Genomic DNA, 143,191 nt, shown 5'->3' with positions numbered 1-143,191 from the left:
GCTAATCAGGTGCCAGTGAGATCACCCTTGCTCGGCTGGTACAGCTAGCCGCCTTAACAAGGCCCCAACCAGTGATTTAAGACACCAGGGGTGTCAGATAAGAATGTTAAGTTTCGTTTCTTCATTAGAGATCATATAGCCACCTAAGTAAACGCCTCAAGACCATGCTAGTAGGATATGCTAATGGTTGTATATACACGAATCTAATGTGTATTGGCTCTGATGTTATATGTAACTCTGACTACTGCCCTCCATCCTAAAGTCTATAAAGCACAATGTCTTTCTTTGTTCTGGGTGGAAATGCTCTGATGCTTTTAAGGGCATCTCCACACACGCTTCTCTTTTATTGGTCCAATAAAAGAATTGTTTAATCCTGAATTACTTTACAATTGGGCAATTGAAGGTAATTGAGGCATATCACTAGAAGTATTTACTTAACCAAACCTTAAGTACTAGGTGGTTGCAATTTTCGGTTTTGTTTGTGAAATTAGCATGAGTGGAAAGGCTAAACTGCCTCTCTCCTTTCTGCACAACCCTGGTCTGAATTGGGCCCTGCACTGCTGTCATTTCTCTTTTAAGGACTTACAGAGATCCATCATGGTGTCCATGATATTTGTCACATCTAGTCTGATCTCTGCACCCTGCCTTCTGCACACAGATGTGCATGAGGCCTACAATCCTAAAGCACAGTATGCGTCTTTTTACCAGTTGGGGGGCTTTGCATTAAAGCTCTCCTTTGCCACAACTGCATTCCCATTCCTGCCGTTTGAATGCCAAATTACACTTCAAAGGATCCCCATACTGAGACCCCCACACTATAGTCAGAGATCCCCACACTGTAGTTTGGTCTTAGTAGGAATCGAGTCCTACTCAAAGCAATGTCATTTTTGCTGGATTGCGTCCAACAGCTGTAAAGTATTGAATATAAAGGTCATTTCAAAAAGTACTTCATCTGGGAATCTGTGGGAACACATTTGAATAAGCAGGACTTCTGAAACTTGGTAAAATTTCAATGATGCAGTGAAATTGCTAGAAATAGTACTCGACTAAGCTGGAAATTGAAGAAAAGGACTCATGGTATAGCCCAATCTTGTAAGATCTAGGAAGATAAGCAGGGTAAGTACTTGGAAGGGAGACCTTCAAGGAAGACTCTGCAGAGGAAGGCAATAGCAAACCTAGAAATTATAATTGATTTTCTGCTTATTGCTCAGCTCTATTTTCCTTAAAATATTTGTTGAATTTTACCAAGGCCTAGAATGAACGACTGAATTTTCCCAGGCTGAAGCTTGAAGGCTGAAACTAGAAGTGACGCATGTTCTTTGTGTGTGTGTGTGGGGGGGGGCAAACCTCAGCAAGAAGGGAAGAGTTGAGCCCTTCTCTGATTTGTACTTTTCTTCCAAAATTGCTTCTAATTTAGAAAATTTCCTACCCAGAATTTCTTCCAGTGGAAGAAATTGGAAGAAATTGTTTCTTCCAGTGGAAGAAATTGTTTTAAAAGAATTATTGGAGAGGTTTGAGAAGGGGACTATCTCCCCCCACCCCCCAAAGCAGCCATGCTAGTTGGTTGCAGCAAAAATAGACAGGAATCTTGTAGAATTTTAAAGACAAGAGTCAAAACTTTTTAAGGTGTCACAATATTCCTATTTATTCAGGCAGGGGAAGAATTTAGCTTCACTAAATTATCACACCAGTCTTTCCACTCTGCTTTACAAGGTTTCAGTGCTGGTGGCCTAATCCTGGCACATAGACTTGTCACTGGGCCCTGAATCTCGTCTCTATGTCCAGTGCAAAATGAGTGCCTGTATGCAAATTAGCATTTAGGCATAAGTTGATTATAGCTTTGGACACATCTTAAAGGCAGCCATTTAATAACAAGCTACAGACAGGGTAACAGCCTTATCTTTACTAGACAGCAAATATATTAAATGATAATTGTGTGAACATACTGGAAAGTGTGAGATCAATGGAATAATAAAAGATCTTACAGAAGAATATAAATCACAACTGGGTAAATGTTTCTGTCTTTGCCTTCTCGTCGATATTTCTTTATGCTAATTCATAGAATCATAGAGTTGGAAGGGACCACCAGGGTCATCTAGTCCAACCCCCTGCACAATGCAGGAAATTCACAACTACTCCCCCCCCACCCCCAGTGATCCATACTCCATGCCCAGAAGATGGCCAAGATTCCCTCCCTCTCATGATCTGAAATTCTGACTATGGTAGGATTGCCAGGACCCTCTTTGCCACTGGTGGAAAGTTTTTGGGTTTTTAGGGTGGAGCCTGAGGAGGGTGGGGTTTGCAAAGGGGAGGAACTTCAATGCCATAGAGTCCAATTGCCAAAGTGGCCATTTTCTCCAGGTGAACTGATATCTATTGGCAGCAGATCAGTTGTAATAGCAGGAGATCTCCAGCTAGTTCTTGGAGGTTTGCAACCCTAGACTATGGTTATGAAGAGTCCCCCCCCCAAAAAAAAACCTTGTTATTTTCTCCTGTTTTCTATGACTATACATAAAACACTTGTCTCCTTAGTCTCCTGTATTCATACTATTGGATTCTTGTAACTTGCATGGCCTCTTATTTTCAGAGCTTATTACGAGATCTCCAGCTATTACATGGAGGTTGTATAACAAAGTCAATTCTTATAAGCAGTGTTCCAACGAAAATGAAATAGAGCAATGTCAAAGTTCAAAATAAATCAAAAGTCGCAAAGCGACCACATTTCCACAGCACTATGTGGGGTATCACAAACTGGCTGTGCGTCGAGAGAAAAGCAGGAAAGAAGAACGCCCCGGGGAGCCTTCCGGGTTCTCAAGGATCTGCTGTCTTCTGCAGCAAAAGACGCGCCTCCCGGGAGACTGGAGCTCCCGGATAACTCCCAGTGGGGGACACCACAGCATGCAGAAAGAGTAATAATAGGCGAGACGCCACCCTAGGTTGGTGCGCGTTTCTATACTTCATCAGTACGTTGGTCTTCCTTCTTTTTGAATTTAATGTTTAACTTCTACGTGGGAAATTGCCCACAACGGATACTGGGTGTTCAACCTCTTAAGATGATGTCTATCGACCTCTCATGGTTCTGGCTATGGCCAGGAGGCGCGTCTTTCGCTGCGGAAGACAGCAGATCCTTGAGAACCTGGAAGGCTCCCCGGGGCTTTCTTCTTTCCTGCTTTTCTCTCGATGCACAGCCGGTTTGTGATCCCCCACATTGTGCTGTGGAAAGGTGGTCGTTTTGCGACTTTTGATTAACTTTGACATTGCTCTATTTCATTTTAGTTGGAACTCTGCTTATAAGAAGAATTGAACACGGTATTGCATATATTGTGTGACTTAACACAATGAAATGGTTTCTTTTGTATATGTTAATAAAATGAACATTAATGAATTGTGAATTATATCTTGCATCATTACTAATTAATTGGAGCCCACGTGCTGACTTTGTTTTACAACTGTGTTAATACAGCATAGCTTTTGTTTTTGTTTAAGTAATATTACCTGGAGGTTGGCAACCTTATATGTAGCCCCTCCAGTCCATGTTTTCCACACTGAATCCAATTTAGTTTAGCTATTTGTGCCCTGCCAACATGGCTCAAAAGAACCCTCACGATGGTTTACAATATATAAAATAACATCAGATCAGGGAAATACCACACATTACAATCAGAAGAACAGCACAAAGCAATAAAAATCTACAATAATAAACATTTACAACAGCAGTGACAAATTCTAATTAAAAACCAATTAAAAATGTTAAAAAATATAGGAATTTTCATATTCTCTTTGGAACCCAGTGGTTCTCCTAAAAACATGAGTGTGCAGGAGCCTCTCTGAAAAGCCTCTCTGCATAAAATCCACAGAAAGGGCTCTATTCCTTGTACCACCCTGGCATCCCATAATTTCATACTGTAGTGAGAGCAGGGCCCCACCAGTTGGAGAGACTCATACAGGCTTAAACACTCACGGAGATAAATACGTCCACAAACTACAATAGAACCATTTTGAATGTTTTTCTCTCCTCTCTATATTTTGTTTTAAGATAGCCACTTAAATGGGCTTAAAAAAAACTCAGTCTGGATGTAAATGTCTAAACTTTGCGCAGTCTCTCTCTCTCTCTCTCTCTCTCTCTCTCTCTTTGCTAAGAGAAGCAGCATCCATGAAACCTTTCTTGAAGAAGACATAGGTTTCCTGGTGAACAGCAACACTGGTGCAGAACTCCAGGTGCAACTCTTATATAAAAAAGGTAAAAGTCCCCTGTGCAAGCACCGGGTCATTCCTGACCCATGGGGTGACGTCACATCCTGACGTTTCCAAGGCAGACTTTGTTTGCGGGGTGGTTTGCCAGTGCCTTCCCCACTCAACTCTTATATCACGCCTACTTATTTGAATGTGCTCCTATGTGTGTGTGTAAAGTGCCTTCAAGTCGCAGCCGACTTATGGCGACCCCTTTTGGGGGGGGGTTTCAAGGCAAGAGACTAACAGAGGTGGTTTGCCATTGCCTTCCTCTGCACAGCAACCCTGGAATTCCTTGGTGGTCTCCCATCCAAATACTAACCAGGGCTGACCCTGCTTAGCTTCTGAGATCTGACGAGATTGTTGGCTAGCCTGGGCTCCTATACACAAGGAATATGCAACATGAAAATGCCAAATTAGAATACATCAAGAAATTAAACACTACGTATTATTGTGGCTTACACAGAGCGGTCACACTTTAAAGTTTTATGGTGGGATTAATACTTCTCTCTCCCCTTTTTCACGCATAGTGAATCTACACACGAAAGACTCATGGCATAATTAACCCTTGGCCTTAACTCCTGCTCTTCCCCCAACCTGCCCATAAGAAGGATTCGGAGTTTGATTTCCCTCCACATATCTGAAGTGTGCAGTGTCTCAAAATAAATCTTAGTCTTTAAGGTGCCACTGGACTTTTGTTTTATTGTCCTATACAATTTACACTCAGTAGGATCAACTAGCCCAACAAAGCTGTTGGTCTAACATCCAAGCTCTCCTTAAAACCACCTAATAAGCAACTGTCTTTTCTTGCTTGCTTGCTTTCCTGTCAAGTCAAAGTTGACTTATGGTAACTCTGGAGGGTTTTCAAGGCAAGAGAAAGTCAGAGGTAGTTTGCCATTGCCTGCCTCTGTATAGCAACCTTGGACTTCCTTGGAGATCTCCTATCCAAATACTGGCCAAGGTTCACCCTGCTTAGCTTCTGAGATCTGATGAGATTGGGCTAGCCTGGGCTATCCAGGTCAGGACAACCAACTGTCTAACCCCAGCTTATTTCAAGGACCATAAGATGAAACTAGTGGAATTTTGGGACTTGGGGTTTATCCAGACAGCCAAAGTATGGTTGAAGCACATTTCAACTTTTATAGAATCAAGCCCAGATTCAAAGGTGGCAGCCATGATGTTCAGTCCACACAAAACAGGGCAAGGTCTTGCAGCAGATCAGATTCGCAAATTTAAAGTTGGGAGAGATGAGCTCAATCTTGGAAAATTAAAAAAAAAAAAAAGAAAGCTCACCATATTGATACATAGAAGGAACAGCTTTGCTTGTGATTCTTTTTTAAGAAAATGTTTCTGAACTTGAGTGATACAGAATTTGTTTTTTTCAGAAATGTATACATTTAAAAACATGTTCAGAAAACAGTGCAGGCAGGCAGAGCTTGGCTCATTTATCAGGAACCAAGCCACAAACAAGATCTAATTCATGCCTTTGATATTCCACACAGTGCTCGGAGATAAGCTGGCTAGGGGCAATTCCTCCCCCTGGAGACAAAACACTGTGGTTGGAGCGCTGGGGAAAATGTGATATGCCTGCAACAAAAGAGCTGCCTTGATGAAAGTGGTCTGGATTCCCCTCAGCCCAGATGATTAGCAACTGTGAGCTGGTTTTTTTTTTTTGCTGTAATTTGTGGCCGTATGAGATGGCAGTGGGAATGAAGGCGTCAGCTGGATAAGCTGCAGCAAACGCAGAGTTAACTTGCTGACAGAAGCCCTGAGGTTTACATCTGAAAAACCAGCTACAAAAATAAGATGATGAGTAAGACTAAAATTCCCTTGGTTTGAGCTTCCAAGGGCCCAGCTCCCTCCCCCTTCACCGACAGGGACTTCTCCTTTTCTGTGGGGCCTTGGAGAAGAACTGCACCCTAGGGTGAGTCACAGCAGCCTGGCTAGGCCAGAAGCTTGCAGCACTCCAGTCCCACAGCATAAGCAATCTTGGTCCGAAGGACTCATGGCTATCTTTCAGGAAGGCCAAAGGACATGTTACATGGGAAAGCCAAGATTGGGTCTCCCATTGTTTTCTTTTGAGGCAGCAACTGCCTCAAGAGGAAGAAAAAAAAAACCCACCCTGTCCCTTTAATAGAGGCTTCATACAATGTTATTTACTTTCGTGCCATGAAAAGCTTCAGCCATCCATTTCCATGCATTAAGCTGCTATTAAAATGACAGGACATTTTTCCCCAGGATTGTTGGCAAAAGAATGCATATTAGGTGTTTGGTATTATGTATTTCAGAGACATATTATGTTTATCTGCTCAGAACATTCCCTCTTCTTATATGTATTTGTTGCACTTTATCTTGCTTTGTTCCTCTTTTTGTTGAATAATACAGTCAAAATACTCCATCCTTCATAGAAGACAGAGTTGCCAACTTTTTTCCTATGCCTCAAATTGCTGGGTGACTACAAAATAATAGGCTGGTGAAGTTTTTCCCAGCATGCAGCTGCAGTAGTGTTGAAAGCTTCGTCTGATGAATTTCCTCAAGTTGTGCAACTATTAAAGGCACAGGACCACAGCTAGCAAAAAAGGTTGGCAGCTTTAGAAGATTTAAAGGTTATTTTCTCATTTATTATTTAAATATAAGAAAGTGAGACTGCTGCAAAGTAAAAGATTTTAAGAAACTGGATCAACTTTATGGAAGATCTACTCTGTAAACTTAAAGCAGCTTTAAACTAGTCAAATTGTTGTGCTACTTGCCTCCATGCATGTATAGTTTACAGATCTTACAAAATATAACTTACAGATCTTTTATTTCTTGGAAAACAAGAATTCTAAAGGTAAGGTTGTCATAAAGTGTTTGTTTTTATTGTAAGCATCAAGTGTTTTGGAGGGGGGAACCCCAGCATGTAAAAAAATTTCTTAAAAAGAAAACAAATGATCAAATAATCAGGCAAACCAATTTAGGTCTGCAGCACTGAACTGTACTAAGATATCTAAAGAGTGAATAGTAATTCTCCGTTTTATTATCCGTACCAAAGAGCTGATTGTGGAGCAGGAGAGGGTTGACAATTGAAGAGAACAGGAGTGAAAGAAAATTGGGGATATAAAGCTAGGTAGATCAAGAGTGCCTCCATGTGGTTATTCTGTGATAGTTCGTAGAATCCCCAACTTCCTCTTTTACTTAAACAAGTTTTTAGGTCTTTCTGACCAAACAGCAGAAATTATTTCCTGGTTGCTGCTGGTTTCACCACATTCAGTTCATTTCTGATGCATCATGTATGCAGTCATGTACTCGTCCACATGCCTCAGACTTCTAACTAGGGTTGCCAACCTCCAGGTACTAGCTGGAAATCTGCTGTTACAACTGACCTCCAGCCAATAGAGATCAGTTCACCTGGACAAAATGGCCACTTTAGCAATTGGACTCTATGGCATTGAAGTTCCTCTCCTTCCCGAACCCTGCCCTCCTCAGGCTCCGCACCCAAATCTCCTGCCAGTAGTGAAGAGGGACCTGGCAACCCTGCTTCTAACGGGTCTAGAAACCTGATGCCATACATATTTGCTCAAAAGAATATCCCGGCAACTTCAGTGGGGCTTATCCTAAGTTTTTATCATATGTCACTTACAATGCTTTTCAACCCTTCTCCTGCTCTTAGTGTGATTGTGTGGAAACCAGAAAGGCAGCTGAATGGTTGAACACCAGGTTCCTAACATGTAAAAAACAGGCAGTTTTAAATAGGGTTGTCACCAGCCTCCTGGAATTACAACTGGTCTCCAGATGACAGATCAGTTCCCCTGGAGACAGTGGCGTAGCGTGGGTTGTCAGCACCCGGGGCAAGGCAAGTAATTTGCGCCCCCTAACCCGTGGATTTTAGCACTCGAGTCTCTTCCACTAGATTAGTTAAAGAAACCCTTACCCCCTAAGCACATGTATTGTTTGTTATGAAAATACTGATGTAATTAAAGTAAAATGCATCTAAATACAAGTTTATTTTCAAACACTTTATTGAGTGCGAACATGCATTACACATTCTCCACATTTTCAGCAGGTCTATGAATACAAATCTACAAATGTAGTAACCTAGCATGGGCCATGCTATTATATGTCGTCTCACAACCATCGTAAACGACAACAAATATCAAGAACAAAAACTAAACATCAAAATGGAACCATACCCTGGAGATGATCCAAGACTGGGCTAGATGGAGCCAACTTCCTCAATCCTGTACCTCTAATTGTAATTCTTTAATAGAAGTGCAAGATATCAATCTGTATATACAGATTAATTTAAATTCGCCTGCTTTTAATTAGCGCAAATTTTTCAACAACGGAATTGAAATCTACATTAAAGTCTCTCTCAATGGACAGTATTGCTAGATTACTCAGTCTTTCTTGGCTCATTGTAGATCTCTGATATGTTTTAATTAGTTTAAGTTTTGAGAAACTTCTTTCACAACTCGCTGTAGAAACAGTGATAGTAAGAAAGATTCTTAATGTGACAACAAAGTTAGTTAAACTTTCTTGCAGCTTCCACTTATACACCCAGCGAAGCAAATCTAAAGCTGACCAGTTTGCAACCTGCTCATCAGGATTGACCTCCTTATACAAGATAATGTGGTGCCGAAGTCGAGTTATTTCGGTGAGCATAGATGCAGCATTCAATTCTGTGTACTGAGCACACGTGTGCTGAATTTGTTTCTTAATAAAATCATCTTTTTCAGTATCCAACAATGTTTGGATTTGCAAAAAAGCAAATCTCTGGTGAAGCGTATTCATCTGCGTAGTACGTTTAATTTCTGCCTGGAGCTGATCAATTGCTTCCAGTTGTTCTCTGCTTGTTTCCTGTATTAAGGTCAAGCCAGCATCGCAACTGTTCTCACCATCCATCTTCTTGCGTCTTCCAACTCTTCTCTCTGTAGGTATGCGATAGGTTTTGCATACCTGCAGAGCTTTCTCAGTTGCCTTTGACACTAGACTATCGCGTTTTTCATGACAAAATAAAGCCAATGCTTTTAACTTTTGCACGCATTGATCAAGCGCAAGTCCTTCTTGCTGCAGGTAGATCTGAGTATCATTTACTTCAGTTAGTACTGGGTTCCAAAAATGCAAGAAAGAGAAAAAAACATATGTCATTATGCAAACTAAAAGACTTCCTGCATCACCCCTGGTTTCAGAGGTTTCTTCCGGCCCATCTCTCAACGCTTCCAAAGCATCTATTATTTTCTCAGTGTGTTCAGCAAGTACGCATACAGCTTCATGCTTTGAACTCCATCTTGTGTTACACGATCGCTTTACACGAATTGGTACATGTTTCTTAAGGATATCCCACCTGTGGGTGGAGCTTGAGAAAAATGCATACACCTTTTCCACAGTGCCAAAGAAAGTAACAGCCTTTGTCCCAACACCAACTGCATGCATCCCAGCAAGATTGAGCGAGTGATTGTTACATGGCACAAACATTGCTTTAGGATTCATATCCAAAATACGTTTTTGTACACCACTAATGTGTCCAGCCATAGTCGCAGCATTGTCCTTAACATAGTCTCACCATTCTCCAAATGTATGTAGAACCAATCCTTGGAAAATGACCTGCCATTACTGTCTCTTGGAAACCATGCATCCTTATTCTGCAGTTCCTCTGTCCTTCGCCTGACAAGTTCAGTTTTCAAGGTTTCATCCATGGTTTCAGGCCAATAGCCAATATCAGTATAAACTTTTTGGTCAATATTTTCTGGCAGATTTGGCTGAGTATAAACATCCTTAGATGAAACTGTCTCTGCTTCTAATGCAGGAACAGGAATGTCCACCGACACAGGATCAGGATTATGAGTCTCCTGTGGTGCTGCTGATGGTCCTGCTGTAATTTCAGCAGTACTCACCAAAAACCGGTGAAGGCTTCCAGCTAACTTAGCTTGTTGCTCTGTCTCTATTTTTCTCCTTTTCCTGCCTTGTGCACCAGATTCTTTTTTGTATGGCATGATATAGGTGTAGTATTCTGCTAAAATTCTAAAAAAAGAAAAAAAAGAAAATCACTTTCTTGCCTTGCTGCACTTTTAGCACCCCTTCATTGTATAACCATTTCTTTACTCTTAACGTAATGTTTTTTCACCTTCATGCCTATTGCCTTACTCTTTCAGCAAAAAAAATAAATAAATTAAAGGTTGCTAGACCCACTGGCTTACATCAACTTATGTTGAGCTGGAGCAGCTACATATGGATTGAAATCTGTCTCGTCACTGTTGAACCAACCAAACTTACCTGCAGCGGCGGCTTCTACTCAGTTCCCCGCGTCTCCTCGAGTCCTCCCACCTCCTGCTCGGCAGCTCAGCCAATTGCATGCTGGTTCTCTCCCGCGCTCAGCGCTGCGCTGGGCGGCTGCTGCACTGTCCCTCCCCCAGATAGTCCCTCGCTCTCTCTCCGCACCGCACGCCTGGCACGCACCCTCCCCTCCACAGTGGGCGGCGACCCGGCGGCTCTGATCGGATTCGCACAGCCAGCACTGCAGTGAGAGAGAGTGAGTGAGTGAGCCAGGCAGGGGCAGAGAGCTGCGAGTGCGAGCGCCCCCCCCCAGATGTTGCGCCCGGTGCGGCCGGCCCCCCCTGCACCCCCCACGCTACGCCACTGCCTGGAGAGAAAGGTTACTTTACAATCCCATGTTGCTGTGCTATAAATGTGGTCTAAATAAGACTGCCAACCTCCAGGCTGAGCCGAGAGTTCTTCCAGAATTACATCTGATCTCCAGATTACAGAGATAGTTCCCCTGGAACATAGGAACATAAGAAAGGCCCTGCTGGATCAGACCAAGGCCCATCAAGTCCAGCAGTCTGTTCACACAGTGGCCAACCAGGTGCCTCGAGGAAGCCACTAACAAGACGACTGCAGCAGCACCATCCTGCCTGTGTTCCACCGCACCCAAAATAATAGGCATGCTCCTCTGATACTAGAGAACAGGTATGCAGCACGACTAGTATCCATTCTAACTAACAGCCATGAATACCCCTCTCCTCCATGAATATGTCCACTCCCCTCTTAAACCCTCTCAAGCTACCACATCCTGGGGCAGGGAGTTCCACAATTTAACTATGCGTTGTGTGAAAAAATACTTCCTTTTATCTGTTTTGAATCTCTCACCCTCCAGCTTTAGAAAAATGACCCCATGTTCTAGTATTATGGGAGAGGGAGAAAAAAATGGGAGAGGGAGAGTATTATGGGAAAGGGAGGAAGAAATGGCCCCTTCAAAGGGTGGACTCACACCCCTGGAATCATATCCATGCTGAGCTCCCTCCCTTCCCAAACTCCATCCTCCCTCAGCTGTGCCCCCAATTCACCAGGACCATTGCCGGCCTAGGGATGTGGTGGATTTCCCAGCAGCTACAGAGCAGTTCACTGACAAAGTGCAGATGGGGAGTTTCCTTTCATTCAAATACAAGCCATAGTTTCCCATTCAGACACAAGTAACTGTTTGTTTGCGCCGACAGTGTCCTGCTGGGGAAATACCAGGGTTTTTTACAAGTTTAAAATAATATGGTTTTTTAAAGGAAGAAATGGGTTGTGTACACAATTTGTACGCAATTACCAAACAATGGAAACAGTGAAAAAAACTGCACAAGTCAAGTGACTGAAACGGGAAAAAAATCATCCATGCGAGAGCAGCCCAAGAAGTATTTAGGATACTTTCTCAGCAAAACTTGAATGAAGCAAAGGCAACCTCTTTCTCATCTGCAGCTCATCTCTCTTACAGTGTAGATAGTTAATAGACAGTATACAGAGCATCTATGGAATTTCACATGCTTTTTCAATGAGGGTGATAGCGTACAGATTTAGGGCAAGTTAGTTACCGTAGAGACACGGTTACATACACATTAGAAATGCCTGCAAAAGGACCTTGACCTGCAATCAAATCTAGTGCATACAAACCTCTTAAAACAATTCAACTGATTCAGCATGCTGATGTCCGCAAGCTTCACATAAACTGCCCCGATAACATGTTGTCAAAATAGCAATAGAAATTTTGCAGGAAAGGCACTGTATAAAGATGGCTGTGGAACAAAAACAAACAAACCCAAGCCTATTAATACCACTCCCTTAAGAAAGTAAGAACAGTCCTGCTGGATCAGAAGAGTGGTAGCGCAGCATCCCTTTACACACAGTTGTCCTAGAGAGCCAACAAACAAACCTCCTCCACCACCCGTTTTAAGACTATTGTGCTAAAACAGCCAGGGCAGAAACTGCTGCCAGCTTTATTCTGCTATTTATCTCCTGGTTTTGAAATAATGTGTTAACTGCCCTTCCGTCACACTTGTGGCTTATTTCTTAGTTGTGCATCTCAGATGAAATCAGGGTTGCCAGGCTGCCGTTTTTCCTGTCTTTAATAAGCGCACGATGGGGAGAGGAGGATGCAACAATTAATTCCCTTGCCGGGGTTTGCGAACTGGCCGTTTGAAACCAACTTGCTTGAAAATCTTGGAATCAAGGTGCTGAGGAACGCCGAGCAATTCTTGGTTTAAATCTGAATCCTCCGACACACGGCAACGAATATGCAAACGGCCCGCAATAGCAGGCTTATCTGGGGAGGGGATGATTCACAGTGGGTAGCCGCGTTAGTCTGTCTGCAGTAGTAGAAATGGGCCAGAGTCCAGTAGCACCTTAAAGACTAACACAAATATTTTCTGGTAGGGTAGGAGCTTTCATGAGCCACAGAAAATAATTTTCTGGTAGGGTATGAGCTTTTGTGAGCCACGAAAGCTCCTACCCTACCAGAAAATATTTGTGTTAGTCTTTAAGGTGCTCCTGGACTCTTGCCCTTTTCTACTACTGGGGAGGGCAGATCGAGAGAACCAACCCGGACGCATGGATGTGCCTATTGGATTTGTCGTGCGCCTCCCTGCCACATTCTCGAGCCAGCACTGCAAACAGAAATTCAGAAAGAATATGATTAATGTTTGTCATTATTGATGTGCAGCACCAGCAGGCGCGAGCAGAAGGCACGGAGTTCGCGTGGAAAGACCGCGCGCCAGAACAGATTGATCAAAACAGCACCCTGAGCTCCAACGCCCACGCGCCGTATAAGGCGTGCGAAGGAATGGGAGCGTTTTCCGGTCCCCCGTGACATCTTGGCCGGAAGCGTGTTCTGCTGTTTGCTGTTCTCCTGTGCGCTCTATTTTATCCATGGAAGGTTTGGCCTTGGAGTGGCCCCTCTCTAGATGCGCTTTCCCCCCATCCAGATTCTCCAAGCTCAACAACAAGCCGCCATGCAGAGTTGTGAGAATTCAGATGGGGAAAAGGTGCATCTACGGAGCGGCCAGTCCAAGGCGAAACCTTCCCTGAATAACGGCTCCTCCTTTAGGCAAGGCGTCGGAAGTGGTGCTCTCGTTAATGTGTCCGCCGGAGCATCCCCCGCGGCGCCCAGGAGGATGGAACCGACGTGGCGGAGTTGGGGAAGGTGGAGCTAAGGCTGAAGGGGCGGGAAGAGTCCCGAGCGGAGACGCCGCTGGATGGCAGGGGCAGCCCGGAGCTCCCCGGGGCCGCAGGGTAATGAACGAGCCTCTCCCCGGGGGGGGGGGGAGGAGGAGGGGGGCGTCTTCGCGATCGGCGCTGGGAAGAGGCAGCGGTCTCCCGCCAGCTTGGGGGCTGAGGGACGCCCCATCGTCTCGAGAAGCGCCGCTGGGGCGCCCGAGGGTAGGCGGTCTCTTCCCGCTGTAGCCGCTCCTGAGCGTTGCATTGAACGGCATTTTCTCGGCGTAGATTTCAGCCGGACCCGCTCCTTCCCCTCGGTCTCCCCCTTCCCAGTTTTTCTGTCGGGCTTCTGAGATCTTGTGACAGCAAGAGTTGCAAACTCTTTAGCGTGGTTTTTTTTTTTAATTTGGGGGTTTTGGCTGTCCGCAAGTAACTGGTAGGATGAATTGGGTGCTCTCCTCTTCCAAGAGAGGGTGGCTGCCAGTCCCCAGAAGGTGTTGCCCTTGTGCGTCCTTATAATTGAAGTTGCAAATGAAACAGAGTGTCAGGCCATAAGGTGGTAAGAATTGCCTTGTGCCACACACCTGTCATGTTGGTGTTCTCAGCGATCCGTCACGTGTGTCCGATCATTTTCCACTTGCCCAGCCTGAGTATTAACTTGCTCCTTCGCTTTGGGGTGCACAAAGCTGCTATTGGGTATCAGAGATTCATTAATTACTGTGCCGCCCAACTCATGCAAGTAAGTTCAGAGGGGTTTACTCCTATGTGAACCTACACAGGATTGCAGCCTTGTTGCTCTGTTTTGCAGCAGTGATGATTTTAACAGTTATCTGGTCCTAGCAAGCTCTAGCGGGCTGTCCAGGTAAATTCAGGGAAGAGAATAATATCGAAGGCACAGGAATGGCACCTGGGTGTAGTTCAGCTTCAAGATCAATTTTCAAGCATACTCCATGTGGAGGCTGTTTCATCTATATTGCCTGTCCAGAATTGCCTGTCTGAGTTAGGCAGAATTGGTCTGACTACAGTATCTAACGTGTTAACGTTGCAGGTGCGTTCTTTGTCCATGTCCTTGTAAAATATAGTCTCAGCCAATGTAAAGGTCAGTATGTGAACCATGTGGTATATTATTTATTTGGTATTGTGAGCAACGCTGTTAATGGTAGGATGTTGTGGAGGTAATTAATTCATAGAGTTACCATAAGCTGGAAGTGAACACACACCTGATTTCAAGGAAACTCTCCACAGGAAAATAGTTTGGTCGGCTTTTTAGAAATGAGGACTGGAAAATCTGCAAACTTGGGGCATCCTGCTAAAAGACCTGGGACCATCTATTCCTCCAGTATAACACTGCCATTGGTTATACAGTAAATTGATGGTAATATGGTAATTTGATATTCTCTCAACCAAAAAGAAGATTCTTCCACTTGCCCCATAATACTCTGAGAGGAGGCACATAATCATGGCAGGTGGTGTGTTGACTGAATACCTGCTTCTCATTTAGGGTGACTGCAGCCTTGTGTAAATGTTGCAACGTCTCTGCAGATCTGCCGTAGGGATTGGGCTTGAGTACAGAAACATTGGATAGTAGGATGGTTTACAAGATGATCTCTATGTTGGATCAGTACTAGATCTCATCTTGTCTGCAGACTGAGGTAGACTGGGTGGGATCAAGAAAAAGTTTTTCCTCTGTAGGGTAGAATAGCAGGTCACCGAGAGATTTTTCTCTCCTTGAAGAGATTGCTGGATGTATTCTTCACTAAAGTGAATTTGTGGTGGATTCCTCTACCTGCTGAAAGCTTCCATACTAACAGCTAGAACAATTGTAGGGCATTTCTTTTGTGGAGTAGCTGTATGAATGCCAAGGTTTTGTGGGATTGCAGAAATAAAGTAGTGGGTGCAGAACTGAGCTTTAGAAACTCAGCTTTTATTCCCCCCCCCCCCCAAAAGCAAGTTTCTGGCCTTTAAGAAGGCTAGTAAGTTGTTCAGAGAGCCAGCATGGTGTCATGGTTAAGGTGTTGGACGAGGATGTGGGAAACCCAGGTTCGAATCCCCACTCTGCCATGGAAACTTGTTGGATGACCTTGGGCCAGTCACACGCTCTCAGCCTTGACCCTGGCTAGTATTTGGATGGGAGACCTCCAAGGAATACCAGGTGCGTGACGTGGAGGCAGGCAAACCACCTCTGAATGTCTCTTGCCTTGAAAACCCTATGGGGTTGCCATAAGTTAGTTGTGACTTGATGGCAAAACACACACAGTAAGTGAAGCATGCGGGCAATGCCTGCTGAAGTCTCAGGAGTCAGATGACTGGGAACGAAACTGCTGTATTTTATGTAGCTGTTTGCTCCTTCCCAGGACAAACAAAACTGGAATCAGCTGTACATAACAGTAAAGATGGCAGAATAAACTCTGACAAGATAGAAAGTTTAGGTTTTTTTTGGGGGGGGACACTTTTTTTTTTTTTGCAGTGTACACCCCATCCAGCTGATGGTGGCCTGTGCTTCTGTTAGCTATAAGTATAAGGAGAAGTTGAGGATGTTGTGATGTCAGCCTCTGAGGTTGCTGTGAGGATGGAGTGCAGGTCTAACCCTTCTGCCCCATGAGTTTTCATCCTATTGTCACCTTTACAATCGGAACAGACACCTACTGCACAGTCCAATTCTATGCAAAGGCTGTAATACTTTGCACATCCAAGAGTGATTTAGAATCACAGCAATCATGTTTATATCAAAGGGAGACTTGTGTTGTTGTTTTTTGCAAGATAGCCTGTCTCTTTGGGGACAGAAATTGCGAGAGCAGCATTTTGGAGAGTGTTTGGGAGAATGGGGAAACCTGGGAGAGATACTGCCGGTCTCACAACGGTGCCACTCCTGTGACTGGGAATACGAAGCCTGTAGCTGTTGGCAGAAGGTCAGGATTTCCAGTAGGAATCCAGGCGCTGAACTGCTGGACTCGGAAAATGGCTCTGGAGGAGAGTTTAGTTGTTGCTATTTCCATTTCCGTTGTAGGGGGCGGGGGGATAAGATTACATTTTGTCTCTGCTCCGCTGCATAATTAGAGATGAGCCTTGGACTTCCCATGGAATATGTCTCTATTATTTTGTTTAAAGAGTGGCGTGACGCTAGGGTACGAGACTGGAAAAATATGTTCCAGCTGTGAGATCGAAAAGGGCACCGCTACCGGCTGTCAGGGGGAGGAGGCAAGAGCAGAAGAAAATCTGACAGCACCACATAGAGCTTGGATTGTATCAGCTGGTAGAGAGCTGAGCTGAATTTTCCAGGTGCGTTAAAAGTCACTTCTAAAGGGAGCTGGAAATTTCTTGTAGCGGAGACTCTGCGGTTTCAGAAATGTCCCATGCAAACAGTTTTATTCTGTTGCTCCTTTCCTTCTTGCTTCCTCTTTTGCATTTGCTGCAAGTTTACATTTCAAACAGTGTTTGCTGCAGAGACCAGAGCAGAGATGGATCTCTAGACTCGGGAGACATATCATGGCATTAATCAATCTCTCTCCCCCCCTCCCCCCCGCTACTGTTGCCCCAGCTGAATCTCTGTAGCTTTCCTATCGTACTCTTTTTTATTTTCTTTTGGCATCCTGTTCTTTCTCCGCTGGAAAAAACTGCCTGGTGCTCCTCCTGCCTCTTTTGCAGGAGCTCTTTGCAATGTGGATAAAATAATGCCTCCAGGGAACACAGCTGAACACAGCTGCTGAGCTTGGAGCCACTGCTGCTCCAGTGTGGAATGTGCTGTGAGTCAGACTTCTTCTGTAGGTTGCAACCTCTAAATTGGTCTCTGGGAATTATGAAAGGGTCATGACTGCAAATGGTTTTTTTTGAGCTCGAGATGTTTCACCGGGATTTTTGCAGATTCTTGCTAGTCCTGGTCTAAATGCAGGCGATTTCTTAGGGTAGGTTCACATGTGAGTGGCTAGAAGCTGAATATGTGTGAATGTACTCCGTTAAAAATTATTGTGTTGGGATTGTGCAGTGCTAAGAAAGTTCTGTCTTTTGTGCCTGATCTTTGTGCATGAGGAACATGCATGCAGGTGTAAACTGGTGTTAAGCTGTAAGCACTTAACTAAGGTCTGGCGAATCTGTGACAATTATAACAGGGGTGCCACTGAAATAGACAAATGTTTCCTGTTGAGGTCATGATAAAAAAGGACAATTTACTGTATTTTGTGACTGTTGGCAGGAGAATGGAGATTCACTGCAGAATAGTAGAGGTACATGCAGCAGATATTTCTATTAATGGTAGCTGAAGTAGGGGTTATTCAGACTTGTTTATGGTGGCATCTCCATGGGCAGTGTGTGCCCTGGCCTTCCGATCTTAATAATTATGTAGTGCAAACCTAAAGGTGCTTTTCACCCTCCCAGGTGAAGACCATAACTTGTTTGGCTGTCTTAATCTAGACTTTCATCCAGTCCAGCACTCTGTCTGCAACAGAGGCCAGCCAGATGCTTTGGGGAAGCTCACAAGCACAAAAGCCTTCTCTCCTGTTTGTCAGTAGCCTCTGGTACACACACACAAGAACATATGAATCAGACTTATACTGAATCAGACCCTTGGTCCATCAAAGTCAGTATTGTCTACTCAGACCAGCAGCGGCTCTCCAGGGTCTCAGGCAGAGGTCTTTCACATCACCTACTTGCCTAGTCCCTTTAACTGGAGATGCCAGGGATTGAACTTGGGACCTTTTGCATGCTAAGCAGATGCTCTACCACTGAGCCACAGCCCCTCCCCATTCTCCTGGTAAGTAGCTGTCTGCCAGTGAATGTAAAAATTCCATTTTCAACTGTTAGAACAAGTAACCGTTGATATAGACCTGTCCACCATTTATTTGTTACAGCCTTTTAAAAAGTCATATTTCTGCAGGATACATCTGTCGAAGGCCATAGGACATAGTGGTTAAAAAAAGTATTGGCTTCTTCCATTTTGCTGTTGAACTAGAAGAGGGGGGAAGGTCTCATGAGTTTGGGGGCAATGATGCATCAGCATCACATGTTGAGGGCTGTGGTGTGCACGTTGGCTTGACTGGCTTTCACACATACATGGTGCAGTGGGACCTCTGTACTGCTATGCGGCTTGGAGAAATCACATTCAGTGATGGAGCACATACAGTGAAAGTCCCGCATACAGGTTCTTACCAGGAAGGTCTGAGGCTATTTGAGTGTGATCTCATGGTGAATTTATCAGTCTTAAGCTCAGAAATCCTGGTTCAAATCTCCATTTAGCCACAAAACTCGCTGGCCACTCTCAGCCTAACCTATCCCACAAGGTTGTTGTGACAATAAAATGGAAGAGGAGAGAACAATTGCTGAGGTACTTGCATCCCAGTGCATAGCTGACAAATATGCCTTCTTCTGCTCTACAATCTATCTTGGTCCATTTTTCTTTAGGAATGTAAGTGTAGGCTTTTGATCCAAACACTTCAGATGACCCAAGCTGGGTTTTGCCTGTACCACAGTTCAAACGATGTACTGCTTGTACCCTTAGTAGGCAATCTGTCCTGTAGGTAGGTAGCAGAATTAATTGCTTCTCCTCAATACTTGTATGCTTCTTGAAGCAGCGCTACCTGACATCTGGACATTTCAGTGAGAGAGGTTCTTTCTGCTACACTATTGTTTTCTGGGGCATATGGGACTGTAAGTTGCTCTATTCCTTTTTTTTGTCCAGTAATTTGTCATCTCATATCCCATGTATCAGTCTGGATTACCAGTGGCTTTCTTTGGGATCTGTTACTGACCATTCCCACATATGCCTTAAATGTTTACAGTACTTGACTTCTTTTTCGTTAGGTAGGTCACAGTGGATTTTGAGTAGTCATCAAAAAAGGTTGGCGTGTGAGTTTTCATGGGTCCACTGTATATTACCTCTTGAGGGATGGTGTGTTTGGCTTGTGCCATGCTTGTTAAAGCTGGGTCTAGTCCCCTTTGCATTGATGCAGCACACACTTCTCTGTGAAGTGGTGTAGTGAAGAGCGGTGAACTCTAATCTGGAGAACCGGGTTTGATTCCCTGCTTTCCCACATGAAGCCTGCTGGGTGACCTTGGGCTAGTCACAGTTCTCTCTGAACTCTCTCAGCCCCATCTACTGCACAAGGTGTGTGTTGTGGGGAGGGAAGACAATTGTAAGCCCGTTTGAGACACTTAACAGTAGAGAAAAGCGGGCTATAAAAACCAATGCTGCTTCTTTTTCTTCTTCTGCATCAGCACATTTGGTCATTAGTATGCCTTTTGTTAAGTTCTTGTTTTCAAATTGGCATATCACATACTTTTCTCTGTGATCTAATCTCATAACCTGGAACAATTCTTGTGATTACACCACTTTGTAAAGTGTACTTTCTCTCTGTGACATTCAAGTCTGTACAAAGCCTCACTCACATCACCTATTGCAATTAAGTCAGTCTTGTCTCTGATAAAACATCTATCTCCAAAGGCTGCTTTTATTCGTTTCTTTGCCATTTCTCTCCCAGAGACAATATTATTCTCTAGCATAGAGACACCCAAACAATTTGTAATAAGGATTTATTGGATTTCACCATTTGAAACTTTGCAGTCCAATGCTCCAGAGCCAATCCCTTCGGACCAGAGGCTTTCCCCATCTGCTACATGCAGTTTCTTTTTCCTTTCTTCATCTAATGTTTCAAAGAAACTTCTATCATTGCATATGTGAAGTAGCACCAGAGTGAATGTACCAAGTGGTGTTTTTTTGTGCTCCCTTGTGATAATATCAAGCTTTTCTTTGTTGGCTGTTCATTAGTTTTAAGTGGAGCCTTTCTGCTTCCCTCTTGCTTTTTGGAACAGTTTTTCTTTGAATAATGCCTGAGGGACAATTTCACTTGATATGTTCTGGTTTGCCACAAAAATAGTAAATTAACTCTCCATTGTTATTTATATTCAGAGCCATTTGACTGAACTCTGACCTTTCATGCTGCCTTCCTGCCTCCTCCTCCTCTAACTGACCAAGAATTCCTTTCAGGGACAGATGATCTTCAGCATCTATTGCATGGATCACATTTTCATATGATCCTGACAGGCCGATTAAAATTAAAATAATTGTATCCTGATCTTGAACTTCCTTCCCTGCAGCTCTCAATTGTTGAGCTAAATTCAGCATCTCATCCAAGTGATTTCTCAAGTTCATTCTTAAACTGAACAAGCATTTCTGAAGATACATCTTAGAGAAGATTTGATCCTCCCACACCTCTTTGGCAGTTCCCATATCAATGACCCTTAATAGCTGATGATCTTTTAGACCTGATACAATTGCTGATCATGCCTTACAGTTTGAAAAGTCCCAAGCTGCTTGCCTTTCAGCTTCGTCTGCTGGCTGTCCAGTCTGTATTACTTCCCACAGGTCTCTCTCAGTTAAATGGGTCCTAATTCTTTCTCTCCAAATTTGATAATTGTTATCCATGAGCCTATCCAATGGCCATGCTGAGTACCGGAGGAAGTTGCCATCTTTGATCATTTGTCTCTCTTGCTGTTGCCTTGCGGGCACTTAAGAGCCTCTGGTGGTTTTCTGTCTTTACTCAGATGCACCTGTCCTGGGCCCATAACCCTGTTGGCTGAGCGATTACACAACAGAGCTGCACAAACTGAATAAAGTGTAGAGAAAGCTTTATTTAGGAGCTAACATACTTGATAGTAAAGAGTAGAGATAGGTTCCTAACTACATCACTGAGAGTGAGAGAAGGTTGTGAGTTGTGGAACTTCCAAGAAGGAGGAGAATATTGCCCTAAGAATAGCACTCTGGAGACAGACGAGGAATGACGCTTATCAGGAAGAAGGTGCTGACCCCACTGTCCTATCTAACTAGCTGTTCCTCATGCTGCTTCCTGCAGGGTGGTTCTTCTTTTGTACATTAGACATTGCTTACTCCAACAAAATTGGCATTGTATTGTATATCCAAATATATGTAAAGAGGGACAATTACTTTTTGAGCTTAATTTGATAGACTCAAATCTGTCGTGCTAGGGCACAATGGACATTTGGGGGTGATGAAGTCCCTGAAGGCTTTAAGGTTCCCAAAGGCTCTTTGTTGTTTTGTGTGATTGAAAAAGAATTCCATAATGGTATTTGTGTTAGAATTTCATTGTTCTCACTAAAGTATTTAATGATCTATAGAGATTTTTGTTTACTAATCATGTTGGTTTGCCAGTTCACACTCTGATGGAATCACTTGATCTTGTTGGTATCACACCTGTCTCTTGGATTACTGGGCCTTCTGCCTTCACTTTATAATACCCTTCCCCTTCCATTGGTATCCATATATATTTCTGCCAACTGAGGGTAAGGCTTCACACACACTGACTTGCTCCTCTTTTTCTCCTTCATTTTAGGGATCAACGAGCCAGAGTGAGGCTGCCCAAGATGATGGGGAAAAGGCTATTTCTTCATGGACCACTCTCCTTCTTGTTGCTCTCCTTTGCTTGTCAAGCTGTTGGTGGGGCCAGCCCCCTGTGCGAAAAAGAGGTTGAGTCCTGGGGGGCCATATTCTCTGGGGAACGCCTGGATGCCTGGATCTGTTCTCTGATTGGTTCAGTTATGGTTGGGCTGAGTGGTGTTCTTCCGTTGCTGATCATTCCTCTTGAATCTGGAGCAGCTCTGAGGTCAGAAGGTAAGCTGGCCTGACTCTTGAAGTTGCATTCCTAATAATCTCTGAACTTCTCAGTCAGTGTGTGTGTGTGGGGGGGGGCATATATTTTGAATTCAAAAGCAGAGACTCTGCTTGAGGCCAGGAAATGTTGCCTTCTGAAATGCCTGCATAATTCACTCAGTCATTCCATTAAGCAAGGTTAGCAGAGCCATAGCTAAATGTGCGGGCTGTGTTTGTAACTATGAATATTGCAAAAGACTAGCTTCCCCCCCCACAAAAAAAAGCAGGTACTTTCTGAGAATCCCAAATTTCACATACTGAGAGCTGGAGTGCTGTGGCCTGCAATAACTGACACAAATTCAGCAAGTTTTGCATAATTATATTTGTATTTGCAAATGTATTTGCATAAATATATTTGTGCATAGTGTTTTGCATAATTTATTTTTATTATTCATAGGAAAGGGCAAGGAGCTAAGCAGAACACAAAAGCCTTGCTTTCTATGTATTGTAAGCCCTCCGGTGGCCTTTGGGTGTATGTCAGCACTGCCCACGCACTCTCAAGCCTTCTTTGTAGCCATAACTTGGATGTTAATTATTTTATTATTTTTATTTTTTAAAGTGATTAAGACTCGGATTGTAAACCTTTGTTGGTAAGACCATTTTAGTCCATGTGTCTTGTTTTATCTGGCCAAGGGCCGCAAATAAACTATCTATCTTGTAGCCATAAGAACTAGAAATTTGCTCTTTTTAAACAAAAAGGAAAGAATAAAGAAAGTAGCCAGTGCCAAATGCTGTACGTGGAAGAGTATAATGTATACAGCCCTGGTCTTTTCCAGAGTCACCAGACATATACAGTATTGCTTTCGGTCCTAGCACTGATGGTATGGTTGTGGCAAACACCCAGCTTTCCCTGCTCCAGGGGTACAGTTGTCAGGTGCCCCTCACCAGCTTGCAGGGGCCACTGTGTAGTTAGTGCAACTGGCTTCCTGGTTTCTGCATGGGGAAAGCAGAGGCTGCTTTTTTTCTTCCCCCGGAAGGCTTCCTACAGCCTCATCATGTACTTCAGCAGCAGACTGTGTGCCTGGAAAGGTGGCATGCAAATGTTCCCCTTGGATTTCTTTGAGCAGCACAGTAGGTTGAGGTCAAGCTCTGCAGTGATAGTTGGCTGTTCTTTGTCTTTCAGAGGGATCCCATCGAATGAAGCAGCTGTTGAGTTTTGCTATTGGTGGGCTCCTGGGGAATGTGTTTCTACACCTGCTCCCTGAGGCCTGGGCCTACACCTGCACTGCTGCCGCAGGTAACATCTGTATAACTGCCTTGAGACTGCAGAGTGCTGGGCCCTGGTTGCCCCCAGCTTTTCTTATCCATCTGCTTCTGTGTGTTTGTGCAGGGGATAGGGTTCCGCTTGAGGTTTTTTGTTGCCTTCTCAGTAGGGAGTGGGGGGTTGTAAACATAAAGTGGAAGGAAGAACCATGCAAGCCATCCTGAGCTCCTTGAAGGAAGGGAAAGATTTAACAAGGTACCAAACTGTCCTTTGATTTGATATAGAATTAATATTTTTCTTCCTGACCAACATTTCTCCCCTGTAGAGCAAATGGTAGCTTTGGAGGAAATGGCAGTTATACACACACCCCCTTTCTCTTAGCCCCAACTCAAAAGCTGGGTGATTTTTGTTGTTCTGTTTTTTTTTGCACGATTTCAGCTTTTTAAAAAGATTTGTATATAATGTATTGGATTGGAGCCACTAATGTCGCTGTATTTCCGAATATGGTTTAGATCCTGCAAAACATTTCTGCCGATGGAAGAGATTTCTTGCATTGGACTTTCCTCACCTTCCCCTCCCACTGCAGCCCCAAATGTCCCCTGAAGTGTTGTTCCTGGGGGACAGGGAACCCCCAGGAACAGTGTAAGGGGGTAGTCAGAGGTCTGTAGCAGGGTAGGGAGAATTAGTGGAAGCTGCTTTTAAATTCTTCGGCTCATCTGGTGTGGTCATAAGCTGGAGGATGGTAAGGCATTGCTAATCTGTCCATTGCACTCCTGAAGGGAGGCAGCATCGAGAACAGCCAGGCTGGGCCTCTTTGGCCATGGGGCGGACTGACCTTCTGATAGGGATAAAACTGACACAGCCATTGTTGCCTCTCTGCATTTCAGCAGGCTTGTGTTGTTGCCTCAGAGAATTAGCTGCTGAATGAAGAAGGGGAGAGTTTCTGTCCGTGCAGAGGTGCAGAGGAAATTCTTACTCGGGATGACCCTTGGCTTGGTGTGGCTCTTTGCCCTGCCATAGAGAGAGCTGCAGGAAAAATGTTCTCTTTCCCAGAAATGTCTTCTAACTGACTCTTCTGGAAAGCATCTCCATTGGTCTTGGAAGTGTTTTATCTGGCCTTTTGGCTTCCTGGTTTGCATCACCTCACACGTGTCTGTCACTCTCGCTTGCCCGCAGTCAGTCTGAATTGTGGGTGTGGAGCTGTCAGCAACCCTCATGAGAGAGAACACTTTGTGTCCTTGGGCTAAGAAATTGCCAGGGTGTGAGTGAATGAGCTTTTCCACCATCCAGTTGTCATGCCTGTGCATGCAGTTCAGGCATGCTCAGCTGCTTAGTTTACAACCATACACACACAGGGCTGTTTGCTGAGCTGTATGGATTCTGGTCCCCAAGAAATCCCAATTTTGTGCTCCCTTTTAAGCATGCTAGTTTAATGGATTCTCACCTACACACACTTTTTTGTTGTAGTTCCAAGCAGTGCTAAAGGCCAGCAGGAAGGAAAGAGGTTTTTGAACTCTTTGCAGCAGTTTTTCTGTTCAAAATCACCCCACCCACCAGCTGCTTCTTTGCCTATTGGGGAAAAGACTCAAGAACTCAGCTGGCAGAGGCCAGGTTATTTACTATATTTATAGTCCAGTTTATAGACTTCTTGAGTGAGGAAGTCTAGGGACAGAAGGATGGGGAGTGGGGGCAGGAAGACTGAAGTAGCAGCTCTTGGGAGAAGGCGAGCTGTGCAAGGCACAGAAGTCTTTCCCTATGAGCAGAGGCCGCTCTCTGCTTTCTCAGTCTTTGTCGCAGATTTCTCTTGGATTCCCACGTCTTTAATTGCATCCACCAGAGCATAGTTTAAAAGCTGAGATTTTCAACAGATAAAATGTCATTCCAGATGCCAGGTCCCAGGCTTATGTGTTAGAATCTATTTACTTCTTATGATCTCCAGTTATCGGTCTCGGGGTAGGGGTTCACTTGTACAAAAGGTAGTTTGTCTTGCATTTGGTTTGGCCGTTCAACTCCTGAGCAGAACACTTGCCAGGTTCTTGGGCCACTTGATGAAATGCCTGTCGCCTCCGTAAACTAAGCTCATGTCACACTGGCAGCATAATCCTATGCTTAGGTACCCCAGTCTAAACCAAGAATAACTGTGTAGCAATGCACTCTGAATTGGTCAGCCTCTAATACAAAGGTGGGTTGACTTCAACTTTTTTCTTGGTCTCTCTCTTTTTTTTAAATTGCAAGGTATTCTGAGATCCCCTTGATTTATTTCACACTCACAAAGCAAGAATGCACACTCAGAATCTCTTGACAGTTAAGGCTCAACCTTATCTGTTAGAAGTCTCCCTTATACAGTCTTGCTTAAGAACATAAGAAGTGCCTTGCCGGGTCAGGCCACGTTCTGCTTAGTACAGAGTTCTTGGTAAGGATCTGTCTGGCCAGTGGCCAATGGCCATCTGTCTTCTGCCTGTCCTCGTCTGAAGGCTCCCCAGGCTTCTTTGTCCTTGAGCTAAGCTTGGATGCACTCTGAGAATCCTGCTAGGAAGTGTGGTGGAGGGAAGGTGGGGATACTTCTGGCTGCAGAGATCCCATCTTCACGACAGCAGTCGTCTTCCAGTTTCACTAGTCTATGTGAATTATCAGTGCTCAGCATGGAGGTCGTGCTGCCTTCCCCTGCCCAAGTGCACAGTGTGCAGCTGATAGGTATGCTGAGTTACCATGCTAGTCATCCATCAATGATAGCAGGGGCAGGGAAGAGCCTTAGGCTCTCTGGCTTTCATGTAGCTGTTTATCAGTGATGTCTGCTGGGGAAATAGACTTCAAACCAGCAAGAAGAAGAAGAAAAAGACTTGGTTTTTATATGCCGACTTTCTCTACCTCTTAAGGAAGAATCAAACTGGCTTACACCTTCCCTTCCCCACAACAGACACCTTGTGAGATAGGTGGGGCTGAAAGAGCTTTAAGAGAGCTGTGACTAGCCCAAGGTCACCCAGCTGGCTTTATGTGGAGGAGTGGGGAATCAAACCCGGTTTTCCAGATTAGGGTCCACCACTCCAAACCACCTCTCTTAACCACTATACCACGCTGGCTCTCTTGGTAGACTTGCCTGTTCTTGTTAACATTTTGGGTGTATGGCAGGCCAAGGATTTTATTACTTATCCGAATCCATTGTCCTTTTGCCCTAAGGAGATACGAGTTTATGTATGGAAGCTCTCCTTGTTTTTGGAATATGATCTCCAGCCTAGTGGCTTTCATAAGACAGACATTCCTCTCTCTCTCTCTGGTACCCCTTGCACTTTCAGGAGGAGGACAGAGTTTCCAGCAGCAGAAGCTTCTGGGGCTCTGGGTCATCATTGGTTTGCTGACCTTCCTGAGTTTGCAGAAGATGTTCCCAGACCACGAAAAGCAAGAATCCTCCAACTTGGTGAGTGAATTATGAAAAGAACATAGAAATCCACTTAGGATGTGGTTGCTGCTGTTCATCTTGCAAAATAGAGTCAGCCTTTTAATTTTGCAAAAACCATATGAGATCTTATTTCCTGTCCTTCCCAGTAGACGATTCTGTTTAGAGAATCTTGAGGCCTGAGATATGGTCAATGTTTAGCTTTAGAGACTCCAGCTGTTGTCCAGGAAAAGGAAGGGAAGGGCTTCCTTATCCTCTGTGTGGATTCCCTTCCACACATGTCATTTGGTGAGCTGTGCTTACAGGAGGGCATCAGGTGCTCATAACGAGGAATCCTACACTGTATCTCTCTTCCCTCCCTTCTGCATCTGGAATAAATAGTGTACATACTAAAAAATTGTGGGAAATGGAGGTTCGTGTAAAGCTTTCTGATAATCTGTTTCCACCCCAAAAATGATTAAAAATGGAGTATGTGCAGTTCCTTTTGGAGCAGGCCAGTATGAAGGGAATTCTGGAGGTGTCTGGGCCACTGTTTGGTGGAGACGGGGGAAAATCAGCTGCTTCTCTGCAACTTAGGTCAGTGATTCCACGGCACCTGCCAAAAGGATTCCAAATGGAAGTAGCTTCTCCATTCAGGATGGGGCCAATCCAGTCCACAGAACAAAGATGGGCATGGCTCAGTGTAATGGTTCCTCTCACCCATCTTCGCTGCCAACCAGGAATATCAAGGTAAATCTTGTGTTCTTTGGGGTGGGGTGTCCATAGTCCACTTGATGCATGTCTCCAGAACCAGAGCTGGAAATTGGGAAATCCAGGGCCTTCTTGAAAGTATAGAAGTGGGGTGGGGGGTGGGCAGGCAAACACTCTTGAACTCACATGAACATATGAATCTGCCTTATACTCAATTGGACTGTTGCTCTGTCTTATTCAGAACTGGCCACTCTGACTAGTAGCAGTTTTCTAAAGTCAGAAGCTGATGTCTTTCCAAGCACTGTGGTCTGATATCCTTTAACTGGAGATTGAATCTGAGACCTTGTGCATTCAAATGTTGTTCCTTTCCACTGGGTTGTGGCCCCAAACTCCATCTTCATGGCCTATCTGCTTCTCCCAGCCTTTGCCCTCTCGCTCACCTTGATCTTTTTATGTTAGACAGCCTGTGCTTTGGTTCTGGTCATCTTAAAGAAGAAGTTCCAATGATGTTTTACTAATTCGATGTCAGCACAAAAACATTATCTGCTTACCAAACAATGTTTTCACACTCTTAAAAATATACCTATCATTTTACAAATGAATCTGAAGCTGTCTTATACTCAGTCATACCACTAGTCTATCAAGGTCAGTACTTACTGTGGTAGCAGCTCTCCAGGGCTTCAAGTAGAGGTCGTTCACATCACCTACTAACTGATACTTTTAATTAGAGTTTTTGGGAATTGAACCTGCAACCTTCCGCTTGTCAAGCAGATGCTCTACTATAGTGAACCACGGCCCCTCTCCTGGAAAAACTGAGGCTGGGCCACTCCCGCCTGTGCTAAGGAGCAAGCCTATTTGCTATATGTCTCTCTTGGGGAAAAGATGTATGTCTGAAGCAGAGTGAACAGCCTCTACTGGATCCTTAGAATTTTGTATCCAGGTTCTTATGGACTGTCATTTGATTTAAAAGATGGATGTTTGTTGTGATAAATGTGTCATTGATAGTACTCAGCAGTCCAGAATAAATAATCTTGGAATTATATTAGCATTCTTAGCATCTGTAGTCTACTAAGAGGTCTCCTGCTAATTCCCAATTTCTTTTGCTTGTTAGACCTTCTGATTATCTTTATTCCCCCCCCCCCCCCGGTAGATCAGTGGATACCTCAATCTTTTGGCCAACACAATTGATAACTTCACACATGGGCTTGCAGTGGCGGCAGCCTTCCTCGTTAGCAGAAAGGTAAGTTGAGGGGTTTGGCTTGAGCATCACCTGACATTTGGATATGAAGAGCTTGGTCTGAAAGGAAAACAGGCACTTCTGCTCTGTTGCCAAGCACTGGGCTTTTAAATAAATATTTGAGGCATAGACAATCTACAAGAAGTGTGGGGAAGAACTCTGGCTGTTTCACCTCCTCCCTTATAGACTCCTGCCAAAAGCCCTCGATTGAAGCTCCTGCTGTTAATTCTCATCCAGTGCTTTGGGCACTGGAACTGTGCTGATCACCGTGCATGCAAGCGCAGTATCCCCTTGACCCAGATGCCGTCAGTATGAGGAAGGGTCTGGCAGCCCTGGGAGCTACTGTCTTACCCCATGTTTTTTTTTTTGTCATTGCCTATAGGTTGGGTTCCTGACCACCATGGCAATCCTTCTGCACGAAATACCCCATGAGGTGAGATAAAACTGTAATGTTCTTGCTGAAAAATGGAACCAAACTGCTTTGTCTGAAGGAGGGAATGGGTTTGTATAGCTCCTTCAATGTCCAGTACAGGAGCTTTGCACAAAGAGTTAAATTGTGAAAAACCCTGCCCCAGGATGTGGTGATGGCTGCCAACTTGGAAATCTTGGAGAATGAAGTGGACATGTTCATGGAGGAGAAGACTATTCATGGCTACTAGTAAAAATGAATACTAGTCATGATGCATACCTATTTTCTACAGGATCAGAGGAGCATGCCTATTATATTGGGTCCTGTGGAACACAGGCAGGACAATGTTGCTGCAGTTGTCTTGTTTGTGGGCTTCCTAGAGGCCACTGTGTGAACAGACTGCTGGACTTGATGGACCTTGGACTGATCCAGCATGGCCTTTCTTATGTTCTTAAATGCAAATGGAAGACGGATCCCTTCCAAGACTCTTCCAGTCTCAATGTTGATAATTGGGCGAGGGTAGGAAAATAAAAGCAAAATAACAGGAGATGAATGTGAGCAAATCCTTAGGTTTAAAGTAACCCGCAGTGTAGATGATGGTCAATATCTCTTCTCACCTGCCACTTCTTGGAAGAGTTGTTCCCTCCTATGAAGCTGGAGCATATGAATTTCCTTGTCCATTTTTCCTTGTCTGGACCTATCCACGTGTTTAACTATGGGGCTAGGAATGTTAACACTGGTTACCTTCTCAGGAAGGGGAAGTAAAAATGGCAATACTGGTAGAGGACAGGAGAGCAGCAGGGCTTGGTGACCAATGCTTCCCCCATTCCCTGATCCTAGTAACTGGTATTCACAGGTTCTGTTTAACCATTTTGTGGAGTTAGTCCCATAGTTTGGAACCATGTTCAGCTTCTGTGCAAACCTGCTGACCTCCCTTAACCTGTTCTGTTGTGTTTCTCTAGGTGGGAGATTTTGCTATCCTCCTTCGTGCTGGGTTTGATCGCTGGAGTGCAGCCAAGTTGCAGCTTTCCACGGCTCTAGGGGGAGTTATAGGAGCTTGCTTTGCAATTTGTGCTCAGTCACCTAAAGGAACAGGTAAGATCAAGGCGGCTGGTAAGAGGCCAAATCTGCATTTCCCCTCCTGTTTTGGTTTACCTGGCAGCTCTCTTCTGCCACCTCTTGGTCACAGATGCAATTTGTACTCTTCCTTCAGGGGAAACCATCGCTTGGATTCTTCCATTTACTTCTGGGGGCTTCTTGTACATCGCCTTGGTGAATGTTGTTCCTGATCTCCTGGAGGAGAAGAATCCCTGGTAAGTGTCTCTGCCATGGTTATTTGGAAGGAAAGCTTAAGCAGGTGAAATGACAAAGAGTCCTGAGTCTCCTTAAAGTCTGTATGTATTATGTGCCATCAAATTGCTTTTGACTTATGGCAATCCTGTGAATTAATGATTTCCAAAATGTCCTGTCATTAACATCCTTGCTCAGGTCTTGCAAACTGATGGCTGTGACTTTATTTTTTTTAGTCAATCTATCTCATGTTAGGTCTTCCTCTTTTCTTGCTGCCTTCTACTTTTCCTAGCATTATTGTCTTTTCCAGTGAGTCTTGTCTTCTCATAATGTGACCAAAATATGTTAGCCTCAGTTTAGTCATTTTAGCTTCTAGGGGCAGTTCAGGCTTCATTTGATCTAAAACCCGCTTATATGTCTTTTTGGCGGTCCACGGTATCCGTTAAACTTCCCTCCAACACCAATGTCAGATGGATTAATTTTCTTCCTGTCAGCTTTCTTCATTGTCCAACTTTCACACCCATACATAGTGTGACTACTGTAGCATGAATTAACTTGATCTTGGTCGCCAGCAACACACTAAAGGATCTGTTCCGGGTCCTTCATGGCCACTCTTCCCAGTCTCAATCTCCATCTAATTTCTTAGTTGCAATTTCCCTTTTGGTTGAAAATGGAGCCAAAGAACAGAAAATCTTTAACAATTTCAGTTTCTTCATCATCAATCTTAAAGTTGCGTAATTCTTTAGTAGTCATTACTTTTGTGGCCTCGATGTCTGGCTGTAATCCTGCTTTGGCACTTTCTGCTTTAACCTTCAGTAGTCGTTTCAAGTCTTCACTGTTTTCTGCCAGTAATGTGGTATCTGCATATCTCAAATGGTGAATATTCTTTCCTCCAATTTTCACTCCACCTTCATCTAAATTGAATACAGTTCTGCATATAGATTGAAGAGGTAGGGAAATAAAATATATCCTTGTCTGAACCTTTTGCCAATTGGAAACCATTCTGTTTTTCCATATTCTGTCCTAACGGTAGCTTCTTGTCCAGAGTACAGGTTGTGTATCAAAACAATTAGATGCTGTGGCACACCAATTTCCTTTAAAACCAACCATAGTTTTCCTTGAAAAAACGTTGCTGTAATCTATGAAATACAAGCTGATGTTCTTCTGAAATTCTCTCGTATTCTCCCTTAGCCAACATAAATTAGCAATATGATCTCTAGTGCCTCTTCCTGTTCTGAATCCAGCTTGAACATCTGGCATGTCTCATTCCATATATGGTAACAGTCTTCGTTGTAAGGTTTAGACCATCACTTTGCTTGCATGTGAAGTTAATTAAAGGGGATAAAGAACAGGAGGAGCTCAGTAAATTTGTGCTTTATATGTATCTACATACCAGCAGCACACACTTACTGATCTATACCTCCGTACCCGAGAGTGTATTAGAAACCACACATATAACAAATGCACAATCTCGTGCCTGTTAATTCTGGATTAAGTAAACTGGGGTAACTACAAAAAGGTAGAAGCCCTCCTGATTAAAACTCCTGTCTCATGTGAGCAAAACAGGTTTCTGCAGTTCAAACAGAAAGGATAACTCTCTCTAATTTCTTGCAAAGTTCAGCAGCTCTTCACTTGAAACTGACTGCCAGAAGCAGTGACAAGCTGGCATCAGGAATTTACAGGTCTCCTTAGTGGAATCATCCTTCAGCATCCTTGTCTGTGCAGTAACTCCTTGCCATATACAGCATCTGTTCCCAGTTATCGCTTCAGTCATTGTTTGCATAATAGGAGGAAACCATATGCCTGAAGGTAGCCACCTTCTTCCATGAGCATGGCTTCCATAGAAAGCTTTCTTCATGGACTCTTGCTGTTTTCATGGAGAAGGTCATCGGTACTCTGTGGGACTGTTCTTGGAAATGGTTTGGATAAAAGAACAGTGTCAGGTTTTTTTATTCATAAAAGAATAGGGTCAGTTTTTGTTCCCACTACTTGTGCTGTTGATTGTCTTATGTTTTTAGTGCTTTATAGTTTTGTTTTCAAATGCCTTTTTTATTTTTATGATGTTACAAAGGACCTGTTAAGTGGTGAGGTGGGGTCTGGATGGACATGGCGGAGACCATGCCTGGTATTCAGCCTGAATGCGCTCTCTCTTTCTCCCTTTTGCTCTAGGAACTCGGTGCAGCAAGTTCTCCTGCTGTGCACAGGCATCATCGTCATGGTGCTTCTCTCACTCACTGCAGATTGACTGCTGCTGCACAGGCTGCCTTCTGCTGCTTCCCCAAGATGCCTTCATTCTGAGCGGTTACAAAGCAATAAGAGACACCCCCCCCCCCAGTGGACTTTGTTTCTTTTCATTGTGTGCCTGTAGCTCCACCTGCTTCTCTACATGGCAAATGAGGAAAGGTGTCTCAAACGGACTTCCAAAGTTGTTTTTTTTTAGGAAATAAAGGGTTTTCTTTTTTCTTTTTTTTTAACACTAAATAATTTAAAGAATAGGCAGCAGTGACAAGCGGAGCTGCTGTCAGGGGAACAGATAGTGCCACAACTTGGGACGAGGCGTGAACTAGAGTTGTGTGAAGGTGGGAGTTGAAGGAAAAGCAAGATCCGTGACATCTGGATGGAGGAAGACTTACCTTCCAGCCCAGGCTTAAAGATGTAGGACAGAACGTTGCAAATACCGGCTGGTTCCATACTGCGGACCACATTGAAGCAAAGTTCCTTTGAAGAACTTCGGGGCAAAGGCCCCTCCACTGCCTGATCCCCCCAGCTGATAACTTGACTACCCTGTTGGACTGAGATCAGCCCTTCTTTGGTGTCTTTGATGTCAGCTTCTTGTTGTAAGCAGCAGATACTGACTGTGGGCCTGTTTAATATTACCACCAAAGATCTCGTGTACTCTGCAAAACAGACTCAGCTGAAATTGGGAAGAGTTTCTTCTCTTTTCGGATCAGAGGGTTGCTGGGATGCAGCTGCTGTGTCACATTTCTCCTTCCTTTAGCTCACTAGGAGCTACTTGAGCAATAAGCAGGTCCTGTGTTCTCCCATTGACATGTGGGCATGAGGAAACGTGCTCATACCTACGGAGGACATAGCTGCACATGCAAAACCATTGGAAGGAGAAAGGCAAGCTCAGGGACTTGCTGGGACAGTAACAGAATAAGAGCTGAAAAGGACTGTAGCAAAGGTAAATCTGTTTAATGGAGAAGAAGGAGGAGCTATGAATTCCTGATTTATCATCTGTGCTGTGCATATTCCATGCTTAAAAAAAATACTCTGGGCAGGATAGCCCAAATGCTGTGCCAAGCAAGAGGGGTTTCTGCAACCTGTTTAAGCAAATGTGCATATACTTGCTTATTTTTAATAAGTTATACTGATTCTGCAAGTAGCAAGGAGGGGCATAGTGCCATCCAAAGGCACTGAAGCCCCAGCATGACACACGGGAATTCTGCTGGGGAGGAGGGAATACTCAGCCCCACACTTGGGAGATAGTTCCAGGCACTTTCAGCCTTAAGAACTAGAGATTCTCTAACAGGGGTGGACTGGCCATTTAATCCCCGGGGAAACAGGGGGGACCGCTGGTAGCCAGGAGTGAGCAGAGCCAGGCCCCAGCAACTCTGCCGGAGGCACTTGGCCCAGACCCTCCTCGGCAATGGCAGCGGGGGTCCACTCACCAACGGTCTCCTCCTGCACTGCTTCCAGTTTTGGGGTTGAGGCAGTTGGTGACCTAATGCCCATTGGCAGCCCCACTGAGCTGAGTGGCCCTGAAGTGCTGGCTTGTAGCAGGAGAAGGGCGGCTTGGCTTGTGGGGAGGGGGGATTTTCACTTCCCAGTCCACTCCTGTTCTCTGGGTACGAGTTCTGCATCCTTATTCTGTATCTGCACTGGGCAGTCCCCTTCTCAGTATCCACAAATTACGATTTGGCCTCTGACATGGTCTCCTTGGAATACACTAAGTAGAAACGTTAGAAACAACTTCCAAAGTCCCTTGACTTTGGAAATGGCTAGCCCAGGTGTGTTGAACTCAATTGTTACGAGGGCCAGAGATGACATAAATGCCACTTGGTCAGGCTGGGCCATGCCTCACCAACCCAGATCAGGAACAGGGATGGCTGGCTGGCTCGCTGGCTAGATAAGAGCGTTCAAGGGGCTGGATCCGGCCCGCGGGCCTTATGTTTGACACCCCTGGGCTAGCCTCCTCGTGGTCTTTTCTCTGTTTCCCAACTGGTGGGCTCAGCTCTTAGTCTTTCTTGAGCTGCACCAGTTTGAAAGACCACCTCCATTTTTTGGGTCGAGTTTAGATGCCATACAACAAACAACTGTGCACTGCAGCGGTGACATCTTTCTCTGGCAAATGGGGATAGAGAGCTGCTGTTTTGCCCCACTTTCCCTTAACACTCCTAGAGAACATCAGTGCAAGATTTTGCTGCTGTCCCCTACTTCAGTGCTGCTGGATGTTGCTTATGGCCTTGTTTGTGGGGTGCTTGTGGTGTAGGCGTTCCATCCTGGAGACGCGGAGGTGCAGTGTGGCAGGCAGTGCTGACGGACTGGGCTTTGGCTCATGCTGGGGCTCAGCAGTGTTGCCCTTGGGGTACGTGCCCAAGTCCCTCTTACCCCAAGAGCTGCAGGGGCACTGAGCCCGTGTCTCCTGGCCTGGCAGACAGATTCTTGCATGAATCAAGCACCCCTTTGTGTGTGGGTGGAGGGTTTTTGTGTAAATGCTGAAATAAGAATAGAGCATCTGCACTGTATCGGTCTAGGACTTTCTAGCATGACTCAGCCTGTAGTTCTGAATGGGACAATTGTTTTTGAAAAATCAGGCCCTTTTACATTGTGGCTGGCACAAGAGAAGCTGGAATATGTTGTTTGCTTTAAGACCAGTAGCGCACACCAGTTACAAATATACTGACATGTTCCTAAGTTTGTGGATATTTCAGTGTTCATTGTCGCTCTGGGTTTCCTGAGTAATTAAACAAGGCTGCTGGGAAAAAGGGGCTCTCACCCCCCTCCTCTGGGAGTTGTAAGCTCCTTCATCCTCCCTACCCAATTGACTCCAATCTGGAGAACCAGGTTCGATTCCCTACTCCTCCCCATGGAGCCTGCTGGGTGACCTTGGGCTAGTAACAGTTCTCTCCCCACCTCAGTCCCACCTACCTCACAAGATGTCTGTTGTGGGGAGGGGAAGGGAAGGGGATTTTAAGCTGCTTTGAGACTCCTTTAAAGGTAGAGAAAAAGCAGGTATAAAAACCAACTCTTGTTATGGTTCTGTGGGGAGAGGGACCGGAGAGCATCTTCTCTTTTTGCAGGCTTTCCCCCCACTGCTGTTTCCCCTTACTCCTAGACCTTCAGAACACAGTCTCATTCTACCCCATTTACTGGATGAAAGTTACCTCTGCCAGCCAAGCTATGTTTGCCTAGCCATAACAAAATTGTATTAGTTTTATATTCGTTTAACTGCCATGGCTGCAACCCGATAATCACAGGAGTGTTAGTGTGGAAATTTCAGTTTTGGTGAGGTGCTGATAATTTTTGTTAAAGCTCATAGAACTACCATTCCCCAAGGGAGTTAAGTTCTTTAGCCACTTCTAGGTTTGTTGTGTGGCTGCGCCCTTGTTTAAATTTGGGAAGATTTAAGCCATTTGTGTGTTGTTTTGTTACGGCTCCCGATTGCAGAGTTTGACATCTCCAGTTTTTAGGACATTTCAGCCTCTGAATAAGATGAGCTTAGACTGCAGTGAGGTTCCAGGTGTTTTGCTCAGCCTATAACTTCTCAGAGGGGCACTTTGAACTCATTTTGTTTGGGGGAGTCTAAAGGGGTGTGCCATTTGGGCCTCTCACTGCAGTACTTGAGATGCTTGTCTCCCCATTGTGTAAGTGCATCTGCAGCACAAATGATTAATGGACTGTAAACTGGCCAGAGCCTTCATTGGTACAGTTGCCAATTTATTGGTACAGTTACACTGTGCTCTGTAAGATCAGTGTCGGGATTGCCTCACCCCATGTACCACCCACCACCTTTCTTTAAACAAGTCTAAAGAATGATTTTTGCCTCTCCTCTTTCTGTTTGTGTCATTACAATGGAAACGGCAGATGGTGCAGGAGCAGCCTTAAGTCTGCATGGCCAGGAGTGTGTCTCTGGGCTGTGTTTGTGACTTTTAGCTAAAGGATGCCTCTCGCACAGGGGAAAGCTTCCATCACATTTCCAGGAGGCAGCTGTGAAGGCGGCTAATCGGCCTCATGGGCTTTAACCACAAAAAAATGCCGTTCCAGTCTCTAGAGATGCCTTTCCTTGACGGCTGTTCTGAAAGATGTTCTGCTTCAGGAAAGCATCTTTCCAAAAAGACACCTCCTACTCACAGCTATCCTGAGTCATTGGTCATTTGGGGTCGTTTGGTGTCACAAAGCCTCTGATCGACTGTGATGAGGTGCTAGTAAAATCCTGCCTTGAAGCAAGTGGAAGTCCTACGCAGGATGCAGCATCCAATGCTTTCCAAGAATGTATCTGGTTGGCACTGGTAAGAGGCTTCTGTGCATACTCAGGATGGCTGCCCAGAAGTTTAAGTGTGTGTTTTTTGCATCAGGGTTGGGTTTGGCATCAGCTGCAAAAGCGCCAGCGAGAATTTTTTTGCTCACTCTTCAGGAATGCAAAGTGGGTGACATTGATTCATTAATCTCTCAGCAGTTGGCTGGCAAGCCAGGCTTGGACTGAGTGCCCAGATCTTGGGAAGGTTGACCTAAAGGGGCAGAGCGTGATCTGAGGGAAGAGGCCAGTTCGTCCCACTGCTGCATTGGGGCACCAGGGTGGGGTGTGTGTGTGTGTGGGGGGGGTACATTTAACATCTCCGCAGCATTTGTCACTTCAGGGAATGCAGAGAGAAGTCTGTTTTCTAGCTTTATTTTTTCATCAGCTCTTGTGCACCTTCCTTCATCTGTATGGATCTCTGTTGCATGGAGGCAATAGAGATGAAATAAAAAAAAAGAAATCTGAGTGTAGACTCTTATTTATTGTGGACAAGAATGTGACCACTACTGTAGGGCTAATCATGAAAGGAACCTGTTCTGCTTCTGGCTGGGAAGGACCAAATCTTCGTTCACCTGCTGCAAGGCAAGACCATCCATCCATTGGCATGTTTCTTTCTCTCCTACGAGGGATGACCAGTTCATACCAGAATGCCAAAGAGCAGATAGATTGTTTAAAAAGGGCTAAACAGCTCTTTGGCTGATGGGTCAGTATTAGGGCTAGCTAATAAGCTCAAAAGCAAGGCTTCTACTTGCTGGTAGCTTGCAACTGATAGCTGGGACAACAGGCAGGCTGTACAGGACAGGAGGCTCTGACATGGCCAATAGGTATTTCTACCTACAGCTGTCTTTCCTGAATTTATCAAATACTCTTTAAATCAAAAAGCTGTGGCTGACATGCAAATAAGCCAAGTTGCATGCTGTAGGGAAATGCAAGAGGGCTCTAGAGCCTCTCTGATCTTGTGTAAAATACTTTTCCCATTCCAAGTATGGTGATCAGATACACTCAAGTACTAAGTCTCCCCAGAAGAAATTGTAGCTCTCGCATTAGGAAAAGCCATATTGGCAAAATGCAAGCATTAACCTATATTACTTGGCATTGTGGGGATAAAGTTGGCAGTCAGTCAGGGCTCATGTCACCAGAGGCATGAAGTACTGATTCATTAGACTGGAACATTTAATAGGTGTACACTTCATAAATATGATGAACATAAGAAAGGCCCTGCTGGATCAGACCAAGGCCCCTCAAGTCCAGCAGTCTGCTCACAGTGGCCAACCAGGTGCCTCTAGGAAGCCACAAACAAGACGAGTGCAGCAGCGCCATCCTGCCTGTGTTCCACCGCACCCAAAATAATAGACATGCTCCTCTGATACTAGAGAGAACAGGTATGCAACATGACTAGTATCCATTCTAACTAACAGCCATGAATACCCCTCTCCTCCATGAATATGTCCACTCCCCTCTTAAAGCCCTCCAAGCTGGCAGCCATCACCACATCCTGGGGCAGGGAGTTCCACAATTTAACTATGCGTTGTGTGAAAAAGTACTTCCTTTTATCTGTTTTGAATCTGTCGCCCTCCGGCTTTAGCAGATGACCCCGTGTTCTAGTATTATGGGAGAGGGAGAAAAACCTCTCCCTGTCCACTTTCTCCAAACCATGCATAATTTTATAGACCTCTATGAAGTGAGCTCTGGATCATTAAAAGCTTATCTTGGAAAAAAAAAAGCATGGTTATTTACAGTGCCCCTGCGCTTCAGTATTATTTGTTTTATTTTTATGTATTAATTTATAACTCACGTGGTGTAGTGGTTAAGAGCGGTGGTTTGGAGCGGTGGAGTCTGATCTGGAGAACCGGGTTTGATTCCCCACTCCTCCACGTGAGTGGCGGAGTCTAATCTGGTGAACTGGATTTCTTTCCCCACTCCTCCACATGAAGCCAGCTGGGTGACCTTGGGCTAGTCACAGTTCTATTAAGAGCTTTCTCAGCCCCATCTACCTCACAGGGTGTCTGTTGTGGGGAGGCTAAGGGAAGGTGGCTGTAAGCCGATTTGAGTCTCCCTCAAGTGGTAGAGAAAGTCAGCATATAAAAACCAACTCTTCTTCTCCCCAGTGGAGACCCAAAGCAGCTTATATAATTCTCCTCTTCTCCATTTTATCCTCACAACAACCCTGTAAGGTAGGGTAGGGTGAGAGTGTGTGGCTGACCCATGGTCACCCCGTGAGCTTCCATGGCAGAGTGGGGATTGAAACTTGGGTCTTCCAGATTCTAGTCTGACGCTCTTAACCACTGCACCACACTGGCTCTCATAAAGCATGTAGTGACTGCAGTTTTTATTATGCACAGCTTGCTTTTTATCCCCATAAGCAGAGGGATGTAGATTATACTGTTTGTATTTTACCAATATGCTGGGGAACCAAAACTGGCCCTTACTGGGATTACAGGCTCTAGTGTACGATAGATATGCCAGTGAGCCATAGGGAATTAGGGCTTCTTCCACCTATGCCTCAAATAGCGTGGGCTTGTGTGTGTGCCCTTTTTGCATTTATTGGGGTGTGTGGCACATTAGCATGAAAAATGGAAGGGGGCCCTACTGTCACAATTCTGAGGTTTATTAATTATTATTAAATTCAAATCTAGATTGCTTCTACAGCTCGATATAATGCACGGCAGGAACCCCGCCCCCAATTTGGGAAGTTGCAGGTGAACTATGTGCTGCATAACAAGGCTGGGTCAAGACAGCCTAGAAATCAGGACTTGCCTTCTGTCCAGCAATGGATGAGGCAGTGCCATTCCAGCGTGAAGGGGACACACTTTGCACTTGCCCTGTGAGCAGCACCCTTTGTCTTCGTGACTATTTCAAACGTGCAGCAAGCCAGGCCAAACCCTGACACTAAATTCCGAAGCTCAACCCGAGCCTTGCCCGAGCCCCATTCATATTTTTCTAACACAGCGGTTCCTCAGTGGAACAGGCTTCCTCAGGAGGTGGTAAGTGCTCCTTCCCTGGAGGTTTTTAAGCAGAGGCTAGATGGCCATCTGTCAGCAATGCTGATTCTATGAACTTAGGCAGATCATGAGAGGGAGGGCATCTTGGCCATCTTCTGGCCATGAAGTAGGGGTCACTGAGGGTGTGGGGGTGGAGGTAGTTGTGAAATTCTTGCATTGTGCAGGGGGTTGGACTAGACCAGAGCTTCTTAAACTGTGGGTGGCGACCCCATATGGGGTTGCATAACTGAATGTGGGGGCCGTGAAAAATTTGGCAATAAATGGTAAAATTATACGTATACCAAATAATTGTTTTAAAATACCAAATAATTGTTTTAAAATAGAATTCTGTATGATTTATTGTCAGTAAATGTTTGATTTGTTTACCTATTTTGTATACCTATATACCTGGGGTCGTGTAAAAATTTCTCGGGCGAAAAGGGGTTGCGAGAGGAAAAAGTTTAAGAAGGCCTGGACTAGATGACCCTGGTGGTCCCTTCCAACTCCATGATTCTATATGTCTAACGAAGTGCTCAGGTTCTGCATTTAGCCTGAAGATGGCCATCTGTCATCAATGCGTATTCTGTGACCTTAGGCAGATCATGAGAGGGAGGGCACCTTGGCCATCTTCTGGGCATGGAGCAGGGGCCACTGGGTGTGTGTGTGTGGGGGGGGGAGGTAGTTGTGAATGTCCTGCATTGTGCAGGGGGTTGGACTAGATGACCCCGGTGGTCCCTTCCCACTCTACGCTGCTAGGTTCGCTCTCTTCCAAGTGGGCAGGCGCCCAGTGCAAGGCAGCTGGCGGAGCCTCCTGCGCCGCGCCGCGCCGCGCCGCGCCCCGGGCGTCCGGCGTCCGTCCCGCGAGGGCTGCCTGGGGCCGTCTGTCTGCCCGCCTGCCGGGGCTGCGATCGCCCACCCGCGTGCGGGCTGCAGGGGGAGCGGCGTCTCAGGCGCGCCTGGGCTGGGCGAAGATGGCGTCTGCGGCTCAGGCGCTGAGCTGCTCGGGCTTGCTGCTGGCCGCCGCCGCCCTGGCGCTGCTGGCCGTGGCCATCGGCACCGACTGCTGGTACGAGACGGACGCGCGGCGGCACCGCGAGCGCTGCCGGGGCTACGGCCACAAGCGCCAGGCCGGCCGCGACCCGCCGGGCTCCATGTCCGCGCCCAGCCCGCACCTGCCGCTGCGCGCCCGCCCGCCCAGGGCCCTCGGGGCGGTGCGCCCACCCCCGCCGCCACCCCCCGCCCTGGCCCTGGCCCTGGCCCCGGCCCCGGCCCCGGAGCCGCACTGCGCACGCCGCTTCAACTCCACCGTCTCCGGCCTCTGGCGCCGCTGCCACCGCGCCGGCTTCGAGCCCGACAGCGAGGAGCTCATCCGCAAAGGTGCGCAGGGGAGCCGCGCGGGCGGGCGGGCGGGCGGGCGGGCGGGGGCGGCTGGAGGCGACGCCTCTGTCCAAGGTGCTGAACCCGCCGAGCGGCGCCTCTCCAAGGAGGGCGAGGCCTGCCTGCGGGGCTGAGCCCGGGCAGCCAGGAGGCCGGCCGCCCTCTCCTGCTGGGTTCGCCTTCCTCGCAGGGCAGGCAGCGCAGGGCCTTGCGGCCTGCCTCCTCAGCCGACGCTTACAAGGCGGCTCAACGGGAGCTGGCGGCGGCGCCCGCTTGTCGGAACGCCTTCCTTTGCGAAAGGGCCCTTCTTCCCAACCGCCCGGGATCGCCCTCGGCTCTTTCCTCGAGTGTCCAGGGCCCGTTCTTATATTCCCTGTCCTGTGTGTGGGAATAATCCCAATTATCCTCTTCCTGCCTTCCCGTGATTAGCGCGGCGGGAACCAGCTGATAGAAAAGGAAGCCGGCTATGATTTCTGTGATGGCAGAAGAGGCTCGAGGTGTTTCTTCGCTGGGGTGCGTTCTTCTGTACCCACAAGGATAGATCCACTCCTAACCACACTGGATGATATTGTATCCACTCCCTTAAAGAAAATGGGTATCTGAAGTGTGGTCAAAAGATGCTTATGCTGGTCTTTTGCTCTGTTCTCATGGCCGGTGGGTACAATTTGTGTAATGAGCATTGGCTGCCCTGGGTGCTTAATGAGCTCTCTAGGTTTTGGTTTGATGTTGTCCTAAATGAAAACTGGTCAGCATTTTCCAGCACCTACACTTTTAGGATTACACTTTACAGTGCCAAATTGGAAATGTAGGTATTTGCCATGTTCTCAGTGACATAGTCTAATTATGGCAAGGCCGGTTGACCATGATGGGTTCCAGAATTGCCCTTTGGAGTATTGCCTGCCCCGCTATAGGTCCCTGTGAGGATATTTCTCCTGATACTTAGGCTAAACTTTATTTGTGGCTGATGTCTTGTGTGCCACCTTCTGGCATGAAATGCTAGTCTTCTTGGTGTGTGTTCAAGAGCTATTAACAGAAAGCATTTTTTATTTGTGCTACTCAGATTAGGCATCCATTATCTTCATTATGTCACAAACCAAATGCAGAGAGTGTAGAACGTGTTTTGTAGTACCTGAGTCTCAGACCATTCCTGGAGGACCTTCTTTACCAGTAACAGTGGTAGAAATTGCAACAGTGGTTCCAGTAACAATGAGTTGTATAATATTTTAATATAGGCAACAGGAGATGGTTAGCCATTCAAGAATGGCCAAGCAGTAGAAGAAAAATCACTAACTGCAACTGTAGATTTTTTTTAGTCCAAATGTTATTAAATATAGACTACAGACACATCTGCCTGGGTTGTTCTATGAATCATTAAAGATACTTGTTTACTTGGTTTATATCCCACCTTTTCTCCCCAGAGAATTTTCTCTCTCTAATTTTCCTCTCCTCCATTTGGTCTACAACAACCCTGTATGGAATCTTAGGCAGAGAGCATGTGACTGGCCCAAGGTCATTCAGTAAGCTCCCATGGAAGAGTGGCGAGTCAAACCTGGCTCTTCCAGATTCTAGTTGGACATTCTAATCACTGCACAGCTCTAGCTCTCATACATGGACATCCAGATGATAATTTAAGGCAGAGTTCTAGCTCAAAAAATATTTTATTGTATTTTGTATTTTCTCAGTAGATAGCTGATCTTGTGTTTCTAACTCTGTAATCATTTGTAAGAGATAGCTGTGGCTTCTCTTTACAGAATCCATCTCAAAATAATCAGCTGCTTTTTTGCATTTAATCCACTAGGATACATTTTCTGCCTTTTTATGTTCCCATGTTGATTTTATTCCATTAAAAGGCATGTCATTTATTCATTTTATTAATTGGTGCTGTTGTGCATAATGTTATTTTCCATTTCTGTGGTTCTCCCTCCTCCCATCAGGCCAAAAGCTTTCATGTCCCATTGATGTTACTAAAGGGATTTAAAGTATACAGTGTTTTCTATCTAAGCATTGCTTTCAGGATGCTCCCACCCCCCTACCCCCCGAAGCTTTGCTGAAAGTTAATTCCTGTGGAAAAGCAGAACCACAATCCAGTGCAGAGTTAAATGATCATCAAACTCATGGGCTTTATTGTGCCTTTGTGATTGGTCCCAGTAGTCATAAACCTCTGTCATAATTACAGATTTCTATGTAGGTGGATAAAAGACCGCAGGTTTCTTGTCTTGCTCACTCTTTCTGGCTTCATTAGTTCAGCCTTTCCATATTTTCACTACATCTGATTTCCCTATAATTTCCAAAATATATGAGGCCATGTTTGTGTGTGTGCACTCTACTCATCGGAACAATGTTTGCCAAATGTGTAATGGTCGAGGCACACTGTTTCAGAATTAAACATGGGGGGACATTTACACCTTTTAAAAGCTTTACTTTTAGACTATATAAAACTCAGAACTTCCCTTCAGAGGATCCTTGGCACCTCTCCTCTGAGAACATGTAATTTTGCTGCAACTTTACATTATGAGTGACTGTTTAAAACTGGATGGGAAAAGGCAAGGCTGGAGCATATACCATGCAGAGATGCGGTGGACAGCTCCACTGTGAGTAGGTTCTTTATTTTGTGACACATAAGCATTTTTTTTCTTGATGTGCAGAAATTGTCCCTGGGCCAGCCTTTGGGAATTCTGGCCCTCTGCCTATGATTCCAATATGTGCCACTGACATGTCTTTTTAGAAACTATATCCATGATCACTGTGGATTCAACCATCTTTGTATAGTCCTCCTATTATAAAGTAATGCATCAAGTTTCTGTGATGATTCCCATTTGTAAAAAAACAAACAAAAAACCCCCCACCAAGGATTATTTTTTTTACATGTTGGAACTATGAAATGTACAATTTTTAATCAGGGAAGGTGAAACATAACTCATATTTTTTCTCAATTGTTTTCATCAAGCCCACAAAACCGATTTGAGTCTTTTAATAATATTGCTTGTGTAACATTCAGAAAAGGAAGTGAGGTCTACAACAGGAAAATGAAGTGGTTTATAAAGGCCTAGTTGGGATTTGTACTGTTAGTATTAAAATAAGTTGATATAAGAAGCTGCTATTCCCTAGTCTTCTGAAAATGATGGTATATAGAAAACGATACAATTTGCCTTGGCCAGTGCCTGGAGGAACTGATGATAATATAATTGGAGCAATGTATGAAAATATATAAAAGTGCCTTATAGACCATTCTGTCAACTCTGACTGGCAGCAGCTCTCCAGGGTTTCAGGTAGAGGTCTTTCACATCGTGGTGTGGTGTAGTGGTTAAGAGCGGTGGACTCTAATCTGGAGAACTGAATTTGATCCCCCACTCCTCCACATGAAGCCTGCTGGATGAACTTGTGCCAGTCACAGTTCTCTCAGAACTTTATCAGTCCCACCTACCTCACAAGGTGCCTGTTGTGGGGAGAAGAGGTGATTGCAAGCTGCTTTGAGACTCCTTAAAAGTAGAGAAAAGTGGGGTATAAAAACCAACTCTTCTTCTATTACCTGATCCTTTCGCCTGCAGATACTGGGGATTGAATCTGAGAACATCTGCATGCCAAGCAGATACTCTGCCACTGAACCACAACCCCTCCACTTGCATAGGAGAGTTCTGGGAAGGGGGAGGAGGTGCTAAAGTCAGTGAGATCTAATATGAACTTGAAGAACAACTAGAAGGTGCAGTGCACTGAATTTATGAAATTCACATTAAAATCACACACTGCCTATACGGTTTGGTTCCCTGTCATTCTCTAGCTCAAAATATTTCAGACAAGGCCATAAGGGGGCAGATTTAATGGGTGGACTTCGTAAAATACACTGTAGACAAGCAGTCTTGAGATTAACAATTAACAGTGACAAGTCATGCCATGTTAATGGTTATGAATGGTGATTCAAGAGACCCCAGCAGTGAAATCACAATGTTAGTTCAAATTATTCTTATCCATTTTTATCCAGCTATTTTTTTGTGCCCTTCAAATCCCATTTAAATTTGCCCCTTTTTTCTTCAAAGCAGAATCATGATGTGTTGACCATCTTGTTCTCACCCATTTTAACCAGGACATTTGTTCTGGCACATTATATATCATTGTGATTCCTGTGTAGGTAATACAATGTTTTAAAAACAACAAAACTAAGGCTGCTCCTGTATGATAGATTTGTTCTACCCCAGCTCTCAAATGGGACCTGCTGTCCTGCCATCACCTTTTGTGGTTTCCCATGACCTTGTTGTTATCCTTATGAACAACTCTATAAGTTCAGTCAGTATTGCTTATTGCAGTTTGGGGGTGGGGCTGTGAGTGGCTTCTATAAAGACACTTAGTGAATTCATGGCAAAAATCAGATTTTAACCAGTGACCAAAAACAGAAGAGGTTGAACACGGTATAGCACACAATAAATGGAAAAGACCACCATTAAAGCTCAGCTTCAGATAATGTTTCCATTTGCATGTTGTGTTTTTGTCTCTTTCAGGAGTTATTCAGCGTTGCACAGCTGTGAAGTATCACTACACCTCCTCTTCCCTGCCACGCAACTTGCCTGTTAATATTACTAACACCATCCGTCAGGATGAGTGGCACGCCCTCCGTAAGTATCCAAAGTTCTTACTGAACATCCTTATATCAGTACTATCAGAGCCAAATCAGATGTTCGGGATAATCTCATGATATAGCCTCCCTGTTATTGTATTACTTAGAATGCTGGTATGGAAAAGTGTATGCTTAAATTCGTACTTCACGGAGAAAGGTTTTGTTGATTCTTCTCCCTGACATGTTGGTTTTCCATGCATAAGGCCTTTGTAATGTGGTGAAGCATGCAAACATGCTCAATATGCACTTAGGAGGACTATACCATATATCTTTTTAAAAAACGTTTGCATCTGTTTGGCCAGCAATACATCTTTATTTCTTTGTGATTTTGTTCCTGACATTCTTTCGGTTGTTCTCAAGATAGGAACCCCTTACCTTGCTCAGATTTTATCCTCTGACCTTCCCACAGAGCATCTTGTACTGATTACTTCATACTCTTACCCTTTGGTTGCCAAATCTTTTTCTCTTTGGATGCAACAATCCCAGCTAAGCTCCACCAGCTCTAGCCTTGTACCTTCAACCACTTTTCCCCCACCCCATCATCTTCACTGTTGGTGCTGCCTTTGTGGACCCCTTTCAAGATGCACTGGAGACAGGTGCCAGTCAGTAATCTGGTTTGCACCAATAACAACATAACCCCAAAATAGATCAACACTGTAAGTAGCCCACATTGTGTTTTGAGTCAAAGGGAAACCTGATGCCCTGGACATTGAGAGATGACCTATTCATATGCTTTCTGGCAGACAGCCATAGGTTGTTACAAACAAACATACCAGTGCAATGCTGGTCCGATACTACAGGTTTCCACAGTCTGGCTCTGTTTTCCTAAGTGGCTATTTTAAGAACACAAGAAAAGCCCATTGGATCAGACCAGTGGTCCATCTAATCCAGCATCCTGTGCCTCACAGCAGCCAGTCAGTCACTGTGGAAGACAATAGGGCATAGAGGCCAAAGCCCTCTCCTACTGCTGCCTCCTAGCACTGCTTTTAAGAGGTTTGCTGCCCCTGGATATGGAGGCTCCTTTCAGTCACCATGGCTACTAGCCATTGATGAACTTTCCCTCATGATTCTGTCTAACCCCCTTTTACAGTTATCTATGCTTGTGTCCATCACTACCTCACCTGGCAGTGATAGCAGTGTGTAATTACTCATTGAGTAAAGTATTTCCTTTTGTCTGTCCTGAACCCATTCCTCAACAATTTCATTGGGTGCCCCAAACTTTACGGGAGAGAGAGAGAAAAGGTTCTCTCTATCCACTTTTTTCACCCCATGCATAATTTTATAAACCTCTGTCATGGCTCCCAGTAGCGATCTTTTTTTAAGACTGAAAAGTCCCAGACTCTTCAGCCTTTCCTCATAAGAAAGGGGCTCCAACCCCCTCATCATCTTGGCAGCCTTCCTTTGTATTTTCTCCAGTTCTGCAATGTCCTATCATTCAGTTATTGAAAGAAATGATATTGTTAGGACGTGCTAGGGCTCTGCTTCTTAAAGGGTTTGTAAGATTTCACATGATGAGAGCAGTCAAGCTCGGAAATTGCTTGTGCAAAGGTAAGGTTCTGTTTCTAATTTCCTCTAGAGCCCCCAAGTTACTCTTCATGGTCTTTCTCCCTCTTTCTTTCTCTCCCCCGCTCCATGTCCACCTTTTCTTCTTGCACCAACATCTCCTCAGATCTACGGAGAATGACAGCTGGCTTCATTGGTATGGCCGTCTCCATCATCCTCTTTGGGTGGATCATTGGCATGCTGGGCTGCTGTAAACAGCATGAGCTCATGCAATATGTAGCTGGACTGCTCTTCCTTATGGGAGGTGAGAGTTCTTTTTTGTTCTCGTCACAGTGCCATTTTCTGAGCAAATGAAGAGCTCGTGGGCATTTGGTGTGGCACCTGAGATGGGTGAACAAAGTACACAGTACCTGGCTGTAGGGCATAAACTGATTACATAATCTTAATAGTTTATTTGAACAAGTTAACACCAAAGAGATATTTATTTATTTATTTATTTATATATTACTGGTTTCACAGATGTCAAAAATCCTCCTCAATTCTGCAGTCCTTCTTTAAGGTAAAATCCCTTTCACAGATAAACTTTTGGCAAGAAGTCAAGAGGCCTTGTTCTGTAATCCTTCTCGAAGATACATTCTTGGCAATGACATGACGACAGGCTGCTGGCTCTCTCCCCGTTTCGAAGTTGTCTTCCTCAGCATAATTCTATATATCAAAAATGAAGGATTACAGAATTGAGGAGGGCTTTTGGTTTCTGTGAAACCAGTAATATCTTTGGTGTTAACTTGTCCGAATAAACCATTAAAATTATACAATCAGTTTATGCCCTACAGCCACGTACTTTGTACTTTATCCTTTGTTAACACTTTTGGTGTGGCTTAGCTACTGTATTTTTGTCAATTCTGTGGCGCCTGAGAACGCAATGAATCAAAACCTTAGCAGCTGTATTGGTCTCACAGAACATGAAACTGCACTTCTTAGACCAATTGTAGTTTAAAATGCTTGGTGTTGCTCTCAGATGAAAAAAGGGGAAAGATAAAATGGGGCTGTGCCAGGAACTGGGCAAGCTACACTACTAACCCTACTCTACTTAGCCAGTGCAGTGCCTGCAGCTATTCCCATCAAGGCTGCTACAGGGATGCCTATGGTTAAAGCATGTGATGCCACTGTAGATGGTTAAAGCATGTCATGCCCCCCATGCTCTGTAGGAGCATCCCTGCTAAAGCACATCTCTATACTTTTAATTTATTGCATTTTTTACCCCACCTTTCAGTGCAAAAAAATTGGATTCCAAATTGGCTCACAGTATTTAATAACTACTATGATGACCAATTTAAACGCTTAGTTGGCACCGGAACCTTGGGAGGGTTGCCTGTTTGCTGATTCTACTGTTTTCAGCCACGGCAGTTAATAGCAGGGAGAAGGGAAATCCTCAGATGAAGGCGGATCCAGGCATGATGGAGCAGTGTAGTTTTCCTGCTTTTCAACAGGCATTATTACAACTTGTGCTTTTAACAGAGGCTAGGCTGAGACCATGCAAGGAACATTCATTGCTGTCTACATTGGAGGGATTGTACAACTAGAGAGGTGGGTTGGTAGTTGTTTAGGATTGATTCATCAGCCATAAAAGGCTGACATCTTCCTGTGGCACTGGTCACAGACGGGTAGGAGTTCAGGGTAGTAACTATAGTAATGTTTAAAAGAAGACATTTTTGCCAGTCTACATAGTCATACGTCACTTATGTATGGGAGTTTTACCTGAGGTTCGTTGCTTGTTGGATCCACACTTTCTTCTCGCGAAGCTATGCACCAGCAGTCTCCAAGCTCAAACCAAGAAGCTTGTGAGTCCCCGCCCCTTGAAATGTCGCTTTGTAATGGGCTGTAGTGCTTGGAAGTCCCTTCCCCCCAGAAACCCAACTGCCAGGTCAAAAAGCATTTTAAAAACCAAAAACAAAACGAAGGTCCCTAAAAGGAATGGGGGGGGGGAAGAGAACCCCAAGCCTCATTTCTAAATGCCTCTCTTCTGCTCAGAAAGAACTCCCAGGAAGCAGGAAGCATTTGAATCCCCACCTCTTGACATGCTTTGTAATTGGCTTTAGTTCTTCCTGTGAGAGAAATGTCCCTCCCCCAAGCTTCCTTGTCCCGCACTTTGCCTTATGCATGGCGATTTTAAGCGGGCTGAGCTCAGGGGAGATGGAAGAATCAGGTTAATAAAGGGATGGGAAATCCCAGGATTTGTGAGGGCTGGCAGCAAGGTCATGTCTAATGGACGGAAAACTCATGCATTACTCCAAGGAACAACCGAGACAGACTGGGGGCCAACGTGAGTGAAAGTACCCATGCATAAGTGATCTCAAATAGCAAAGATGATAGAGTAAGGGAACTTTTGCTGGCCTAGAATAACAAAAGATATTTTAGTACTATATTTCTATCATGTAAGGTGAAGTGTTTGAATATAATGCTAAAGAAACAGAAAGGGGGGGATTGGCTTTTGAGGGGGGCCTGGAAAATATGTTTGCAGATGCGATTCTGCCTTTTGCTGTACAATGAAAAATGACATCTTATCTATATCTGCTAGTGATGCTCAGTCCGTCTGTTTCCCTCTTCTGCAGGTACATGTTGCATCATCTCTCTTTGCACGTGTGTGGCTGGAATAAACTTTGAGCTGTCTCGCTACCCCCGCTACGTCTATGGGCTACCAGAGGACATCAGTCATGGCTATGGCTGGTCCATGTTCTGTGCCTGGGGAGGCCTGGGACTAACGCTTTTGGCAGGATTCTTATGCACGCTAGCCCCCTCCCTCAACACTCCTCGGACTGTTGTGCAGAAACCCAGACAGGAAAATGGCGCCGTGTGATAACCACAGAAAGGAGAGCACAAGAGACTCTAGCAAGCACAGTCCAGCTCCAGCAGTGGGGGGGCCACCAACACAGCACGCGGGCATCAAAGAATCATGGAGCAGGGTGGTCCCCTCTGTGGAACGGTCTAAGGGGTTTAGATTGCTTTGACAAAGACCTGTAGGAACATCACTCTTGGATTTTTCAGCCTGCCTGTCTTTAATACAGCCAAACTGGCCAGGGTTATTTCCTGTTCCTGGCTTGCCTAAAGGAAAGTTTTCTGTTAAACTGGGTGTGATGCTGTAAGGATCTATGTACCATTATGTCGAATCAGATTTCTGCTAGAAGCAGGAGCCACTGTGAATTCCCTTTGGTATCCCATGACTCTGGGGAGCTCAATTTCTGACAGAACTCTTGAGTCCCAGTCAGAGGTGACGGCCAAAGGGAAATCCACCCAATCTCAGTATTGATTCTCCTCTGCAGCACAGACACAAAGCTGCTATAGGTGTAGCACTGACTACTGAATCAGATCAACTTTCAACACCAGCTTCTTCTGAGAGGGGTTTTAGCCATCCAGAGAGGGAGGGTGGAAAGTCCTTCTTCTGGACTACTCTATCAGAATCTTGTCATTCTGGAAGCCAAGTACCTGTGACAGACATTGTTCATAAAATAACCTGTAGGACAATGCACGGACAAGCTAGAAAAATGTGCATACAAGCTTTAGGTGCTTGAAGAATTCTTCCCCAAGAGGGTAGGCAGCTGTGACTCAGCTCACAAACTTCTGTGGATATATGTAAAACTGAAGTGTCTTGTTGTGAAATTCCTGCTGCAGGTAACAGCAAAGTGGATAAAATTGAATCAGCCCAGCAAATGAACCAGGGCTACTATCGTACAAATAATAGTCATAGCAACTGCTGTAGTAGCAAATGAACTTTTGCCAACCCTTCAGACTGAATGTGGAAAGTACAGATTCGTTCATGATGATTATTATTATTTTGGAAGAGTATTCAAGATGAGCACAGAAACTGAAAAACTCAACAGCCCCTCAGCAAAGAAGCTCTCTCCATCGAAGGGACTCGGGCTTGTTGACAAGTAGAAGAACTGGGGCTAACTCAGGAACATCAACAATGGTGCTGGGGCAGGAGAAGAGCACTGGCCTGTCCTCATTGTGCTGCGCTCCTTTTCTGTCTCCCCAAAAGACTGCACAGGAGCCTTTTTTTCTAGAGAGCTGTTTACATTGTATTTTTAAGTGGCATGTAATTAATTACTCAGTGCTAAAGTCATTGTATTCATGGAAAGTGTGATTTTTTTAAATGGAAGCTGTAAGTCTCAACAGGCATTAAATTAAAAGGCTTGAGAACACGGAGCAGGTGAAGTTCTGTTCTACAGGGACACAGCAGGTTGTGATCTCCTTCTTGGCACCCTGCCTCTGGCAGATGGAGAAAGGCCACGTTCTCCTCCTTGCAGCCGCTTTGGTGCCTCCTTTCAGCCTCCAGTCTCCAATGTGGTTTAGTGGTTAAGAGCGGTGGTTTGGAGCGGTGGATTCTAATCTGGAGAACCAGGTTTGATTCCACACTCCTCCATATGAGCGGCGGAGGATAATCTGGTAAACCAGCTTGGTTTCCCCACTCCTACACATGAAGTCAGCTGGGTGACCTTGGGCCAGTCACAGCTCTTTTAGAGCTCTTTCAGTCCCACCTACCTCACAGGGTTTCTGTTGTGGGGAGGGGAAGGGAGGTGATTGTAAGACGGCTTGATTCTTCCTTAAGCGGTAGAGAAAGTTGGCATATAAAAACCAACTTTTCTTCTTTTCCCAGCTTTTAAGCTGAGTGTTACTATGAAGCCAGTCTTATCTCAAAGTGGAAAGCCATATTTGTTCCAGCAATCAAAGCAGGCACATGGTAGAACCTGATTTTGACAGGTGAATTCAGTACATTTAGCTCCAGGTGCAAACAGGTCTATAGGTATTTTGAACTATACAGTGGCAGGATGTAAAGCACAGTGTTAAAAAAAGGTGGAAGAGGGGGTGTTGGAGGGTACAGGTGGGGTATCATTTGCCTTATACAGAGCTTACGATGTGCTTGGGCTTCTTTTGCCCGCTGCAGGTTTTTACACCAATGACATGGGATATGCGCCATTAGGACATCATCCTAGGGAGTTGGTTCCCTTTTCCTCATTTGTAGCCACAAAACAATTGCCTTTGCCAAAGCAAAAGATTTATTTTTTTTCTCATGAAGTAGAATAAAACAGAGTTCAGTTCCAGCTGTTTTGACTTCAGCCTCTCTAACCAGGCCTTCATGACCAGCTTGAGGTACAAGACTCAGGCATAGTATTGAAGATTGGCTTTCTTCTTGGCTTGAACCTCCAGGATTCCTTCCATGTAGTCTTCATGGGTGAGCTCTGTAGCTCCATGTCGGAGTGCAATCATCCCCTGCCCCAAGGAGAAAACAAAAGTTCAGGAAGGGAGACTCAACTACACGCCACACAACCCGGCACTGCCACACTACATGCACCATGAATCTCCTCAGTTCAGCATTTGCTAATAAGATCAATTTCTTCCATTTCCTGATGGAAACACAACAGGGAAGCAACTTGGCCCAACCTACTTACCGCTTCCACACATACAGCCTTGCATTGTGCACCATTGAAGTCATCTGTGCAACGAGCCAGCTCTTCATAATTCACATCAGGGCTGCAGAGAAAAAGTATATTGACATCTTTCTGCTGAGAAGGAACACATATTGAGAGCATCTTAAAAACTATAAAGCCAGGGCTGAGAAGGCTGGGTGCTTCACACACATTCAGATATGTCTTCTCAGGCATAATAGCTAAAACCTGGCTAGTGGGGGGCGGGGGGCGGGGGAAGACCACGAAAGCCAAGGTTCTCAGAAAGCCTAGTTGTGTGAGTAATAAGTTGCCCATTCTGTCCTACACATTCAACAATATCTAAAGTCCACTATCAATACTAAACAAGTGGCCCACAATATGTGACCATTTGCACCACAAATAAATTGGCTTCCTTCCTTTTCAGTATCAGTACCTGACGTTCATCTTGCGTGAATGGATCTGCATTATCCTGGCTCTGGCTTCTTCGTTAGGCATTGGGAACTCGATTTTCCGATCTAGACGGCCTGAGCGAAGTAGGGCAGGGTCCAGGATATCCACACGATTCGTTGCAGCAATCACCTAGACAAAGGAGATCACTACAGAGCTGAACAAACAGAGGATTCTGTCTGTTGGACGCAACTGAATCTACCAAGACCTCCATCATGAGTGTAATTTATAAGTTATTATGCAGCATCCAACTGCAGCGTCCCTTCTTGTACTCCTTATCAAGGGCAATTTACCTTGACTTGAGTGTTGGGTTGAAATCCATCAAGTTGGTTCAGCAACTCCAACATGGTCCTCTGCACTTCCCGATCACCAGCTTTCTCACTGTCAAACCTGAAAGCAATCACAGGGGGGAGTCAACTCTGTTTACTCAACAGATTTCCTGAAAAAATAAAAATATGTTCATTTCACCTTTGAACGTAAATGTATAAATCAAATTAAAATATTAGCATGGTAAAAATATATATTAGCATGGTGGCATCGGTAGCCACAGAAAAAACCCTTGTGGTTCCATGTCACCATGGTAAGCTATAAAAGGCCAAGGTACAAGGAGGGGGTAGTGGTGTCACCACAATGACACCATTCCTTTCCAAGTCAGTAATAGTGAACTGACTGAGATAGGTAGCTGGCTGTATGGATCCAACACAGGAAACAATGTGGTTAGGATCACCTTACGTAAGCCAAACTGAGGAGGTAGGAGATGTTAGACTGTTGGCTAAATAAGAGCTGCCCTTGTGAGCCAAGTACACTTGGAGCTGCCTTATACTGAATTAGACCATTTGGATCAGTCAAAGTCAGCACTGTCTACTCAGACTGGCAGTGGCTCTCCGGGATCCCAGAGAGAGGTCTTTCCCAGCACCTACTGCCTGGTTCTTTTAACTAGAGATGCCAGGGATTGAACCTTTGATCTTCTGCTTGCCAAGCAGATGTTCTATCACTGAGCCATGCCTCCCACTCAATAACAGTTTGGTAAAAGAGAAAACAGCAAGGCTATATAGAGGCAGCCAAACTCTATTACCAAATACATACAAATAAAAAGTAGTAGAAAAGAGCAAGAGTCCAGCAGCACCTTAAAGATTAACAAAATTTCTGGCAGGGTAGGAGCTTTCGTGAGCCATAGCTCAATTCTTGAAATAAAAAGTAGTTCCTAATCTTGCATGACTAATATTAATATTTGCATAAATAAAAATATTATCAATTTTCAAACTAATCTAAAAACTTCTCTCAACACATGCAGAGCTACAGGAATATGGAATTCATAAGGCGATTATTATATAATTTCAGACTCATTCATTTCTGGTCTGAAATCATGCAGGATTCGCATGTACATTTTAAAGGCTTACGTAAGCTACTGATGCCAGGTGGTACAATTTCAAGTGAAATTGTATCAGATTGCAAGAAAGGTCCCTGTTATTACCACCCAGTTCTGGTGGGATAGATAGTGAAGATTCAGATAATCTTCTGAAGTGGCCCCATGGCATGCCCTTGTACTGAACTACAAAAACCTCTTTCCTCCCTTGCACATTATATCCCCTTGAAGAATTAGGAAGGATCCTATCAATGTTAAAGAACAAACATTCCTGGAAACTCCCTATGTGTCCCAGTCTTGTTTGACATGGAAAAAACAATCCCGGGTATTGAGCTCAGATTTTATAGAAAGGTCTCACCTCTTTGTGCCAATGGCATCTAGTTCATCAATAAAGATGATAGAAGGTGCTTTCTCCTTGGCTAATGCAAAGGCATCTCGCACCAACTTGGCACCATCACCAATGAACATCTGCACCAATTGTGGACCAGCCAGCTTCAGGAACGTAGCCTAAAGGGCAGATAGGAATGCATGTTCAAGGCTGTGAGTGTTTTGAATAACTTTGGTACTCTAAGCAAGCAAAGTAAGCAATAAACTCAGATTCTGAATCCTAGCAGTCGCCATTTTTATAAAGTAAAAGTAGAGCAAATGTATTACACTTTTATCCTACTTTTCAGCCACAAGTTGGTTCCTAAAGCAGGCCACAGAAATCAAGATCTAATACAGATGGATGCCAACATCACTGTAAAAAGCCCCCTGGAAAGAAAACTGTTAGACAATCTGTATTTGGGCACTGGGGATGGCTGCCTGGCTACTTCCTGGCCTCTGTTCATCAGTGGCAGGTGCAACCACAAGGGGTGGTGCTCTCTCTGTTCTGGAGCCAGCCACAAGGGAGAGATGTCTAGCTTCTGCCTTTGGTAGAAGCTGAAAAAAATAACTAATTTTGACATTAAAAATCTGCAGGTGGAGTATTAAAGAATTTAGATTTTTGCATGGAGTACTCAGCTGTGAAGCACTTACGCATACCTCTATCCAACATTGCCTTTCTTCTCTATAACTGAAATGGAGCAGAGCCTTTAGGAAACTGGTGGGAAACAAATTACCTTTGTCTGTGCAGCACATGCTCTTGCTAAGAGGGTCTTTCCTGTTCCCGGAGGTCCATACATGAGTACCCCTTTAGGAGGCTGGATACCAAGGTTTTCAAATTTCTCTTTATGATTCATTGGCAGGACAATGGCTTCCACCAGCTGTTAAAACCAGAGAGAGAATTACATGTGCCCTCAGTGCTGTCCCCTTAAGCACTGAATTCCCCTGTCAGCACCCCCCCACACAAAAAACCCACGCCTCAAAGCTCACATTCTACTTTGCATAAGGCGTAATATTATTTGCATGCAGTGGCCTCTTGGTTTTCACCTCTTGGATCTGCTTATCTAGTCCCCCGATGTCGCTGTATTGTTCTGTAGGCCTCTCATCCACCTCCATGGCTTTCACACGTGAGTCGTACTCTGTAGGCAAGGTCTCTAGAATCAGGTAAGAGTCCTTGTTGACACCCTGTGAGTAAAAAGCCAAGAATGATCTTTCTTTACTCCTGTTAGCCAGGTCTTTTGAGATTCACAATTGTTATACCTATAAACCCTGCATGAATTTGTGATCTGTAAGGCAGGACACGCTATGCAACAATGAAAGTACATGGGGTGGTGGAGACAGAATCAGAGTTCCCAGTGGTTTGGGAGAAGTGGGGCAGTGTAAATATGTAGACATATTGTTCTAGGACATTAGAAGGCTTTAGCAAACATTGCTGCCTTGGGTTCATTTTGGACCCTGTTTGGCATTTAAAAACAAGACATGACCCTTTCATTATTTAAAAGGCAAGCAGTTATAAAAATGGGGAAAATGGCACAACAGTCACTGAATACCTTGAAAGGAATAGAATATTCAACTAAACTGTAAGAACGATTAGTCTAAGGCATGAACTGAGAACAGAGTTCTCTCTACATTTCTTACTGAGTTACCATTTGAGGACTAAAAGAGTTCTATCACGGCATTCCTTAAATCAACATGAAGCAGCTATTTGGTGAAGTCAATTCAGGGTGTATGCAAGAATCTGGATTTCTTAAATATTTCATTCAAAACTGAAAAATTACTGCAAGGTACATCCCTGTACAGCCTTGACACATCCCTTGGCTGAATTTTAGGAGACTTACTAATGATTTAATAAAAGTTGATAGATGTTTGAGAAACATAAAGGTTACTGGGGTTCCAATGAGATTATTAAGGTGCCATGTGAATGCTCAGACAGTTACCGTGTGTCAAACCTTTTGTGGGGAATCTGTTCTCAAAGGCATCTGGTGAGATGTGTTATTTATTAGAAAACCAACCCAGTTGTGGTTGCTCATGCTGGTGTACAATAGAGAATGCTTACCACTAGATCTCCAGGCTTCAGTTTCTCAGCATCAACTAATCCAATCACAGGCAGAAAGTAGGTCTGTTGGAAAAACCCCAACAACAACAAAAAATGTTAAAATTGGACTTGGCCCATTAAGGCTCTTCAACTGCCTGTCATTTTGATTTAGGACAGGCTTGTCCAAACTGCGGCCCCTGGGCCGCATGCAGCCCAGGACAGCTATGAATGCAGCCCAACACAAAATCATAAACTTACTTAAAACATTATGAATCAGCTATCGTTAGTGTATTATATGGGCGGCCCAAGTTAGTGTTAGTGTATTATATGTGCGACCCAAGACAATTCTTCTTCTTCCATTGTGGCCCAGGGAAGCCAATAGATTGGACACCCCTGATCTAGGAGAATGATTCTCTCCTAGGAAAATGTCCTGGGGGGTTCCAATCCCTGGCAAAGCCTGTGGGGAGAGGCAGAATGTCTGCATCTTTAATAAGGTATCAGTGAATCAGGTGGAAAGAGGGTGGATAGAGCCTGTGCTTTGCAAAAACCAATCCATGACATCCTCAGTTATAATTAGCTCAAGGTAGCATGTACTTTGAAGAGCTGCTGCTAGTTGGGAGCAGATATTGCTGTGCCAGGTAACTGAAGATCTTAACTCAGTATAAGGCAGCATCACATGTTTTCATGTAAATGACAGAAGGTCAGAACCAAAGTTTACTTGCTGCCAGCAGAAGATTTCTTCTACTTACAGAGATGTGGGCTCAAATGCACAAAATTTTCACTGATTCTACCCTTCCACCGCACACACCCAAATCTGCCCAGCAGAGCTGCCAAGGGTTTTCTGACCTCTCCCCAGGGCAGCACTGTGGGAGGGATGGGGAGCTGCTGTGTAAGGGAGGAAGCAGGGAAATTTCTGTGAGCAGAGCTCCACTTGCCATACTTTGGTTCCAATATTGTCTCTACATGCTGGTCTCACCTGACGAGTAGAGGTTTTGATGACAGCACACTTGCCCTTCCTTTGAGAATCAAGGTCAATGTTTGCTCCATCTTCTTCCTGGTCATTGGGGTCAACATCCAACAGCTAGAAATACAAAGGGACTATTAGAGGGTACTTGAGCTGAGGCGTATAGCATTTGCAGAGATTGCAAAGAGTAGATAAATGAAGAGATCTATGGCACCTACACAGAATATCAGACAGCCAGTATTGACATCACAATTTTATGACTCCAAAAAGCTTAAATAAAAATATATGACCAGATATGTATCTACTTGTGTGTGTGTCAAGTCGCTTGTCAAAGAGCTGTCAAGTCGCAGCTGACTCATGACGACCCCATAAGGTTTTCAAGGCAAGAGACATTCAGAGGTGGTTTGCCATTCCTGCCTCCGCGTGGGCAGAGAGAATTTGGAGAGAACTGTTACTGGCCCAAGATCACCCAGCAGGCTTCATGTGGAGGATGGGAATCAAACCCGGTTTTCCAGATTAGAGTCCACCACTCTTAACCACTACACCACATTGGCTCTACATATCTACTTAGGTTTAGCAAAGTTACTGTATCACATGCCTTTCAGCTAGACAACATATTTTTAGGATGTTGATGATCTCATCTCTACATACACAGTTGCTGTCCTTTTGACACTATTAAACAACCACTAAACCTTTTCAAAAAGCCAGCTGTGGTAATAGCGTCAATTTTACTATCATAAAAAACTCACCTCTATGACATTAGAAACAAGGTAAGGCAAGGTTTTATTCACTTTGATCTTCTCACTATTTTCTTTGATCTTATCTTTCATGGCTTGTAGCTCATGGGTCACTCTCAGCACCTCACTCTTCATGATCTGTAAAGAAGCCCAATACCACAACTCAAGTAAGGACTTAATTTTTTTAAAGCATTATCAAGTTGGGAAAAAAAAGAAGCAGACCAACTGAGAAAACAAAGCACAGAAGCAAAACAATTTGTTTCTAAAACCGACATAAAGTAAATAGACTAACGTGGCCCCTAAAACATAAATAAAGGAATACACTAAGAAGATTTGCCTTCTATGGTTCACAAATTACAGATTAGCACACTAAAACAGGTCCACTTTCCCCATCCAGAGTGCCTTTTTGAGGGCAAGGATTTGTGCAATCTTAAACATATTTTGGGAGGGGCTGCAGCTCAGTAGCCAAGTATCTGATTTGCATACATTCATGTGTTCATATTAGATAGGAAACTCCACTTCAAATGTATTGTCGAAGGCTTTCACAGTCAGAGTTCATTGGTTCCTGTAGGTTATCCGGGCTGTGTGACCGTGGTCTTGGTATTTTCTTTCCTGACGTTTCGCCAGCAGCTGTGGCAGGCATCTTATGCCTGCCACAGCTGCTGGCGAAACGTCAGGAAAGAAAATACCAAGACCATGGTCACACAGCCCGGATAACCTGACATAAGATGCCTGCCACAGCTGCTGGCGCAACGTCAGGAAAGAAAATACCAAGACCACGGTCACACAGCCCGGATAACCTACAAGAACCACTTCAAATGAGCGGGGCATCTAAAAACCTAGACAAGACCAAGGCTGAGCCGTACATCTGAATGCTGAGCACAGTGCTACTTTTGGACTAGCCCAAGAAGCAGGCTAGAAGCAGGCTCAGAACATGAGATGCACGTCTGTAGTCCATGACAGTGACATGCACACCCAGAGTATGTTGGCGGAACCGAGAAGAACTGGGAAGGCCTGGCGGGGGGGGGGGGGGGGGAGAAGAACTTCACGACATAATAGGAAGGGAGAGGGGCAAGGTCACGGCCTCCGGGTTATGCCAGCCCCCTCCCCGGCTGCACCTTAATCTCACTGTCCAGCAGGCGGGTACGCTGCACGATCTCTTCCGTGGACATCTTCAACACCTCCTCGCCGATGCTATCCTAGGGAGAAATACACCGTCATGGCAAAAGAAGCCGAGTCCGCCCAGAGCCCCGCTCTCGAACCCCACCGGGACCTTTAAAAGAACATCAGAAAGGCCCTGCTGGATCAGACCAAGGTCCATCCAAGTCCAGCAGTCTGTTCACACAGTGGCCAACCAGGTGCCTCCAGGAAGCCACTAACAAGACGACTGCAGCAGCACCATCCTGTTTGTGTTCCAACGCACCTAAGATAATAGGCTGCTCATAAGAAGAAAGGCCCTGCTGGATCAGACCCAGGCCCATCAAGCCCAGCAGTCTGTTCACACAACGGCCAACCAGATGCCTCCAGGAAGCCCCCAAACAAGACGACTGCAGCAGCATTATCCTGCCTGTGTCCCAAAGCACTTAATATAATAGGCATGCTCATAAGAACATAAGAAAGGCCCTGCTGGATCTGACCAAGGCCCATCAAGTCCAGCAGTCTGTTCACACAGTGGCCAACCAGGGGCCTCCAGGAAGCCACTAATGCGCGGACCCATCAGGCTAAGAGGTGAGTGCGGACCCATCAGGGGGTGGGGAGCGGAGAATCTGCTGCAAGCCAGGGCAGCGGCACCCCGAAGGACCTTCCTCACGCACCCCGTCGCCCCTAAACGCTTACCTCCGCCTCATCCCAGACCGACGCCATTTTCCCCTCAGTCATGTCAGGAGGCTGCGTATCCGCAGCGGCCGATTCGACACCCGCGAGAGAAATGGCTCCGGCGCGTCTTCGCGACGTCGCTCCGGACGAGGCTCTCACTCGAACTCAGCCGCCACCTTTCTTTCGCGGCTTTCTCGTCAGCCTGGTGAACAACGCAGAATCGTCGAAACTACCGAGCGGGTAGAAGCGAACTCTTTTTGTGTGTGTGTGTGTGGGGGGGGGGGTGTTGTTGAGTCACATGACCCTGCTCAAACGCGCTGACTAATAGCCTCGCCGCGACGGTGAAGGTCCTGCCTCCATCTTGGGGTGGGGCAAGGGCGGGAAGCGCGGAAGGGGTCGCAGCCCGTAGAGATAGAGCAAGGAGACCCTCAGCTCCTCGTGTCTTCCGGGTTGAGTTGGATATCCGCCTTGACAGCGTTGAGAGTGGTGAATGCGACTCTTTGGTTTAATCCCTTTTTTATACTTTGTATGATGGTAATATTAAGGTACTGAAATAACAAATTTTAACAAGATAAGTATATTTTAGCTGAACAATATGGGGATTAATATTGTTAGCAAAAGTATATACAATTTATTTTTAGATGGAAAAGAGGGGGAAGTCCTTTTAAGTTTGTATTGCTATTTTTGTCGTTTTTTACTACTTTGTCAATTTTTTAGTCAATAGATGTTGACTTATATGCTGATGTATTAAATGAAGAAAATAATAAAAATTAAAAAAAGAGAGTGGTGAATACGCAACGTATTTACGTGCAGGCGAACGGAACCCAACGTGCTGTGTTGCGTTGTGACCTTATAGCTGGAATTGGCTTTGCAGGTGCGGAGTTTATTCTGTACTGGAGTGGTTGTGACACACGGACACTGATAGCGAATAACAAAAGTTGTGTATCGTTTAATTGTTCTCTTTAAAAAAAACGCTTTCCATTTTGCAGGTAATTTACATTTATTAAAATCTCAGATTCACATTTTCCGCTGAGTGTTGCAAGAACATATTTGTTCTTTTGGGGTCAGGAAGCACATCGCAGAGTCACGTCTCCTCTAAGGTTGCTGGCTCCGGGGTATTAAAAAACCTGTAGATTTTGGGGATGGAGCCTGAGGAGGGCGGGGTTTGGGGAGAGGAGGGATTTCGATGGGGTATAATATTATCATAGAGTCCGCCTTCCAAAGCAGCCGTTTTCTCCAGGTGAACTGATCTCTGTCACCTGGAGATCAGTTGTAATAGGAGCTCTCCAGCCACCACCTGGAGGTTAAGCAAAAATCAAGCACAGATACCTTTAGACAAGCTGGATAAAGATAATGGTATCAAGCTAAAAATGGTATGCAAAAGTGATATCTTATTTACAAGTGAGGATGTTATACAGAAATACAAAGAATATGTAGCTTTCTTTGAGTAACTTTATGCTACATATTCTTTGTATTTCTGTATAACATCTGCACCATTATCTTTATCCAACCACCGGGAGGTTGGCAACTGTACATCATCTGCAGATAGTCTCCTGTGAGCGCCTGTTATTTTTAGCACTCTTAAAAGGAAAAATAAAAGATCAATATACGGTAGCATTCCATAACGTCTACAGCTAGAGGAGTAGGAAATGAGCTTCTTTTGCTGTTAGATTTTATGACGTTTCAAGTGCATTGTACTTTATCAACCTCTGCAAATAAGATTCTTTCTCTTCTTTAACATGTGGAAAGCTCCTGAGACTCATATCTTTAGTAGCTGCTTGATCAATTAGCTCGGGTTGCCAGCCTCCAGATGGGGCCACGAGATCTCCCAGAATTACAACTGAGGTCCAGCCTACAGAGATCAGTTCCTCTGAAGAAAATGGCCACTTTGATAGGTGGACTCTGGCCTAACCCTTTACCACTCACTTCCCTGCTGTATTCCAAGGTGTTCAATAAGTTTCCGAGTGTCTCTTTGGAGCTTGCACCTTCCTCCCTGACTGGCAGGGCAGCTGTTAACCCCCATTATCTTCAGATGGGCCTTGTGTGGGCTCAGAGTGGTATCTACCTTGCTCCTGCAAAAATATCAATGGTGTTGCTTGGGAGCACACATCCTTATATATCAACACATCTTGCAGTCTGTTTGGGAGTTCTCTTAGGTCACTACAAGTATGCTGAAAGGTGTCTCCCTGGTCTGTCTGAACTAAAGAACTGAGGGGGTTACCATTTTTTCAACTGTACCCCTCTGATTCCACACACTGCAGTTGTAGTCTCTAATGCATGCTATGGTGGCATAGAAATCAAAATAAAGGAAAAGCTAAAACCAAAGATAGTGGAATGACAGAGGTCCAAAGCCAGAAATTGGGGTACTAAGTGTAAGGATGTGTCACTGGTGACCAAGATCAAGATAATTCATGCCATAGTATTCCCTATTACTATGTGTGGATGTGAAAGTTGGACAATGAAGAAAGCTGGCAGGAAGAAAGTTGATTCCTTTGAAATGTGGTGTTGGAGGAGGGTTTTACGGATACTGTGGACCGCCAAATAGACAAATCAGTGGGTTTTAGAGCAAATGAACCCTGAACATTCCCTAGAAGCTAAAATTACTCAACTGAGGCTATCATACTTTGGTCACATTATGAGAAGACAGGAGTCACTGGGAAAGACAATAATGCTAGGAAAAGTAAAAAGCAGCAGGATCAGAGGAAGACCCAACATGAGATGGATTGACGCTATAAAGCAGGGGTGGGGAACCTTTTTCCTGCCAAGGGCCATTCGCACATTTATAACATCTTTCGGGAGCCATACCAGGTGTAGTCTCCCGGTGTGTGGGGGGAGAGGCTAGGGTTGCTAGGTCTCCAGCCACCACCTGGAGGTTGGCAACCCCAGGAGAGGCCACACAGAGAAGGCCTGCAGGGCGCCCCCGCTCCCCCCTCCCAGGTGGGAGGGCAGCCAGTGGTGAGCCACAGAAAACGAGCCACCAGGGGGACGCAGCCCACAGTCGATTGGCAAGGGAGGAAGGAAAACAGAGAAAGAGGAAAAGGGAGGGAGGAAGAGAGAGAAAGGGAGAAAGAAATGGAGAGAGGGGGAGAAAGAAAGAAAAGGACAGAGGGAAAGAAAAAAAGGACGGAGGGAGACAAAGAAAGAGACAGAAAAAGAGGGAGAGAAAGGAGAAAGAGTGACAGAAAAAGAGGAAGAAAAGAGAGAAAAGCCTCCCCCCGCCCACACACACCCGCACATGCCGGCCTGCGCGACTGGGCCCCAGCCTCCCCACCTCCCCTGCCCACACACACACCCGGCGGCGCACGGAGCCCCAAGCAACCGGGCCCCAGTCTCCATGCCCTCCCCCCCAGAGTCCATAAAAAAAAAAAAGCCCAATCGGCTCCCGCATGCATGCTCTGCCACCGGGAGCCGCCGGCCTCTTCCCCCCCCGCTGCTCAACAGTCGACAGGCAGCGAGAGGGGCTTACAATGTGCCACAGCGTTCCTGCATGCCGCAGCTGTAGGGGGCAGCCTTGGGGGAAGCGTCCCTCCCCCTCCCCTCTCGCCGACCAACAACCGACAGTCGGTGAGAGGAGGTCCAAAGGGCGCTACAAGGGCGCTGTAAGCCGTGGCCCCAGGAACACCTTCGGGAAGGGCCGTCCTGTGCCCTGCCTCCGCAGCAGGGTTCCCGGAGCTCCCGAGGGCCACAAAAAATGTCCTCAGGGGCCGCATACAGCCCCCGGGCCTGAGGTTCCCCATCCCTGCTATAAAGGAAGCCATGGTCCTCAGCTTGCAAGACTGTTAACAATAGGGCATTTTGGAGGTCATTAATTCATAGGGTCGCCATGAGTCAGAAGCGACTTGACAACACTTAACACACTCGCAGCTGTAGTTAAATATTTTCTAACATTTGATGATATCTGAAAATAGGGGTTATTTACTTTGCAGATGTTTCCTGGATGGATCTCTAAAATCTAAATGAGTTACTTGCATATTTTACAGTTAAGTTTGCATGCATACCTGCTCTTTCCAAGCCGCAATTGAAACACTTAACGTGTTTGTGAAAGTATCTGTAATAGTCATTACAAATAGCTGGGCCTTAGCAATTCAGCAGAAATGAAATTGAAGTGCCTGTCTTGATCAGCAAGAAAGTTTCTCTGTAATGATACTCCATGAGGAAGTAGTATCATTGTCTAGTATAGCCTAACCAGTAATTTACCACAACTTACTCTTGCTTTTAGGTATGAGACAAACTGCTCAGAAAATGCAATAATCCTAGTTTAAATTGCTACTGCTTGCATTTTAGAGAAAACATAATTTGATATTTCATATAAATAAATTCAATTATTAAATGCAGAGAACAACACAAGAGATACTCAACTTCAAAGGGGTTATATACTAAACTGCTAGCAGCTAAGTGCCTATTGGCGAATTTACAGTCAGTGCAACTACTTGCATGTAGCTTTTGCATTTGTCTAATAAGATTTGTGTTAGCTAAGAAACCTGTTAAAATTCTGAAGATAATGGGAGGTTTCCCTGAAGAGGGTTACTTTTCTGTTGTGTGTGGTTAGCACAACCAGAAAATATGTTAAAGACCAGATATGAGTTATCAGTGTAGGTACCTTATCATGGTTATGCCTTTTAAACAGTTTCTTTAAATTTCTCATCACACAAGATGGAAAATGGATTCCCCCACATTTTACTATACACCCTTTTAAAAATTGGAGGTCACAGCAGGCGAGTAGTGGGATATTTGTTGCAGCTGCAAGAAAGCTTAGTTGAATGTTTAGAGCACACAGACACATTCGAATTCATTCAGACTCCTCCTGCTTGCTCAGCTGAACTGGCAGATGTTCAAGTATGCCTTGTAGTGAAACATCTGTTGAAGAGCTGCAAAGCACAGATAAGAAGTTAGCCTGGTGTGCTTCACTGGTCATGGTTCAAGTCCTTGCTGTGGTGTCATTGCTATGTTAGTTGTTGACCAACAGGCCTTTGCCTTTCAAATAGATTTAGGCAAGAATGTTTTCCAGTTACAATCTTTTGTAAGCCAGTGCAAAGGTACCCAAGCCTATAAGGATGAGTGGGATCCAGAAGTCTTTCCCCCACCCCTTCCTTCCTCAAACCTACAATCATAGCACAAGCTGAAGTGCTATTCATGATTTATGTGGTCCAGAGCAAGAACTAGTCTCAATTTGGTAGCAAGGTTCCCTTTCCTATTAATTGTTTCCCTGTGAGAGGGGTGGACCCTAATTCTCAAAAACAATTAAGGGTATGTAAACATTGTTGCATGGTGTGAATTTTTCAATGTTTTTCCTTCCCATTGTGCAGCTGCATCACAACAACTAAAACAGGGGTGTTGAACTCAATTGTTATGAGGGCTGGATATGACATAAATGTCACTTGGTCAGGCCGGACTATGCCTCGCCAGCCCAGATTGAGAGTGGGGGTGTGGTGGCTGCCTCGGCTGGCTCACAGGCCGGGTAAGAGCTCTCAGAGGGCTGGATCTGGCCCGCGGCTCTTATGTTTAACACTTCTGAATAGAGTATCAAAGCTTTGGCAGGGCCATTGTCAAGGGGAAGGGTTAGAGTTGTAGTCCCAGCATGGTGCAGTGGTTGGATTAGGATCGGGGAGATCCAGGTTTGAATCCTTGCTCTACTGTGTAAGCTTGCTGAGTGACCTTGAGGCAGTCACATACTCAGGCTAATCTACTCCACAGGGTTGTTGTAAGGATAAAATGAAGAAGAGGAGAGAAAGTAAGCTGCTTTGGCTGAAGAGTCAAATCCCATGGGGATGCTTCAAAACTATTTAAAACCACACTAGTGGAATCGCCCTGACCCGGATAGCCCAGGCTAGCCTGATCTCGTCAGATCTCAGAAGCTAAGCGGGGTCAACCTTGGCAAGTATTTGGATGGGAGGCCTTCCAAGGAATAGCAGGGTCACTACATAGAGGCAAACTACCTCTGAATGTCTCTTGCCTTGAAAACCTCACTTGGGGTCGCCATAAGTCAGATGTGACTTGATGGCAAAAGAAAGGGGGGGAATAATCACAGATACAATGCATTCTCCAAGTTACAAAAGTACTGCCAAGTCTAAAAGCATGCCTGCATGGTTAACAAGCCAAGCCAAGGAAGCCATAAAAACCAAAAAGGTTTTTTTTTAAAGTGGAAGGTCTGCCCCAATGAAGTGAACAGAAGGGAGCACAGCATCTGAAAAAAGAACCGTAAGTTAAGCATGTGAAAAAATAATTTGAGGAGTGGATTGCTAAAAGCATCAAGACAAACAAGAAAAATTTCTTTAAATATATTCAGAGCAGGAAACCAGCCAGAGAAAAAGTTGGGCCTTTGGATGATCAAATAAAGGGATTGCTAAAGGAAGATAGGGAGATAGCAGAGAAGCTAAATTAATTATTTGCATTTGTGTTTACTGTGAAAAGTGTAGGGTATTTTACCTAGGTCAGAGGAACTATATTAAGGAATGGAATCTGAAGAACTGAGTCCAACTGAGGAGGAAACTCAAAGTGACAGCGGGCATGGATCCATCCCGTGGCCACCAATGCCATTTTAAAAGCATTTGTAGTTCTTTAAAAATTGTTGCAAGCCCCCGATCTGAATCAGGTGTGTGGCACAGTGGCCCAAGGAGGTCTTATTTCCACCTCATGCCTTTTCAAGTGTAGAAATGCCATGGGGGGCTGTTTCTGTACCTGAAAAGGTACAAGGGTGGGGAAACAAGAGCTCTTGGGGCCACTGCACTGTATGCCCAATCTGGATCAGGGTCTCATGGCAATTTTTTAAAAACTGCAAGTGCCTTTAAAATGGCATTGGCAGTCAAAGGATGGATCCGTGCCTGCCATCACTTGAAGATTGGTGCTGAGGTGATGGGAGATGGAGTTCAGACTTACTGGGGAAATTAAAAGCCATAACATTTCTGAGGCCAGGTGGCATACACCCAAGAGTTCTTAGGGAACACAGATGTGGAATTGTTCACCTACTAACCAGTATGTGTAACTTGTCACTCAAACTGGCCACTGCACTCGAGGACTGGAGAGTAGCAAATGTTACACTGGTTTGTAAAAAGGGTCCCAGAGGGGAACCAGGAAATTACAGACCAGTTAGCCTAGCATCTGTCACAGGCAAATTAGTAGAAACTGTACTCAAAGAAAGAATTATTAGGCAATATAGAGGAAAAAAGCCGGCTAAGGGAAAATCATCATGACTTTTGCAAAGGGAAGTCCTGCCTCACCAATCTTTTGGAGTTCTTTGAGAAAATGAATGAACAGATAGTTAACAGTGACCCAGAATATATTATATACTTGGACTTCCAAAAAGCTTTTGACAAGGCACTCCCACCAAACATTCCTGAGTAAGCTTAGCTGTCCTGGGATAAAAGGATGGGTCCTTTTATGGATTACAAATTGACTAAATTAAAGGAAACCGAGAGCAGGAATAAATGGATAGTTCTTGCAATGGAGGGAAGTAAGCAGTGGAGTCCCATGAGATTTGGTATTGGGGACAGTGTTATTTAATTTGTTCATAAATGATCCAGTATGGTGGGGAAGTGGTCAATATTGCATGATCAGAACTCAAGCACTTTGTTATCAAAACCTGAATGAATATTTATAGTGGTTTTCCAATATTAATTGTGTTAGTGCTTGTGCTAGCAATATCAATGGCAGTAGCAATACTGCTAGCACAATGGTAAAGTGCAAACAGAATGGTGTCATCTCAAAAATTCACTTTGCAAACAATAGGTGGTTCATGAGAGGGAGGGCATCTTGGCCGCCATCTGGGCATGGAGTAGGGGTCACTGGGTGTGTGTGTGTGTGTGGGAGGTGGTTGTGAAATTTCTGCATTGTGCAGGGGGTTGGACTAGATGACCCTGGTGGTCCCTTCCAACTCTGTGATTCTTCTATGATAGCTTGGATCCGTGCAACTGCTATTTTATATCCGTGCAAGTTAACATGTTCAAATCAGAACATACTGTTCCTCCGCTTTTCTTTTATTTAGGCTCCCTCAAGCTCATTTGAAGACAATGTAGACTAATGGGATTTTATTAATTCCAGTAGAAATAGTTTACAGAAAGTATAAATATACTGCTGACAACACCACAAGCACATCACTGTGTCTGTCTATGTAACATCACAATACATGGCAAAGGAATAAACACGATAAGTCTCTTTCCCAAGGCCTGCCCTTCAGAGAGACTGTCCCTCTGCAGTCCCATCCAGCAAATGAATGTTCTAAGGGAGCAGAATTGATAGAGAGGCTCTCAGGCCAAGTGAACTCCTTACTCTGGGAAGGGTCCCCAAAAGACAACTATACATCAAAAGCATAGACATGCACACAGAGAAGCCCAGTGCCAAATGGCCGATGGGCACAATGCACACCTGAACATTCTGGGAGAAGGGGAACTGACAAATGATAAGCTCGGTCAGTCCATGAAAGAACCCAATTTTATATTACACGTATCTTGCCAGTTTTCCAGAACATGGACAGGGAGCTGCTGCTAAGACCTAATCTCAAGGCTGAGCAAGGATTTTACACTAGGAAAGGACTCTGCTGCCTATCTAGAACTCCAAGAAAGCAGTGCTGTGCCATCCTAGAAACAGCACCATGTTGTCACGATCATTGTATTTTCCCATGAGGAATGAATAAAAGCAACCATGGCATGAGGTGTGAGCAGGTACGAGAGTTGGCCCTGGCGGAAGCTACTAGAAGCAGCAGTTCACCAGAATGAGAGAACTGGGCTTGTGGAAGTCTGTGCTAAGCAACTCCTTGAGGGAACAGAAGTGACACATGGGTTGTGGTGACTGGCTTTGAGGAAGGAGGTGCCAGAGATCTCTGTGCTGACATCCACCACTCAGATGTGTGAAAACACCAGACGGCAGAGGTCTAGGTCCACCTGTTGCATCCACTCTGCAGGGAGAGACTCCCCCTCAATTGGTGGGTCCCCGTTTCCATGCTGTGTGCCAGAAATGCTCCAGTGGCCTGCTTTTTGACTCTTTGGTGACTATCAAAATGAGCTGTCTTCAATCATGGATTTCCACAGATCACACAAATCCTGGTTTTACTGATGCACGGTGGCAATTGGGGCAACCACGTGTCCCATTGGTTTGCAGACACCTGCAATGAACAAACAAGAGAGCATATTTTAAGGTGAAGTACAAGGAAGAACCAAATTTACACAGCTAATTCTTTTTGAGGGGGAATGGGGAATTCACTGCTAGAGGATGAAATGATGTCCACAGGCATAGACAGCTTTAAAAGGGGATTAGACAAATGCATGGAGGACAGGTCTTTTGGTAGGGTTGCCAGGTACCTCCTGGAGCTTTTGCAAGGTGGGTACAGAGGGCTGCAATCCACTTCCCTGCATGATATCATCACTTCTGGCGCAATGCGAAAGCACTGGCATTGCACCTGGGGGCGGGGGCGGGATGGTCTAGCAATTGCCTAAAAGCTCTATGGTTTCCATAGAATATGGGGAGAGTGATAGAGCCCCCCCTTGTGGCTGGCTTGCTTCTGCCTGTCGAACAGTTGAGTGTTGGCAGGCAGAGGCAGGAAGCACCAGGGTATTGTCCACCATTAGTGGCACCTGGGAATACTATCAGTGGCTACTAGCCATGGTGACTAAAGGGAAGCTCCACGTTCAGAGGCAGTCAACCTCTGAATTCCAGTGCCTGGAGGCCACATTTGGGAAGACCTCAGCCTCTATGCCCTGCTGTTGGCCCCTCAAAGTAACTGGTTGGCCACTGTTTGAGACAGGATGCTGGACTATCCAGCAGAGCTCTTATGTCTAATTCTGCCTATGGTCAAGAATTCAATTTTTAAGAGACATAAGCAATTGAATGCATAGAGAACAATTATTTAAAAGGTGAGCTTTTAAATATTCAGGATTATTGCAACCATGTACATAAATAATCGAAGCATGCATTAAAAACATTTTCAATGTCAATTCCAAAACTGAAGGAACTGAAACAGTGGTAAATGCAGTACATTTATACAAAGCAGAAGAAAAGGCAAATGGCAGGCTGAGGACAGAAATTAAAATAGATCCTGAAATGCCACAATTTATACTCCTGTCTCCTATTGCAATTCTATTATACCTGTAAGCACATAGTAGTTACCGGTATTTACTTCAAATGAATCTAAACAGGTCATTATGCATCATACAGTTTGAAGTGTTGAAAAGGATCCAAAGGGCAGAACCAGCTGTCTAATTTGGCAAGAGATCTTCCCGCTATGCAATCAAGGCTGCAGCATAGTACCAAAGGACGAGTTGCTCATATAGCAAATAACTCTAGATTACACAAGCCAACAATGCAACAGGGCACAACAAAACATCCCCAGAGTCAATCAGGCCTGGGGGGGGGGGGGCAATTTTAAAAAGCTAGACAGGTTTTGCTTATGCTCTGAATCGATTAGTTGAATCCTCCCAAGGAATTTAGGAATGCAGATCCATGCCATGTAATATCCTGTCTCTCCTGCTAGCAGTTCCTGAAGCCACAGAAGGAAAACAGACATGAAGAGGAATTTTTTTAAATTACCTCACTGAGCCACAACTGAAGTCTCAAAATAGACATCCCAATATATAAAATATCCGACATTTCAAACTAATGAACGTCTTTGCTTTCATAATTGTTTGTTTTTCTATATTGGGACTGTAATGTTTGGTTTTTTTATTGCAGTTTAACAGCAAACAAATTGGAGCTGCTTCAAGAGACTGCAGGTATAGTTATGCAACACACAGCTTTTAGAAATACATAATTGCCTGGGGCCTGCAAGGAATTGCAGGTGGGAGGGGCTGTGGCTCAGTGGTAGAACATCTGCTTGGCATGCAGAAGGTCCCAGGTTCAATCCCCGGCATCCCCAGTTAAAGGGACTAGGCAAGTAGGTGATGCGAAAGACCTCTCTGCCTGAGACCCTGGAGAGCCACTGCTGGTCTGAGTAGACAATACTGACTTTGATGGACCGAGGGTCTGATTCAGTATAAGGCAGCTTCAGTAATTTGGAAATGCCACATTATGCCCCCAACCCTTAGGATCTTAGGCGACTCTGCCAGTGGCCTGGTAACTGATACGGACTGGCTCTGAACACGCCATCTTTTTTCTGGATTATATTTAGTCCTCTTCAGGCCAGTTTTAGAAGCTTTTTCTTTGTTTGCTTAATCTACAGAGGTACAGATGGCTCATTCAGACTCCCTTCCTCACTGCAAACTAGTGCTTGCCTCAATCTGGCTGGATGTTTGGACCCAGTTCCCCTGCCCGGTGTCGCATGTCTGAACAACCAAACATCTACTCCGACCTGGATGAAAGATACTGAGACCATTTCCCTAAATGTCGGGGCTCTCACCTTTCAGCTGATTAACCTTGCTATTTAAATTCATATCTTGGTGGTGGTCGTGAACAATATCAGTTTGCACTGAGATAATTTCAGAGGGTAGCTGTGGTTGTGTGCGGTAAAAACAGCTAAAATTCAAGCACCTTAGAGACCAACACGATTTTTGGGGTATAAAATTTTGAGAGTCCAATCTCAAGTTATCTGGAAAAAAACCTTGTTGATCTCTAAGGTGCCGCTGAGCTTGAATCTAGCAGTTCACACTGAGTTTTGCTTGCGAGTTTATTCAGACATTTTAGCACCCCTCCTCCATGCTGAATGAAAAATTGCACTAGGTCCCAGCCTTGTTGCGTCTTGCTGTTCCCATTTTCTGAATCTGATACAAGGAATGCTTTTCATTGAAAAAAGAAACTGGCAACATTTGTTACACTATTATGTGTTTTTATGAGCTCACATTACTGAACCACCAGCCAAGCTACTAACCTGTCCACAGAACTGTTTTCATTTCATAAATATTTGCTCTGGCATTTAAAAAGGTAAAGGTTCCTGACCCATGGGGTGACATCACATCCCAACGTCTCCAAGGCAGACTTTGTTTGCGGGGTGGTTTGCCAGTGCCTTCCCCAGTCATCTTCCCTACATGCTAAAGTTAGTCATATCAGTTAAGGGTTGCCAAGATCACTTATCCGTGGGTTCATCTGCTATTTTCTTTCCAGTGCTGGCATCCAAATCCTCTTTGTTCATAATCACAAATCTATGCTATTGTCCTAGTTTTAGTCCATGCTTCTACAAAACACAGAGATGCTTCACCTACTTGCACCTCATTAGCTCTATTCACAAGTTACAGTGAATAACTTGTGTACTGTACACAATCTGTGTACAGTACACTCTGTGTACAGTAGCACTTGATTTTTCTTTATACGTGCACTGAGTGATTCTCATATTACAGTCAACACATGTACAGCTGAACATGTGACTGAAACCTCACATTTATCCAGGTACTGGTCCCTGGTTTCATCTGTAAAGAGAACATGTCTTGGCTCTTTCTTACAAACAGATGTATTCACATAGAGGTAGGATATACAAGTTTATGATCAATCTCATGTACAAGCAAGCAGAGATAACAGGTTGCTTACCTGTAACTGGTGTCTTCAAGTGGCCATCTATGCAGTCACACTCTGTATGTGCTCAAGGTGCCATCAGTGTGATGCACAGAGCCCATGAAGAAGAACACCCATACAAGTATAAGAACTCATCATATACACCAGGGCTTCTTAAACTTTTTTCGTTCGTGACCACTTTTTGCCCGAGAAACTTTTACGCAACCCCAGGTATATGGGTATATAAAATAGTTATACAAATCAAACGTTTACTGATAATGTTCAGAAATCTCTTACTGTTGCCAAATTTTTTGTGACCCACAGTTTAAGAAGCTTTGATATAGACTGATACACAAAGATACTGTAAACCTGATAAAAACTTACAATCATGAAATATTGGTAAGGGGCTAAGGAGTGGATTTGAAATAAGTAATCATAATTGCTAGGTGGAAAATCTCAGAACGGCAGGTAGGAAGCTTTCTGGAATGATTTTCAGGAGAAAAGACAGCAGACATTTTTTTAAAAAATTACTAATATTGCTACAGAACTTCCTCTGCCTGAGTTGGTTCCATTACTTTGTGACTCCATTAGCATGCCTTAGGGGATATACTTTCTACATTTCCATTTCAGACCTTTGCTTTATCCTGTTCCCTTACAGCCTGATCTCAGATGCATCCCATCTAGTCCTTACTTCAAATGGAAGACATGGGAGCAGGGCAATGCCTGGAGCTGGTGGTTCTTGTCTCCAATGGATTCCCCACACATGCCACAGTAAAGCTCCATTTCCTCAACGCATTCATGAAACTTCACCACATGGTTACGGAGCTCCCGCTGTTGTCCCTTTGTGCGATAGATCCCTTCGCACAAGCAGTGAATCTTCAGCAGGCCAAGCTGTGCAGAGAGGAGAGACAGAGGAAGATTCAATGGAAAAGAAACTAACAGATGACTATCCGGGCTCTCTCTGGATCCACAACAGCAACAAAAAACTAGCAGTCAGTTTGTTGTAGTGGTAGACTAGGATCCGGGAGACCAAATTCCCACTTGTCATGAAACTTGCTGGGTGACACTGAGGCACTTACAGTGCATTCCTAAGGAGAGTTATTCCAGTCTAAGACCATTGAAATGAATGGTCTTAGACTGGAGTAACTCTCCTTAGGAATGCACTGTTATTCTTTCTCAGCCTAACCTAACTTTGAGGGTTGTTATGAGGATAAAATGGCGGAGGGGGGAACCATGGACCACAGCTGTGAGCTCGCTGGAAGAGTAGTGAGATAAAAAAAATGACTAAATAAATAGAGATTTCTCTGCAATTACGAAGAAACACTTGAGCGGTCAGCACGGAACACCCACCACCATAATGCCCATGTCATATCACATAAGAAACAATTTACAAAGATATACATTTGAAAAATACAGTGCATTCCTAAGCCCTGAAGCAGTGCTTTAAAAATAAGCTAAATTAGAAGGATACTAGTGAGAATTTCTGTTTGCTTTTTCATGTAGAGTGAATCCTATAGAAGTTTGCCATGTCAGTCCCACGACACAAGGAATGTATGTTCCTGACAGCCTGGAAAATGAAACTAGCTGCTTTTGTCAGAATTCCAAAGGTGCCCACAGGCTCCTGACTTAAGAGGGAAATAGGATTATTTGATGTTTCTACAGTTCTTTAGGCCTGTGGGTGCCACGGTGCCCACTAATACCTTCCTTGGTGCCCACAAAGTGTTTTTAAAAAGTGAGTGGGGCTATTGGATTTTGGAGATTTGATTGGCTGTGCAGATTTTCAAAGATGTTGCTTTGGCAGCAGCTTCCACCACCACACAAGGATCTTCACAGTATGAATGAAGGTAAGTTGTAGAAGCCCTTTTGTGGCTGCCTGGTTCCATCTCATGCAGCAGTCATTTTGTGGCAGCCATGCTTTTAGAATTTTTATAAGACTATATGGAGAATTAGGATAGTGGTAATAAGGACTGAGTAAGCTCCAGAAGGACAGAACATTGAAAACAAAATGAGCATTAATAAAAGGAAAAAATGGGGGAGGAGAAAAAAACCCTGCCCTGGCCCCTCAGAGAATCCCAAATGGTCAATTTTGAGAAGAGGGGTATGATTTCCAAATTGTCCCCCCACCCCAACCACCACTTTGCTTTCCTGTGAACTCCCCACTTATAGTCAGCACGAGGAAGATATGAATGAGAGAAAGTACCTTGTTTCCCAGTCCTTCTGCCAGATCGTGAGCCTTTTCAATGCTTTCCAGTGCCTGGGAGAAATGAAGCAGACCTCATGTAATACCACTGCATATCAGAGATACACAAATCACTTTATGTTATTGCCTAGTACTTTCATCTTGCATGCCAAACATACATGGGATCAAGAGGCTACAGTTTTTGCCTGCAGTTTGTATGAAAAATGCTTAGCGTCCATTAGGTATCTATCAGGATTGCTTCACATGATGCAGCTATTATGTGAAGGCTGCTTGAAAAATGTGTCTGCTTGGTGGCCGCTATGTATGTAATGCCAGTTTGTGAATACCAGGCCAAGGTATGGATTGGCTCCTAACCTTGTCGACCCTGGCTCAGCAGCAGAGTACATCGTTTGCACGCAGAAAGTTCAATGTTCGATCTATAGTATCTCTGTTTTGAAGCTGTCAGGTGGTAGACGGTGTTTGGAAAGACATTCTCTGCTGGGAACCTGAAGAACTGCTGCCAGCCAGAGCAGACAGGACTGATCTAGACTCCACAGTAACATAAGCTACTACCAGAAATGTTTGTAGGTAAATATTAGGGCTTGGATCCTGCTCCTTTCCACTACAGAGGAAATCTTCTGTTGTGAAGCATACATTCCTCAGACACCAGGCACTTCTAATCACCAAGACCAATGTCTTTCAAGGAGTGAAAAAGTGCCTAGCACAAGAGAAATGCACTCCAGAGGAAGACCACCTTTCCAAATTTATAAAGAAGGTTTAGGATCCAAATCTAGAAGCTTGATCTCATACACATACACACACATATACACAACTGTATACTGAATCAACTGAAGAGTGGTTTTTACATGCTGACTTTCTCTACTACTTAAGGAAGAATCAAACCTGCTTACAATCACCTTCCCTTCCCCTCCCCACAACAGACACCCTGTGAGGTAGGTGGGGCTGAGAGAGCTCTAAGAGCGCTGTGACTAGCCCAAGGTCACCCAGATGGCATAATGCGGAGGAATGGGGAAACTAACCCAGTTCACCAGATTAGTGTCTGCTGCTTCAAACCCCTGCTCTTAACAACTACACCATGCCGGCTCTCCATGTTTTATGTTGAACCTGCCTTATACTTGTCCTGTTCAAGTTACAGTGAATGTATGTAAAACCTGCATATGTGTGTGTGTGAGAAACAGCCAATGTGTGTTCACTTTACAAATGAAACGGGGGCAGTACTGGGATAAATGTGGGGTTTTAATCACATGTTCAGCTGTACATGTGTTGAATGTAATGTGAAAATTTCTCAACATATGTATGAAGAATAACCGAATGTACACTGTACATGGATTGTACATGCATTCAATGTAACTTTTGAATGGGGCTACTGAGTCAGATCATTAGTTTGTAAAGGTCAGTATTGTCTACTCTGACTGGCAGTGGCTCTCCAGGGTCGAGGGCTAAGGTCTTTTGTAGAATCATAGAGTCATAGAGTTGGAAGGGACCACCAGAGTCCCTTCATATCACCTACTACCTGATCCTTTGAACTGGAGACTGAAACTGAGAGCTTCTGCAGGTGAACCAGATGCTTTACCATTGAGCCATCTTCAGGAATCACCTAATCACTGATCACCTAAGGAAAGCACCTTCCTAACAGTTCTCTTTTCATAGCATAGATGTCTCAGGGTGCTTTTCATTTTACATATTCTGGGGAATGAAAATCAGCCCATAGGACCAGGCTGACAGAGGGATGTTTTACTGTTGTTAAAAGATTGCTATGGCTAAATTATTTTGGCTACGGGGACAGGATTCAAACTGGAGAGCAGTATAGCCTATTGAACTTCTTAAAACAATCACTCAGTGGTAGAGCCTCTGCTTGGCATGCAGAAGGTCCCAGGTTCAATCCCTGGCATCTCCAGTTAAAGGGACTAGGCAAGTAGGTGATGTGAAAGACCTTTCTCTGCCTGAGACCCTGGAGAGCTGCTGCCGGTCTAAGTAGCCAATACTGACCTTGATGGACCAAGGGTCTGATTCAGTATAAGGCAGCTTCATGTGTTCACTGACCTTGTCTGGTTCCTTCTGAATCACCCAGCACTTGGCCACTCCCAGCAGCACCTGAATCTGTCCCAGACGATTTCCAATCTCTGTCATGATACTCATTGAGGAATCATAGCGGGGGAAAGCTGTCTGTGATATTTTAAAAAAGAAGAATCTGTCAATGGATCTCCAAGCCTTGCAACCGTATCTTCCGAAAACTTCAGAAGTATTCATCCCATCTCATAATGTTGGTGCTTGTGTGTTCGTACCTGTACGTCCATACGGCTGCGATGGATATCAGCAAAGCAGAGCAGACATTGGGCCTGCAAAGGACGATCTCCATGCTGAAGAGCAATCTTCATTGACTCCTAGCAAGGAAGACCTGCAGTGTCAGAATTAGAACCTTTTCCATCACACCCTAGATCCTGGCTGCTCCAGATCCTGCTGGTTGCAGCAGAAAGAAAGCTACCCTTGTTCTCAACTTCTGTTTGAACCGAGCACCCCAATCCCCCGAATACTCATATGGGCGGTTCTCTCCAACAACCAACAAACTTGCAGGGGTAGGCATCAGCTGGAGCACATTTACTTGAGATCAGGTACCTTTCTCTACTTATTATGCAGAGGCATAACCTCTGTTCACTTCCACCACCACTTGTACCTCACAGCATTCCATAGCATCTGCCAAGTGTCCCAGCTTCCGATAGGCTACCGCCATGTAGTACTGACTCATTGCCCGATACTTGAGACTCCAGCCCTTTCCATAATCATTCACCAGCTCAGCTGCCTTGCATGGAAAGAATAGGGCTTTCTCATAGTCCTTGAAAAGATGGGAGAGAAAAGCAGAGAATGGGGATAATGCAACAAAAATGTTTGCGGTGCAGCAAAAAAGCTAGTCAAAGGAGTTGTGAGCAAGCCTATAACCATGACTGCAAGCAGACTGAAACCTGGCTACTGCCAGCAGAATCCCCCAATTGGCCCAGATCACAAGGCACACAAGGCCCAGATTTTACATTGCTTGAACAATGGACACAAATGTGGAGAATGAATGGGATTGTCTCAAAATTGAGTACACAATCCCCAAATTTAAGTGACTATGTATTTGCTTAGGTTTCCTCCAAAGTAGCAGTTAAAAAAAAAAAATCAAGTCCCAGGGAAAATTCAAAAGGTTGTTGAAGTTTAAACTTGAGGAGAGTGTGTCAAGACCCCTGAATATGAATTTGTTTGGTTTTCTTAGTGCAGGATATGTCTGAGCAAATAACTTTTCTCCAAAGCAGGGAAGCAAGAGTCCTAGTACTTTGGGATTCATTCACAGAATTAATCGAGGTGATAAAGATCAACCAATACTTGTTTTGATAACCTTGCATCATTTAGAGGAAGGTATACCACTGGGAACCTTTTACGGCTCATTTATTATCGGTAGTGGTTATGGTGGTGTCATGGTTATTCTATATTGTTTTTACTTCGTGAGCTGCCTCATACAGGTCTCTGTATGGACAGGATATACATTTTCTAAGTAAATATATCCAGTGCAGACTTTGCATGCGTGAGGTCCTTGGTTCAGGCCCTGCATGGGGCTGGCTGTCGGACAACCATGGAAGGAGCCCTGGGCACAGCTGAGTTTTCCCCCAATGAAGCCAACAGGTAGTCATTTAGGAACAGATTAAAACATGTACTTCTTCATTCAAATGATTAATGTACATAATTTACAGCCACAGGACATAGTGATGACCACTAGCTAAGTTGGCTTTAAAATAGGATTAGACAAATCCGTGGCTATTAGTCACAATCAATGGAACCTCCACATTCAGAAGCACCAAACCATTCAGATAGCTGTGTGTGCGCATGTGCACATGCAGGGGGTGGGATAACAGAGGCTTTGGACTCCGTGACCTGCTTCTAGACCATCCACAGGCTTCTGCTTGGCATCTGTGTGAAAAGATGAACTGCAAGTCCTACCCATAATTGCTGCCTTATGTTCTTATGATAAGTACAGCATTCACTCGCTAAGAAATCTCTACCCATGCCTGACACGTCTAATCACAGACAACATCACACAGCCAAGCCTGTTGTATCTACAGTCATGTGATGAAAACAGCTGTGTAAATCAATTCCTGCAAATAAGCATCCTATTTGGTTTCTGATGGGAGAGCAATGACTCATACCAAATATTTATCATGATTGCTCAATGCCCCTCTGAAAGGGACAAAGCTATCCCCCAACATTTAGTGTCTGAAGCAGAACAGGCGTTAACAGAAAGTCCCATCAACCCTGCAGGCATCTAATTTTAGTAGTGTTTTTCATTGCAGACCACTAATGGATCCATCTCCAGTGGGAGATAACATCCATACAGAGAAATGGTACTATATGCAGCTTCTCCCAGATTTCAACCAGATAACTCTACTTTCAAGGATGCTATTTCATCATTCCCGACTTCTGCAATCTGGACATGTGGTATCCAGCATCCACTGGCTCATACTATGAGTTTACAGGGATTTGGGAGGTTTATGCAGTCTGTATGATTGGTTTCTTAGACTCACCTGTGGAGGTGTCCTGGGGAGTAACTGTGTTTTCCAGGGACGCTTCCCTCACCCAAACTCAAAAGGTACAGTGCCGACACAGCAGTGCACTATTTGTATGAGGCCAAAGACATTTGCCTCAATTAAAAGCACACACACAAAACATTTCCCCCCACCCCACAGGTTTTCTACCTTATGAACTGCACCCTCTCTCCTTCAGAGCAGTGCCCACCTTGAGGTGTGTGTAGAAATTTCCTAAGCTGCAACAGACGCGACACTCGAGCATCTTGTCGTCATTGTTGTGTGCATAGCGCAAGGCTTTCTCAAAACACTCCAGTGCCTTTTGGAAGATGCTGAGGCCAAGGTAGGCATTGCCCATGCTGAGGCTGACCTGGCCATTCAGCTGCAGGCTCACTGTGGTGCCTTGCATGTTCAAGCAGGTCTTACAATAGGAGATTGTTTTTTGGAATTCACAGAGCTTCTCGTTGCTCCGTGCCAGATTCAGGTAGCTCTCTGTAAGGTAGTCGGGGTCTTCCAGCTCCCGGGCTGTGTCAATCTGTACAACTGCAAACTTTCAGCAGAGAACAGAACATTTATGGGACATTATCTCTGTTGCTAGAAAACACACGGTGATGCATTCAAAGTCAAGCTAACCATATGCACCCAAGATATTACAAGCCTTGGAGTAAGGATACAGAGCTTTTCAGCCCTTGGTAAAGGAAGCCCAGACGAGATTGTTATAGGCTGGACACAGAGAAGCTTTCTAGTTCAAAAGTGGATGGAAAAAATTCCTAAAAGATTGGAGAAGTAACACCATAATGCATTTCCCCTTCTAAAGCACATACTATGCACATAGCATACCCATCAATTTCACCATTCAGACAGTGTGTGAGCTGTGGACAGTTTCCCTTCTATCCAAGAGCTCCGCTCAGGGTTTTGACTGGAAGGGACACTCAAGAAAGATCATCAAATCTTTCAGTGGTGTTAATCTTTCAGTGGTGACCATACTGCTCACTGGTCTTCCAACAGTGTGACTGCAGATATCCTATGAACCAGGCTACACCTGCCCTTTACATTCCCACGCGTGTCTCCTCCGAGAATACAACTGCCATGATAGCAATTAATGCTTAATTATTTGTTTATTGTTGTTATAGCCAATGGCCGGCACAAAACAGTGCAGGTACATATATACTGCTTAATCATTTAGAGAGTGAGTTGTTTTGGATTTTTCCCCACTAAATGAAATAGCTTTTAATTCATTAAATCGCTGTCTTTCTCATCAAACTACTATTAGAGCCAACAACATCTCTCTGGTGGCCCTCCCCTCTAATCCTGCTACAGTGTTTGGCTTTCAACCACTAGAAGGTATTTTGGTGGCTGCTTGGGGAGGGGAAAAAGTTATTGGATATGTTACGGTATTATTTGGTTTTTAAAAAAATATTTAAAGGAGGTAATAGGTGATGAAGGGCAAATGGTTCAAGCTTCAAGTTGAAGGGGGAGGGTAAAAGTGGGGGAAAACAACAGAGGAAGGAGAAGGCTCTTCTGTATGAGAAGCTGGGGAGTGGAAACGGATATATGTTGCAGCAGGGGATGCCATGTAGTAGGATAAAATCCCCAAATAAAATATAATGAAAGCAAAGCAAAAAACAAAACAAAGCCAATGTAATGGCTTCTCTGTTTCACCTCCTTACTGTGAGCTGCCTCATTTCCAGGCAGGAAATTTCATCTCATGAAAAGTAGTCCCGTGACTCATTCACTTCTGCACATCATTAAGAAAGGGATTAATTGCAACTCGGAGGCTGATTCCTGGTATCTCATGCACGACAAGCTTCCCTGCTGTTCTTGTTTCTCATCCTGAACTTTTTGCCTGTGGGCCCTTTCTTTAAGCAGGTGCGACACTGTCGTGTCCAAGTCAATTAGAATTAATATCCAGGCCAGATTTAAGGCAAAGGATGAGATGGCGTTCTGGAAGTCAGAATTTGCCTAGCAATGCAATTGCTGTTTATAAGCTGTTTATTTCATAAGGTTCTCCAAATTTAGTACAGACCTCTTTCTTTAGACTCTGAAGTATTTAAGACAAGATGCATCTCATTTTCGGCATCTTGACAAAGCATATGATATAGCTGAAGTAATCTTAACTATATTCAATCTTTGGCAGATTATCATCTTTGTTTTCTCAAGAGTTAATGTAACCTAATTTCCTTTCCTTTTCCTTTTATCCCTTAGAAGCTCCTTGATCAATTGATCTTGAGCAGAATATATCTAGTGTTGGAGGGATATAAGGACTGAAACAAATCTTGCCACTGACAATGTAGCCTTGGGGTCACTATCGCTTAGTAAAAAAGGCATTATCTCAGTCACAGAGGCATTGGATTTGTATGTTAAAAGGGGGGAAATATAGTGCAATCGAAGTTCCTCGTAAAAGCGGCATTCCAAAAGGGCATGAGCCAATGAGTCAATAGAGCCAGAAGAGCAAGGGCAGATCCTGTCTGAGTATGGTATATTCAGAATTCTGCCCTGCATTACCATAGAAGGGTTAGCATTCAATCTAGCCAAGAAAAAAGCTCTACAAAGACGATGAGTTGTCAGATAATGTATAGGCAGGCAGACCACGTGGAGGGGCTTTCCGAAGAACTGGGATACAGACGCGACGAGCACGAAAAGTAGTGCTGTTATAATCTAGCTCTTTAATGCACTTTTTAATTTTGGTAAATGCTTGTTTTCCCAAGATCTAATAATATCCTCCGAGAAGCCCAACAATGACAGTTTCTCATCTAAGATTTTTTACCATGAGGATTTAAAAGGGTCATGCTTCAGAGAAGCTAGGAATCCCTCAGTGCTAAAGCACAGTTTAAGGTGTAGTTTAAAGGCGGCCAACCATGCCCTAGCTTCAAGTGACATTTGGCCAAACTCGGAACGAAGAGTAACGCCAGCAACACATCGAGGGGCATTTAGGAGTTTTCGTAAGAACTGAAGCAGTGGACGATCTATAGATTCATTGATGACTGTTATCCAGATGGCAACACCAAAGAGGATAATTGGAGTAATTTTCAGATTAAAAACCTGAATAGCCCCTGGAATATGTTTGCCACCTTTGGTGTGAAAAAAGTTGACAATAGCACCAACCCCAGGTTTAATTTTGTTGGACACTGCTTTTTGAAGGGCATTCCAATTTAGGTTATGGGAAAAAAGAATGCCAAGGTAAACAAACTCCTTGACTTGGTCAACCTCAAAGCCATCTAATAGCCAGCGAAAAAGAGGCATTTTTTTTCCTCTTAGTGAAGATCATAATCTTAGATTTATGATGGTTTATTTTAAGACCTTCTCTAGAGCAGTACTCAGAAAAAGTTTGCAAAGATCTTTTCAAACCAATTCTTGTGCAGGACAGGAGAACTTCATCGTCAGCATAGAGTAGAATTGGGGTGGGATGACTTGCAAGCTTTGGGGGGTGGCAACACTCTGAGAAATTGGTTGCCATATCATTCAGGTATAGATTAAACAAGAGAGGAGCAAGGAGGCAACCTTGTCTAACTCCTTTGACCAGTTCAAAGGGCTTGGTTAGTTCTCCTTGGTTGCCACAGCGAACCTGAGCTGTGAGGTCAGTATGAAATTGCTGAATAAGCCATAGTAACCTCCTATCCATAGTAGAATGTGATAGTTTCAACCATAGCCTCTTCCTCGGGATGGTATCAAAAGCTCCCTTAAGATCCATAAAACCCGCATAAAGGGTGCCATTTCGGGGGGAGGAATATTTCTCGGCTAGATGGGAGAGCACTAAACAGTGGTCCATGACCGACCAACCCCTTCTAAAGCCAGTCTGTTCCCAGCCAAGGATGTCATTACTCTCAACCCAGTCCAACAGCCTCTTTAATAAGTAGGAGGAATACAATTTGCCTAAGAAAGACAAAAGGCTGATTGGACGATTACAGCTTGGGTCAGAGTGCTGATCCTTTTTAAAGATTGGGACGATAATAGTATGTCTCCAAGATTTTGGAATGGCTCCTGATGCATTAATTTGTGTAAATACAGGAGCAAGAATGTTGGCTCACCATTTACTGTTGACTTTAAAAAGTTCGTAGAGAATTAGATCAGGACCTGGGGCTTTGCCTGAGCGTAAACGATCAATGAGCGGTTTAATTTCATTAGGAGACACATCTGGCCAAGAATTCAACAAAATAGAAGGTGCTACAGGTATAAGTCCCTGGTTTTCCACAGAGTAGGAGAAGAGGCTCTTGAAGTAAGCTACCCAGACCGATGACGGGATACATGTGGGGACTCTGGCATAGCCATTAAAGAATTCACAGTCCGCCAGAAGGTTGAATTATCATTGTTGTTTATAGCTGTAATCAAGCTCCTCCAATTTTTATATAGGGCCTCTTTTTCCCTCCAGTTTACCAAGTCCTTGTAGTTCTTTTTAATAGTTAACAATTCCTTCAATACTGAAATAGTATTGTTCCTTCTGAATTCTCTATGTTTCCTGGTTATTGCTCGTTTGAGTAGTCTACACTCGCGGTTAAACCAAGAATTTTGTTTGTATAAAGCATGCAAGCTTGAGGTGATTTCTTTAGTAAATAAAGGTTTAAATAAATCAATTAATCTGAAAAGTAACCTAATTTCAAGCCTGTTTTGTTCTATTTTTCTAAACTTTGAGCATAAGATTTCAGCAATTGTCTTTAACACATGCAGCCAAATTAAGTGTAAAATCTATTTTTTTTTGCTCTTTTCTACTTTAAACATGGTTATTTTCCCAGGATCTCCACATGCTTCTGTTGTTTCATTCAAGGACTTTAGTTCTTTTCCAGTCTGACTAGTATAGACTTTCTGCCATATGGAATTGTATGGTCTGTATCTTGTCTTATGAGACAGAATGTTTTTTTAGGCCATTTTTATCTTATATCTACCACAAAAGTGCCTGACCACCCTTTCCTTAATATCTGCAAAGGAGTGGCCTTTTCATTGCTCTTATTAGTATACATATTTGTTTCTGGTCCCAATTCAAGGTGCTGGTATTGACCTTTAAAGGCCTGTAAGGTTTGGGGCCAGCTTACCTTAAGGACTGCCTTCTCCCACATGAACCTACCAGACCACTCTGGTCATCATTGGAGGCTGTCATTGTGGCACCCTTGCCTTCTGAGACTAGATGAGTGGCAACCCAAGAAAGGGCCTTCTTGGTTGTGGCATCAAATTTGGGAACTCCTTCCCCATAGAGACTATCTGTTTTTCTCTACTGCTGTCTTCTGCCAGTGGTTGAAGACTTCTTTGTTCTGTTTGGCATCTCCCCCATAGCTTTTATTGACCCCCTTTCTGTTTTTTGGTGTTATGTATGCATGTGTGTGTGTATACACACACACATACTTTATTTTATATGTTTTTAATGTTGGAACATTTAAATATTTCATGTTTGCTGCCTTTGGGACCCTATTTGGGTGGAAAGGTGGCATAAACATGTTTTAAATAAAATAAATAAATAAAACAAATATTATTAAGACAAAAATCCTCAACTTCCTTCCCTGGGTTTAAAAATCAGACAGCTTCTTTTATTAAGTCTGCTTCACACAGGAAGTCAAATCATGAGGGAAACCACTCATAAATATGACTTACCATGAAAGACCCACACATTGCCTCAACTTACAGGTGCCTACATTCAAAAGTGGCTTCACAAATGAAGGTCTTAGAACTGAATACTCTTCTCCCATGACTACCACTTCAGACTGCATATGGAGAAACTGCATGCTTGAATATTTCCTTTTAAACACGAACGCCCTGCACCTAGAAAATCAGCAGGTCAAGGAGAAAGCTAGGCTGTTGTGCTATTTTCCCCACAGATGGAGTTTTCTATGGCATGGCACAGTCCTCTCGTCTTTTTTATAGTTCCCGACAAAGCTTCTTTTTTAAAACCAACTTCCCTTTGCAAAACTTAATTGTGCTTTACTTGCTCTCACATCACAATTAGCATTTCAGCTGTTTTGCACCCTCTTATGGCTTATAATCAAGGCAATCTAGTGCTGAACGAAAAAACCCTCTTGAGCTGTTTTCTATGATGAATTAATAATCACCAGTAGGAAGTAGTCCTATTTTGGGATGTGCAATTTTCCGTCCCATTTTCCATTTTAAAAATTCATTTTCACTTGTATCATTGCTACATGATTCCCCACCCCCACCCGTTTCATTTAGATTTATTCATTTTATTTATTTATTCATTTTAGATTTATTCCCTCTGAATTGAATGGGGATGTCCTGTCTCCCGTTCCTCTCCCCTTAACAACACTTATAAGTCTGTTGTGGCAGCACCAGGCCTTGGCTGGCCAACAGGCAGGAGAGTAGGAAGGAAATTCTCCTTTCCCTCCAGGCCTCAAATGCTGTTTCTGATGTGGCAGTACCACACCTACTGCACCCTGGGTAATACAGTCCCACAGGGACTATTCTTTCCAGGATCAGAGGAGCATGCCTATTATCTTGGGTGCTGTGGAACACAGGCAGGATGGTGCTGCTGCAGTTTGGGAGCTTCCTAGAGGCACCTGGTTGGCCACTGTGTGAGCAGACTGCTGGACTTGATGGGCCATGGTCTGATCCAGCAGGACTTTTCTTATGTTCTTACGGTGCTCAACAATTTAAAGCAGATACTCTGAGGCCTACATTCCCAAAGGTGCAGAAGGTGTGGCACATCAGATACACAGGAAGCAGTGTTTGTTGGCTAGCTGCCTGCCTGCCTGGCCACCAACAGCCTGGAGATGCCCCAGTAAAAGCCTCAAGCTGCCCAACAAGGGAGGGGATGGAGGGAAAAAGCAAAGGGCTAGGTTTAATCAATGCAACCAGTGAACAAAATTGTTCACTCTTTGATGTTTCCCTTCAAGTCCCACATAAATGAATTGCTCTTTTCAGTTCATTTTTTATGATTGGGAATGAATACACTTCCTGAGCCCTATGCGGCTACTGCTTTGTGTCAGCGCAGAATTTAGCATCCGAAGCTTCTTAGGAATCCTGAAATTGAGATCATGAATATTCTTCCTTCAGTCATTTCTATAGTTTAGCCCCAGCTAAACCTTCTGCTTTGCTCCAAAGTTCTTCAAAGCTAAACTGAACATATCCAGCCTTTTTCAGAACATCCATGCAGTCTTTTCATGTTGAATAAAAATCCGAACCTTCCTACCTTCAGAGTTATAAGACCCTAATTTTTGCCTTTCCATTCAATCCACGGCATACTTTTTGCACCCTGTATACCTTACCTGTTTTCCCCTCCTACACCTGGAAGTCCTTTTCATCTTTTTCTACCCAGTTCACATAAAATGGTCATAGATCTTCTCAAATGCACTGAAGTGAAGATATGTATAAGACTGCTAAACTGTGCCAACTAAACCATTCTAATTTGCAAGCTGGAATGCTCATAGCTGCTGTGTGTGGGTCTGAGGGATTAAGCTCCCCCTCTTCCTAGTACAGCTTTGCTTTCATTCTCACCTGATCTGGCTGTGAAGTCTTCAGATGAAGGATTGCATCATTCAGATGCTTGCCAGAGGCAAATACGTTAGCGCTATGAAAGATAGCACCTCTAAACACCTCTATTTGGATGTCTTATTGTTTGTTTCTCATCAGTCTATGTCTGAATTAGTATACATGCCTATTTAGAGAGTGAACTCTTCAAACCAGGGTAACATCTAGCTCACACATACCAGTTTAGGCTCCAGTTTGAAAATAGCTTGGTATGTGGTGTCTGAACAAAAATACACACACTTGCAACTGTTACTATTAAACTCTTAGAAGAAACACGTTTTTCAGACAAGTTTCCTGAGTGGACTCCAGCAGTGGAAATGGATCTTTCCCACCTGTCAACAGCCAGTCCCAGATGCACATCAAATTCCAAGCTACTAGTGTCACTTACATCTCAACACTCAGTACTGCCTTAACGAAAGCTGGTTTCATATTGGTAACTAAGAGACTATCGGTGAGAATGGTTGACCCTTGTTCAAATCTGAGATCACTGGATGGCCTTGCACAAGGCATTTGCTCTCAGCTTAAGGCTCCCCCATCCATAAATTTGCAACACGGAGAGTCTAAAGATTGCTGAAGTAATATATATTAAATAATTTGCATAATTAGTACTATGCTAATACTAAGCAACCAAATGATGACCCACCATTTGGGTGTTTTTTCCATCACCATTTGATGCTTTGCGGGCCGTACTAAGGGCAGTCAATTGCTTCATCACACTCTTCAGCCAAGAATAGCTGCCCAAGCTAATGTCTACCAAACTGTTACAAATCCTGTTGAATTTCAGTAATGCATGCAAAACTGAACAACCTGCATGGTAATCGATACTGCAAATGAGCAATCTTAGAATTTCTGGGGATGATTTTGAAGCATGATTCAATTTACAAACATAGATGACTGGCTGCATTTCATATGTGTACTTCTAAACAGCAGCTCGGGAAGGAAAGGAAGCATGGTATAGCCTGATCTTGTCAGACCTCGGAAGCTAAGCAGGGTTGGTATTTGGAAGGAAGAGTCTGGAAGAGGAAGGAAAACAAGCTCTGCTTCTCACTTGCCTTGAAAGCGCCTTGCTGGGGTCGTCGTAAGGCAGCTATGACTTGATGGCACTTTACACAAAAGCTCAGTATACCCAAAGCTCTGCTTTTTCACCCTCACTCCCATCCTCTCTATAGAATAGGGATAAAACAAATGTATTCGGTCTGAGATTACTTTACCTTCAGCATATCTTTGTACCTGCCCATCTCAGAGTGAGCAGTGATGAGACATCCCAGAACTCGGAATCTTCCAGCAGCATCCGTAGTCTTTTCCAAAACCTTCAGCCAGACTTGCAGGGCCTTTTCTGTCTGGTTGGACTGGTACAGTTGGAGTCCTTTTTCTATTTGCTGCTTTGTCTGGTCCTGACCCATCTCTCTTGAGATCAAGAGCTTCATATACCAACCTACCAGGACAGCAGACACACGTGTGTCTGTCCAAAACACACAAAATACAAGCTGCGTTAAAACAGGAAAACGGACTGCATGGTTAGGAAGTTCAGAGCCACGGCAGTCTCCAAAACTTCGGATAGTAGGAATGTTAGGAAGGGACGGCAGATAGTAACCACCAAGATCTCAGGCCAGCCATGCTAATCCACTAGGGCCACCATCTTGTCCGCTGCTCTCCCATCAGAGCTTTCAACAGCCCAAATCCATGAACAAAGGAGTGAAAGAGAGAAAAGGGCAGCTAGGAAAGCAAGAAAAAAAATCCTAAGAGGCTGGAGTGAAATTCAATCGGAATGGCCACTCCTGCACCCCTCCCCTCCACTGGTGACAGCTGTGCCCGCCAATCTTGATCACATGACTCTGCTGGAATGTTAGTCTTGGTAACTCCCAAGGTCAGAAAGCAAACCAGAGCCAGCCGTTGTCTTTCTTCTATACTGCTTTTATAAATACGCCAGCTAGAGCATCGTCTACTGCTGTCACGGCTATCATATCTTTCTTATTTCCTTGGGATACTGAATACACTAAGAACACCATGATGCATGAGTGGATTCCAACTGTGAGATGTGCGGGATTTTATCAAAACAGGAGCGAACTCTGCACATCTCTAGGATATCGAGTGCACATCTTAGAAGCCAGAACAGACTGGCAGAAGGATTTAACACTTAGAATTGTTTCACAAATGATGCAGAGGCAAACTTGAGCTTGCTGAGTGTGCTTGGAGCAGGGAACTGCGGCCAAGTGGTTCCCTGACAAATTCACTTGTATGACACTTACTTTAATGATACTGCTCATACAGCCAATTTGGCTCTGAACAGAGTTCTTGTATGATACACAAGTACACACTCCAGTTTGTTGTACTTTGATATACATTCTATGTTGATTTAAATGGGTATCTAAAAACGTAATGTGTGAAGTGGTCCTAAAACCTTTACAGCACTGGCTAAGTGTGTCATCTGACAAAGTAGGCTGTCTCACAAAAGGCTATGCAACAGTAGACATGTTAGCCTTTAAGGAGCCTCGAAACTGTGGTTTCGGCTGCTGTAGACTGATATGCCACCCCTTTGAAATGTGTGAATTTATGCACAGTGATAAAACTTTTGTTGTAGCTCAGACACTTGCCATCATTGTATTTTGATATAAACAGATCCACCTTCACAGGCATTTTTTTAAAATGCTGAAATAGTTTGGTCATATTTTTGGCCAAATACACACTGGAGACCCAATTTGTGTACCAGCTTCTCAAAGTATACTTCAATGAAAAATTCACACAAACAATACATTTCCCTTACATGGGTATATAATACTTTTACAATAACAATTATGTCTGTTTTCAGATTGAAGATTGGTGCATTCATCCACAATTGATGGTGCTAATTAGCTGGCAAAAATTGCAGAAAGAGAAGGATCCAGCCAGAAATAAACTTTTATCTAAGTTCAGCTCACTCAATGAACTTCATACCCAGGTCTAGGTTTCTGCTCTGCAAGAACTTGCTGAGAAGCTTAGAATTATGGGAACAGGAATGGGCAAAGGTGGGTTCAGACCAATGATACATTTTAAAAATGTATTTCCCTCTTACTAGGATAATCCCTCCAAAAGATCTAGTAAACAGCTTGTTTTAGTTACGTAGAATTTTAGGTGGAGACAGAAACGAAAGCCACCCCATATCCTTTTTGTTGATTATGTAGTTCATGTAGATTTCAAAACCCACTAGCTTTGGAAGACATCCTTTTGTGGATGTCTGAAACACAGGAAGAAAAAATTTCTAAAGTACTTCCCCCCCCCCTGTTAATAGCTTGATCATGCACTCAGACTGGATCACATTTTTTTTCCTTTTGAATGTATGGCATGAATTCTAGATAGGCATAGGCCAAGGAGGGGGCTGCTTCCACATCTTTGGAAAATCAGGTAGTCTCCTATAGGGAACATAAGGAACAGCTTGTGAACTGCTGCTTCTCATTCTGCAACTTGCTGTCTCAAAGCTCTTCCACTTTTGTTCGTACTCCCCAAACTCATCCACTAATGCTAATCCACAGGGTCTACCTCTTCGTGGTGCACCACTAGGCAAACTACACAGGATACTTAAGTCTTGCATCCAAAAATGTTAAGAATATGAATACCCAGTGAAGTCTCAAAAGATGAGATCCTCTCCTCAAAGCAGAGCTCTAGGGCAAGGCGATCCCTAGCATGTGTATTGACAGTGGCAAACCAGACCATTTTGCTTGGTATCCAGGTCTAAATCTCTGGCTCAAGCAAATGAGGAACTGGCAGCATTGTGGGATAAGGCAACAGATGCTACTTATGCCCGTCATCGCCACCTAGTCCTGCACAGCCACCAGCCAAGCCCAAGGTGAATTTCTGAGATGCTGGCAGTGCCACTGGGGCTTGACTTGCTCAAAGTATGCCTGGCTAAGTACAACCCTTGCCCTCCCTCCCCGGTTGCCAGCACCTTCACAGGTAGGCACTGCATTTTCCCCCCAGCACTTGGGCTAAAAAGATTTGCTAATCCCCAGGCCAGAGGGAGGGAGGGGAGCCCCCTGGGTGCTGAAACCAGGCAGAGCTGCAGAAACTATAGACTAATAAGATCCAGCACTGGAATGCAATGGAGAACAAGCATGTCAAGGCCGTCAAACTAACAAATCAGTTGAAAGCAAAAGGCAGTGCAGTTCTCCAAATTCAGTTGTTGTTTTTTAAAGTAAAGCATAATCTGGAATTCTTATACCCTTGTTCACTAGTGGTCATTATATCTTTAGTCAAATAAGTGTGTCTTAGATGCATGGATGCAAAATTTATCCTGTTCACTGGAGTAAACCATATTATTAGGTTTACTCTGCCTGGCAGAGAAAAAAACACTACGTCCTCTCTCCCCACTGCAGAATGAAGGAAGAGAATTCAAACGGTGCAGCTGTAGGAGTCAGATTTACAAGGATTCTCACCTCAATGCCCACAGAGGTAGAAAGTCCACAGGAAAGACCACCAACACACATTCTATGGCTGCTTCGTTGTTGAGAAATGTTGTTGAAATGTTGAGAAACAATATTAGAAGACAACATGGAAACGAAGAGTTTATGAAATGCTTCTGCGATTCACAGATCCCACATGATTAGGTTTTTTCCCCCCCAGAGGGCTAATGGTATGTGTGTGTGTTGAGAGAGAAAAAAGGTACAACTCTATTTGTTTTGAACAAAAAATCTTGAGCTGTAAACCTGAGCTTTAGGTACAGGCCCAGTAGATGAATGAACATATCTACAGTTTACAGGGGCTTAATTAAGGATGAAAGAACACAGGCCTCCTTTATTACACAGGTCCTGTCTACAAGCAATATGCTACAAGCAATATGAGTTTTGCATTGCTATTAACCTGCCAATGGTATAATGATGCTGTGTTACAATAATCTCTTGCAGATGGACAATTCTGTCATCCAGTTTTCTTTTCCCTATTCCACTTGCCCTTCTTATGAGCAACTGGATTTAAAAACAGTTGTTCATTTATCCACTCAGCTTTATTCACCACAACAGGTGATAAAAAACCCTCCTTTATGCCTATCAGACAGCACTGGATGGAATGCAAGACCAAACACTAATGTACTGCATTGCATTCAATCACAATTAAAATAACACGGCTTTAAATTTTTCTAGAGCTTTCTAGAGAGGTTAACCCTATAGGGAAAATTATTAATATCAGAAACAAAATAGATTCTTAGTTAACAAAAACATGGCGCTTAAATCACAGCTGTAATCATAGCCCTTCAGCTGCCTTTTAAATGCATTTCTGCTTAATCTTCCATGTATCATTTTGTTCCAAGAGAACCCACTTTGCTTCAAAATAAAGCTCTCAGAACAATGAAAGTCATTTTTGTAAGACAGCAGCTGTTCTAACATCCATGTTTAGTATACTGAGAGCAGTGCAGTCATTTGAACAGAAGGTTCAATAAATAATCAACAGAATAAAAATGCAGATATCTCAATCTAACAAATCCATTCCAAAACAGAATTGCTCACCTGCAGGCGTAGAATATTATTACAGTGGATAGTTCTATTTATATACATACACTGTGATGGGTTCTGAGTTGGCTACAGAGACTTCATAAAGATGTGGGTTATAATTGGTAGCACTCAGGATTTTGTATGCTACAGCAGAGAACTAGGCAAGTGTACATGATTTAAGATCTGATGCAGCAAAGCAATGTTTGTGTTATATACTGTGTGGAAATGCTGACTATCACCTTTAAAAGGACAGAGAAAACCTCAAGAACTGATAGAGAGGTATAATAAAAATGATCAAAGCATCTTTCCTTAAGGAGGAAAACGTTCAGAACAGCTACAGCTTTCAAGTCTAGGAATAATTATGGCTGAGCTCCAACGTGAGTAACAGAGGTTGGTATGATCATGAGTGGAAATGTTTGTAGAAGACTACAATATTACTCAACTCAAATTTCAAAGAATCAATCGATTGATAACCAGCAAGTTTAAAAGAAAGTACCATTATACAACATGTAACATAAATATATGGAACTTACTGATACAGATGTTATGATGGCTACTATTATAAACTGTTCAAAGTACTACTAACTACAAGTAGAACCACAATGTCCTTGGCTACCACTAGCAGCACACTATCTGTGTTTGGAGATATCATTGTGCGTTATAGATTGTGCAGAAGTATCTTAACGTTTCATTTGCTTAAAAACTTTGTTCTAGCATCTGTGTGCTGTGAGAATACAGAATGCTGATCTTCATGGATCACCAGACTCAGGTAGCTGGGCAATTCTTTTGTGTGGGTGTGCGTGCACACATCTGCACTTATCTTCCCAGAAGTGACTTCTGTCTCTGAACATATCAGATTATCTTATAAAACCAACACCTAAATTGGTGCATTTGATACACAAGTATTCTGATCAAGTTGTTGGTCACAAGTCATCCTTAGGATAACCAATGCGCCATTTAGAATAGGAAATAAAGGGTAAACCATTAAAACAGACAGAAAAAGCTTAGAACAATGTTAGCGTGCAAGCAGGGGAAAAGAATAAGCATTCCAGAGCAATATATGATGAACACTGAGATGCTCCTTTTGGCTAGAGAGATTTATTATTACTATTTCTAACTGGCAAAACCATCTCCCCTGCTTATTAGTGCATATGTAAGCAAGAACAAAGATGACACAGAAATTCTTCTCAAACAGTTTAATAGCAAATAAACAAAGGGAGGTACCACACTTGGCATATACAAAATGACTTCTTGTCGGTGTGTCTGTGCAATTAAAACAGCTTTAAGTTCCCCAGTGGGACAAAAAGAAATCACACACAAAGGAAAAAAAAATTCCTTAATACATACTCGCTCGTTCCAAACTTGTAACAAAACTTTCATTTTTAAATCCACTACACAAATTCCGTGATCAGAAAAGCAACATATGCTTCTGTTATTTTAAACCATTAAAGTAAAATCCATAATTTTTCTACAGAGTACAACACAATTTCACACAAAAAAGACATTTTGTTTTGCAAATCAAACAAGAAAAAAGGAACAGTTCAAACAAGGTAAAGAAAAGCTTTGCTACAACAGAATCACGACTGAGTTGATTAAATCCTGTTACTGCAGAACAGACTCTACATTTGGTCATAGTGGCAATTTGTTTTCTTGTCACATTTGTGAATCACTTTACATTGTTTTCTAGTAGAAAAGGCAAAAAACTGTACAAAACCCCTAGTGTTAAATACAATGTTTGTACCAATAAAAAAGCCCACAGGTTTGTTTCCAAAATGTAAATTTTCTTTTTTTTTAAATTATTCACAAAAAGCAGCCAGAAATAAAAGGCAGCTGCTGCTTTACTGTCTCAAATCCATTAAAACCACCACAGAATAATTAAAACAACCAAGGTAAGAAAGGAAAGAAGAAAGAAAAGGAACATCCAATGTTTGGCATTTTGGTTTTCTCAGGGTTTTTCCCCCCCACAGGATTCCCCAGAGTTCCTCATGGAACTGAACGCGCATTGTAAAGAAATGTATTGGCAAAATTAATCAATACATTGCAGGGTCTTGACCTCCCCTGCCATATGACATCCCTGTGCATTGCGACTTGAGCCTAAGAGCAACCATCTCACAGCTGTACCCCCAGATAATGTAGCCATAACCTTTTCAAGCAACTCATTCTCAAAAAGGCGATGATGACAAGACTGAGGGAAAAGCTAACTATGCATATCCATCTAACAAGCATAGAGAAATGGTTACCCACCCAGCATAGGGCAGAGAATTGTGTCCGAAGCAGTGGAACAAATTAGCCCTCCACCTGGCCTAGAGATAGGTCTCCCCGTACAGTCCTACTCTCCCAAAAAATTTCTTCATGCTCTTTCCTCCTGTCAAAGCTCCTTCCTAGTTTCCTCACACCACTTTGCACCTTTTGTGATTAGGCACCTACCACAGCATCTTCTTGCAGGTGCTGCAAAACCCCGTAATAAGTCTCAGCTTCTATAATAGGTTGTATGTGCTACAAGGCTAAAGCATGCTTCCCAGAGAAGGAAGATCTGCCCTGTTTTTTTCATCAGGTCAGAAAGAGGAGGAAACCCCCCCCCCTGCATGACTCCTTACCCAACTTAAGAACAAAAAAACAAACAAACAAAATTATCTCTAGAGAGAGATTCCCCAGCTAAGGCCCCTGAGAAAAGGAGCCGGGGTTGGTACCCTGTTCAGGTAACAGCTAGTAGGCTGTTATATTGTGCTTGTCACTTGGGGAAAGAGCCAGCAGTTTTGTGCCTAGGCTTACAGATTCCTTCAATGGGATACACAGAACATGCTCCTTAAAGTGTGAAGACAGGAGAGCCAATCGAGCTTCCATCCCCCTCAGGTATGACGGTGTTAAACCTCACACAGCAAGCCACATTATTAAACAAGAGGTACAAATTAAGGCTACCCCAAAAGAGCTTTGGCTCCAGTGGATCTTAGAAGCAATATTACTGTGAGCATCCCACACCTTCCTGCTAATCTTCTATCCCTGCCGCCTCCACTACCACCGAAACAGTGCAATCAAGCCCCTGAGACCTTTCCATAGCTGTGATGACAGAGCAAGGTGCAGCTACTGTGTAAAGCAGTCCAAATGCACAGGAGATGTCCTTACGTGACACATGACCACAAGTCTGGCATCCAAAAATGGATAGCTTTGAAACCTATTAAATTGCTCAGTTTTTGCACGAACTATAGAAAACAGAGGTGAAGGGTGTATATATACGAGATTGTGAAGAACACAGCAGGAAACATGCAAAACGTTTAGAAGGGCTTATCTGAGTTTTGTAAAAAAAGAAACAAAATCTCACATTTTGCTGAGGAGATTGTAGTTACAAAAAACTAAGCATGCTAGGGTTTAACGAAATACAACATCAACTTTGATTAAACTTTCACTGCAGACAGGCTGATAATCACACAGGAAGAAAAAACAGTAAGTGCCAGGGCAAAAATGAAGCTACAATCAGGAGAAAGTGTAGTTCAAGTGTTTTCTGCTGAGGCTACTCAAGTCAAAGAATACATGCTGTCTGCTCAAGCACAGAAAGTAGATTCAGCAAAATGTGACTAGAAGCCTCCTGAAAGTTTTAAGTTGCATCTTTTTACTTTTTCCTTCAAAGATCTGTTTTAAAACTAAGCACACAGAAAAAACTAAGCCTAGAAGTGATTGGCTGTATGATCACAGAAATACAAATACTCCATGAGGTATGCTAGCAAGGCTGCTCTGAAGACAATTACAAAGAATCAGAATCACAAAATCAAGTGGTTATCTTACGAAGTTCTAGAAAAATAGAATTCTTTTATATTCAAATGCAAGTTTAAATATTCCCCTTCAGCAGTCTTTCTAGCAAAACCAATTTGGCAGCACAAAAAAAGGAAAGAAACAAAAAAGAAACAAACATAATAAAAATACACATCAGCATCAAAAGTCAACACAAGGTCAAAAGGTGAGAGTTCAAGCATCAGAGAAGCTGAAGAGACAAGGATTTGGACGATGTACTTGAACGCCACATCGACATGCTTTAGGCACAACGATGAACAAACGGCAGGAATCTAGAAAAAAACAAACCAGAAAGAAGGAGACCCACTGAGTTACACAGAGCAGTACATCCAAACAGAGAAAGAAAGAGAACAGGAATGGGCACTGTACAATGAGACCTCTTGGGGAGGGGAATTGACAGGGAAGGGCAGCACATGCCAACAATGAACAAGTAAAAGTTGAAGTGCATAAGACACCAAATAAATGTTAAAACTGTCAGATACCAAATGAAAGCAGAGGTCTTAGATTCCCTTGAGACACTGGCTAGATTGGATTATGGCTGGCACACAGATGGCTGTGCATTCGCTACTCCCCAACCTCATGTTCCTGCTCGAGGAAGACACCAAAGTAAATTCCCGCTGGTAAAACCGGACTCCATAAAATATGGTCCCTGGGCTCACACGCATTCAGGGAAATTAAGATCCTAAGTGATAGGAGACACAGAAGGATTCTCTGGGGGAGGATTTTTTTTATGGTTGAGACACTTTCTTCTTTCCTATCACAGGACATGCTTATGTAGTAGCAGCCCAAGAAACCCATCCTACTTGCTTCAAGCTATTATTTAGTAAACAGGGATGCTGGTTGTTGATTTTAGACTCAAGAACAAGATCACATACAGGTATGTAAGTGGAACTGAAACCTCTATAAAATAGTAAGGAATTAAGACTTGATTGCAAGCTAAGACTTGCCCCAGTTTGAGCCCTTTTATACTATGAAACTTGCAAGAAAATGTTTGCAGTTCGGTCAATAAATAAATCCTGCTCCCTGACTTTGTGAGAAAGAATTCTGGACTCTCAGAAACTCTACAGTCACTGTGGCCAATTTGAGGGGGGAAATTTTGTCTGCAACATCTTGAGAGATTTTCAGGGCTGGGACAATTTGCAAGTGTAAATTTACTTAAGATCTTCAGAAAGCATTCTGTCAATGAGATGGTGAACATGGAAAACTGTCTGAAGCAGCAAACAAATAGCAGAAAAAATGAGCTTCTGAAGACTAATTACAGTCAAAGGTGTATTACACCATCCTGAACTCAACATACACTTGTGTTATAGTTCGCTGACCAAAAACAGTTTTTTATTGGTATGTGTAAATTCTTAAAGGATGTTGACCTATGTGCTCTGTTCACAAGTAGATAATTTTAGAATTATCTTGGTTGAGGGGAAAAAGTAATGTTTGGTAAGAGAATATAGTAAGGCTTACAGAAATTAACTGTGCAGGCTAAATATAGCCTTTAAGACTTTTTTTGTTCATAACATCTGCGATACACCAGGCAGAATCAGAAAAGTAGATTATATCCTGCAAATTCTTGTAAATATGTGCATGTCAACGTTAAAACCCACTCGGGCTAAAAACTTTATATGGCTAACTGAATCATAGCTGTCCACACAGAATTATTTCTTTTCTGGGAAAACAAGGTAGCTCTTTGGGAAGAAATACTTTTCAATATTTGTCCCATGAATGTCAAGTCTGCCCCCAAGTAATGCCTTTTAATTTAATATCATTCTTTATTCGCTGCAGTTTCACGTCCACATATTAGCAAACACTCTCACTTTATGCAAAGGTTCTAAAACATGTCTAAAATTTTGTTCAAGGTTAAATTCAGGACTGGTATACAGCCTTTTTTTAAAAAAAACACCAAGCAACTAAAATAGGTGCACTTTTAAATGTGATCTGTTTGTTGCACTGGCCAAAACACAAATGACTGATCCAGTTTGTCTCAAAACAACAGCCAATAAGGTAATACCCAGGCTGCCTGCCAAAGGATCTGTTCAAATGCAGAAAAGGAAAAATAAGGGGGGGGGGAGGAGAGACACTGGGGGGGGGGAAGACACAACATGACAAACTGGATCAAACTTACTCTATGAAGAAGTCTATTTCAAAGACTGTTGTTTTGTTGCAAAGCATGCATAGTTGATCCTACTAAGTGAGTGAAACTGAGAAGACACATTTTGGTTCAGGTTTTTTAATTAAGGTAATTCAGAGAAGTACCACTTGCGCCATGCAAACTGGCACAGACACCAGCGTAGGGGCACTTACGCTGGCTCTCCTGAACTGGGGCGGCAGCGAAGCCCTTGGAAGCAAGCGTGTCCTCCTGCTGGCGTTCTCCTGGCACAATTCCCCGTGCCAGCGTCCTGGGAAGTGTTCCCGGGGGGAGGGGGGAGCTGCCGTTAGGCAGCTTCCTAACCACTTTCAGCCCGGGAACGCCCCCTAATGCAAATGGTGTTGCTGCACCACCTTTATTGTTGGTGCAGCATCGGTGTTTGCAATGGGGCCTTTTCCCCATTTTTGTTTTATTTTCTATTTTTACCCCTTTTTTGCCCTGTGGTGGCCACACTGCGGCTGTCGACACTGCGGCCATGCCGTCCCCGGCCACTCCGGCTTTCAGGAATGGGTTGTATGATTCTAATCTTGATTTAACCAGGGCAATTTTGCCTGTACGGCCAAGATGAATGCATTATAAACAGCACATGAAAATTATAGATACTACATAAAAGGATTATTGAGTGGACAGTTTATGGAAAAGCTATAATGGATGGCCAAAAGAAAAACAAAGACAAGGATTCAGAAGGGGCAGGGGACAGAGAAGATTCTGGAAGGAGTGACTATAGAGAAACTTGAGCACAGTTTTCCTCCTTCACTGGTTCACAGCATTAATTCTTTTCCTATTTAGCAGTTTGTCCAGCTGCAAACAGGCCACTGAAAATCAGTAGTTTAATTTATGCACATTGTTGTAAAACAATCATATTCAGGATTATGCAAATCCTCGCCTTTCCAGTGAAATAATTTAGATAATAAATATTCTCCACCCTGGAGCAGTATAAAACTTCTATAAAAATAGAAACAACATTCTTGGTTATATCAGGTTGCAAATGGAGCAGCAGCTCCCAACCATGACTTTTTTTTTCTCCTGAAAAGTATATTATTTATAAAAAAAAAAAATCCCATGACAACTCTGGAAGTCTCAATACTCCAACAAGATTTTTTTCTCAGAATATCAGGACACACTTTTTCTAGTGCACAAAATTCAAATGTATACAGTTCACCTAAGCGTATGCATATACTTCTGAATAGACCCAAATAATCAACACAGAAGGGTACCACATGCCAGCATAAATGGGAAATTTGGCAAATCAACACAGAAGGGTACCACATGCCAGCATAAATGGGAAATTTGGCAATCTGACCATTCAACCTTTGCCACCACTATGTACGCTTTATAATACTGACAATTGAATTTTTACTAATCAGTCCAACAAGATTACAACAGTATTCACCAACAATACTTCCAGATTCACTAGAAAATATCACTTGAACCTGAGATGGATGGCCTTGTACTTCTGAGGTTTAACACACCAGGGGACCCAGTCCCTGGTTATGCCCAATCCTAGTAGTGAGCCACACAGTGCCTGACACATTTTAACATGGCGTTTCAGGCCTGATGGACCTTCAGGCTCCTCCTGATGGGAGTGGACAGGAAGCCATTTTTAAAAATTTGCTCTCTTCTCCCCACTGGCAAGTCTTCTCAACATCTGATTCCCAAACCCAAGAGCTGGAGGATTGGCTTATGATGAGAAAAAGCATGCTCACCAAATGAGAACATGTAGAAGAGAATAACTGAGGAAGAAGGAGCAACTAAATCTATACACAACACTGTAAACTTTTCCGCTGAAAGAGGTGGCTTTTTGTGGCTCCAGGGATAAGTGCTACAGTGACTTCTTACCATGGCTCAGGCCAGAATGTCAAAGTTCCCTTTAGTCCCAAGTCATCAGGGTGTACAACCCCCCCCCCCAAAAAAACCCCACTTTAACACTTTGGCAAATCCACGTGTGTGAAATAGTAGATGATTATCAGAGGGGTAAGAATTTTGACTGAGCTATTTACGTATTGGGCCATTAAGATTCTGTGTGAGAAGGCCATCAAGATTCTGTGCGAAGTCAGCAATTCACGTGAAGCTCTTTCTATTGTATACTAGCACCTGTACTCAAAGGAAAACTGCAGATCAGTAATTGGGATATGAAATTAAACATTGGCCTTTGGGACAATAAGATTTAGGACATCTCAGCTCTCAGGTGCAGAAAAGAATGCCAGATATTAGAGCAATAAGGCTTTTAAAAGACATCTCCTAGTTTAGTTCTAAGGGGGTTGTAAATTGTGCTATCGTTATAAATTGTGCTCTACTATCATTTTGTATGTACAAGCTGTGAAACTGGGGTGGAAATAAAGCAGAAATTTGATTACGATATACAAAAATGTGAAGCAGTAAACAAATTAAAGCCAGCTCCTGGCTTACAGACAAAAGTTTATGTCTCTGCATTAAACTCTCTTGAGTCAAGCCTAGTTTTTATCAAACAAGGCATATACTTTTCTAAACAGTGAGAAACTGGCTGTAAATTTTAATTCTAGCTGGATTATAAACATTTGATCAAAGGATATCGCTGGATTATTCTGTAAACTGCCACTTTACCCACTGCACTGTACCATAGTATTATAATTACTGCAGTTTTCCTTTAACACATGAATATTTTTGCCCAACTAATCTTCTCCCTCTCCAGAGACTGATTCAGTATAAACCCCTCTCATAAGGCATCTGGGAAAATAAGAGTCTGGTAAAGACTCCGGTGGGTGAGGTGGGGAGATGGCCTTTTGCCTAGCCAGCAGCCACCATGTATTGTGGATTCAGATCCCTCCCCAACCCATTTAATCAATGTCACCTGGGGACCAACATTAAATATGTCCCCTTCTCTTTGTGTCAGAGTCATGCAGTGTCAGTTCAGAATGCATCTGCTACCTTCCCTTCTCTACCCCTTGCCCCAGTGGCTGGCATTGGTCCTTCTCAACACACACTGGTTACAACACAGCAAACTTAAAAAGATCACCAATATGGCACCTAAACTCCAAAGTAAAACACTGGAAACAAAAGCACAAACTTGTCCTCCATCCGAAGAAGAATTCCCAGTAGAGGCTGCAGCTGAGTCTTCAGGAGAAGATGTGTCAGATAGAATGACATGTATCAGTTTCCATGACTGTAAAAATACAGCCTTAAAGAGTTTCTGAATGACCAAGCGCACTCCTCCCCAACTTACCAGAAGATCCTTCTCACTCCAGTTCCAGAGGGGAGGGGCGCTCAGTATGGCTTGCTGTCATTCTTAGAGCGCTTGAGCTGTACTTTCAGTCGCTTCATGCCAATTTGAAATCCATTCATTGACTGGATGGCAGCCTGTGCAGAGACCGGATTGTCATAACTTACAAAACCTGAGAAAAGGAAGCCAGAACATGCGAAAAAATGTCATAATAACCTATGAAGGTTGCCAACTGATAATCTGCCTACAAAGTGCAAGTATGTAAAATGATAAGGGATTTCAAAAAGTCACAAATGAGGCTAGTTTCCCTACAAGATGGCTCAAAGAGAAGAAGAATGCTGCTCTGAGCTACAACCTATAATTGAAAAGGGGTTCTCCTATTAAGATAACAAAGTCCAAAAATAAATATGGAGGCCTGGTCCTATTTCCCAGCAGTAGCAGCATCCAGTCTGAGGAAAATGGAGCTCAGCTGCAAAGTTTGGCCTCCGTTGCACATAAATAAAAAGAGAACACTCCCTCCCTCAACTGGTAGGAAGTCTGTTTGTAAAACTGAATGATGGTGGAAATAAGAAAGTGAACGAATTCCTCAAAATAAAGGCTACAGGTAAAATTATTTCACAATACTGAGGAATTATGAATTTTCATTAGGAATCAATTTACATTCAGTAGAATTAAGAAAAATTGTTGCAGTGATACTGTAATAGGTGCTGTAGACAACTAGAGTATGTTGCAAGAGTAAATACAAGAATCCCTACCAAATGCCTTCCTATTAATAAAAAAAAACATTCTGCGATAGCAAAAAACAAACAAAATTAATTCCTTATTAGCATCAAAGACATATGGGAATAATCATATACCCATTAGACCTGAATGATTCCAACAGTTGTGTGCATATAACTGGATTAAGAATGAAACCAAAGGAAGAGTATAGAATAACTAAAACTGTAAAGCCAATTAAATTAGGAACCTTAAATTATTCAGAGAAATTTGTGTTCTTGGGCCTTTCCCTTCAGGCAAAGAGCAGCCTCTTGTACCTCTTTGGTTGCTCCTCTGAAAATTTCAGTTTTGAGAAACTGTCATCAGAAAGGAAGGAGCCAAAAATTTACATGCACAATTTTTGTAAAATATGAAATCAACAGATAGGGAAAAACCTTAGAGGTTGTCAAACACCTGGCAGACCACTACTGGTGTGCACTAGAAAAAAAAATATCATTATCATTTTAATTCTGCGTTGGGAAATCCGGAAGAGCATGCTTATCAGAGGTATTGCTGTTCTAATGGAAAGTTGCCCTGGAAATACTGGAACAATACTCCTGATATTTAAAGATAAGGATTTAAAGATAAGGAAGGAAGAAGGGAAAGGAAGGGTCCTGGGGCATTATTTTCAATGGAAAAACTCAACTGAAATAAAATGTAAAGGTGGGGGGGAATGTGTCCCACCAACCAGCTGTAGATAACGTCCCTCATTTCTTATTGGGCCAGGTACCGTATATACTCGAGTATAAGCCGAGTTTTTCAGCACATTTTTTATGCTGAAAAAGCCCCCCTCGGCTTATACTCGAGTGAGGGTCCCACTGTCCTGGGTTGGCGTCCGGCACCCCCCCCCCCCGTTACGGCTGCACTTACCGGGCAGCAGCTCCACGGGAGGCCCGGACTCAGCGGCTGGGGGCAGGGCCAGCAGGAGGACAACGCCGCCGCCCGGCGGGGCGATTCCCTGCAACGCCCGCGGAGACGCGGACACCCCGGGAGGAGAGCCATCCCCCCGGGGACCCGGCAGGACCGCAGAGACTCTGCGCCGCGGGAGGGGCGGGGTCGCCAGGAGCTGCCCAACGCCGGAGATGCTGCCGCTGCCCAGAGCATGTGGGGGCGAGACGGCGCCGGCCAGGGCCGACGGGTGGGGGGCAGGGCGGGGCCGTCAAGCCAGGGAGCCATGTGCCACTGTGACAATGGCTCTGGGCCGGGGCTCCGTCGCTGCTAAAGGCTCCAGCGCCGCCCAGCTAACGGGCGGGCGAGCACGGGCGGGGGCGCGCCCCGTGGCCACCACAGATGGGGGAAGGAGGGAGAGGGTGGAGCGAGCCAGGGAGGACCTTTAAGGGCTTGGGAGGAGGGGGCACAGGGGCGGATGGGGAAATAAAGGCGGGAAAGAGCGGAGGCCGGGGAGGAGAGCAGCAGCACTGACAGCAGCAGCCCAAACCCTGTGCGGTGACAAGAGGGCAAGCTGGCTGCTACCGACTGGGAGGACAGTTCAGACTCCCCGTCTGATAGCTCTAAGGCCGAGGAAGCTCTCCTCGACCTGCCCCAAGTACGGCGTGAGGGGTTAAGGTTGCCAGCCGCCAAAGCCACGCCATACACCCAGTACTTAGTCTGCTATATTTATTTACAGGACTTAGTCTGCTATATTTTATTTTTTATTTTCTTATTAACCCTTATCTGGACCCAGTGTTGACTATGCTTGCATAGAGCAGCCTGGGTTAGGGCTCATAATATACACGCTGCGTTGTGTACGCACTGTGTTATTGCATGTGTTGCGTTAGCACTTCTTTTTCAAAATCTTTTTTTTTATTCTGTTACAAATGGATCCCAATACTTCTAATCCTGGACCAAAACAAAAACACAGATCATTGGAAGCTGGTTTCAAACTTAAGGTTGTGTCAAGAGCAGAAGAAAGAATTTTTATTTTGAAATTTACCAGTAGCTGCTGCATTTCCCACCCTAGGCTTATACTCGAGTCAATAAGTTTTCCCAGTTTTCTGTGGTAAAATTAGGTGCCTCGGCTTATATTCGGGTCGGCTTATACTCGAGTACATACGGGTATATTGCCTGGACAAAGCCTGGAACTGGCCTGGACTTAACCATTCTGGTGAGACTGAGCCCTCCCCACACATCTTAGCTTTGATCAGCCTGAGGTTGCGTTCCACCTCCAAGTCCTTTACACCCCTTTCCAGTCCTATGGTTGGTGGCTTGGGATTCCCATGGCACAGCCAAGACCTGTGGGATACAAAGCCCACCAGCTGCACCCACCAGCAGCATTTGTTGTTCTCAGCCCCAGTGCCACCAATGGGGCCAGAACAGGGCTTATATTGGCTTGGAATGTAGCCCTGGTATCAACCAGAGATTGGATATGTGAGGTAAGCTTACTCAATCTCACTAGAAAGGCTGGTTGTAAACCTTTTCTGGGCAGTAGAGCTGGCTGACCCCATAGGAAATAATGGCCCTTTAAATTAAAGGGGGCACATTTGGGACTGCAGTAGGAGGGGGGAGGCAAGTAAGTCCTGTTTGACAGATGCAGATCCATTCAATTTGCAGAAGAGGATCAAACTGTCATTAAGATACACTCCTGTGTTAGCTAAACAGGATTGCACTTACCTGTAACTGTTGTTCTTTGAGTGGTCACCTGTGCAGTCACATATGGGTACTGCGCATGCACAGGCCAGCCACAGAGAGGATTTCTGAAGCTCAAAATGTCTAGAAGCAGTCTGTCTTCTTCCCCCTCACTGTTTCCTGCCTTTCCCAGTGTGATATACAGGGGGTGGAGCACTTTTCCCTCAGTTCTTCTCGGCTGCCACCAGAGTGAGGAAAAGGTTACCAGAGCAGGAGGAAGGGCTGTTTGACTGCACAAGTGACCACTCAATGAACAACAGTTACAGGTAAGTGCAACCCTGTTTTCATCATTGTGGTACCTGTGCAATCCCACTTGGGAGATTAGTAAACTGGTTTACCAGGCTTAGGAAGGTGGGTGTGAGTTCTCAGTCAAACAGATATTGCAGGACTGTTCTTCCCACTGCCATGTCTCTTGTGGCGTGCTCATCCATCATGTAGTGTCTTGTGAAGGTGCTGCAGGAGGACAACATTGCAGCCTTGCAGATGGAGTCAACGGAGAGACCAAGGCAAAAATGCTGATACTGCAGACTGCCCAGGTGGAATGGGCATAGATCTGCAGCAAGCAGTAAACTAGTGGAAGTTTAATACATAGTCTAATGTATGAAACTATCCATCTCAAGATGGATTGGACTTGCCCTTGTTGGGGCCTACTGAAGCAACAAATAAGTTGTCATCTTTTCAAAAGGATTTTGAAAATTTTCTGTCAACCTGAATATGGAAACATGCTATAGCCACTAGGTGAATTCATATGGAGGTGGATGCAAGGCCTCCTCTGACTAGGTTTAGGAGGTATTCAAGAACCTTCTCTATTGGGCAGTGGAATGGGTCCAAACCCTGCTCTGTGGCCCATATACAGAACTGTTTCCATTTGGCTGAATTTGAGACCCAGGTGAAGTTTTTCTGGCATTAAGCAGGTTCAGAAAATTGCCTCTTGGCTTAACGAGCCACGCTGTTAAACACAGACTGCTAATGTTTGGATGGAGGAAGGGGTCCTGTAGCAGCAGGTTGTGCTCTTGTGGGAGGGGAATGTAATGGCTGTGGGACATTGCCAGTAGTGTTGGGAACCATGATTGTCTGGGCCAGAAGGGAGCTATCAGGATAGCAAATGTTTGTTGTCTCATTTGGTAGAGGAACCTGGAAATCAGAGGTAATGGGAGGGAAGCATACAGCAACTGCGTATCCACTGGATTTGGAAAGTGTCTCCTAGGGAGTGTGATTCTCAAGCACATAGAGAGCAGAAGGATTTGTTCTGACTGGTGGCAAATGTCTATGGTGGGAGCTCCTCTGGAGTGGAAAATCATGGCTAGAAAAACCCAGTTGAGCTTCCATTCATGTGATGCTAGTGGGGTGCGACTCAGGCAGTCCACTAGCTGGTTGTTGACCCCTGCTATATGAATGTCCTGAATGGAAGCTTTGTTTGAAATTGCCCAGTCCCAAATTAGGGTGCACATGTGGCATAACAAATAGGAGGGCACGTCGCCCTGTCTGTTCATGTAGCACATGGTTGCTAGATTGTCTGTGGCTATTTGGATGCTTTTGCCAGAGAAATGTGTATGTAAGGACAGTAGGCTATTGTACATTGCTGGGGAGGGGCTGTGGCTCAGTGGCAGAGCATCTGCTTGTCATGCAGAAGGTCCCAGGTTCAATCCCCGGCATCTCCAGTTAAAGGGAGTAGGCAAGTAGGTGATGTGAAAGACTTCCGTCTGAGACCCTGGAGAGCCGCTGCCAGTCTAAGTAGACAATATTGACTTTGACGGACCAAGGATTCAGTATAAGGCAGCTTCATGTGTTCATGTGAGTTCCAGTGCATTAATGTGTTGGTGCGCCTCTTGGAAGGATGACATCCTGCTGACTGACACATTCCCAATGTGTGTCTCCCTCAGCCTGAAAGGGAGGCATCTGTGGTTACTATGGTTTGTGGTATGTGGGGGTGTGGAATGGGACCTTCGAGAGGAAGTTGTTGGTTAGGGCCCACCAGTGAATCTGTTGGGGGGCAGGGCCCATGACATGTTGATTCTGAATGATCTTGCTGTTTGTATGAGTTGTTCATTGTAAATGCGAAAATCTTCGTTGGGGGAGTACATGGACAGTTCTGGCATGATGTCGTTGGGAGAAGGTTTGGAGGCATAATCTGGCTCCCTATCTTCATCACCAGTGTGGTGACAGTCCAAGTCCCCTAGAATGTTCATCTCTTTGTAGGGTTCCTGTGGGAGATCCAGGTCATCTACGTGGTATGGGTCTGCTTCTGCTTGGTCAGAGCTGAGGGATGCGTATAGATCCCAGCCTTGGTCATAACAGTCGCACTGGAGGTCTTGGCACAGCAATCGGGGTGATGTCAAATACAAATCCATTGGAACCGACTGGGGAGGTGGTTCCAAATGGTGAGATAAGGGGGGCTGACGACACGGGATCAGATGTTCCAGATCCTGGACTTTGTCTTGAGCAGTGCTGGATAGAGCTTTTTCACAAAGTGTCGCTTTTAAGTGGGAAGCTCTGTCATGCCTTGCCTTTGGGGTGAACTGGTGGCTGATGAAGCAGAATGATACTTCGTGCTCCTCATAGGCATTGTTCATGATCATCTGAGTGACAAACAAGACCCACATTTCTTTAAGAATGCTTTCTGTGCCTTTCTATAGGCTACAGGCTCTTGTTAGGTTGATGAGGTAGATTTATCAGCAGTGATTGCTGGTGAAAAAATGAACTGAGTTTCTGTAAACAAAACCTGCTCAGCGGCAGCAGAGAGAGAAATGAGGGAAGGGCATTCTGTCCCCTCTATGTCATGCTGAAAAAGATGGGAAATGGTGTGGGGAAGGGGGACGGAGTGCCTCTAGGCATTTTGAGTTTCAAAAATCCTCTCCATGGAAAACCTCTACATGCTCAATACCCATGTGGGACTGCACAGGTACCATGACAATGAAGTTTATACATAAACTTATTTCTATTATTACATTTTCATTCTCAAGGATAAGTCACTTCCAGATTAATCTAACTCCTTCAAGGAGAAAAGAGCTAAAAATGTTTCTGTACATCTGTTGGTATTAAATTACTGTACTTCTTTCACTATTCAAGGGTCTCATCTCATATTCAACCTATTTCCTGAGACAACCCTCCTCCCTTAATTAGCTGGTATTTCTATTATCTCCCCTTCTGCAAAAACAACAACAACAAAATGTGACTGAACATACCAAAGCACTTGCTCAGATTGGTCTGCTTGTCAATGAAAACCTTGGCAGAGACAACATTTCCAAATGGCATGAACATCTGCAGCAGGTCTTGGTCCCCAAACTCCTGGGGGAGGTGGTAGATGAAAAGATTGGCTCCCTCTGGACCTTTAACACATTCATTTAGAAACAAGTTAAAAAAAAACATAATTCCTTTGGCCTTCACCAATTCACAACACTGCCCATTCTTGCATCTTAAAACAGCACTAAAGCTTTGTGCTTGATTCTAGAGACCAATTCAAACTCTGTTAGTGAAAAGCCAGACAATTTCTTGCCCTAATGCAACAGTAAACAGTGCTCCTTGATCGATATGAATCAAAATGTGGCTTTTCCTTGACTGCCTCTCCAGTGATTTTCCAATGAAATCATCACTGGTTAGCCTGTTGCTAATTGGAGACTTGGGGCCAAAACGCTCGGTCACTTTATCCTCCTTTAATCCCTGTTTTAGCCAGGATCGAACGCACATTAGGCGAAACGCATGCGTTTGATCCTGGCTGAAACAGGGATTAAAGGAGGATAAAGCGACCGTGCGTTTTCACCCTATGAGATACAGAAACAAAGCTTAATGTCCTGGTGAAGGCAATACTGGTACCTAAATCGGAAAAAGCCACATATAAAAATAAAGGTGAAAGGATGGGTACAAAATCAGCTTCTGAGTTCCTGCACTTCAAATGACGCCAAACCAATGACTACTGTATTCATCACCAGCCCTCAATGTTCAATACCTAGGTTTGTCTACACTCTTCATAAAAGCATCATCTGATGGGCAAAATCACTAAAATTAATCTAAGCCAGGAAGCTATAGTTATCACAACCACAAAATCGCTAAGTGGCCTTAGGTAAGCTGCTATTGCTCTCAACCTTAGACTCCCACCCCCCGCCCCAAGAATAATACTACTGGCCTTAAAGTATTGTCATAAGGATTATGGAGAATGTGCATGACATGCTTTACAGACCTCTGCAAAAAGTCATGTTCAAGAAAATGCTCTGTGTACGGCACCATGTGAAAAGGATACCCATATTCCACCTCTACTTCCCACCTACCTTCCTTTTGACTTCCTGCTGCACCAATACTCTGCTGTGTTAACAGACTCTGGTTGTAGAGTGTGGGCAATGCAGCAGCAGCATATTGCTGAATCCCAGAGTAGGCCTGAGATAGGGCCTCCATTGTGCTACCTGTGCCATTTGAAAGGCCACTACTGCCCAGTCCACCATTTAAGGCTGCCATTCCTATGCATGAAAACAGAACAGGAATTAATAAGTTAGTGACTTAACCATTTTTGTTTAAATCTTTTTTTTAATTGAGGAGACATCTTGCAGAAACCCAAAATGATGGTTCATAATAAAAATAACATTCTTTTCTTTTCCGTTCATCTTAAACGTACCTGCTAAAGAGCCAACATTGAGACCTGCAGTAGCCCCTGCCAGTGTTTGCAGTGCTCCAAGAGAAGCCATTGGGTTAACAGATGAACTGCTACTGGAACTGGGGGATGAACCTGCTATTAAAATGGCAGAGTTAGACACCTCGAACAGTTTCCAATACTAATTATACTCCAATAAACTTCACTGAAGGGGCCAGGAATCCCCCCCCCAAACGGTTTGGACAACTATGCTGAGAATTCTTCTAACTTATCTCACAGGACTGTTGTGAGGATAAAATTGAGGAGGGACAAATATATCAACTGGAGCTCCTTGGAGGACAGGTGAGATAAAAATGCAACAGATAGATTCCCAACACACCTCTGTCCTATCACCATGGAATATTCTGATTAATAATTTACTAACAATTCACGTCATTTTATGCTGCTCAATCTGAGTTCATTAGTGCCAGTTATTTGTCTGAATGCCAATCTGCAAGTAATAATTGCTTCTATATTTATGGGTAAATATCAACCGTTTTATGTTTCAGGAGAGTTGCAGCTTTTCAAACGAATAAAAGGTTTTTCCTCAACAATTTAGTAGCAGCCTACCAACAAAATTTGTTCTAACAAGAATTTTCCCAACATGCAATTCCTATTGTAAGAGCCATGGTGGGGAGAACTCTCTTGAGCTGACAGAATTTAACACCCTGCCTCATTAGTGTTTTATACCCAGACACAAGGAAGTCAATTTGACAAGCTATGGTATTCTTTGACATTCAGATTATCTACCCATATTTTTCTCAGTGAAGAAACATTCTTAATTATAATACTAACAAGTATTTAGTCTGAAACAAGACTAGTCTGCTCCCATTTTTGTGACAAAGTGTAATTTAGCAGCCACAGAAAAAAATCTGAAATATATATTGTCTCCCCAACATGTCTAAATGATCCCAATCGTAGCCTCCAATTAAGCAAATCAAGTGGGAAAGGAGGAGGAAGTTTCTCAAAGGCTCAAAATAAATATGGGATAACCAGTCCTTTGACAATGTCCTTCTGCTGAGCTCCTAACATCACCCTTTAGCAAGTACAAAAGACCTTTTGATGGCCCCAATTAAGTAGATTTATTTAAAACATTTTTTATGCCGCCTTTCCAACCAATTAGGGTTTTGAAGGCAGCAAACATGAACACATTTTAACAATTAAAAACATTTAAAATTATAAAATAAATAATTTAATAAAAACACAAACATACAGAACCAAGGAGGAGGACAATAACCATTATTGGGGGTATGCCAAATGAAACAAAGTCTTCACCCGCTGATGGAAGACACCAATAGAAGGAGACAGACAAATCTCCCTGCGAAGGCAGTTCCAAAGTTTTGGTGCTGTGACCAAGAAAGCCCTTTCTTAAGGCCCCACCTGTCTAGCCTCAGATGGGGGGGGGCAATCGAAGCAGGGCCTCCCAAAAATGACCAGTGTATGGTTAGGTTCATATGGGTTAAGATGGTTCTTAAGGTATATTGGTTCCCGGCCATACAGGACTATAAAGGTCAATATCAGCACCCTGAAATTGACCCTGGAAGCAAATTTGACGCCAGTGTAGATCTGCTGGTTTATATTGCTTTGAAAAAGCAAATACTGGAGAATGTATTAGAAAATCTCCAATCACAAGCTAAAACACTGATGAAACAAAACAGCAGATTAAGTACATTTCGAAACAAAGAACAACACCTACTGGAACCAAAGTAGTGTTTCATTCTAAGTGGTGCTGGTGGAAAGTGCTGTCAAGTCACAGCTGATTTACGGTGACCCCATAGGGTTTTCAAGGTAAGAGACATTTGGAAGTGGTTTGCCATTGCCTGCCTCCGTTTGGGCTGAGAGAGTTCTGAGAACTGTGACTGGCCCAAGGCCACCTAGCAAGCTTCATGTGGAGGAGTGGGAAATTGAATCCTGCTCTCCAGATTAGAGTCCGCTGCTCTCAACCATTACACCATGCTGGCTCTCCTTACTGAAGATATGCATACAAAGTCCGGACCTGGATAGCCCAGGCTAGTCCCATCTCATCAGATCTCGTAAGCTAAGCAGGATCAGCCCTGGTTAGTACTTGGATGGGAGACCACTAACAAGTCAAGGGTTGCTAACAAAGGGGCAGGCAATGGCAAACCACCTCTGAATGTCTCTTGCCTTGAAAACCCTACAGGGTCGCCATAAGTCAATTGTGACCTGATGCTCCCCAAAATGCAAGTGCATATTATGGTGACCCTGTGGATTAATGTCCGATCATTAACAGCCTTGCACAGCTCTTGTAAACCGAGGGCCGTGGATTCCTTTATTGAGTCAATCCATCTCATGTTGGATCCTATTCTTCTCCTGCTGCCTTCAACTTTTCCTAGCATTAATATATTTTCCAGTGACTTCATGTGACCAAACTAAAATAGCCTCATTCATACACACACACACATATAGAAAGAGAGAGAGAACTAACCCACCAAAAAGATAAAAGAAGTGGCTGTAGCTTTAAGAACTGAATGTCTGAGGGGCTGCTGCTAGGCGACCACAACAGTATTGCCAGCCTTCAAGCTTCGGTTTCTGTCAGTAAAAGGCAGGGACCTTTCCAGGGTTGATTTGGCCTTTGAAGGAGGACTCTTCGAGCCAGGCCAGGTAGCAACCCCTGGGAGACTTGCTACCATGTGACTTGCACTACTCATCCAGGCCGGGTTGCTTGCTATTATTCAACAGCAGCCACCCCATAAAAGCCAATGTGGTGTAGTGGTTAATGTTTCAGACTTGGATCTGGGAGTCCCAGGTTCAAATCTCCACTCTGCCATGGAAGCTCATATGGTGATCTGGGGCCAGTCACACACTCTCAGCCTAACCTATCTCTCACAGTTGTGGAGAATTTAATATGAAGGAGAGGAGAATGATGTAAGCTGCTTTGGATCCTCCATTGTGGAGGAAAAGGTGGGGTATAAATTAAGTAAATAAATAATGAATATAGTTGAAGATGGGGGAGCAGATAAAAGGTAAGATGGTGGGTGGGTAGGCTATTGGGGGCATCCAACAGGGAAAGAAGAGTGTGGGAAGGGATTACAGGGGAAAGTGAGGTACCCCCACAAATCCTTGCAGGTTTCCTTTAGTGCAACTGGATCCAGCTTGGCTGGCATCATGCAACTCGGGCAAGTTTTCCCTGGAAGAGGCTGCCACAAGGAGGGAAAGCTGAAGATGGGGGGCAGATAAAGGTAGGCTATCTGGTGAGTGGGAAGGAGGGAAAGAAGCAGGGAAATGGGAGAGACTACGAGGGCTGCCAGGGAAGAGAAAGAGGAAATGGTAGGGGAGGGGGAAATGAGATGCCCCTGCAAGTTTTTGCAGATCCTCTGCTTGTTCAATACTATTATCCTGAAAAATGTCTCTCTTACCTGAACTGGTGAGTACACTTAGAGGGCTGTTGGAAGAGTTGAGTGCAGTGGTGCCACTTGGCGTATTCTGAGCTGCACTTGCTGCAGCTGCTAATGCAGCTAGGTTCTGTAACTGCATTGCATTCAGTCCTGTAAGACATGAACAATGTATAGTGTATCTACTCCTATACCAGTATCCATAGGTCCTCAGTGGCCTCAGCAATCTTCTTATATTTTCAGCAGCATCACTAAATACATATTTTATGTGGAAAGTAATTATAGTTTTATCACACACCACAAACCCGAGGCAAGAGTAAATATTTTCTAAAGCTCCTCCCATGTAACTCTGGAATAATTTCCAGCCGAGGCAACAATGTTATCAGCACCTATCAAAATAGGGTGTTTATGTTTTAGTAGCGATCAACCACAAGTGTTTTCACCCAACCCACAGGCTATAGAATTTTACCCACACTTCTAATTACTTACATACTTAGGAGGTATGCTTTGCAGGTGGAAATTGCTCCATGCATGGAATTCTCTGGTAGATCCAAGACCATGTGAGCAATACATATGCTGAACTGTCCAACATTTGTGCTCACTTTAATGTTAGGATCCAGGCAACTACACTCTCCCCTGCTCTTTTAACCTTAATTGCCTTTCAGTGTGAAACACTGAAGATGGGGTCCGAGCTATATAAATACTGAATAAAAATCTGGTTACATGAAAGTTAATGACATGGAATGCCCACTGACATAAAACGAATGACATGGAATTAATCCAATAAATTGAGGCTTAATTTTAATTAAAACAAAATAAGGGGAAAAAAGCTAATTAACCGCTGTGAAACCCAACTTAATTTTATATCTGGACAACTATTTTGATTGTAGGAAAACAAAGTATGCTTAATATGCTCGATAAGGCAATTACTTTTCGGTTATATGACTAGAATTATTCTCTATAACTTCGGTAACTATTATGATTGCACAATTGTGTTGATAGCATGACAATGTAATCTGTTTGATTTGCTTTTGTATTCTTGTTTTTTAACCATATTGCTGATATTCCTATTTCCCCTTTTTTCCTTTTGTACCATTTCTTGAATTTATGTTTTTTAATTAAAAGAACAAGGGAGAATGCAGCTGCATGAAGCCTAACAAGCATGAAGTTCCAAACTGTACAGTGTTTGTACTATATATATTGCATGGAATTTAACATGGCAGCCTTCACTTAACAATTTAGATGGATTTTGGATCATGAGTACATTTGTAAGTGCCTTAAACTCTTACCTTAAACTGAATATTCTATTAGATATATGTGCAATTTGCAAGAGAAGCAGAAGACCCTCCTGAGGAGAAAATCTTTAATACAAAAGGAGACACCACAAGCAAGAATAAAACCCCCATATAAATCCTACTCTGTGTACCAGGCTATTGCAGCCATCTCAGTGTTGCTTCTATTGCTATTATACCCTTTTGTGGCTCTGAAGGGCAGATAATCAAAGCCGAGGTTTCTCTTCTTTTATAATGGCCCTCTAGTTGCCAATGGAAAGCCATTATGAAACTTGATACTTTGCAAGGACAGAGAAGGACAGCTTATAAAATAAATATGAATCAGAGGCGCCTGAGAATAAGGGAAACAATTTAAAGTCACCTGACTGCAACTGTTTTTCTGACTTTTATACATTTATATCACCCTCTGAAAAGATCTGATGCAAATTGATTAAGCCCCCAAAAGAACAGCGAGGCAGTGCAGAGAGAAAGAGCAAAAAATTAACTCTAGATTCCTGCCTTGTAGGCAACTGAGGTTAAGTATTACTAACATTAGTATATCACACCACACTCTTAACAGCTTTCTTTATTGATTACCATAATCATTTGTTACTGATCCTTCTTTCAGATCTCTCTCTCTGTGTGTGTGGTGGTAGAGGTAGGTAGGACTTACCTCCCATTGGGTGGAGGCTGCCCAGTGTGTTCAGATTCCCAGAGGAGGCGGCTGCTGTCTGCTGAAGGAGCTGTAAATAAAGCTAGACATTACACCAAAAACAGAACAAGAGTGAGAATGAGGGGCTGGCTCCACTTATGGGAGACACTGTACCACACCACAGCCAAAGTGCCGTCATAACAAGAAATCCTAATGACTACATCATGACACCATCCCCCACACACATGCACACAGCACAGTGGTGTTAAATGCTGTTGTAAGAAAGTCACTGAAGGAAAAGAGCCTTGGTTACTTACCGTGAAGGCTTCTTCTGCTCAGAGGGATGAAGGGCATCTTTATGATGGGTGTTTCCTTTTCCTCTTAGCTCGGGAGGCAGGAATTAATATTTAAAATTTTCCTGGCTTCCTAGGGTAAACGCCCCCGATAGCCAGTTACAAAACTTTCCAAGCCTTAGAATATTAGTAGGAAAAAGCTAAGAAACGTGCCATTCATCATTAAATAGTAAATAGAATTTTATGAACTGCAAATTTCGAACAATAACCTTGAACTGTATCTAGAATGTAACAACTGATGGACGTCTGGGAGGGCAAGATGCCCTTCATCCCTCTGAGCAGAAGAAGCCTTCACGGTAAGTAGCCAAGGCTCTTTCTCGGCTCAGAGGGACAAAGGGCATCTTTATGATGGGACATACAACAGCAGTCCCCGTCCTGGGAGGGTTAGACGTCCTGCAAAATACTCTGTAAAACTCGTCTGCCGAAGGCGGCATCTGATGACAAGTAGAGATCAATTTGTAGTGTCTAACAAAGGTAGACACAGAAGACCATGTGGCCGCTTTGCAAATTTCTTCTATGGTAGCCTGTCTATCGAAGGCTGTAGATGTGGCCGCACTTCGGACTGAATGAGCAGTTATGCCTCCAGGTATGGGAAGTTTGCTTTCCATATAAGCTGTCTTAATGCACAAGGAAATGGTGCGGCTAATTGATAATCTTGACATGGGTTTACCCTTTTTTGGTTGGGAAATGTTGATAAATAGAGCCTCAGAAGTTCTAATACTCTCTGTTCTAGATATGTACACGTGAAGTGCTCTACGGACATCTAATAGATGCCAAGTCCTTTCTAAAGGTGTCTTTGGGTTAGGACAGAATGATGGAAGGATTATGTCCTGTTCCCTATGAAACTTTGTGTTACACTTTGGTATGAAAGAGTGGTCATGCCTAAGTACCACCTTGTCCTGGTGAAAAATGATAAGTCCTGGGCAGACAGAAAGAGCTCCTAGCTCAGATACCCTGTGTGCTGAAGTTACCGCCGTGAGGAATAGGACTTTCATCCTTAACCATTTCATCCCTACCTGTGTAAGAGGCTCGAAGGGAGGTTTTGTAAGTGCCGTCAGGACTGTATGTAGGCTCAAAGTGGGGAACCTGTGTCTTATAGGAGGAGCGGTGAGAGTAATACCTCTAAGGAATGATTTTATGTGAAGGTGCTTAGTCACCTTGTAACCTGCCACTCTTGGTATGATGGTAGCTATTGATGCTAGTTGTCTCCTCAGTGTGGATACGGCTAATCCGATTCTGTGGCCCTCCTGTAGAAAGGATAAAATACCCATTGTTTGTGGTTTGAGTGGATTGATGTTTTTGCGCCTGCACCATCTGGTGAATGCCTTCCATGTTGAGTTATAGATTCTCTGTGTTGAAGGTCTATGTGCGGCCTGAATAGTGTTAATTATGTCCTCAGAGTATCCTAATCTGAGGAATCTGTTCTTTTCAATACCCATACGGTCATTTTGTACCATCCTGGATCTGGATGACACACTGGACCCTGTATTAGGAGATCCGGTCTGTCCGGAAGCCTCCAGGTGATGTTGTTTGACATCTGAATTAAGGTGGGAAACCATGGGTGCCTGGGCCAGTAAGGAGCTATGAATAAGACATGTGCCTTTAGCATTCTTATTCTCCTTAGTACTCTTGGTATGATTAGTAGGGGTGGAAATGCGTAAAGCATCCCCTTGGGCCAGGGTGCCGTCAGTGCGTCCGTCTGTTCTGCTCCCACCTGTATCTTGAGTAATAGCGTGGAAATTGGTGGTTTGTCGTGTTTGCGAATAGATCCACTAGTGGCGTTCCAAATTTCTGTGTGATGCAATGGAAGACATCCGGGTGGAGAGACCATTCCGCTTCGCTGATCGTCTCCCTGCTGAGCCAATCCGCCTGTGTATTGATGGCTCCCTGTATGTGCTCCGCAGAGAGTGACATTAGATTGGTATCTGCCCACCGAAGTATGGGTAGTACTTCCTTGTGAAGGGCTGAGGATCTGGACCCCCCCCCCCGTTTGTTTAAATGTGCCTTTGCGGCTACATTGTCTGTCCTGATCAGTATGTCTTTCCCTTGTGTTTGTTGCCTGAAGCTGATCAAGGCCCTGTAAATCGCTCTGATCTCCAGAATGTTTATGTGGAGTTTCTGTTCCTGGGGAGTCCAGGTGCCTTGAGCTATACACTTGTGGAATGTTGCCCCCCACCCCGTCGTGCAAGCATCCGTGTACATCTGTTCTGGGACAGGGTAGATGAACCCTTTGACAGGTTGTTTCGGTCCGACCACCATAGTAAGCTGTTTTTGGCGTCCTTGGTAAGTAGAATATTGAAGTCCCTTTTCTTTTGTATATCCCTTTGATATGGCCTGAGGAGCCCTTGTAGGGGTCTGGCACGGAGACGTGCCCATTGAATGGTGGGTATGCAGGCTACCATGTGACCCTGTAATTTTGCAAGGGACATGAGTTTTGATGAAAGGGCAATGTATGTCTTTTTGGCTAGAGATGAGATGAGATCGATTTGTTTTCCTGTGAGAAATAATTTGTTTTGTTGTGTGTCTATATCTACACCTAAATGTGTCAGTCATTGGGAAGGAGTCAGTTTGCTCTAGTTGTAATTGATTAGGAATCTGTGTGATGACAGCTTTTCTATTACTAGATCTCTGTGTTGGATGCTTTGCTGTTTTGAGTCTGCACAAATCAAAATGTCGTCGAGGTAAGGATGTATTCTCACTCCCTCTTTGCGCAGATCGGACACCAGTGCCACTAGCACTTTGCTGAACACCCTTGGGGCTGATGTTAAGCCGAAGGGGAGGGCCCTGAACTGGTAGTGAACTCCCTGGTAAAGAAACCTCATAAGTTGTAGAACTTTCTAGACGTTATAGGCCACTGTTTTGAAGCCATGGGTTTTTCCCACTCTGACTTCATGAGGGACAAAAAATATTCTGGTACTGGTACCACTCTGTCAAGAGTGTCGTGCATGTGAAAAAACTCTTTAGTTCCCTTTTTACTCTGAGAGTTCAGGGATTCAGAGTCATCTGAAAGCTCGAGGGCAGCTAGCGTTTTTGACAATAATAGAGGAAATTCCTCTGTGCAGAATAACCTGGATTGTTTAGGCTGTTCAATAACATCCTCCCCATCGAAGCTGAATTCATCTTCCCTGTCATTGTCATCATCTCCTGAATATACAGAATCGTTCCCGTCTTCCCCCTGCATGGTCTGTAGCACAGAACTGTCTTTAAGAGCCGCTTTAGTGGGCCATTTACCCTCCCCATATGAGGCCCCAGAAGCAGTGCCTGTAACGGGTTGGTTAGGATGGGGGTGAAGGTTGTAATAACCCTGGCTTGGTGGACCCTGTACGGGGAAATTCTGTAAAGGGGCGGGCTGTGCCGCTCTCAAGCCTTCAGCAAAGGCGTCCTTAATAAGGGAAGATAGTTCCGCTTTCAAGAAGGCTAAACCTCCATCCTGCAGAAGGGGAAGGGAGATCCTACCGTCAGATGAGGTCTCTGTCGCCGCTAGTCGTTCCTGATTCATAGGCGAGCCGCCTAGGGACAAAGAGGCACAAGGCAAAGGCGAGCCGCCAGCCTGCTGGGTCCGTTCCCTGTGAATCTGAAGGGAGTGGGCGTCAAGTGCCAGCGCGCGCTCTGCGCCTGGAGCCGGAGTGCCGTTAGGCGAAGGCGAGCCGCCATACTCCTGGCTTTGCACCCGAAATAAATTTGAGGAAGGAGCGGCAGCCTCTGTTGAGCTCCTCGTGCCGCTTGCCACCGCTAGCTTTTTTCCGCTTCGTTGTGGCGCGGCTACTGAGCGGGCTGTTTCGAAGAGGCGCTTTGTGCGCTTGTTGCTGGCCGAGACGGCCCGTTTGGGCTTGCCGCAGCCACTTGTAACATTTTTTCTTTTGTTTTTTACCTTCAAGTCAATTTGCTGACTTGTAGAAGGTTGGATGGCGGACTTCCGGGTGGGACAACCCCCCCGCCGCAAGCGCGGAGCCACGCTCCAGCTGACCGCTGCCCAGGGGCCCTCAATTAGCTTGCCTGTCAAAATTGGCAAGCGGCACCCCTCGGAGCAAGAGGGGATGCGGAATCGGGAGCCGGTGGCGGCCCCGTCATCCGAGCGATAGCCGCCGAGAAATCGGCGGTGGTTGCTCTGACGGGTCCCACTGAAGAGCCGGCGCCATCTTAAAGGGACAACTGGAGAGAGCGAGAAGGGATCCGATTTTACAAGCAAGTGGTCTACAATATTTTCTTTTAATTTTTAAAATATCAAATTGGGGTGTGTGGCAGAAGTGCTTCTGAAGGAGATAACTTTGAACTAGCTATAATTTCATTACGCTTTGTTTCTGGGAGTTTTGGCTTTTTGCCAGTAGTGTGACGCACTCTGAAAAATCTTTTTCAGTACTGGAAGACACTTAAAACAAGTGAAAAGAGTAAGAAAACAATCACAGTGATATGGAATACAACATCTGAGATGTCATAGTGAATGTGTTTTTTCCAAACTGAATTGATACATCTGAAATAACTCTGTTTTATATGCTATGAATTAAAAGAAGCTTCCTGCCCCCCGTTCCCCTTTTGTGGATTACAGTTGGTTGCTGTTTAGCCTTTCAATGGGAGAAAAAGAGAAGCACGTCAAGGAAATTCTTAAAGATACAAAGCTAGTGGTACAGCTTCCTCAACGTAGGTCCTCTGTATCTTTAACTACGTCTAAACAGACAATTTCTCCAGTAGCATCTGCATCTGTAAGTGCAAAGATGACTCCAAAAGCCAAGCCTGAAGTGACAATGAATTCTGTATTTGAACTCCTATCTAAGACTAATCAAGATGTTGCAGAAATGAAGCAGGAGCTTGCCCAAAATACAGCCACTACGTCTCAGAACTCAGTTGCAATAGCTGCTTTGCAAGACACAATCTCATCTCTGACTGTCAGACAAGACAGGGTCGAAACCAAACTTACAAAAAATACACAGGAGACCAAAGAAATCAAGAAGAAGGTGGACACTCTGGAGATCTCATTTGCAGCTTCAAGTGAAAGAGAGGAGAAGCAACAAGTTCAAATGGCAATGCTTGAATTTAAGATTAAAGAATCCTCTCTAAGCATACGTGGGCTGAAAGAAAAGATTGAAGATCGGGATTTTCGTGGATATCTGACAGGTCTTTTGGCAGATTTCTTACAGGAACCAAAAGAAGTTATTGAGAGGATGATTGTGACAGCCTACAGGATTAAATTCTGCATATGCAACTAGAAATAAAGTACCAAGGGACTGCCTGCTTCAATTGCTTTCAAGAAGTCAGCGAGACCTGATACTCAACAGCCATTATAAGATACCACTTAAAGTTGACGATGAGCCTTTGAGATTGATGAAGGAAATATCTGCAAGTTTGTTGAAGAAGAGTAAGGATTTTATGGAAATTGTTCAACGTTTAAGACTCAGTGGAATTCAGTTCAGATGGGAATATCCACAAGGCATTTCTTTTACTTTTAAGGCTAAAAGGTTCAAGTTCACAGAATTGGATAAGGCTGAACAATTTTTGCGAAGATATGATGCAGATTTGGTTAAACCTATCAAGCGAAATAAACAATCTACAACTAAAGAATCTACAGAAGAAGAAAAGGCATCTGAAGCATCTGGTGGAGGAGACTTACCAATAGACTCACCAGAGGAGTCTCCAATTGATGATACTGATGGCTGAACAGTGAATTTAAAATGGGGGAGGGAAGGGGGGCAGCTTATGGGATATGGATGATAATTTTGGTTTTGGACGGTTAATGGATCTAACTGAATATTAATATGTTACAGGTTTTATCTTGGAATATTAATGTATTGAACTCTCCCAACAAAAGGAGGAAAATATTTCACCATTTACAAAAAACTAATGCTAATATTATTTGTTTACAGGAAACGCATATACTCCCAAAGGATACATTTAGGTTGGAACAATCAAGGTTGGGTACACTCTTCACATCATGCAATGAAAATAAAAAAATTAATGGAATAGCTATGTACTTACCTTTATCATTAGAACCAAAAATTATTTATCAAGATGTAGAAGGAAGAGTTTTGATGGTGGAAATAACTTGTGGTTTCCAGAAGTTATTACTTGTGGGAATATATGCGCCTAATATTAATCAAAAAGCATTTTATGATAAACTAGCAACGTTATTAGCTGAATATGCTACAGAAAAAATGATATGGATGGGGGATTTTAATGGAGTAATGGTACCTAAGATAGACAGGTCTGGGAAAAAGCAAAAAGCAAAAAACGAAGGTAAATTACCGGGGTTTTTTGATGTTCTTATAGATCAATGGGATACGTTCGATGTCTGGAGATTGACAAATGGTAATAAGAAGGGATATACTTTTTTTTCACAGACATCTTACACATTCCAGGATAGACATGTTATGGCTTTCGAAAGGTTTGATAGACATCAGAAAACTCAGAGATTTTGCCTAAGGAGTTATCAGATCATAATGAGGTATCAGTAAAAATTAAAATAGGAGATAGAAGATATAAACCCTGGATAATTAATCATTTTCTTTTAAAAAATATTAAAATAGTGGATAAATTGAATGTGGATGTACAGAATTATTTTAATGAAAATACAGGTAAGGGTACCCGGGAAGATATAGTTTGGGATGCCGGTAAGGCAGTAATTAGAGGACTATTAATTCAACAAAATACAAGATGGTATAAGGAAAGGGAGACAAAGAAAAAACATATATTAGATGAAATAAAACAAGGGGAACAACAGCTTAGTAGACTGCAGGATAAAATATCTAAACAGGAACAGCTTGATAAGATTAGAAAGTGGCAACATCAATATGAATTTTTAATTGCGGAAGAAATCGAACGGAAAGTTATATATAATAAACAAAGATTTTTTGAACATGCTAACAAACCAGGTAAAATGCTAGCATGGCAACTTAAACATAAAGATAAAAAAGTACCAATAACTCAAATTAAAAGGAAGGGCAAGATAATAAGAGTTAAAGATGAGATAATAGAAACATTTGTGGAATTTTACACAAATTTATATAGAAAAAACGTAGTTTCAGAGATAGATATGGATGTATATCTCACTAAATGGGATTGGGAAAAAATAACACAGGAAAATAAAGAATTACTGGATTCTCCAGTAACTAAAGAAGAATTAGAAGAAGCAATAAGTAAAAGTAAGCTAAATAAATTACCAGGGCCAGATGGATTTACCGCATCTTATTACAAAGTATTTAAAGATCAGTTAATTCCCTATTTAATGGAGGTGATGAATGGAGGATTGACAAAGGGTATTATCCCTCAAACATGGAAACAAGCAAACATAGTATTAATACCAAAGGCAAATTCTGGTATATCGGAAGTTAAAAATTATAGACCAATTTCATTATTAAATACTGATTATAAACTATTTGTTGCAATTAAAGCTACTAGACTGAAAAGGGTATTAAATCAATTAATACATGAAGATCAAGCAGGATTCTTACCAGGAAGATTGATCAGTAAGAATGTGAGGGTGGTAATAGATCTTTTAGAATACGCAGAACAAGATAAAACCCCGATAGCTATGATATTTTTGGATGCGGAAAAAGCATTTGATAATGTAAATTGGCAGTTTATGATCAAGGTATTAGAGTTTATGGATTTTGGTGAGAATTTTAAAACTGCTATAAAAAGTGTATATACTCAACAATCTGCAAATTTGATTATAAATGGATCATTATCACCGAAGATTGAAATTCAAAGGGGAACGAGACAGGGATGTCCTCTTTCCCCTTTGCTGTTTATTTTAGTATTAGAATTGTTACTGAATAATCTTAGAAAAACTGATGAAGTAGTTGGTGTACGAATAGGGAGAAATCAATATAAAGTTAGAGCATATGCTGATGATTTAGTATGTTTTTGATTGATCCGATTGAGCAAATTGACAGATGGAATAAAATTTTGGAGGTTTATGAAAAGCTTTCAGGTTTTAAAATCAATAAAACTAAAACTAAGATATTGGTTAAAAATATGACTCTCTCACAACAACAAATATTAATTAAAAAGATGGGATTTAATAAAGAACATAAAGTCAAATATTTAGGTATATGGATATCGAATAATAATCTTAATTTATTTCAATACAATTACGTAAATCAATGGCAACAGATAAAGAAAGATTTGAGAAGTTGGGAAAAATGCCGTTATCATTGTGGAGAAGAATCTCAGTAATTAAAATGATGTTATTACCTAAAATGCTTTTTTTGTTTCAAAACTTACCAATAGGGAAAGGTGTTCAGATATTTGAAGATTGGAAGGAAGATATTTTGAGGTTTCTTTGGGGTAAAGAAAGACATAGGATTCCATATAATAATTTAATAGAGTTAAAAGAAACAGGAGGGTTGGGATTGCCGGATTTGAAAATGTATTATCAAGCAGCTTGTTTCACCTGGATAAAAAATTGGATTCTCTTAGAGAACCTGAAGTTATTAGAATTAGAAGGATTTAAACTGCGATTTGGGTGGCATGCATATTTATGGTATGAGAAGGAGGAAGTAAATAATGAATTTAATTCCCATATTATTAGGAAAAAATTATTACAAACGTGGAATAAATATAAAGGTTTTCTTGAAAGTAAAACTCCTGGTTGGATTAACCCCATTGAAGCATTTATGAGAAGAGGTGCACATTTAAATTTGGATTGTAATAAATATAGAGAAATGATAGAATATAAAAATGGGATATGGGTGTTGAAATCTCGAGAAGAACTTCAAATTAAAGATTGGTTTATGTACTATAAACTAAGGGATGTATTTAGTAAAGATAACAGGTTGGGTTTTAATCAAGCCAAATCTAAATTTGAGATTATATTATCAAAGGGTCATAAAGGTTTGATAGGAAGGATTTATAAAGCATTTATAGAAATGAATTTAGAACACGAAAGGATTAAACCAGTGATGGTGAAATGGATGAGGGATCTAGGTTACAATATAGATTTGGAGATATGGGAAAATTTGTGGGAAAAGGAATTTAAATTTACTATTACGAATGAAATAAGAGAAAATTTATATAAAATGTTTTATAGATGGTACATAACCCCAGTATTATTAAGTAAAATGAAAAAAGATGATAAAGCTCTTTGTTGGAAATGTGGAACAGATACAGGTACATTTATGCATGTTTGGTGGTTTTGTAAAAAATATTAGGAGGTTTTGGAGATTAGTTTTGAATGAAACTAATAATCTGATCAAATTAAAAATAAAAAAAGATCCCGCCTTTTGCTTATTGGGTATTCCAAAAAAAGATTTAGATAAAGGTGACAGAGTCATGTCAATACAGCTTTGCTGCAGCAAGAATTACAATTGCTAAAAAATGGAAGCAAATAAATAAACCTTCAATTAAAGAGTGGAGAGAAAAACTATGGATGTATATGCGGATGGCCAAAATTACAGATTCTTTACATGGTAAAGATATGGATGAATTTAAATATACATGGTCAAAGGCCGCCGCATATTGGGATAAATTGGCAAAAACAGATTTTAAAGGTATAGTTAATGAATTATAGTTCAATGTGATTTTTAATTAATGATTATAATAATAGGTTTTTATATATCGTCATAACACTTCGCCAGAAGTCCAATGGTGAAGGGCACAGTGGTGGGTGGTAGGGCTTAGGGTATAGGGCACTATGGGCTTTTCTAAAAGTAAAGATAGTAAACAATAATGTATTAGTAGCGTATTAGTGCTCTGTATATGTTTTTTATGTTTTTTGTTGTTGTACTGGATTATGATTTTATTATTATTATTATATATATATATATATATATATTTGTATGTTTCATTATAAAAACAATAAAAAAATTTATAATAGTATAGATAATAGTAGGAATAAGAAATTAGGTATAAGTTAGTAAAGATTAGAAGTAAGGCTCGGTATTCTATATCCTTAGTAGTTGAGAGCTGCAAAAGGCTGCTCTCCCGATCAAGGCAGGAAATAGAACTGGCTATAGGGGGCGTTTACCCTAGGAAGCCAGAAAAAATTTAAATATTAATTCCTGCCTCCCGAGCTAAGAGGAAAAGGAAACACCCATCATAAAGATGCCCTTTGTCCCTCTGAGCCGAGAAAAGCTGGTTTGTCCATACAACTCCTAGGAGACATTCTCCTTCGAATTACATCCAGTATTGCATTGCTTCTTCACTACAGACAAAACGCCCCATGCTACAGAAAAATGCTGCACACACTACTCCCCCCCCCCAAAAAAAACAACCTCTACAGCATTTCCTTTTCTCATTTATGATAGAAACTAAGACAATTACTGGCACACACTGCCAGTCAGCTCTTCATCGACCCAAGCATGTGAATTGTCAAGCAGTAGCAATCCAGGGAGCAGAGGCAAACTTTAATCATTTACAACTCATCAATATACTCAACCAATACTTTAGAAAAGGTCTGGAGTTTTATAATGGAGCCTCAGCAGGAGGACACTTGTATTAGAAACCACAACTGTGGGTAAAATAGTTAGAAAGGGATTCTGCTCAGAGACTGCCAAGGAAACTCACTGCTAAGTACTGGGGTCCAAGTGTGTTCAGTCCAGCTAGGTTCCCCCAAACGGAGGCAGCACTGATTTGCTGCATCTGTTGCTGGAGCTGCTGTGCAATTCGTTTCTGTTCTTTGTCTTTCTGGGTATCTGCGAATTTCACTACGATGGGAGAAGAGCACCCCTGCAATATTAATTCACATAGATTAAATTCTTATGGACCACCCACCAATTACAGAAACCCACCTCCCATCCTTTACAGAACTGGGATGTACCTAAAGAATCACCCAGCCTCCAGAATTCTCGCAATTAATTTTCATTGTTTTGTACTTTATGTATGCTATCTATTTTCTCATTACAATGAAGTGAGTGTGAGAAGGTGGTTGAAACTAAGAGATGACATCACAGCACCTGGAAAACTAAAGAGGAATAATAGATGTCCAACCCTGGCTTCCTTCACACAGAATCCCAAAGAACTGTGAATGTCCAACATTCCACCCAGTCACTCAAAGTCATGTTTCTTACCTCCATGGTCTGCGCTTGGTGCATTGCTTTGATTGCTGTTTGTGCCATAGCTCTTGTTGTAAAAGTTACAAAAGCACAACCTGGAAAAATAACATGAGCACATTTATGCACCAGGTCTATCAAAGTAATGGAAGCTGAATAGGTGAGAGAGACAGCCTACTGATAACAGAGACTTGCAATACTCCCAACTAGATGTCAGGTAAAGAGAAAGAAATTCCTAAACCAGTGGTCCGTCCTCACCTCGGCTTAAGCCATCTGGACCCCGTAAAATTCTGCATTCTTCAATCTGCCCAAATGGGGAAAACATCACTCGGATATCATTTTCATTGCACTTCTTTGAGATCATCCCAATGAACAGTTTCCTATCTTCCACTGCTAAAGAAACAAAAAACCAAAAACCCTCTTAATTATCAAGGAACGTCTACCACCTACTATGGCACTAAAGAGATTAATTCAGAGACTTGTTTACCCTGCTAGAGAATATCCCAAGTTTAGAGAGAAATGACCCCCCAAATTAAGAATTCCAGGATGTTAGCTGTCACCAATCACCATTAATAAGTTTGAAGATCTGCTAATACATTTATCTAGAACTTCTTGTATATGCTGTGTGTTGTTTGCTATGATAATTGTTACTATATGGCTTTAAATCTTTGTATACTGCTCTTCACAATTTTACTAGAGAAGCTGTTCATAAATATTGCTACATACTAAAATCCTCAGAAAACAAGATGGTTAAGAAGCCTATAATGCAAACACAACACAGAACACATTAATTTCCACTTTAGAAAGTGACAGCAGTCCTAGTACCATAAATATTTCACTTCTGCTTTAAAAGAATTTTAAAAGAAGCTTCCAGCTTCCCACTCTGCCTCTTTCATAAAGGCTTGACTGCTTTTTTGCAGGGTGGGGGTAAAACTTAAAATTTTGCAGAAAGGAGTGAAGATTTTACACCCTTTGGAGTGAGGTTGGTACCTCTGGCTTCACCAGCAAGAGAGAGACAGAGATCAAGGCCTTAGGGAAAACCCCTGCTATCCCAAAAATGGATCCTTTACTGTAGCAAAGTCAAGGCCATGGAGACTCCTTCCCATGTGAGGAACATCTTGATCCTCATTTAGCACAGATTATATTTTTCAAAGACTACAGATTAAAGGTTGCTGATGTTAATCTGGTTTACATGCTTGTGCATGATTCTTTCTATCTGCTTGCTCTATAATTTTTATATTTTGTCTGTTTAATTCTTGTTTAAAGTTATATGTGATGTTTTAATACTTATATGCTGCGCTGAAGTTCCGAATGGCAGGGTCTATTCATTGGATAGAAGGAATGTGGGGTGCCTTGGTACGCACACAGATGAGGCTGGAAAATGGGATACTGTTTCTTAAGTGGAAAGTCCCCTTGTCTGAGCTTAACAGGCTGATCTTGATCAAAGAAAGTTTGTTCTGCACACACGTACCATTATTCTTTTCACTGTCAGCTGGCTTCATTTGGATAGGATGGTGCATCTGTGACCAAAAGAAAGTGATAGATAAATGCCATCCACATACTCCTTCACAAAACCAAAATTTTGCAGCCATTATCTTTAAAATATTGGATTAGAAACTAATGCAGAGGGAAAAGGAAAGACCGAGTTTGTGTCTGTAGAACCAAATGATTCCACACATCCATCCCAGAAAAGCTGGCACCCTGGACAAACAGAAATGATGACAGAACAGATCTGAAAGAGAAAGTGCTTGTTGTCTTACCCCTGGGAGAATCTTCATGTTATGAAGAGCATTCTGTGCTTCTAGTGCAGCTTTACGGGTATAAAATGTAACAAAACAGCACCCTATAAAGCAAACACATAGGTTGCAACTGAGGGCTTATTTCTAGAAGAAATTCACAACATAAAAAAAGCCTTCCTAATACTCGATAGCTGAAAGTTACTGCACGAAAGCTATCCCTAACTTTTGAGACTTTTAAGGGAACAATTCCTACCGGAAAAAATGTTTTCAATATATTTTAGCACCACTTAGGAGTGATTTACCCAGGGAATATTTTACTTTGACAACTAGGTAACTGTTGAAGACCCAAAGTAGTCAGTTGTACAACCGGACTAGCCAGAAGCCAATTGTGCCATTTAAATCTACGGAAAATAACTTATAATGCTAGAAGTTTGAATACACGTTTTAAAAGATGAGTTACTTTATCACAGAATGTAAGTATCCAAGCATAATATTTAAACTTTTCATTAATGTGGCTTCATTCATTAACCTCATCTTGTCTGCAATTTGTACATCTAACAGTGACAGACTGAAGTGGCAAAACAAACTATAGCAGCTTCAAGTAGATCACATTTTAAAATACTACTTTCTTACAAGGAGGTTTTTTTTTAAAACATGGGAGAATATTTTTTAAAATAGCATGCTCTGATTATAGGGGCACACAGTTTACTCTACCAGCTCAGAACTCTTAACACTTCATTCTGCTGCATCCATACAACAGGTCTTAACTGTTAGAACATTCAATTTAACCAATAAACACTCTTCTGCAATTAACAGTTCATGTACTACCACATTCTTAGCTTAACAGGCACATTTAGCAATGTTAAGCTTTTTCCAACGGCCATTCACCTCCTGGTCTGATAAAAAACTACAGGATGAGAGGTCAACAGCCTGAACATTTCCCAGCAGCTTCCATTGCCTCTCCTCCTTTGAGACTCAAGACTGAAGTAAGCTAATTAGGACAAAAGGCTGGGTACTCTTGCAGATGTTTTACTGCCCCCCCACACCGTACATTTTATCCAACACATATCAAAATGATGGAACACTATGTTAGTTGTTCCAAGAATAAAGGCCAATATCATAAATCATGCTTTTAAGTGTACTCTTAAAAATGCATGAGTGAATGAAAGACATGTTTCAAAATATACATAATATGTAGGTACATGTCAACTTTGGCTGCAGCTTCTTGTAAAGTGTGTAATTGGTAGAAAACTCAAGTTTGCTCCATATAGTGTGTACAACAGCCCTAAAAGTTACCATCTGTTTTCTTGATACTATTCCACATAAAGTAACATGGAGGTGACCATACAACTCATGTTACATAGACCAAGGCAGCTTGAGTCAAAGTTTGTGTGTATGTACAAGCAAACCTGTATCCATTTCAATGTGAGTAAGACACAATCCACACTGGAAACAAAACTTTTTAATTAAAAAGAGCTCTCACCTTTACTCTGAGGAGGGTTTTGGCTCCTGTCCCGCAGGACATTAATTTCATAGACGGCACCATACTGTTCAAATAGTTCCCGCAGATCCTTCTCAGACCAACTCCGTGGGACCTGCCCCACAAACATCTTGATGGCATCAATGTCTGGTTGGTCAGGGTGATCCAGTGTGCCATTCATTTTCTTTGAGCTGCACAAGGCAATGAGAAAAAGCTGATACATTTCCTCCTTGCCTGTGCCTTGATAAATCATCCTTCCTATGTATTAAAAGGATACTAAAATTTCAAATGTTATTACAAAAACAATTGGTCTCAAAATCCATACAGGAAAACAGAATAATTCGGCACATAATACCGGGGAGGGGGTAGTGGTGGTGGTGTTATTTGGATTGTTTGCCTTCCTCTAGACTTATTTTGTACTTTGTTCTTCCATAAAAGCTAGTATCTTGGATATGGAATTTCTATTATAAAGGGATTCATCATTTAGTGCAAAAGAGGAACTTGGTTTGGAAGTAGTGAAAATTTGGTAAAATATTTAAGAAAACACAACAACATACTGAAGATAATATATATACCCTTGCTTTAAAGTAAACCCAGCTGCTTCTGAGTGTAGTCTTAAATACTGTAATTCTGCAGATATTCAGTGTAAGTTCAAAGTAAGAAGGTTCTGAATAGATTATAAATGAAAAATTCATGCACATTTCAAAGTTCTCCACTCTACCAGACGTTGCTATGTAGAGTTATTGTTTAGCAATATCAGTTTGAGGTCTTAATTACAATCCAAATAGTTAAAACACATAAACTACATGGCTTGCCAGAGCCTGCTTGGCGTAGTGGTTAAGAGCGGCAGACTCTAATCTGGAGAACCAGGTATGATTCCCCACTTCTCCACATGAAGCCTACTGGGTGACCTTAGGCCAGTCATAGTTCTCTCAGAACTCTCTCAATCCCACCTACCTCACAAGGTGTCTGTTGTGGGGAGGGGAAAGCAATTGTAAGCCACTTTGAGACTCCCTAAAGGAGAAAAGCGAGTTGGTGTTTATATGCTGATTTTCTCTACCTTTTAAGGAGAGTCAAACCAGCTTACAATCTTGCTCCCTTCCCCTTCCCACAACAGACACCTTGTGAGGTAGGTGAAGGTGAGATAGCTCTAAGAAAACTGTGACTAGCCCAAGGTCACCCAGCTGGCTTCATGTGTAGGAGTGGGGAAACCAACTCGGTTCACCAGATTAGAGTCCACTGCTCCTAACCACTACACCATGCTGGCTCTCAACCAACTCTTCTTCTTCTTCCCTTAAACAGTAAAACCAACCCTATATAGTCTCCCCACAGGCTGTATTTTATAACCTCCAGAAGAAGCAGAAAGAACAAGGCTAGGATGACGCAACAGGAGTCCAACTTGTGTTAACTGGCCCTGCAAACTATACTTGCCAATTTTTAATTTCTGTAATAGAGGGTCAACACAGAAAAAGAGTATCTGAAAGATTATATTGCTATAGCACGGGAGTAATGCTGAAAACACCAATTTCAATCTAGAAAGAGAGGCTGAGATGTTACTAGAGCGCCTTCCCCTCACACTAGAATATGGCCTGTTATGCTCAGAGGAAATGCAGCTCTTCAAATGTGAGACTACTTTTGTTTCCTTTAATGTGTGGCTATTTTCAAGGCATGGTATGCTCCTATCAGGGTGGATTTGATTTAAATCAAATTGATTTAAGTCACAATTTAAATTACTAGTCAGTAAGACTAGATTTACATCATGGTTATCTATATAAACAGCACTTCTCATGATGTTGTTTCATTCGGGGCCCCAGGCCTTGCATTTCTTTGTTGCAGTGTTTGCATTTTGCACCCATGTCTGATTTACCCATAGGTAGAGGAACGTCATTAAAATATTCCCAAACTGGGTCTCTTTTATGGCCTGCTGCCATTATAGATTTTCTCCTCCAGGGAGAGAATAATATTTGATAAACCTCAGGCTATACACACAAAGATCCCAAGACTTGTGGAGAATTCTGCTCAAAAGGTTTCCCCATCATTTTTACTGCTTGCCCCTTCCTCCTCTCACTTAGCACCTTGTGCAGATCTATTCCATTTCAGTCAATCTTCTATTCATTGAACTTCTTGTAAGTTAGAACTTAAGAGGTAAAAAGGGTTGATTCTGTGTACATATTTGCAAAGGAGCAATGGGATTAAGGTCTTCTGTCAGCTCTGTATATTTATTTTATAACATTTTGGCTGTGAAGAAGAGGGATGTTATCTCTGTAGACACAAATTCTCTGTTTTGAGAACTGCAAAACCAAGCATCTGTGATAATACCTTCTAGATAGAAAAATTGCCCAAGATAATCTTATAGAAACCTCTGGAAGAGCATGACATTATGAATGGATTAATGGAATTCATTTACCAAAAAACTTAAACATTATATGAATATACAGCCTATAATGTACCTTAAACAGAAAACTATCTTTAGATAGATTTTTTTTCAAAAAGCATTCTATAAAAAAACCAATTTAAATTTAAAAAATCCGATTTAAATAAAAAAAAACAAACCAATTTTCTTGGGGTTTTTTACATCACTGATTTTTATCCACCCTGGCTCCTATAGTCAAAAATTTCAGAAATATGACTGAAAAGGAATTTTAATGTAAGAATTGCCTTCAGCCAAATAACAAACCAGACACACTTAGGGTCAAACTAGATGTGGAGCTTCCAAGTGTTTTCCCTTCTAAATAACAGTTATGTACAGCCCAATTTTGATGGTATTGCAGATCAGGGGAGAGAGACATACATATTAAAATATTTACATCCCATCTTTCCCAGTGGCTCAAGGCCATTCACAAATCCCAATTTAAAACACACAATACAATGAACCCCCAAATTATTCCCTTGATAAAAAAACTCCCTGTGAACAGAAAACTAGCACAGCAGGCTAAAACTTATTTCTTCCAATATGCTTTCTTATTTCTCACAGGGAAATATTTTTAAACATGGGAAAACATTAGAAAAAAGGCTTCCTTCATTAAAAGGGATTCAGTCTATTCTATCACTGCAGAACACTAACACTCCATTCTGCTACTTGCATAGAGCTCTTTTTCAACCTGAAAACAGTGCAATGGAGTTGATATTTACTCTGCTGGGGCAATCATACAGAATGGCTGCATGGCTCTTTCCAACAGAACAAACAGCTCCACAGGGATCTATCATGTCAAGGAAGCTTCATGGGGGGGGATTGACCCCCTCCCCCCGCATCATAGTTCGATCAAAATTGGTCTATTTGCAAAGACCTGATCACAGAAGTCCCAGTTTCTTGTCTAGTTTGACCCTTGGCTTTATTAACACAGGTTTTTGTTAGGCAGTTAGGTTAGTAAATTTCATGGACTTGTGTGTGACTCTTGCCATAAACTGAGTGCTCTAGAGAAGCTGTCAGCATGGCTGTTCTGCATTTAACGCAAAAGAAAAAGATGGCCTCCCCCAGCCTTTCATTGATTGAGAAAAGCAGTGAGGCCATTTTTCTTATGGATAACACTCAAAACTTGTGCTGCAAATACAATAACCATTAATGCCGTTTGCTGACACACCCGCACTCAGAGTCTAGCTTCATGAGGCACTCTGAGAAGTACCAGGACTATTAACTGAACCTATATGGTCTCCACATTATCTCAGCTCTCAATCACACACAATTTCGTACTTACAGGAACAGAACAACAGGATTATTCCAAATAAAGAATATAGAAAACCATAACAGGGTGACCAAAAACAGGTTTTAAAACTGAATAGAACTGGGTTTTAATTATGTTTAATCTTTTTATATCATCACTTCAACTTGAAGCACAAACATGAATGTGCTAAATTTCAAAATATTAAATAAAGTCAGTTATTATTAGTTAATTGAACCAATTTTCCTCACTTTAAACCCTGAACTACAAGGGAGCCTGCAGGGCTAAGGAGCCAGAAAATGCTGAATGGTTAAAGTCAGGTAGTAGAGACTTTTATGATATTCTCCCTCCTTTCTTTGGCTGGTTCACCAGCTACTACTCTTCCTCCAAAGGTGTGATTTGGCCATGGTGATTCATGCTCTGATCACATCCAGAATAGATTTCTGTAATGTGGGGCGGTCTTTGAAAACTATTTAAGAAACTTAAGCAACTATATCACCCCTTTGTGTTGGAAAATCTATACAAGGCTGTTTTTCACCTATAACAGTGATGGCGAACCTTTTAGAGACCGAGTGCCCAAACTGCAACCCAAAACCCACTTATTTATTGCCGAGTGCCAATGCGGCAATTTAACCTGAATACTGAGGTTTTAGTTTAGAAAAAACAACTCATACGTTAACATCTTTTGCCTTAAAAGAAAAACACCATAACAGAGCTTTCAATGATACAAACAACTTTTTATCGAAAGGCATGCTTTTGAACAATTAATGTGATTTTTGCTGTTGTGTGCATGCTGATAATTTGTCTACCCTTGGCTCATACTTTGTAAGTTTGAGAGCAACACATGCAGTACTCAGGTCCTCTGTTAGTCTGTTTCTGGTGTCAGATTTGATATAATTCAAAGCTGAAAACAGCTGCTCACAAGCATAAGATGATCCAAACAAAGTTAGGAAAGCAATCCCAAGTGCTTTCATTGACTTAAAATTATTTGGCAGAGAATTCCACACTTTTAAGGAATTCTGAGTGGCAAATCCAAGGCAAAACCTCCCATTCACAAATGGCCAATAACCCCCCATGCAGAGTTTTCAGAATCTGGATGGGGAAAATGTGCATCTGAGAGGCAAATCCAAGGCAAAACCTCCCATTCACAAATGGCCAATTACCCCCCATGCAGAGTTTTGAGAATCTGGATGGGGAAAATGCGCGAGGGGCCAGCTTGCCCCAGCAACGGGGTGTATTGGGGGGGAAGAGAGAGAGAGACACCCCCCCCCCCGAGGAAAGGTCCAGTCGTCCGCAGGCTTGCATGAAAACCCGCAACGCGAACTTTTGCAACTTGCCCCCCAACGATGCAAAGACACAAACACACACAAAAAAGCCTCCCGCGTTGCAGAGGAAGAGGCGCTTTTGCATCGCGCCCCGGGTAAGAGGGGGGGCAAGCTCGCGCGCTTCCCACACCAGCAGCAAAAGCCGTGCGGGTGCAAAGGGCGGCAAGTTTGCAAAAGTGGGTTGGGTTGGGGGGGGGCTTTCCCACCCCGTTCCTCCGGTCCAGCTCCCTGGCTCCCCTCCGCCTCCTGCAGCGAAATGCAAACCCCGGGCGAGACGTGCTTTGCAAAAAAAATAACCAAGCCACGCACCCTTCCAAGCCGGCGCCGGGGGGCGAGGTGGAAATCAGCTCCGGAGCAGCTCCCGACTCAGGGGGGCTCCAAGGGGAGGGGACGGAAAGGGGGGGAGCGGTTCCCAACTCGCCGCCGCCGATCACAGCGCAGCCTACCGGGGAGAGAGAAACCAAGGGGCCAGGGCCACTCACAGCAGGCAGAGGGCAAAGGCGCCGGCCACGCTCTTGCTCACCAGGAAGCTGCTGTCGCGGCCGCCCGGGCCAGCAGATCCTCGGCTGCCGCCCCACCCAGGCGCCGCTCCAGACCCGCCGCCGCCGGCCACTCATGCTCGGCCCCGAGGGTTACCCGACCGGCCGCACCGCTACACCTGCCGTCTCGCCCCCGCCTCCGCCCCACGACAAAGTTGGCTGCGGCACGGCGGAAACTTGCATTGAGGCCGCGAGGAGGGACGGAGGAGGGGGACGGGCAGCCAAGGGGGCGGAGGAGGGGGCGGGGCGACTCGACGGGCGTAGCGGTGCGGCCGGCAGGGCAGCCCTCGGGGCCGAGCATGAGCGGGCGGCGGCGGGTCTGGAGCGGTGCCTGGGTGGGGCGGCGGCGCTGCTGCTGCTGCTAAGGCGAAGCGGGGCAACGGAGGCAGATGGCGTCGAGGCCGCAAGGAGGGGGCGGGGGACGGGCGGGGGGGGCCCGGCGGCTCCACGCGTGCCCATAGAAAGGGCTCGGAGTGCTGCTTGTGGCACGCGTGCCATAGGTTCGCCAACACGGACCTATAAGGACCTGAATCGCTTGGGGCTGGAGTACTTGGAAGAACCACCTCTTCATGTATTGTCCAGACCACCAGTTAATATCCTCTAATCAAGCCCTGCTGCAGAGGTAAGGTGGGTGGCAGCAAGAAACAGTGCTTTTTTTAGTGGTGGAATCCTGCCTTTGGAATGTCCACCTACCTAAGGCTCACCTGGAACATACCTTATTTTCCTTTCCATCTATCTTTAGCTATTTTATGGTCTGTTCCTAACTTGAGGATTGCTTTAACATGACCATTTTAGACTTGTTTTTACTGGCATTTTTATTTACCTTATTGGTCTGACTTGTTTTATCTACTTGTTTTTATTGGCATGATTTGTTCTTACTGTTGTGCTTTTATTGTCATGTTTAGTTTTGTCTGGAAACCAAGTTCTGGATAGGCATACAATTTTTTCTAAAAAGGTAAATTTTCAGAGAAAAGGAGAAAGGCTACTTCCGCAGGTCTCTGAAGGCTTAGAAGATTATTGTATTGCTGGCCCCTGGAGGTTTGTCATCAAGAATGTACGTTAACATCAAAATACCCTCCTCTAAAAAAAAAAAAAGACATATTGTTTTCATGCTGTACTGCCCTGACTTCTTCCCATGAAATAATGTTTTTTTGTTTTTTTTTACTTTGAATTAACTGAAAGCTGAAAAATCAGCTAGGAATAAATAACTTACTTGGGGGAGAAGAGTTGGTTTTTATATGCCGACTTTCTCTACCACTTAAGGGAGAATCAAACTGGCTTATAATCACCTTCCCTTCCCCTCCCCACAACAGACAGCCTGTGAGGTAGGTGGGGCTGAGAGAGCTCTAAGAGCGCTGTGATTACCCCAAGGTCACCCAGCTGGCTTCATGTGGAGGAGTGGGGAAACAAACCCGGTTCTCCAGATTAGAGTCAGCCATTCTTAACCACTACAGCACGCTTGCTCATTAAGTGGATGTCAGGTGGCCAAGTTTTACCTAGAATATAGAAACATGGTAGTAGCAGTTGTTGAAAAGTTGGTTGAGATGTCCTTTGAAGTTTGAAGGTTCATAGCTTACCAGCATTAGTAAGAAAGGAAACAAAGAGAGAGAAAACCTCTGGAGGACCAGAACAAGGGATACAAAGTACCAGAGGTTTAAAAAAATGATTATAGGAGCATCAAAATACCAAAATGTGTGTTTGTGTGTGTAATGCAAAAAATGCAAAATGTAATAGAAATACAAAGAATTATTATTGTAATTACAAAAATACAGGATATATCAAAACATGTCCTAGTTCACCAGATTAGCATCCACTGCTCATGTGGAGGAGTCAGGAATCAAACCTGGTTCTCCAGATTAAAGCCCACTGCTCCAAACCACCGCTCTTAACCACTACACCACGCTGGCCTTATTAACATTAAATGCTATATAGTAACTTCCGCCTGATCCTAGGTATTCTTAGTTATTTACTTCATTTATACACCACCTTTCTCCTAATGTGGACCTGAAGCAGCTTTCATTGTTCCCTTGTCAATTTTATTCTCACAATAACCCTATGAAGAAGTTCTCTTTCAAAGGGATTTCAAAGAGAGATTAGAAAAAGAGACTGCTGAATTACAACTAATAATGAAGCTCAAGACTATGAATTATCCTGGACTTAATAGAGATCTGGAATTCCTGTCTCATATATTGACAGCTTTCTCCTGGATTGCAGAAATGTGCCAAATTTAGAGCAGAATCTGTACTGTAAGTTAATGTTCTTAATGACAGCCAACAGAGTGTATCTTTTTAGAAAACAAAACAAAAATACAGTAATTAATATTATGAGACATGCTGTTTTAAATCAGTTCAATGTAGAATAAAATTTAACACCTGACAGAAAATTTAATCTACTGTTCCTAATGAAGTATTGGTTCCTGGCATACCAACTCTAAGCCTCTTTTGGAAGCATCATTTTCAAGAACTTGGATATTACCTTTTTTTTTTTTTTTGCTTTTTCTTCTTTCAATTACAGAACAGGAAACAAAACATCCCCACAAACCATTATCAAAAGAACAAATTCAAGTCAATCAGCATGCCTGTAAACAAACTATGAAAATGAAGTACTTACAGAGGGCTGGCACTCAAGGAACAGTGATCCACCATCATTTCTGGGAGGAAATCCAACTTAAAAGCAGCCATTGCTTACCACAAACCACTAATGCTAGACCACTGTTTTGTCAAACCAACCAAACACTGCTAGTGAATTTCTGTAGGTCTTAACTCACTTATCCACACACACACACACAAAATACACTCAAGCCACAGGAATACAAGCTTGGGGAGACCAGCAGTAGACGCCACAAAAAAAGGCTGGACTGGGAAAATAACACGGGGACCAGGATTAAAAAGGGGATGTGACCATGTGAAGAGAGAGACTGCTCAGTACACAATGAAAATGCTGATGCACTGGGCTTGTTTTGTGCAATTTCCCCTAGCGAAGCAGTACTGAGTGCACTGTCAGATAAACAGTGTCAGATCCATGAAGATACTGTGTGCAACAGAGCAGAAGGAACACAAACTAGCTTCAGACTCTCAACCAAGTTTTCCACCCAAAAACTGTCAGCATGAGGCAGTAAATACTACTACAGAGAATGTTTAAACCAGGAGACTGTTCACTACGTTCCTGGTTTAAGGAAAGCTGTTTTGTGCTACAGGGTGGGTTTACTGTATTCCAGCTTAAACTGTAGGCAGCAAGCCTTAACAAGTTTGTTTCTGAGCAAAACCTTCAACAAGACTTTACACTTCAGCCTTAAGTACTGTCTCTTGTTACTCAAATCTGCAGAACACCCCACCTGAAGATATTTGCAAGTTTTACAAATCCACTTATGAACAAAACTGAGCTTTCAGAAACTTTCAGGCATGCTAGAAAATATGAAAAGATGAACAATAGCATTTTAAATGAAGATAGATCATGATGGGTAGCCTTGTTAGTCTGTCACTAGCAGTAGAAAAGAGCAGGAGTCCAGTAGCACCTTAAAGACTAACCAAATTTCTGGCAGTGTATGAGCTTTTGTGAGCCGCAGCTCACTTCATAGACAAGTAAACTCATTTGTCTTGATAAATATAAGTAATCTTATGTACTCTGAATTCCAATTTTATCACATGAGCATGACAAACCTGTTTTGAAAACCTGGTCAACAAATCCCAGTTAACTTCTCCATATTTACTAATCAGTGCTCAGGTACTCAGGGCTGCACAAAGATTTACAACTTTATTCTATCAAAGTACAAACCATAAGAGGTAGTCTAATTTCAAACTTCTTCAGGAGGCCAATAATTTTTGGTATTAAGGCCAAGATCAACAGTACTCTTGAACAATTCCATACTAACCTTGGCATGAACTCATGCCTATCCAACACGCTGATCCCTATTTAATTTGCATTCACTTATCTTCCTGCTAGCCTCTTCTGCCATTTTCATTCCCTATTCTGAGTAGCTCCTTCTTCCATGCTACCACTTGTGCACGACAGTTATTTCAACAATTCAAACTCTAGCTTGAAATGATATTTAAAATGTTCCTGCCCTGCCTTGGTAACTGCCCAAAATGAAATATAGTTTCATACACAGTCTGAGCTGCCAAAGACATATTAACATGTCAAGGCACCCAAATAATTAGCAGGGTGGCTACCAGCATGATGTGTTGCATTTACAGTATCAAGAACAAGAATAAAAACTTTACAGGGAAACTTGCTCCACTATAAAAAAAAAACCCTATCGAAAAAAAGCTGATAAGTCTAATTAAACATGTAAGGTATGTCTACTAGCCAAGAAGAACATGCACATCAAATATAGGCTGTTAAGTCTAACTTATCATTGAGACCTATAGGGTGTATGGATCATAATGTAACGATCCAAAAGGCCTCTCTCTGCTGAAGCTGTTTTTCTACGTCATAATTTAAAAAAGGTTCGGAATACAGTTTTTCAATAACAAAGCATTTAAAATCAGGAGGTTTGTGCTTCAAAGATAAAAAATGACTGATGAAAGGCACATCAATGTTTTGGTTTCTGATCTTACTGCGATGCTCTAACAATCTATGTTTCAAAGGATGAGTAGTCATACCTACATAGAGTACACTGAAAGGACATTGCAACACATAAATAACAAAAGCTGAATTGCAATTAGTAAAATCATTGAGTGTAAAAGAATGTTGACTCAACGGCTGACTAAACATTTGAATCTGAGCGCCTGCTTGCAGTTTATACAGTAGCCATATCTGTAACGTCCCTTTAAGTTCAACTGGAAAGACTGTGATCTCATATCAGTGTGTAACCAACTGATCTCTAAGGGATCGGGCCCTCCTGAAGCTAAGACTTGATTTGGAAGTATAACCTGGGACAGAGTTTAACAAATGCCAATGTTTAAATATGTTTCTGATACGAAAATATGATGAAGAGAAAAAAATGCATCTTTTGCTGTCTGGCACATTTAACAAACAAATCTTTTCTCAGCATAAGGAAACTATTGGGAAATTGTTGCGGGGCTCTGGGAGGGGGTGTTTTTTTGAGGTAGCAGCATCAAATTTGAAGTTTGGTGAAGATTGGGTTGGGGAGCCCCGCAAAGATTCCCCAAAGGTAAAATGGACTTGAACCCCCCTACCCAAATTTGAAAAAATTCGGCTTTTTTAGATTTGCCTTTTTGGCTCCACTGAAATGGTGCCTCTTTTTTTCCGGTTCAACATATCTGAATGCGCACCCTTATTCATGACTGATGAAGATTTATACATCAAAACAGGAACTTAGCTGGCATCCTGTCCTTTGTTGTGCGCTCTTCTCCAGCTTGTAAACTGCTTTATAGAATCACCACAATATCTGAAATGGTTATCTGCTATATTTGATGTGTAAATCTTTTGATAGTGTCCCTATTTGTTGCCATTTTGACTTTAGGACATGTTGTGATATATCCTGTATTTTTGTAATTACAATAATAATTCTTTGTATTTCTATTACATTTTGCATTTTTTGCATTACACACACAAACACACATTTTGGTATTTTGATGCTCCTATAATCATTTTTTTAAACCTCTGGTACTTTGTATCCCTTGTTCTGGTCCTCCAGAGGTTTTCTCTCTCTTTGTTTTCTTTCTTACTAATGCTGGTAAGCTATGAACCTTCAAACTTCAAAGGACATCTCAACCAACTTTGCAACAACTGCTACTACCATGTTTCTATATTCTAGGTAAAACTTGGCCACCTGACATCCACTTAATGAGCAAGCATGCTGTAGTGGTTAAGAATGGCTGACTCTAATCTGGAGAACCGGGTTTGTTTCCCCACTCCTCCACATGAAGCCTGCTGGGTGACCCTGGGCCAGTCACCGTTCTGTCAGAACTCTCTCAGCTCCACTTACCTCACAAGGTACCTGTTGTGGGGAGATGAAAAGATTGTGATTGTAAGGGGCTGTATACAATGGGAGTCAGGAATGTCCATTGACTTGCATGGGCTCCTTCAGGATACATCACAGCACATGACAGTTGCAATGAAAATGTGGAAAGGATGTAGAGAAACCTGCCCTGAGCCTGGAATGCTGGTCCCCAGGTCCAGATAACTGGCTCTAGGCCTGGAATGTCAGCCCCCAGAGTAGAATGATGGCCCCTGGGAATGGAATCTACACTCAGGATCTGAAATGACAGCCCCAGAGAAGGATGACAGTCCTTGGCACCATATAAACTACTCTGGGACTGGAATGGCAACCCCCCCCCCCAGTACTGATTCCAGTCCTGGAACTGTCAGTCCACTCTGGGGTCTGTCCTTCCAATTCAAGAGCATTTTATTCCAGGCTCAGGGCAGGTTTCTTGTAATCTGTTCTGCATTTTCATTGCAGCTTCTGTGGGCTGTGATGGAAACTATACAAGTCAATTGGTCTCATATCCAATGGGCCTTCAGCCAGCAGGCCTCTCCCATTGTTCCCAATAGTGATTCTCATCATTTATTTTAGTACAATCCCCTAATGGCAGACTGATAGAAAGAAATGATGGGGGAGGTCTGCAAAAGGAAGCTGCTTTTACTTTGTGAAAGGAAGCCAACAGGCCACACAACAAAGAAGGATCGCAAACAGAGTTTTCAGCGGAAAGGTAAGAAAATGTTTATTGCCAGTCACTCTAAGAGTAGAAAAATGCAGGTTTTTTAAATGCCATGGCTGGCTGGAGCTCTCCTGCTACTCCGGGGGGGGGGGGGTTCTTTAGATTACAGGGAGGGCTATGTTAGGCATCATTATCTTTATAAACAGCTGCTCCAGACCCTCATATCCCTTCCCCATTGAAAATAATGGTCTTGAACTCCAAAACCACAAGGATTTGAATCCTGAACTGGTAATGTCCTACCCCAAAATAGGCAATCACAGCAACCCGCCCCCCCAGCCCAGATCTGGAATTATAATGAAATTTTTCTCAATGCACACCATTAGCAGCAACTTGCTTGGTGGTTGCTGCTGTGCCTGGTCCCAATGTGTCCTCCCTCAAAGGCCAAAGCAACCTTGGAAAGGGCCCTGCCTTTTACTGACAGATACCAAGGATTGGAGGTAGATGATACTATTGTGGTTGCCAGGCAATGGCCACTGAGGGCATTCGTTTCTTAGAGCTCAAGGCACTGCTTCTATTATTTGGGTTTTTTTAAGCCTATGTTTTTGTTTTGTTTTTCAGATTTTAATGCAAACCTGGGACTTTTTTCTGATTCATAGAAAGTTATCTTGTGTGTTCATAGCTCCAGTCTCTGGATATAAGTATCCACAAATTTGGCCCTGTTGAGAATTAGCTATGTTGATGTGGTATGGCTGCCTCCATTGCATGACAGAAAACAATTCTGATTAAAAACAGTGGAGGTACTTGTGAATATGTCAGTCATATTTGCTTCTAGATCTTCATTCATTCATCTTACTAATTGGCCTAACCTCATTAACTATGCATATCTACAGTATACTTAAGCCCTCTTCTCTTTCTCCCACACAGTGGTATAGAAGAAGCTTTCCAACAGCACAGTCCCACAGTGTTGAGAAGAGTCAGTTGGTTCTTTCCTGTCTTGGGAGAATGCAAACTAGGTGTGAAAGATTAATGCTGTAGCCCTTCCAACATGGTCAAAATACTCAGATTCATGCACTCCAGTGATTTGAGATTGCACCACAAAGAATGGAGACATTTCCCTGTGGGTGTTTGTGAGTGTACAGAGCCTTTGATACATCTGAAAGATGATTTGAAAGCTTATTTCAAACTAATGAGACACTCAAATGTACAAACAGAAGAGTTAGCACTCTGATAACAATCAAGATCGTAAGCACCATTAACTATAGAAAAATATTACTACTGACAAAAATCTGTCTTCCGCTGTACTTGAGACTTAAAAAACAGCTATCACTGTTGAAAGTCCA

General features: G+C 43.3%; 5 protein-coding genes and 1 non-coding gene across 9 annotated transcripts; 3 read left to right on the top strand and 3 right to left on the bottom strand.

Annotated features, from left to right (window-relative positions):
* The first annotated feature begins 22,050 nt into the window (after positions 1-22,050).
* On the top strand, positions 22,051-32,879 carry SLC39A13 (solute carrier family 39 member 13). The gene is made up of 9 exons (XM_056850778.1): positions 22,051-22,297; positions 23,460-23,573; positions 26,834-26,955; positions 27,511-27,663; positions 28,775-28,864; positions 29,244-29,294; positions 30,233-30,365; positions 30,484-30,583; positions 32,730-32,879. The coding sequence occupies exons 1-9, from the start codon at positions 22,051-22,053 to the stop codon at positions 32,803-32,805; spliced, it is 1,086 nt and encodes a 361-aa protein (XP_056706756.1). The 3' UTR covers positions 32,806-32,879.
* An 8,144-nt stretch (positions 32,880-41,023) lies between these two features.
* On the top strand, positions 41,024-50,462 carry LOC130478639 (transmembrane protein 178B-like). The gene is made up of 4 exons (XM_056850779.1): positions 41,024-41,438; positions 45,932-46,045; positions 47,717-47,854; positions 50,163-50,462. The coding sequence occupies exons 1-4, from the start codon at positions 41,033-41,035 to the stop codon at positions 50,405-50,407; spliced, it is 903 nt and encodes a 300-aa protein (XP_056706757.1). The 5' UTR covers positions 41,024-41,032; the 3' UTR covers positions 50,408-50,462.
* A 2,124-nt stretch (positions 50,463-52,586) lies between these two features.
* PSMC3 (proteasome 26S subunit, ATPase 3) lies at positions 52,587-60,798 on the bottom strand. Its single transcript, XM_056850776.1, has 12 exons — positions 60,743-60,798; positions 60,025-60,105; positions 58,919-59,044; positions 58,182-58,286; positions 57,227-57,289; positions 56,218-56,355; positions 55,908-56,051; positions 55,166-55,314; positions 53,735-53,831; positions 53,428-53,573; positions 52,998-53,079; positions 52,587-52,818 (listed from the first exon to the last, which is right to left on the bottom strand). The coding sequence occupies exons 1-12, from the start codon at positions 60,782-60,784 to the stop codon at positions 52,708-52,710; spliced, it is 1,284 nt and encodes a 427-aa protein (XP_056706754.1). The 5' UTR covers positions 60,785-60,798; the 3' UTR covers positions 52,587-52,707.
* Positions 60,799-69,706: 8,908 nt separating this feature from the next.
* RAPSN (receptor associated protein of the synapse) lies at positions 69,707-88,822 on the bottom strand. Its single transcript, XM_056850777.1, has 8 exons — positions 88,561-88,822; positions 80,094-80,432; positions 78,004-78,162; positions 77,615-77,713; positions 77,373-77,495; positions 75,330-75,383; positions 73,821-74,020; positions 69,707-69,818 (listed from the first exon to the last, which is right to left on the bottom strand). Exons 1-8 carry the CDS (start codon positions 88,774-88,776, stop codon positions 69,746-69,748), a joined length of 1,263 nt encoding a protein of 420 aa, XP_056706755.1. The 5' UTR covers positions 88,777-88,822; the 3' UTR covers positions 69,707-69,745.
* Positions 88,823-96,111: 7,289 nt separating this feature from the next.
* Positions 96,112-138,019, bottom strand: CELF1 (CUGBP Elav-like family member 1). Of its 4 annotated transcripts, none has more exons than XM_056850772.1 (14): positions 137,899-138,019; positions 129,769-129,956; positions 128,307-128,389; positions 128,018-128,066; positions 126,805-126,939; positions 126,565-126,644; positions 126,062-126,223; positions 115,233-115,314; positions 113,313-113,441; positions 109,921-110,034; positions 109,580-109,765; positions 108,500-108,643; positions 101,937-102,105; positions 96,112-96,866 (listed from the first exon to the last, which is right to left on the bottom strand). In XM_056850772.1, the coding sequence occupies exons 1-13, from the start codon at positions 137,967-137,969 to the stop codon at positions 101,978-101,980; spliced, it is 1,551 nt and encodes a 516-aa protein (XP_056706750.1). In that variant the 5' UTR covers positions 137,970-138,019; the 3' UTR covers positions 96,112-96,866; positions 101,937-101,977. The 4 variants fall into 4 exon arrangements, with proteins under 4 accessions (XP_056706750.1, XP_056706751.1, XP_056706752.1 ...); XM_056850773.1 differs by having other exon boundaries at positions 109,921-110,031; XM_056850774.1 differs by having other exon boundaries at positions 115,233-115,302.
* Positions 106,904-106,975, top strand: TRNAD-GUC (transfer RNA aspartic acid (anticodon GUC)). Its single transcript has one exon. It is a non-coding gene; the product is annotated as a tRNA-Asp (tRNA).
* Positions 138,020-143,191: the final 5,172 nt, after the last annotated feature.

Source organism: Euleptes europaea, chromosome 6, assembly GCF_029931775.1.
Source record: "Euleptes europaea isolate rEulEur1 chromosome 6, rEulEur1.hap1, whole genome shotgun sequence".
NCBI lineage: Eukaryota > Metazoa > Chordata > Lepidosauria > Squamata > Sphaerodactylidae > Euleptes > Euleptes europaea.
This window is presented reverse-complemented; position numbering and strand designations above follow the sequence as displayed.

What these genes read in the sequence shown, in the direction of transcription:
- SLC39A13 (XM_056850778.1), top strand. Translation starts at nt 22,051, where the DNA reads ATGATGGGGAAAAGGCTATTTCTTCATGGACCACTCTCCTTCTTGTTG. An exon ending in CCTTCCTCGTTAGCAGAAAG is followed by an intron (nt 28,865 to 29,243) that starts GTAAGTTGAGGG and finishes CATTGCCTATAG; the next exon opens with GTTGGGTTCCTGACCACCAT. An exon ending in TCAGTCACCTAAAGGAACAG is followed by an intron (nt 30,366 to 30,483) that starts GTAAGATCAAGG and finishes CTCTTCCTTCAG; the next exon opens with GGGAAACCATCGCTTGGATT.
- LOC130478639 (XM_056850779.1), top strand. Translation starts at nt 41,033, where the DNA reads ATGGCGTCTGCGGCTCAGGCGCTGAGCTGCTCGGGCTTGCTGCTGGCC. An exon ending in GGATGAGTGGCACGCCCTCC is followed by an intron (nt 46,046 to 47,716) that starts GTAAGTATCCAA and finishes ACATCTCCTCAG; the next exon opens with ATCTACGGAGAATGACAGCT. An exon ending in ACTGCTCTTCCTTATGGGAG is followed by an intron (nt 47,855 to 50,162) that starts GTGAGAGTTCTT and finishes CCTCTTCTGCAG; the next exon opens with GTACATGTTGCATCATCTCT.
- PSMC3 (XM_056850776.1), bottom strand. Translation starts at nt 60,784, where the DNA reads ATGACTGAGGGGAAAATGGCGTCGGTCTGGGATGAGGCGGAG. An exon ending in TGCTGGACAGTGAGATTAAG is followed by an intron (nt 59,045 to 60,024) that starts GTGCAGCCGGGG and finishes GCTTCTTTACAG; the next exon opens with ATCATGAAGAGTGAGGTGCT. An exon ending in CATGTGCTGCACAGACAAAG is followed by an intron (nt 55,315 to 55,907) that starts GTAATTTGTTTC and finishes TCTGCCCTTTAG; the next exon opens with GCTACGTTCCTGAAGCTGGC.
- RAPSN (XM_056850777.1), bottom strand. Translation starts at nt 88,776, where the DNA reads ATGAAGCTCTTGATCTCAAGAGAGATGGGTCAGGACCAGACAAAGCAG. An exon ending in GGTACAAAGATATGCTGAAG is followed by an intron (nt 80,433 to 88,560) that starts GTAAAGTAATCT and finishes CTCTGCTGAAAG; the next exon opens with TTTGCAGTTGTACAGATTGA. An exon ending in ATTTCTACACACACCTCAAG is followed by an intron (nt 78,163 to 80,093) that starts GTGGGCACTGCT and finishes CATCTTTTCAAG; the next exon opens with GACTATGAGAAAGCCCTATT.
- CELF1 (XM_056850772.1), bottom strand. Translation starts at nt 137,969, where the DNA reads ATGGCTGCTTTTAAGTTGGATTTCCTCCCAGAAATGATGGTGGATCAC. An exon ending in TCCTTGAGTGCCAGCCCTCT is followed by an intron (nt 129,957 to 137,898) that starts GTAAGTACTTCA and finishes TGCCTTGTGCAG; the next exon opens with CTCAAAGAAAATGAATGGCA. An exon ending in AAGTGTACTCACCAGTTCAG is followed by an intron (nt 110,035 to 113,312) that starts GTAAGAGAGACA and finishes CCATTTTAATAG; the next exon opens with CAGGTTCATCCCCCAGTTCC.